This window comes from Manis javanica, chromosome 16 (genome assembly GCF_040802235.1).
Source record: "Manis javanica isolate MJ-LG chromosome 16, MJ_LKY, whole genome shotgun sequence".
Lineage (NCBI taxonomy): Eukaryota > Metazoa > Chordata > Mammalia > Pholidota > Manidae > Manis > Manis javanica.
Genome location: NC_133171.1, coordinates 64,539,269 through 64,672,611, shown reverse-complemented (window position 1 = coordinate 64,672,611; position 133,343 = coordinate 64,539,269). Strand labels below are relative to the sequence as shown.

Sequence of the window (133,343 nt, the reverse complement as noted above, 5' to 3'; positions counted from 1 at the left end):
TGATATAATTACCCGACAAATGCCTAACCAAGGCTATCTGCCCAGCCAGGGCCAGGGAAAAAATAGCCAAGGCATACAAGAAGCTCTTACTGTCATACCCAAGAATGACCGTTTAGGATTAGGGAATAAAAATTTTCCATGATGGCCATTGACTTTCCTGTACCCCATGCAGATAAAATAAAAGGGAAATCGGACTCTCCTGTCTGGGTAGATCAATGGCCTTTAAATCAAGAAAAACTTACAGCGGCTACCAAGTTAGTACAGGAACAATTAGCTGCTGGACACTTAGAACCCACCACCTCTCCTTGGAACACTCCTATATTTGTAATTTAAAAAAAATCAAGAGCATGGAGACTCCTCCAAGACCTCAGAGAAATCAACAAAACCATGTTCTCGATGGGGGCCCTTCAACCCGGTCTCCCCTCTCCAATAGCCATCCCAGCTAATTATTTCAAGATCATCATTGATCTTAAAGATTGTTTCTTTACCATTCCACTCCATCCCCAAGATAGAGAACGCTTTGCGTTTAGTATTCCTGTCACCAATTTTAAAGGGCCAATGCATTGCTACCAGTGGAAAGTACTCCCTCAAGGTATGGCAAACAGCCCCACACTGTGCCAAAAATTTGTAGCACAAGCTGTAGATCCCCTCAGACCCTGGTGGCCTTCCATCTATATCATTCATTATATGGATGATATCCTCCTGGCTGGAGCATCCAACTCTGAAGTCTTAAAATGTAGCCAAGAATTGACTACCCGTCTCACCTTTTTCGGTCTCCAAATTGCTCCAAACAAAATTCAATTAACAGATCCCTATTACTACCTTGGCTTTGAATTAACTTCAAACAAAATCACTACCCAGAATATCCAATTAAAAACATCACACTTACAAACACTGAATGATTTCCAAAAGTTCTTGGGAGACATTAATTGGCTCAGACCCTATCTTAAATTAACCACTGGAGAGTTAAAATCTCTTTTTGATATACTACAAGGAGACCCCAATCCCTCATCCCCTCGGAAACTGTCCACCGAGGCAAAAGAAACTTTAAACATTGTTGAAACAGCTATACAACAGCAACAAATTACGTTCCTATCCTATGACAGACCCTTCGCTCTCATCATCTGTAATATGCCACATACCCCTACTGGAGTTTTATGGCAAAATAATCCTTTGTTATGGATCCATTTGCCCTCCTCCCCACCCAAAGTTCTTATCACATACCCTTCACTAGTTGCAAAGATCATAAAAATAGGCAGAGAAAAAAGCCGCCAGCATTTTGGCAGAGACCCTGATCAGCTCATCATTCCTTATACAAAAGAACAAACAGATTGGCTGTCCCAGAATGTAGATGATTGGATTATATCCCTTGCTTCTTTTCAAGGTAAAATCGATAATCACTATCCCTCACATAAACTCCTCCAATTCTCATGACTACATCCCTTTATTTTCCCAAAAATAACCTCATCCACTCCTTTAGACAATGCCTCTCTAGTTTTTTCTGATGGCTCTTCCTCTGGTATTGCTGCCTATGTTATAAACTCACAGAGTTACAGTATTCAATCACCCTTTAAATCAGCCCAACTTGTAGAATTATTTGCTATCTTACAAGTTTTTAAAATGTTGAGCCAAATCCCTTTTAATCTGTATACCGACAGTGCCTACATAGCATATTCAGTTCCTATTCTAGGAACAGTCCCTTATATTAAACCTTCTACCAATGCTGTTTCCCTCTTCCAACAACTCCAAACCTTTATAGTACTCAGACAAGCCCCTTTCTATATTGAACATCTGCAAGCCCACACTGACCTTCCTGGTTCCCTCTCCCAAGGTAATGCCCTCGCAGACAAAAATACCCTCTTCACATATTCTATTACAACCAATGCAGTCACCAAAGCTAGTCAATACCATGCTCTTCACCATGTGAATGCTCATACTCTTCGACTTTTATTTAAAGTCACCAGAGAACAAGCTAGGCAAATTGTTAAAGACTGTCCAGGGTGTGTTACCTCACTGCCCCTCCCTCATTTAGGAGTTAATCCAAGAGGCCTACTCCCTAATGAAATCTGGCAAATGGATGTCACCCATATCCCTGAGTTTGGAGCTCTTAAGTTTACTCACGTGACTATTGATACCTACAGTGGTTTTATATTTGCCACCCTCCACGGTGGCGAAGCCACCAAAATTGTCATAGCCCATGTTCTCCAATGCATTACTGTTATTGGTAAACCTCAAACTATTAAAACAGATAATGGGCCTGGGTACACTTCACAAGCATTTCAAAATTTCTGCCATCAATTCCAAATCAAGCATATCACGGGTATTCCTTACAACCCCCAAGGACAAGGAATAATTGAACGAACCCATCAGACACTAAAGAATACAATTAATAAGCTTAAAACCAACACTGTTTACCCTATAAAAGGCTCTCCAAAAAACCTCCTTAATCATGCACTATTCACGCTCAACTTCTTACTATTAGACAACCACAACAAGTCTGCCGCCAACAGGTTGTGGCACCAAGAAACAAAAAACCAATTTGCAGAAGTCTTATGGAAAGATCCTCTAACCTTTAAATGGCATGGTCCCGACCCAGTCCTTATCTGGGGTAGAGGCCACACCTGTGTATATGATACACAGGGAAATGGACCTCGATGGTTACCTGAACACCTTGTCAAACCCATTAATACCCCTTTAAAACATATTAATAATAACCCAATACATTCCAGGGAGGAGAATTCTCCCTGAGAACAGTTTTCTTTGCCTTTCAGAAAGAAAATTCATCATCATTGGACAAGGTAAGCCCACTTAACCTTTGTTAGCACAGTTGTAGACCTACTACCAGTGATCCAGTGATCTCGTCTATTTTCACTGAACCCTAAAAATCATCATGTCTACTATCCATTCCCTTATCACTACTATAATAGTCACTGTTGTCCTAGGAGGAATGGGACCCCCTATAAATAAGGTTGAAGTCCTCACCAAGTTGTATGGAAGCCCTTGTAATTGTAAGGGAGGAATACTAGATTTAGAACCCAGTCTGGGAGGACATAAACAAATAACATCTCAAGGCACAAAATACTTAGCTGGACCTCAAATGACTACCGGAGGACCCGTAGACTGCCAAGACAAAATAGCATACCTCACAGCAGATATCTCTGCAGGCGGATATTCATCCGGAGTAGGCTGGAAGCCCCTTTCTTGGAAATGTGTAAGAAAGCCCAAAATTATACCTACAATTAATGGCAAGCCAGGGCCTTGTCCCAACCCCTGCCAAAAGGCCACTGAATTACACTGTACCTGTTACCGTACTGTCCAACAGTACACCGGTGCTGATGGCAAAAAATATCTAACAGCTATCTTACAAAAGGCTTATATTGGTTCCTTTGGAGGCGAGTATGATTATAGCAACCCCCGAGGACATTCTAAATATGCACAGGCCTCTTGCCATGGCGACATTTGCAAAGAGATTTGCTGGCCACCGCAAGCACCGATCTACATATCTGATGGCAGTGGACCAACAGACAAGGTGAGAGAAGCCCAAGTTCAAAAGAAAATTGAAGATCTTATCAAAGAAAAATACCCTCCCCTAGAGTATCACCCTCTAGCCTTGCCCAAGTCTCGTGGCATAGATCTTAACACCCAGACTGCTGATATTCTAAAAGCCACCCATAGCGCACTAAACACTACTAATCCCAGCCTTACTGAAAATTGCTGGCTATGCATGACCCTTGGTACGCCTATGCTCCTCACAATTCCCACTAACGCTACCAATACACTGCCAGAACAGAATTGTACTGTTAACTCACCCTGAAGGAGTACAACCTGAAGGATTTAACACATCCCTATGCATACTAAAGCAGCCCCAGAATAATAGTGATGATGTAAACGTAAGATTTGCCTCTTTCACAAATTGCTCCCAAGTTTTTAATTATACCTCATCTCTTTGCCCCCCTATTGGGCAAGTCTTTGTCTGTGGAGGAAACCTGGCCTTCACCGCCCTACCCACAAATTGGACTGGGTTATGTGTGCAAGCCAGTATTCTCCCAGATATTGATATTATCCCAGGAGAAGAACCCATCCCCATACCCAGCCTTGAGTATATATCAGGGCATCCACGTTCTAAAAGAGCCATCCAGCTTATCCGACTCCTAGTAGGCCTCGGAATTACTACCGCAGTAGCCACAGGAACAGCAGGAGCAGGAATAGCTGTACATTCCTACCATAAGTTGTCCCATCAACTAATCAACGACATCCAAGCCCTCTCAGAAACAATTAATGATCTCCAAGACCAAATAGACTCTCTAGCAGAAGTAGTTTTGCAAAACCATAGAGGCTTAGACCTCCTCACAGCAGAACAGGGAGGTATCTGTTTGGTTTTACAGGAAGAGTGCTGTTTCTATGCTAACAAGTCAGGCGTCGTCTGAGACAAGATAAAGACTCTTCAAGATGATCTTGAAAGAAGGAAGAAAGAGCTCCGTGACAACCCTCTCTGGACAGGGCTAAATGGACTCCTCCCCTACCTTCTTCCCATATTAGGCCCGCTCCTAGGATTAATACTAATAATTTCCTTCGGCCCCTGGGCCTTTAAAAGACTCACAATATTAATCAAACAGCAAATCGACTCTCTTATAGCAAAGCCCATCCAAGTTCATTATCATCACCTTGCATTAGCTGATCAGGGTGTAGATCCTTACATAGAGCCTTGCACCAGGAGAGACCAGGCAGTAACTTGGGAATAAAAAAGAGCCACGTCAAGGTTTTCTCATCCTGTTCCTTGACAATGTTCCTGGGCAACTAGACGGGTAGTCAATGACGGGTAATTAAGAGGATATACCTGCAAAGATACAGGACAGATATAAGACCTCTGGTTAAAAGGGCCGATCTAATACTGGGGCAAGCTCCTATATGTACAGGCCGATCCAGTATTAGGGCAAGCTTCCCTGAATATACCAGGCCGACCCTGAAAGGAGGCAAGCTCCTGGAAACAGAGGCCAGGTAGAAGACCTCTAAACCTAAGACAGGCACCGTCTACCCAGAAGATAAGTGGCTCAAAGCACCCTAAGTAGTGCTCCAACCCCTCCTAAAAAACAGAAAGGGAGGAGATGCTGGAGACCAAAGGGCCCTCACTCACAAAATGGCGTACTCCCCGCTTCTCTTCTGGGTCCTCTGCTCCCGCCGGCACCAACCAAGGCCCAATCACCCCTCTACACCTTCCCACCGGTGCCACCTAAGATCCAGTTGTCTTTTGACCCACCCCTTCCTTGCTGACCTGTATAAATTAAGCCTGCAAACAATAAACTGTGCCAGCTTGATCAGACACCCTGTCTTGCTGGTCGTTCTTTGTGTCCCTTGCTTGTTTCATTTCTGCAGGCGTCTCGGGTTACACTCCACGTTCGTCCTGCCAGTCGGGGCATGGCCTTATAGTGCCTGATAATGTGGGCTCCTTCAAAGGATTTGTGTCCAGACTCCTAGGAATGTGCCAATATGGTGATGGGAGTTCTATGTAGATTTCAACTTTTTAAAAAGCCCCATAGGAGCCTTACCTAATGTGATTATGCCTGCAATAAAGTGACCCCAAAGCTTACTGTCTTTGCTTTTGCTAGGATCCCTTATAAACTTTCCTCATTCTGAGGAAAAAAGCAAACTGGCAGCTACAAAGGGAACAGGCCCATGGGCTCAAAGGAGGAGAGCTGCCTGCTGGGCATCTGAAGGGACTAGGTGCCAGCAGTTTCACAGTTGGGCTGGACTCACTGAAATGTAGTTATTCCATGCCAGAAACCTGAGGCACATGCACATTTCTCATGTCCTAACAAAAATGCAGATGGTTTGGAAGACTGATCCCTCCATGCTGGAAGACCCTGGCAGGGAAGGGGCCACAGGCACTGTGTTATATGTCTTTGTTTACGTGGTGATGTTTGGTTAGCAACTGAAGGGGTTTTATAAGGAATAGAGAGAAACCAAAGTCAGCTCATTATCTGGTTCCTCTTATGACTAAAAAAAACCACTGTCAGTACAGAAGCCTGATGTTTGGGATGTGTGGGAGTGAAACCTGGGTTCATCACTTCAATAGAGTACCCAAATTGAACTACAGGACCACCAAGTCAGTAACAACTCATTCCCAACTCCATCCATCCAATGAATCCATCATCCATTCATCCCATCCATCCGATCTATCATGCATTCAGTCTGTCCATGCATCCACCCAACCATCCATCAATATAGTTTTAAAATTCATACCTATCATGTCACATACTCTACTTTATGCTTGGAATAAAGAGGAGAACAAAACAGATGTGGTCCAGCTTTTGTTCTCATGGAGTGAATCTCATGGAGTGAAACTAAGACAGATAATAGAATATACTTAATAGATCAATTGATGGCTGAAGATCTCACAGAGGAATAGAACTGGTGTGACTCAACACCACAGCTCATGCTATGAGAGGCTAAATATATCTCATTGTCCCCTGAACATGGGTCATAGCTCTCCCTCCTCCACAGGAATCTCCTCCAGAAGGAAGTCATATGAGCATTTCCTATAATGAATTCACGAGTGTCAACAACCTACAACCTTTACATGTGATAATAAAACTAAAGGGTGGAATTCAAAATGTCTTTGATTATTACAATTTGTGTGGTTTGGGATTTTCTTAAATAAGATGGTGACAGGCACAGACACAGATTTCATAGGATATTGTGGTTCGGGAAAACACAAGCAGTGGGGCCAAAAGAAAAAAGGCTAAATACTGTCAGTGTCAGAGGAGTTCTGGCCCCCACAGCCGAGTCAGGTGACTCATGAAGTACAGCTCTCTTTGCAGGTATCTTCATTTCAGGATTCTTCAGGAAGTACATGATTTCCAGCACAGTTCTGAGGTTTATCATTGGAGAGTGGTCATGTTGTTCATTCTGAGCCACCCCTATGGGACAGATAAGCAAGGCCACCAAGGTTTTCTGGGTTCCCTCTCAAGGGGCCCAAGAGTCCCCTGCCTTATAACTCTAGACCCAGAGGATGTTTTCAGTGAAAAGCCAGGAGGAGTCTTTTAGTGAAAGGAAGCAATGTAATTATTCAATGTTAAGTGACAAAAAGCTGATTACAAATACAGAATATACAGTCTGATACAACTTCATATGAATGGAATACTACAAAGACATCTACCAAAATGTTAACAGTTTCATAGCTGATGTTTTACCTGTATGTCTGTGATTTACTTTGAATTGTCTCTGGTGTCAGGTATGAGGAGTGGGTTAAGCTCATCTTTCCACATATGGATAATTATCCCAATACTGTTTCCTGAAAAGACTCCTTTCCCCATCAACTTATTTCTGTACTTTTGTCAATACTTTATTGGCCATATCAGTGCAGATCTATTTTTGGACTCTCTGTTCTAATCCATTGATCTATATTTATCTATCTTTAGCAAATACCACACTGGCTTAATTACTGTGGCTTTATAGTAATTCTTGAAATCAGGTGATGTGAGTCCTCCATCTTTATTCTTCCCTTATACTTAGTTTTGCTATAATATTTCAGATATTAGGTATTTACGGACATTATGACATTTTCTCTTTATAGTTCATTATGCAGTGATATCACAAGCCACCATAATTCTTAAGAAAATTAATAGTAATTCCTTATTGTCCTCTAATTCTTTGCTCCTTTGATATTTCTAGGATACAATTACCTTTAGAAACTTTTTATTGAAGTATAGTTGATATACAATATTATATTGGTTTTAAGAATACAGCATAGTGATTCAACAGTTATATACATTATTAAATCATCACCCCATTAGTGTAGTTACTATCTGTCAACATAGAAAGATGTTACAGAATGATTTAATATATTCTCTATGCTGTACTTCCATCCCTGTGACTAATTTATATTATGATTGAGATTTTGTTCCACTCTATCCCCTCCACTTATTTCAGCCACCCACCCCAACCCCTCCCCATGGTAACCAGTCACTTCTCAATGTCTATGTGTCTAGTGCTGTGTTGTTTATTTTGTTTTGTTTTGTTTTTAGATTCCACATATAAGTGAAATCATATGGTATTTGTCTTTCTCTGCCTGGCTATTTCACTTAGCATAATTCCCTGTAGATTCACCCATGTTGTCACAAATGGCAGCATTTCTTTCTATGGCTAAATAATATTCCATTTATTCCATTGTGTATATGTACCATCTTTTCTTTATCTATTCATCTATTGATGGACACTTTGATTCCTCTAGGAAGCAATTACCTTTTAATTTTTGTTCCTCTCTCCCATTTAGATCCTTACCACCCTTCTAGAAGAAAACAATACAACAAAACAAGGTCACCTGCCATCACCCACCACACCTCTTTCTTATCACTTCTTCCCACATGCTGCTGCACTACAAAACCCTCGGCTAAGCACCTGCCTCACAAAGTACAGGAGAATGCAACTCTGACAGTACATGCACTTTAATTCCACCATAACAAAATCATTGGGTCATCTTCTGTTTGGTGATATTTTGTTCCTATATGAAATTCAATGCATTAAAATTTTATAACTCAAATTCCAATTTTATCTCTGAATTGCTTCGTGGTCCAGAACCCATTCTCTCCTCATCCAACTAATCTTCTTATAAGAATTATACTTTCTCTGAATCCTTGCATGAGATTAATAAACCACAAAAAAGTATGTGAAAGATATCAAGCAAATGACAAATGCCCCTTAACGTGACTGTGTTTTCAGAAACACTATAAATTAATCACAGTCTATTTCTGGTCTCACAGTAAGTCATATAAGGCAAGCACATAGAACTAGGTCCCTAATAGGTCAAGAAAATCCATATTTCCAGAATAAGAGAATGATCAGAAGCATGCTGAATCATGGTGCAGTTAAAAAAAGGACTGGGGAAATTTTCTCAATCTTGTTAATATTCTCAAGAGGTTTAAAGTAAAATGAAAAAAAGGAAATAAAGAGGAGAGAGAGGAAGGAAAACCCAACAGACGTGCATTAAGGAAGTTACTTTTTTGAAACATACAAGGTGCACCTCTGAGTGGCAGCCCATGTGGAAGACTGGCCACAATGTTTTAGGCGCTATGCCTACATGTAGGAGTTGATCATCAGTGGGAATGCCCCAAGGTGCTCCACTTCTTAAAACTCATAAGGTAGAAAGTACAGGCAAAATTGTGTAACCCTCCCACCCCAAGCCTAACTCAGACAAGAACTTGACTCAGGAATCATGTCCTGCAGTGATTATGATTTAACCCCAGTTGTAATAAGGGACATATATGGAGTATTGACTCTGTCCCAGGCCTCTAAGCACAATACATCTAATAATTCATTTAATCTTCACACACTCTTAAATAAGGACTCTATTCCCATTTTACAGATGAAGAAACTGATGTTCAGAATCTCGCCAGGGCCCCGCAGCTTCAGTGTGGTATCACTGAAGTCTGAAGCTAAGCAGGCAGGCCCTAAATGCAGAGCACACACAGTGATGCAGTGCACCATCTCCCTCAGCTTTTGGGCATCCTCTGTCCCAGGCGCTCAGCCCCTGTGCAGACATGTGCATGCTGCATGGGCCTGAGCTGACACACATGCGAGGGCAGCACACCTCAGCTGTTCAGGTAATACTGACATTAATTTGATCAATTACTATTGTGTCCCACTGGTGTGCAGCATCCTCCCTTGGCAGGTGGCCACCAACTCTCATTCCTGCTGTGGACAGATACATTTCCACCTGATTACTGGATTCTGTCTTGTCCCTTCCCAGGTGGCTGGCTCCTTCCTCGCTATCTAAGTCCTGCTTGCTTCAGGGGCTCATTCCGACTGGGCTCCCTGAGCAGTTCTCCCTAGGACTTCTGGCCAATGCCACCTGCTCACCCTGATCCTGGTGACCCACATTGAGCACACTGCAACTAGTTTCAAATAAAACTCAAGCTCTTAGGTTAAAATTGTTGTTCTTAAAGAACATTTTTATTTTTATATGTAAACTTATATAGAAACACATCAGGTGTACCTATACTGTGTTATTATAAACAAATATTCCAGCCAGCACCCACACTGCAGGAAGGACAGAGGATCCAGGTGTGATGGGTAGAAGCAACCAGGGGATGCAAGCCCTGAGCAGGGGCCCTGGGGGAGCTGGGCGTGGGTCCCTGTGCTCCCACCGTGCGGGGCCTGCCCTGACTTCCAGATGGGAGGTCTGAGTGATGACAGAAGGTCTTATGCTCAGAAGATCCCCGCATTTGACTTGATGCTCTGCTGATGTCACCAGATTGATATTTTTTAACAATATTTTTTGATAATTTTTGTACAAGGAATCCCTCACATTCATTGTGCACTGGGCCCAGAAAATTATGTATCTAGTCTTGGGTGGGCCTGTCTTCAGAGTAGAAGTGGCTCATTCTCCTGCCATGTTGGCACTTAGGGACCTATTCTCATGGTTTGACCTCCAAATTTTTCCAACTCCAGTCCTGACACAAACCAAAGTAGGACCTTCAGAGGGAGCGAGCCCGCCCTTCTATTTCCTGTTAGGGTCCGGGCTTCCGAGGCTTCTCTAGAGAACAAACTACACAGGCATAGAGATGTAAATTCAAGCAAAGTCTTTATTTAGCCAACTAGTTGGGGTCCAAGTCAGCCCGACGCAGCAGGTCTCAACAAGGACCCTGAGCACTCAGAGCCAAGGGTTTATATAGCAATTTCAAAGCACTTAACTCATAGCAATTTTCTATAACTATACATTATTCTTGCAAGACATATATCCTGGGGTTAAGCAAGGGCAGGGTAAGACTACTCTTCAATGGTTAGGGAGGTTCTGCACGATAAGCTTGGTATGTAAGATTTACTGACCAAGGTTAGCTGACCAAGGGTCACAGCTGCCCACCACCCGGTGCTCATGATTAACTTGTTTTTCAAGGCCTTACCCAGTTCCAGTTTTTCTTTCTAAGTCACATACTCAGAAAATGGCTTCTAGGCCTTTAAGATGGCTATGCTTATGCTAACCTATTTCTATTCTTACATTTCCCTCTGCCTTGCACCCAGGCCCTAGCAGCATCAGGTCCCAAAGGGGTTTCTGCCTTACAAATGCTAGGGCTTCCATCATGAGCTGAGAATGGTCCTCTCCTCTGGGGACTTTTAAATGCCCATGTACATCTCTTGCATTTTTATTGTGAAGTAGCATCTGTCTCATCTGCAGATGAAGGCTACAGGTGTTCAAGTAGAAACGGCCACTGTCAGGCAATGACCTCTGATCTCAAGCTTCCTTTTGGTTACTTCTCTGTTGATAAAAGTGATAGAGAGGCCCATTGGTTAAGGCGTTCTTGTGCTTTGCTTTGTTCACACAGTACCCTGAACAAAGGTCAGGGCTAAATCCTTCCCCTTTGGGCAGCCCATTGGGAAACATCAGGACATTCCTTCACCTGCCTCTTGGCAGGCCATAGTTGTCAGGGGTACAGGTGATCATGAGCAAACCTGTCCAGGTGCCTGCATACGAGCCTCCCCCTGAAAATCTAAATCACTGTTCCCATGAAGGCCTAAAACACAGTACTTATATGAAAGGAGCTTTGGGCCACAGGGCATGGTGGGGGGCTTCCAGCCACTCTACACTCCCTGGTGAGCTAGAGAATGGTTCTGAGGTTGCCTCAGTGAGGACAAAGCCTGGAGCAACATAGCCCCTAGGGAGCAATTCTGTCACACTGAGGCCCCCTTCATCATCATAAGTGAGTATTTAATGAATTGGCCAGCAGGCGTGAAACCCTGCCCTTAGCATCACCTTTCAGCCACACAGTCATCAAGTAAGTCATTCTTTCATCCACCAAGTCATAGATCACTTATTTTTCACCTCATTCACCCAACATTTATGGATAACTTGTATGTCTCAGACACTGTGCTGGGCAGGGATGGCAAAAGAAATGCCACCTGTGGTCCTGCACATATGCAGCTCACAGCCTGCTTTGAGAGACACACACAAAACAGCAAAATGAATTGAGATTGGAGCTGTACAGTAACCTGGTCAGACTCTAGGAGGGAACCATCAGGGAATGTGTCACTGAAGAAGTGTGACTTAGGCTGGCTTTTAAGTGTGTACAACTTTGGACCAGGCAGAGAAAGGTTTTCTGGGCAGCGGAAAAATGGGAGTCTTGCAAATAGACTAAACAGCTCATGTTTGGGGGCCACTGAGAAACAGCCAGCCTCTCCACAGTGTGGCGATGTACCTGCGAGACCTCCCAACTTGATTCTGAAACTACTAGACAGTTGGTGTGTGTCTTTTAGCAGCCAGAACAATGTAATAAACCTAGTGCTGTATAGTTTTAGGACTATAGCAGTTTGCAGGGAGGACAGGCTAGAGGAGATGAGTTGGGGGCAGAGGTCACCTGGAGAGAAAAGTGCAGGCCAGGAGGTGGCCATGGAGAGAAGCAACAAAACTTGGCTAAAGGCTGGGTTAGGGAGCCTGGAAGCAGGAGCACACACAGTAAGTCTAAGGTTCCTAGCTTGGGCATTGTTTTGGATTGAATTGTGTTCCCCTTAAATTCATATGATGAAGTTCTAGTGTCCAGTACCTCATAATATGACCTTATTTGGAGATAGGGTCTTTACAGAAGACATCAAGTTAAAATGAACTCCTTAGGGTGGGCCCTAATCCAATATGACTGCTGTCCTAATAAAGGGAGATTTGGAGACAGGGAGAATCACACACACACACACACACACACACACACACACACACACACACACACACACACACAGGGAGAGCCTGGGAAGATGAACCAGGGAGTAGGTGCACCAAAAATTGTCAGCAAACCACAAGGAGCCCTCAGAATGACCAACCCTGCCAACACCTTATCTCAGACCTCTGGCACCCATTCTGTAAGAGAATAAATTTCTTCTGGTTTTTTTTTTTTGTTCTAAAGCAAAAAAAAAAAAAAAAAGAACTGTATTCTGAAATTCTGAAATAACAAGAATTCATAGGCAGGCTTCAAAAGCTTGTTTTATCCTTCAAAAGAACACCTGCAAAGATGTAGTCAAACCAATGTGAGAATCGACACTCAAAAGAGGGGGGCCCTTGTGTTAAATTCCATGGAAATATCTGCACTGTTACCTATATCTATACTCGGGTTTCATTTCTGCATCAAATAAGAGAAGTCAATAAATTGCTCAGAAAGAAACACTCAGATTTATAAGATTACTCTGATTTGGGAGTTAGGTAAAACTGTTTAAAAGGAATGTTTTGAAAATGAGGAGTTGGCCAAACACACCAAAGAGGGTGCCTCAAATCTTTCCCCCTCTCACAATCATCTGGCTCCCTCTAGAGGACCCCTTTGCCACACAAGAGTGATGGAGAACCTTTATGGTTTCACCCTCAGTAGCTGACCTATCTTCCTCTCAACTTCCATCCAGAACTGTGGGGAAAGGAAGCACCAAATATGGTTTGTGGTTGAAATTCAGGAGAAACTCTTAGCTCAGACTTCATTCTCTTCAAAACATTCTTTTAATTGAATTGACATACAATAAATATTATATTGGTTTCAGATGTATAATATAATAATTAAACAATAATTTATATTATGAAATGCTTACAGTAAGTATAATTACCATGTGTCACCATACAAAGTTATTACTATATTATTGACTATATTCCCTATGCTGTACTTCCATTCCCATGACTTATTTATTTTATAACTGAAATTTTGTCCCTCTGTCTCCTTCACCTATTTCACCCTACCCCCAACCATCTACTCTATTGCAACCACCAGTTTTTTCTCTGTGTCTATGAGTCTATTTCTCTTTTGTTTGGTTTGGTTATTTGTTTTGTTTTTTTCATTCCACATAAAACTGAAATAATTTGGTATTTCTCTTTCTCTGTCTGACTTATTTCACTTAGTATGTAACACCTTCCAGGTCCATCCATGTTGTCGCAAATGGCAAGATTTCATTATTTTTATGGCTGAGTAATGTTCCATTGTATATATGTACCACTTTTTTATTCATTCATCTGCTGATGGACACTTAGGTTGTTTTTATATTTTGGTTATTGTAAATAATGTTGCAATAAACATAGGTGTCCACATATCTTTTTGAATTTGTGAGGGTTATTCCTATGAGTAAATGCCCAGAAGTGGAATTACTGAATTGTATCGTATTACTAATATTAGTTTTCTGTGGAACCTCCATACTGTTTTCAATAGTGGCTGCACCAGTTTATATTCCCACCAACATGGTAGGAGGCTTCCCTTTTCTCCACATCCTTGCCAATGCTGTTATCTCTTGTCTTTTTGATAATAGCCATTCTAACAGGTGTGAGGTGATATCTCATTGTGGTTTTGACGTGCCTGTCCCTGATGATCAGTGTTGGGGAGCATCTCTTCATGTATCTGTTGTCCATCTGTATGTCTTCTTTGGGAAAATGTCTATTCAGGTCTTCTGCTCATTTTTTTTTCTTTTTTTTTTGAGAGGGCATCTCTCATATTTATTGATCAAATAGTTGTTAACAACAATAAAATTCTGTATAGGTGACTCAATGCTCAATGCACAATCATTAATCCACCCCAAGCCTAATTTTCGTCAGTCTCCAATCTTCTGAAGCATAACAAACAAGTTCTTACATGGTGAACAAATTCTTACATAGTGAATAAGTTCTTACATGGTGAACAGTACAAGGGCAGTCATCACAGAAACTTTAGGTTTTGATCATGCATTATGAACTATAAACAATCAGGTCAAATATGAATATTTGTTTGATTTTTATACTTGATTTATATGTGAATCCCACATTTCTCCCCCATTATTATTATTTTTTTAATAAAATGCTGAAGTGGTAGGTAGATGCAAGATAAAGGTAGAAAACATAGTTTAGTGCTGTAAGAGAGCAAATGTAGATGATCAGGTGTGTGCCTGTAGACTATCTGTTAATCCAAGCTAGACAAGGGCAATAATACATACACGGATGGAGAGGATTTCTCTCAAAACAGGGGTGGGGGTGAGGTTCTAAGCCTCACCTCTGTTGATCCCCAATTTCTCACCTGATGGCCCCCCTGCAACTGTGCTTGTCTTAGGTTGTTCCTCCCTTGAGGAATCTTACCCGTCTCTGGCTTACCAGTCATCTTTCGGGGCCATACAGGGAAATGTAAAGTTGGTAAGTGAGAGTGAAGCCATATTGTTTGAAAATGTTAGCTTTTTACTTCTTTGCAGATTTATGCCTTGTGGCTTCTATGCCCAGCCTTTGTCTTGAGGTATCTTTACCACTTGGAAGAATTATGATACTCGGTAAATTCGATATGAGGCACAAATTCTATTTAAGGGTTGTAATTAGGAAGGAAGAAGAAAAGCTCTTGAAGTAGCAGATGGAAGAAAACATGGGAAGATTGATTATTTCTTTGACATATCTTCTTGTAGAGTAACTTAAGCATGTATAGGTTTTAAACTACTAATTAAATTGTGCACACACATTAACATAATAGGAATACAGTTACATAACCAAAGCAGACCTATAATTACCAGCCATCTCCAGTGAAACCAAGAAAACCAGTTAAGCATCCTAGGCACTTGTGAAAATTTATCTATGATATGATGGATATTGTCCAACTGAATTTGAACAGTCTGAGAGAAATCAAACAAGTTAAAACAACCCATTCCTGGGAATTGTTCACATCCCATATGTTCTTTTAACAGTAGATAGTCTGTAGTTGTAAGATTTTGGAGCACTACTACTTGCACTTCTCCTAATTCTTGGTTGAGTTCCGACAGTACAGATCCAGTCAAATTTGTTGTTTTACCATATGCACAGGCCAGCTTAGATATCTCCTTCTTCATTCCCATGGCAAGTCCAGGAACCGGTGGGATGAATGCAGCTACAACTGTAGCAGCACCTGGATCTTTGTTGAGGTATTTTGATGATCATCTCCTGGTATGACTCTTCCAGAGACTGCTGATGTTGGAAGTTCTTCTTCATTTGTATCTTAGTTCATTTTCTGGGTAGCCCAATGAGGCTTTGATGCTCTGTATAAACACAAACAGACCCTTTGCCCACACTTTGATATGCTCTTTATACCACTGTGTAGAACTCATTGGAGGTCACCACACAGGAACTGCTTTTTTTTTAAGAGAAAGGAATATTATCAGAAAAATGTACCTCCATAGCTGATCATCTGACACCCTTCAAGTGATCAAAATTAGGATATGTAAAGCATGCATTAATTGTTGATTTACAGTTAGTTTTATCCTATCAGGGAGTAAACCCTCTTTTCTTTCTTTTTTTTTGTTATCATTAATCTACACTTACATGAAGAATATTATGTTTACTAGGCTCTCCCCTATATCTGGTCCTCCCTATAAACCCCTTTACAGTCACTGTCCATCAGCATAGCAAAATGTTGTAGAATCACTACTTGTCTTCTCTGTGTTGTGCAGCCCTACCCTTTCTCCCCACCCCCCATTGTGCATGCTAATCTTAATACCCCCCTTCTTTTCCCCTGCCTTATTCCTCCCTACCCACCCATCCTCCCCAGTCCCTTTCCCTTTGGTACCTGTTAGTCTATTATTGGGTTCTGTGATTTTGCTGTTGTTTTGTTCCTTCACTTTTTCCTTTGTTCTTATACTCCACAGATGAGTGAAATCATTTGGTGTTTCTTTTTCTCCTCTTGGCTTATTTCACTGAGCATAATACCCTCCAGCTCCATCTATGTTGCTGAAAATGGTAGGATTTGCCCTCTTCTTATGGCTGAGTAATATTCCATTGTGTATATGTACCACATATTCTTTATCCATTCATTTACCGATGGACATTTAGGTTGCTTCCAATTCTTGGCTATTGTAAATAGAGCTGCGATAAACATAGGGGTGCATCTGTCTTTCTCAAACTTGATTGCTGCATTCTTAGGGTAAATTCCTAGGAGTGGAATTCCTGGGTCAAATGGTAAGTCTGTTTTGAGCATTTTGAGGAACCTCCATACTGCTTTCCACAACGGTTGAACTAATTTACATTCCCACCAGCAGTGTAGGAGGGTTCCCCTTTCTCCACAGCCTCGCCAACATTTGTTGTTGTTTGTCTTTTGGATGGCAGCCATCCTTACTGGTGTGAGGTGATACCTCATTGTAGTTTTAATTTGCATTTCTCTGATAATTAGCGATGTGGAGCATCTTTTCATGTGTCTGTTGGCCATCTGTATTTTTTTTTTTGGAGAACTGTTCAGTTCCTCTGCCCATTTTTAAATTGGATTATTTGTTTTTGTTTGTTGAGGCGTGTGAGCTCTTTATTTATTTTGGACATCAAGCCTTTATCGGATCTGTCATTTACAAATATATTCTCCCATACTGTAGGGTTCCTTTATGTTCCATTGATGGTGTCTTTTGCTGTACAGAAGCTTTTCAGCTTAATATAGTATCACTTGTTCATTTTTGCTGTTGTTTTCCTTGCCCAGGGAGATATGTTCAAGAAGAGGTCACTCATGTTTATGTCTAAGAGGTTTTTGCCTATGTTTTTTTCTAAGAGTTTAATGGTTTCATGACTTACATTCAGGTCTTTGATCCATTTTGAATTTACTTTTGTATATGGGGTTAGACAATGGCCAATTTCATTCTCCTACATGTAGCTGTCCAGTTTTTCCAGCACCATCTGTTGAAAAGACTGTCGTTTTGCCATTGTATGTCCATGGCTCCTTTATCAAATATTAATTGACCATATATGTTTGGGTTAATGTCTGGAGTCTCTAGTCTGTTCCACTGGTCTGTGGCTCTGTTCTTGTGCCACTACCAAATTGTCTTGATTATTATAGCTTTATAGTAGAGCTTGAAGTTGGGGGGTGAGATGTCCCCTACTTTATTCTTCTTTCTCTGGATTGCTTTGGCTATTCAGGGTCTTTGGTGTTTCCATATGAATTTTTGAATTATTTGTTCCAGTTCATTGAAGAATGTTGCTGGTAATTTGATAGGGATTGCAACAAATCTGTATATTGCTTTGGGCAGGATGGCCATTTTGAAGATATTAATTCTTCCTAGCCATGAGCAGGGGATGAGTTTCCATTTGTTAGTGTTCCCTTTAATTTCTCTTAAGAGTGACTTGTAGTTTTCAGAGTATAAGTCTTTCACTTCTTTGGTTAGGTTTATTACTAGGTATTTCATTCTTTTTGATGCAATTGTGAATGGAATTGTTTTCCTGATTTCTCTTTCTATTGTTTCATTGTTAGTGTACAGGAAAGCTAAAGATTTCTGGTGTTGATTTTGTATCCTGTAACTTTGCTGTATTCCGATATCAGTTCTAGTAGTTTTGGGGTGGAGTCTTTAGGTTTTTTATGTATTGTATCATGTCATCTGCAAATAGTGACAGTTTAACTTCTTCTTTACCAATCTGGATTCCTTGTATTTCTTTGTTTTGTCTAATTGCCATGGCTAGGACCTCCAATATTATGTTAAATAACAGTGGGGAGAGTGGGCATCCCTGTCTAGTTCCGAATCTCAGAGGAAAATCTTTCAGCTTCTCACTGTTCAGTATAATGTTGGCTGTGGGTTTATGATATATGTACCTTATTATGTTGAGGTTCTTGCCCTCTATTCCCATTTTGCTAAGAGTTTTTATCATGAATGGAAGTTGAATTTTGTCAAATGCTTTTTCAGCATCAATGGAGATGATCATGTGGTTTTTGTCTTTCTTTTTGTTGATGTGGTGGATGATGTTGATGGATTTTCGAATGTTGTACCATGTTTGCATTCCTGGGATGAAACCCACTTGGTCATGGTGTACGATCCTTTTGATGTATTTTTGAATTTGGTTTCTAATATTTTGTTGAGTATTTTTGCATCTACGTTCATCAGGGACATTGGTCTGTAGTATTCTGTTTTTGTGGGCTCTTGGCCTGGTTTAGGTATTAGGGTGATGTTAGCTTCATAGAATGAGTTTGGGAGTATTCCCTCCTCTTCTATTCTTTGGAAAACTTTAAGGAGAATGGGTATTATGTCTTCCCTGTATGTCTGAAAAAATTCTGAGGTAAATCCATCTGGCCCGGGGGTTTTGTTCTTTGGTTGTTTTTGATTACTGCTTCAATTTCGTTGCTGGTAATTGGTCTGTTTAGATTTTCTGTTTCTTTCTGAATCAGTCTTGGAAGTTGTCCATTTCTCCTAGGTTTCCCAGCTTGTTAGCATATAGGTTTTCATAGTACTCTCTAATAATTCTTTGTATTTCTGTGGGGTCCATCGTGATTTTTCCTTTCTCGTTTCTGATTCTGTTGATTTGTGTTGACTCTCTTTTCCTCTTAATAAGTCTGGCTAGAGACTTATCTATTTTGTTTATTTTCTCAAAGAACCACCTCTTGGTTTCATTGATTTTTACTATTGTTTATTCTTCTCAATTTTATTTATGGCTTCTGTGATCTTTATTATGTCCCCCCTTCTGCTGACCTTAGGCCTCATTTGTTCTTCTTTTTCCAGTTTCGATAATTGTGACATTAGACCATTTATTTGGGATTGTTCTTCCTTCTTTAAATATGTCTGGATTGCTATATACTTTCCTCTTAAGACTGCTTTTGCTGTTGGGGCTTACTGTTGTTTTTGTCATTTGTTTCCATATATTGCTGGATCTCCATTTTGATTTGGTCAAATCATTGATTTTGGATCAATCAATGGATTGATCCATTGATTATTTAGGTGCGTGTTGTTAAGCCTCCATGTGTTTGTGAGCCTTTTTGCTTTCTTTGTACAGGTTATTTCTAGTTTTATGCCTTTGTGGTCTGAAAAGTTGGTTGGTAGGATTTCAATCTTTTGGAATTTCCTGAGGCTCTTTTTGTGGCCTAGTATGTGGTCTATTCTGGAGAATGTTCCATGTGCACTTGAGAAGAATGTGTATCCTCTTGCTTTTGGATGTGGAGTTCTGTAGATGTCTATTAGGCCCATCTGTTCTAGTGTGTTGTTCAGTGCCTCTGTGTCCTTAGTTATTTTCTGTCTGGTGGATCTGACCTTTGGAGTGAGTGGTGTGTTGAAGTCTCCCAGAATTAATGCATTGCATTGTATTTCCTACTTTAGTTCTGTTAGTATTTGTTTCAGGTATGTCGGTGCACCTGTATTGGGTGCATATATATTTATAATGGTTATATCCTCTTGTTGGACTGAGCCCTTTATCATTATGTAATGTCCTTCTTTATCTTTTGTTACTTTCTTTATTTTGAAGTCTTTTTGTCTGATACTAGTATTGCAACACCTGCTTTTTTCTCTCTGTTGTTTGCATGAAATATCTTTTTCCATCCCTTGACTTTAAGTCTGTGCATGTCTTTGGGTTTGAGGTGAGTCTCTTGTAAACAGCATATGGATGGATCTTGTTTTTTTATCCATTCTATTACTCTGTGTCTTTTGATTGGTGCATTCAGTCCATTTACATTTAGGGTGATTATTGAAAGGTATGTACTTATTGCCATTGCAGTCTTTAAGTTTGTGGTTACGAAAGGTTCAGGGTTAGCTTCTTTACCATCTTACTGTCTAACTTAACTCACTTGTTTAGCTATTATAAATGCGGTTTGATGATCCTTTATTTCTCTCCCTTCTTATTCCTCCTCCTCCCTTCTTTATACGTTAGGTGTTTTGTTCTGTGCTCTGTTTAGGAGTGCTCCCATCTAGAGCAGTCCCTGTAAGATGCCCTGTAAAGGTGGTTTGTGAGAGGCAAATTCCCTCAACTTTTGCTGGTCTGGGAATTGTTTAATCCCTCCTTTATATTTAAATTATAATCATGCTGGACGCAGTAGTCTTGGTTCAAGGCCCTTCTGTTTCATTGCATTAAGTATATCATGCCATTCTCTTCTGGCCTGTAGGGTTTCTGTTGAGAAGTCTGATGATCGCCTGATAGGTTTTCCTTTGTAGTTGATCTTTTCTTTTCTCTCTTGCTGCCTTTAATGCTTTGTCCTTGTCTTTGATCTTTGGCATTTTAAGTATTATGTGTCTTCGTGTTGCCCTCCTTGGATCCCTTGTCATGGGAGTTCTGTGCACCTCTGTGCTCTGAGAAGCCATTTCCTCACCTAGTTTGGGGAAGTTTTCAGCAATTATTTCTTCATAGACACTTTCTATCCCTTTCTCTCTCTTCTTCTTCTTCTGGTACCCCTATAATGCGGATATTGTTCCATTTCGATTGGTCACTCAGCTCTCTTAGAATTCTTTCATTCCTGGAGATCCTTTTATCTCTCTCTGCATGAGCTTCTCTGCATTCCTGTTCTGTGTTTTCTAGCCCATTAATGGTCTCTTGCATCTCGTCCATTCTGTTTTGAAGTCCTCCCAGAGCTTGTTTTATTTCTGTATTCTCCTTCCTTAGTTCTTGCATATTTCACTGCAATTCCATCAGTATGTTTATGACATTTGTTTTGAATTCTTTTTCAGGAAGACTGGTTAAATCTATCTACCCAGGTTCCTTCTCAGGGGAAGGTGTTGCAGATGCCAAAGCTGTCTGGGTTAGCCTTGTCTGGATTGAATTTTTTTGCCTTTTCATGTTGATAGGTGCTATTTACTGTCAGCTGGGAGAGCCAAACTTTCCACTTGCTACTGGCCTTTCTTTACTGGGACAACTGCGACCCGTAGTGGCTTGTGTTGGGCAATTGTGTGTAGACTGGGTCTTTGTGTCTTGCCCGGCCAGTATGGAGGAAGCTCCCTTGCTGAGGGTGTGGCCAGCCACAGGCTGCTTCTCTGCTATATTTGCACCCCAGACGGGTAATGACCAGGAGGCTGTTTGGCTGTTTACCTGTTTACCTCCGTGACGGTTCTCAGAGCTGTTGCCCAGGGGGTTAGTGTGCCTAGGTTTCCCTGGAATTTCCAGCTTCTGGACTGTGACCTGGGTTGTTTCTGTCCAGCTGTTGCATCTTTGTCCCTTTAAGACTTTCAAAAAGCACTCTCATTTCTTTGTCACAGGGGCATCAGCTTCAGGACCTGCTCAGAAATCTTGCTGCCCTGTTTCCCTAGTTTCCTGCCCTCTGTGCATTCACTGTGTCTGCACTCTGGTGCGGATGGCTAGGGCTTGGTGTTTCGCAGTCCTGGGCTCCCTCTCCCTCCCTGCTCTGACTCCTCTCCTCCCACTGGGAACTGAAGTGAGAGGCGCTCAGGTCCCACTTGGCCAGGGGTTGTATCTTACCCCTTTCACCAGGTGCTAGGCTCTTGCACATGTGGACGTAGTCTGGCTGTTGTCCTGTGTCTTCTGGTCTCTCTTTTAGGATTAGTTGTATTTGTTGTATTTTCAAAAATAGATATGTTTTGGGAGGAGATTCCCACTGCCCTTCTCATGCCACCATCTTCTCAGTTCTGCCCATTTTTAGTCAAATTATATGGGTTATTTGATGTTGAGTTGTATGAGTTCTTTATACAGCTTTTGGATATTAGCCCTTTACCAGATATGTAATTTACAAAGTATATTCTCCCACTCAGTAGGTTGCCTCTTCATTTTGCTGAAAATTTCTTTTGTTGTGCATAACTTTTTAGTTTGATGTAGTGCTCCTGGTTTTTTTGTTTTTGTTTTTGTTTTGCTTGCCTAGGGAGACATATACAGAAAAAAAAAATTGCTAAGGCCAATGTCCAAGAGTTTATTGCCTATGCTTTCTTTTAGGTGTTTTATGGTTTCATGCCCTCCATTTAGGTCTTTAATCCATTTCAACTTCACTTTTGTGTATGGTGTATAGAACAAGATAGAGAGCCCAGAAATAAACCTGGGCTTATACAGTCAATTAATCTATGACAAAGGAGGCAAGAATATACAATGGGGTTGTATAAATACAAAGAATATAAATGGTGTTGGGAAAACTGGTCAGTTACATGCAAAAGAATGAAAATGTCACCTCCTTGTGAAGGCTTTCTGGATCTCCTCAAGTGGTTTGTCACTTGCTCATGTGTGTTGATGCATGAAATATATAATAGTTCACACATGCCTGTCTTTCCCTCTTAACCATAAAGTGCTTGAGTATGTATTTCTTTCTTTGTTCATTTTGTCTTCTTGGCACCTAGCCACAGTGCCAGACACATAGTAACTAAGTGTTTAATAAATAAATGCTTATTGACTTAATAAATAAATGAAATGTTAGCTAATTCATTCAGTCTCCTGCCTACCACATATTAAGGATTGACACTTCCAAGACTAATATCCTGTGATCAGTGAACTTGCTTCTGATCTGTAATAATGAAGGTACTGGGAGATAATAAGCCTTTTGTAATAGAGATAGTTTAAGAGATTTAAGGCATTAAGTTTCCTGGAAGAAATAAAATTTTAACTTGATGGCCAAAATTTTAACTTTCGTGGTGATATATGTGTCCTTTTTCACAGATGAGCACAGGGCCCCACTGGCAGGCAAGTTTTGATGAATGACTGGGGAAGCCCAGAGGGTTGCAGGGCTGCCAGAGGCAATGGGAAGAGTCTGGGGGCAAGGAGGCTCTCACTGAGTAGGTCTGATGGACTGAAAAGTTTCAGGCCTTCCATAGGAAATTACAAATGTGTGCTAAATGGAAATGATACAGTATATGCCATGTGAGAAGCAGAGTATAAGGGACTTCAGGCCCAAGCAGCCTGTGACTGGCTTAGAATTACACAGCCACAGGGCATCAGAGCCCCAGTCTTTGAATCATGCCCTCAGACTATGCAGCACCAACATGAGATCCTTCTTCCTGCTGCAATGACCAGCCTTTTGAATGTGTCCAGAAGTTCTGTCTGAAGTTTGTTTGAGGTCAGAGGGCAGCAGCTCTATCAGTAGCTACTAAGCAGGCAAATTGGCAAGAGTCAGCAGATACCAAGGTGGCTGAACTGCAGCACTCTCAGACTGCAGGACCAGATCAAGATGGATATTTTTGGATTGACTATGACTACTGGGTCTAGGATTTGGGTTCAGTTCCAAGCAGTGTTCATAAATTAGCTGGATATGAGTCCCAGCTCTTCCACTTATTAGTGGCTGATGTCAACAGCAATGGACTCTTGCTCACATTGCTTTTCTCTTCTTTGAAATGTAGCAGCTTGGAGGCTCTGGCCTCCTTATTCTTATTCAAGCACTGCTGGTCAGCAACAGGTTGACTGTGGAAAGCTCACTTATCACTTTGTTGATGGATCTTCTCAAATGTAAAGTGGGATGACAGTTATGTGCTCACAGAATCCGTGGATGGTTAAGCAAGTTAATACAAGTAAAGAGCTTACACATAGTAACTCCTCAATAAATGTTAGCCATTTCTTGCAATTATTATTGGCTTTACTTTGGGGTTAATGATGCACAGAGTTGTGCCTAAGGTCCACTGTATGTGAAAGCACTTTGTAACCTAGAAAATGGAGGGTATGGGCACTTAAATGTGATAAATTTGGAAAATCACCTAGAAGAGGGCCTGGCACCAATCATGGTGTTTTTAACTGTTAGTGAACAATAGGAGATATGATTTCAAAGTGCCAGTCTAGCCTTCAAGCCACATATTTGGGTTTGATTCATTCTCAGAACTTACTCCTTATACACCTCTGCTCCTTCAATCCATCAATCAATGAATGTTCATTGAAGTTGACCCTGTGTTGTGCTTTCTTCAGTGCTGGGAAAACAGTGGCAAAAAGGGCAGACATAATTCTTATCATACCCCTAATATCTATAGTCTGGTGGGAAAGAGAAATATTAAATAAATAATTACATATTGGTTTTGCAATAATATTGAAGTCTGATATTAGATTTCACCCTACTTATAAGCTAAGTCAGCCTGTTCCTGTGTTGTGAATGCAGGCAGAAGACATGAGAAAACTAGGTCAGAGACACAGGACTACCACCAGCAGGCAGGCACATTCACCAGCCAGTGCCCCTCGCCCCCACCCCCACTCAGGTGATGCATTGGACTCAGAGGGATGCTCGGCATCACAGCTGAGGAACACAGAGCTTAAGTAATCCACTGCTTTTATAATAAGCAATAAGCAAGTCTATTGTTTGTCTGGGGAGCAATATTACCTCATCTCTCAAGGTTGACAGCTGCACCAACCCAGGCCAACAGGGCTGGAATTCCCAAGAAGATATGTAAGGAGTCAAAAGGACCAAGGAGGGCAATCTTTTCCAATAAAGACAAAAAAGATAAAAGACACAGTCCCATCACTTTAATGCACTATTTTCTTCTTTTGGTTTTATCCTTACAGAATCTATCTTTGTACTTAAATATTTTTTTGGAGTTATAATCATGGTATATATGCTACTGAATGTTGTGCTTTATTCATATAACTTTATGTCATAAACAGTTCCCATGCTCCTGCACAGTTTCCATAATTACCCTTCACACTTCACTGTGTTCCTGGACCAAAGTGGTTGAGCATTTATGTTGTTCCCATTTTTGTTCTTGGATTGTCTTTTTAAAAAACCAAGGTTAAGCCCTCAGCACAGTAAGGAAAACACTTTGGATATGGGCAGAGAAGACTCCAAGGCCATATTTTCTTTCTAGGACTTCACTTGCCCTTCTTCTGCCTCCCATTTTGCCACCACATTTGGCATCTTCATCCCAAGTGGACAAGAACATCCGGAGCTGTCAGATACTTTCTGCTCAGAGAAGAAAGTACCTGGGTCACAGAATCCCATTGTAGCAGTAAGTTTAAATGTTATCCTGCATCCATATATGTAGAGGGCTTCATTCCAGAAGAAAATGCCAAGGGCAGGCAATAATAAAGCCAAAGAATAAATCCTTTAACACTGTGCTTAGAGACCTAGGTAGGAGACTTTAGGGACATAGAAGCTGCCCCTGCATCCTAAGTGATATGTCCATGCCATGGTGGCCCTGGGGTTTGTTGAGATTTTGATTCTTCATCAATTTATCCATCTGAAATCTACAGTTCCTACCAACACATTTGAATATTATTTTCTCTTAAATAAATTGTCTGTTTTGTTAAGAGTGATATTTGTTTCAGTGTTCCAGCAGAAAACAGATGATCGGTGTATTCTGAAATTAGGAATTTGAACAGGGTTTAACAAAGGGGTGTATTTATAAAAGTGTGGACAGGGAAGAAGGAAACCACAAAATAAAGTAAAGTTTACTCCTGCCCTCGTGAGGGGATCTCTTACCACTCCTAAGCATACTGAGAGCCCAGAACCTAGAAAAAGCCACACAGAGAGGAGTGTGGGTTGGGATGTGGCTGCCCCCAGTAGAGCTGGTCCTGAAGGAACGCTGCCTTCCTCCCTGTCTGATCTGTTCCCTGTTCCCCTGTTAGGGTCCAGGAAGCCAGGGATTTCCCGAGAGAACAAAGCACACAGGCATGGAGATGTAAGTACAAGCAAAGTCTTTAATCAGCCAGCAAGCTGGGGTCTACAGCACCTCCCCTGACACGCAGGCCGAGTCCGAGCTGCCGACCCCCAGCTTGCTGGCTGAATAAAGTCTTTGCTTGTACTTACATCTCCATGCCTGTGTGCTTTGTTCTCTCGGGAAATCCCTGGCTTCCTGGACCCTAACATTTGGGGGCTCGTCCGAGATCCGTGCGGCTTCCCTGAGAACAAAGGACGGCTGGAGGCAAGGTCTAATTGTCCGGACGGGGCAGTGCAATTCGAGGGTCGCCCCCTCGTGTCTGCATAAATCCATTATAAAGCAGGAGTCGCCATCCCGTGTATGGTCTCAGGTTAGTGACCCCAAGTGAGAGAGTCCGGGTTGGTAGTCCCGGCCCCCAGGTTAGCGACCCTGGGTGAAGCCTAGGTAACCAATCCTGGCCCTAAGGTCCGAGTGACTCAGCCTTAGGAAGGCAAGTCCGATCGGCAGAAAACTGGCGCCCGAGGAGGAAAAGATCGAGCTCGTCACCCTGCAGCGGTCCGAGTGGACACCTTTTGGGAGAATTACGAGAGTTTTTGAGGATCCTGAAAGTGGTGAGTGTGGTGCGCACCAGAGTGAGAGAAGGACAGGTCCAAACGAGTGAGATCAGATGTGGTGTGTGTGCTTGGTGTTATCATTGATTGTTTTATTGTGTTTTGGTTTCGGTTTATATTTTTTTATGTGCTTCTCATTTTAAGTTTCCCTGTTCTAAGGCTCTCTCCTGCTCTCTCCATTCCTCCTTTCTGCCACTACATCATTCCCCGTGGGCATGGGTCAGGCAATTAAGAGCCATTAGGGCGCCCGCCACTAGAAGACTCCCGTGACAGGATAAGGGGGTCACAGCCACGAATCCCAGATAAATTCACGTCCCCCGCAGAAGAGAAAAACTGTGCAATGACAGGCACCCGTTCACAAGCACATACAACAGTCATCTTGTTTGAAGTGGCATCTTCATCCTTCGCCTTTGTCTCCCTCATATCCTTTTTCTTCTTTTTCACTATGGGTCAGACTCAGGCTATTCCTAAGAGTCTGATCCTTTCCCATTTCCTGGAGGTCAAGAAACAGGCCTTAAATATGAGCTTTGGCATCAAGAAGGGTAAGCTCGACACCTTTCGCTCAGTCGAGTGGCCTTCCTTTGGAGTAGGCTGGCCGACCCAGGGGTCTCTTTCCCTGGACCTTATCGGCAAAGTCAAAACCATTATCTCCCGACCAGACCCTGAGGGCCACCCTGACCAACTCCCCTATATCTTGGTCTGGGAAAATCTAGCCGAGAACCCTCCATCCTGGCTGAGGCCCTTTTTGGTGGGGAAAGCTCATACTGACCCACTAAAGACCTCCATCCTAGTTGGTCGGGAAAAATTAGAGCCCTCTGATCGCAGGGCCAGAAATCCTGTGCACCCGAGCACGCCGCCTGTCCTCCCCGACAGTTCTCCTCTCTACCCCCTTCTTCTAATTGAGCAGCCACCCCCGTATGTGGAGGAGAGGGGTGAAGCTGCCGGGAGGATAGAAAACGAGGCTGGGGAACCCAGTGGGAACCAGGTGGCTGCAGCTTCCCCAGACTCTTCAGCAGGGGGAGGCAGGAGGCCAGAAAGAGCTTCCCCACACTCCCCGCCCTGGCCCCACGCTGAGCTCCAGGTAGAGCAGGAGGAATGCAATTAAGGCCTCAGGGGGCCAGGGAACAAGAAGGGGAAGCTCCCTCCTCCACCTCAGAAGGAGCAGTGCCGGTTCTGCCTGTGCATGCCATCGGTACAGGCATCGCTCAACAATATCAATACTGGCCCTTTTCATCTAGTGACCTCTATAATTGGAGGACTCAGAACCCTCCCTTCTCAGAGGACCCCAAGTGTCTTATAGGTCTAGTGGAGTCCATTATGTTTACCCATCGTCCCACATTGGACGACTGCCAGCAATTGCTCTGCACTCTCTTCACGACGGAAGAGGGAGAGCATATCCTCAATGAGGCCAGGAAAAATGTCCTCGGAGAGAATGGAAGACCCACTATCCTCCAGCCCATCATCGACGAGGCGTTCCCACTTACACGCCCGGATTGGGACTTCGGGACTACAGAAGGTAGGGAGCGTCTCCGGGTCTACCGCCAGACTCTGATGACCGGTCTCCGGGCAGCCACCAGATGGCCCACTAACCTGGCTAAGGTAAAAACTATTGTTCAGGGGGAAATGGAAAGCCCAGCCGCGTATCTGGAAAGGCTGTTTGATGCTTACCGGCAGTATACCCCCATAAACCCAGAAGCAGAGGAACACAGATCAGCTGTAGTCCTCTCATTCATCAACCAGGCAGCCCCCGATATCCAGAGAAAACTCCACAAGCGGGAGGACCTGGGGGAGATCTCTATTAGAGAACTGCTGCAGCAGGCGGAGAAGGTCTTCAATGCTAGGGAAACTCAGGAGGATAGAGAAGAAAGGCTGAGGAAAGAGAAATGGGTAATGCAGGAGAAAAATAGGAAGGAAAACAGAGAATTTCAGAAGAGGGAGAACAAGAAGCAGAGGGAGGAGATGGCCAGGATATTCCTGGCCGGGGTGAAGGAGGGCCCTAGGCCACCTCGAGGAACAGGACCTCGCCAATCCCAACTAGGACGAGATCAATGCGCCTGTGTAAGAGATATGGACATTGGAAGAGGGAGTGCCCCCAAAGGGGGGAACAAGGAGGAGGGAACCCTGTTAAGACCCTGCACCTAGGAGAGGAGGATTGACGGGGATGGGGCTCGGCACCCCTCCCCAAGTCCTGGGTAACCCTGTGCGTGGAGGGGACTCCCATTGGGTTCATGGTAGATACTGGGGCACAATGTTCAGTTCTTAACCAGGCCCACGGTCCCCTGAACCCAGGACGCACAAGTATAGTCCAGGGAGCGACAGGGTCCAAGAAATGTGCCTGGACCACTAGCAGAAAAGTGGACCTAGGAAGGCATCAGGTCTCTCACTCATTTCTGGTCGTACCTGAGAGCCCCGCACCGTTGTTAGGTAGAGACTTACTAACAAAGGTTGGGGTGCACATTCATTTTGAACCTGAAGGGATAACAGTCATGGACAAAGAAGGGCAGCCCCTACAACTGGCGCATGTGTTAACTCTGTCCCTGGCTGACGAACATCATCTGTTTCAGGCGGATCAAGAAAAGGGGGGCCGGGGAGAAATGGACTCTTGGTTACAGATGTTCCCTTCCACATGGGCCGAGACCAGAGGAATTGGTCTCGCTAAACACCTATCCCCGGTCATTGTTCAACTCAAAGCCGCGGCTCTATCCATCCAGGTCTGGCAATATCCAATGCTGGAAGAGGCTAGGAAAGGGATAACACCCCATATCCATAGACTATTGGAGACAGGAATCCTTAAAACCTGCCAATCTGCATGGAATATGCCCCTGCTTCCAGTGAGGAAGCCTGGCAGTAGAGATTACAGACCAGTGCAGGACTTGTGGAAAGTCAATGAGAGGGTAGAAGACATCCATCCTACAGTGCCCAACCATTACACCCTACTCAGCCACCTGCCACCCACGCATGTGTGGTATACTACTCTGGACCTGAAAGACGCCTTCTTTAGTATCCCACTCTCTGAAGTTAGTCAGCCTTTGTTTGCCTTTGAGTGGCAAGAGCCAGGAGGAGGAAGAAAAGGGCAGCTTACCTGGACTAGACTACCACAGGGCTTCAAGAACTCTCCCACCTTATTCAGTGAAGCCTTAAGCCAGGACCTGGAGCTTTTTCGCAGAAGCCACCCCCGTGTGACACTGCTGCAGTATGTAGATGACCTGTTGCTGGCCACAGGAACCCATGAAGAGTGCGACGAAGCCACAGGGAACTTGCTGGCTGAACTGGGCAAACTGGGATATCGAGCCAGTGCCAAGAAAGCCCACATCTGTCAGAGGTCAGTAGTCTACTTGGGGTACAAAATATCTAATGGGGCCAGGTGGCTAACGCAGGCTATGAAACAAACTATCCTGACTATCCCCGTCCCCTCCTCACCCCGGGGAGTGAGAGAATTTCTTGACTCAGCCACGTTTTGCAGGCTCTGGATTCCAGGGTATGCAGAAATAGCCTGACCGCTATATGAAGCGACCAAAGAAGGGCCGGGCTGGCAATGGACTCAGGAACAACAAGAGGTTTTTGACAGACTAAAAGAAGCTCTCCTTTGGGCCCCCGCCCTATCTCTGCCAGACCCAGAAAAACCCTTTATCCTGTTTATAGATGAAAAGAAGGGAGTAGCCAAAAGAGTCCTGGCTCAGCAGCTGGGCCCATGGAAAAGACCTGTGGCCTATTTATCCAAGCAGCTAGACCCAGTGGCCTCCTGGTGGCCACCTTGTCTGCGTATCCTAGCAGCTATCGCTCTACTGGTAAAAGAGGCAGACAAGCTGACTTTTGGCCAGAGCCTGAGAGTAACAGCCCCACATACCGTAGAGGGGATCCTCAAGCATCCTCCAGGAAAAAGGATGACTAATGCAAGACTCACCCACTACCAAGGGCTTCTACTAGATTGTCCACAAATCACCTTCTCTGACCTGGTAACCCTAAATCCTGCCACCCTTCTGCCAGACCCAGATTCGACAACCCGCATCCATGACTGTAGAGACATCCTTTCCAAAATTATCCAGGTGTGAGCAAACCTGAAAGACACACCGTTACCAAGCTGTGAGCTGAATTGGTATACGGATGGGAGCAGTTTTGTGCAGGAGGGGGTCAGGAGAGCAGGGACAGCAATAGTAACCCACGAAGGGGAAGTTGTCTGGAGCGCAGCTCTGCCCCCTGGCACCTCAGCACAGAAGGCAGAACTTATTGCTCTTGCTGAGGCTCTGGAAAGAGCAGAAGGCAAGTGGGCCAACATTTACACAGACAGCAGATATGCCTTTGGCACTGTCCATGTCCACGGTGCCATCTACCGAGAAAGAGGATTCCGTTCCGCAGAAGGGAAGGGATTGAGGAATCTGCAAGAAGTCCAAAGACTACTAGCTGCTGTCGAAAAACCCAAAGCGGTAGCAGTTATACATGTACCGGGCCACCAATCAAAGAAGACACCTGGAGCCATCGGCAACAGCCATGTTGATGCAGAAGCTAAGAGAGCAGTCCTCTCGGACTCCCTTGTACTTGCAGCCCTTGAAATACCCATACCTGAACTGCCCACCTTGCCACCCAAACCTGAGTATTCCCCCCAGGATCTTGAGTGGATTAAGAAACAAGTCTCGGGGAAAGTGTTTGGGGAGAGAAATTGGAGTAGGGACCAAGAAGGTAGGTTGATCCTGCCAGAAGCATTGGGGCAGTACATGCTTGCTAATCTGCACAAGTCCACCCATCTAGGCTGGAAAAAGCTGCTCAGCCTTTTCCAGTCTGCGCAGTTGATGTTTCCCCACCAGAATGAGGCAGCTCGTCAGATCACGAAAGAATGCAGTAGCTGTACAATGCTAAGACCAGCCCCAAGAGGGCTGCACCCGGCAGGTACCCGGGAAAGGGGGAGGGCTCCAGGGAGGAATTGGGAAATAGACTGCACCGAAATAAAACGAGGGAAGTATGGATACAAGTATTTGCTGGTTATGGTAGATACTTTCTCTGGGTGGGTGGAGGCCTTTCCAACCAAGCATGAGACTAGCCAGGTAGTAGCAAAAAAGATTAATTGAGGAAATCATCCCCAGATATGGAGTCCCTGAAGCAATAGGTTCCGATAACGGCCTGGCTTTCATTAGCAAAGTCCTGCAAGGACTAGCCCTAGCTTTGGGAGTAGATTGGAAGTTACATTGTGCTTATAACCCACAAAGCTCTGAGCAGGTAGAAAGAATGAATCGGACCCTGAAGGAGACCCTTTCTAAATTAGTATTGGAGACTGGCGGGGACTGGGTGACCCTCTTTCCCTTAGCAATCTTCTGCACTCGGAACTCCCCCTATGTACATAGTTTAACTCCATTTGAGATAATGTACAGGGCTTCTCCACCCATAACCCGGCGAGTGCAGCTTCCCGGTGCAGAGGACCCATCCTCTGACTATCTGAAGGTGTTGCAAGCTCTTGCTAAAGTGCAGCAGGAAATCTGGCCCCTGGTCAGAGCGTATTATGAGGGCGGGAAAATTCTGAGCCCGGAATATGGCATAGTCCCAGGGGATATGGTGTGGGTCAAGAGACACCAAGTGAGGACTCTTGAGCCCAGGTGGAAGGGACCTTACGTTGTATTGTTTACCACCCCCACTGCTCTCAAGGTTGATGGTATCGCTCCATGGGTGCACCACACCCACGTTCGGAAGGTCCTGCCTCATAAGGATCCAGGGGCCCGCAAGGAGGAATGGAAGGTGCAGCAGCATCCTGCGAATCCCCTGAAACTACACCTAAGCCAAAGATGAAAGGGATCCTGCTAGTAAGCTCCTTAGTATGGACCTTTACGGGAGCCACATCTGTGGAGATCAGAGGCACCAACCCCCATCAACCTTATTGGCAGACATGGATCCTGATGGATGGACAAAGTGGTAAAACCCTCAACGAAACCACACACACAGCCCCACTAAACACATGGTGGCCAGACTTACACTTCAACCTCAGGGAGCTTTTCAGACTTATGCAGGGGAGGGAACACAATTATCATGTCCTGCAAAAACGGGCACTTATTGACACTGCTCAAGGACGAGCACAAGGGTTTTGGGCCTGCACAGGCAATCTAAGTAATAACTGGAAAACCTGTGGGGGCCTAGAAAGTGTCTACTGCAAAAGCTGGAGTTGTGTAACCTCTAATGATGGGCCCCAGAAGTGGGCGGTCGGAAATCGAGATTTAGTTAAATTCACCCTCAGAGACCCTGACAACAGGGTACCCCAAGTGCGAGTGCAATTCAACCAAGAACGGGCTAAAAAAGTCCTGGATATTTGGGATAACTTGGGTTTTCAGCTTGATATGGGCCAGTTTGCCTGGGTCGGCCCTTACCCAAGTGGACTTTTAACCATTAAACTAGTTGTCCGTACAAAAACAGCTCCTATAGGTCCAAATCAGGCATTAGCTCCCCCTGCCCCTACTAAAAACCCTAAACCCCAGAAACCTTCAATCCAGGACAAGAGCCTGGGCCAAAAAGATGAGAAAATGTCGACCGGAACGCTTGCCCTCGAGCCCACAAGAAGACTGAGTCCATCGACCTCTGGGTTATGGGCCCAGCACACTCCCTCCGGGTTAGATAATCTCATGTGGGAAATGGTACTGGCAATAGTAGAGACTCTTAACCACACCATTTCCTCCCTCACTGATCCCTGTTGGCTATGCTACCCAGGTTCACCCCCCTTCCATGAAGCAATCGGGATAAATGGCTCCTACACTATCAATAACTCCCATCCCACTTACTGGGACGGGAAACCGTGGGGACTTATGATTGCTCAAGTCTCTATTGCCGGTACATGTGTAGGCACAGTCCTGACGGCTCAGAGCCAGTTATGCTGCTCCTATAATAGCACCCCGTGGGAGCAGGGAAAGTGGATTATACCCTCCTCGGGTTGGTGGCTCTGTTCAAAGACAGGCCTCACCCTGGCCCTATCCACCTCTGTGTTCAATGCTAATAATGAGTTTTGTGTACTTGTGGCCATTCTACCTCGCTTAATATATCATTCTCATGAATCACTCCTTTCCTTTTGGGAAGAAGTACCGAGCCCCCACTGGAGAAAGAGGGAGCCTGTTACTGCCCTGACCATTGGGGCCCTCTTCTCCCTAGGGCTAGCAGGGGCAGGCACTGGAGTCGCAGCCCTTGTAATTCGGGAACAGGGGCTTACAGCCCTGAGGCTGGCAATCAATAGGGACCTAGAACAACTCTGACAGACAATGTCAGACCTGGAGCAATCCCTCACTTCCTTGTCAGAGGTGGTCCTACAAAACCGAAGAGGCCTGGACCTCCTGTTCTTAAGAGAAGGTGGGCTGTGCGCAGCCTTAAAGGAAGAGTGCTGTTTCTATGTAGACAAAACTGGTGCAGTCAGGGAGTCCCTGGCCAAGCTAAAAAAAGATCTAGAGAGGCGGTGTAAGGAATATGAAAGCAGCGAAGGCTGGTTTGAGTCTTGGTTCAAACACAAGCCATGGTTTGCTACCCTCCTCTTGGCCGTTGCGGGGCCACTGGTCATCCTGCTGTTGTTGCTTACAATCGGTCCATGCATAGTAAACAGGCTGCTTAGGTTTGTATGGGAAAGGTTTGACACCGTCCAACTCCTGGTCCTTCACCAAAAATATCAGGCCCTAGATACCGCTGCAGAAGATTCCTTAGTCTGATCAATAAAAGGGGGGAAATGTAAAGGAGGGCAGAGAGCATCAAGAATCAGGAAAGAGGACTGATAACGTTTAACCTAGCTGCCTGGAGCAGGAGCCACCCAGTTTTGAGTAAACTACCTGAGGCTAAGCTTAGAAATGCGCCTGCTTTAAGTTAGATAACTAGAAGTGGGCAACAGCCTGGGGGCGTAATCAGTGATAAGTCACATAGACATGCTTGAATGCAAGAGATAACAATGGAAGCGGTTAGGCAACTAACGCGTTCCCTAAAAGGTTACAATGCTTCCCATTGGTTACAATATAGAGTGTGTTTTAAAATTATTGGTTGTAGAAATGCACGGGCTTCGGTGTAACAGCTGTGAAAATCCTATATAAACAATACCTAAAGTTGCCTGGGGGTCGGCAGCTTGGACTCTGGCCTGCGTGTCAGGGGAGGTGCTGTCGACCCCAGCTTGCTGGCTGAATAAAGACTTTGCTTGTACTTACATCTCCATGCCTGTGTGCTTCGTTCTCTCGGGAAATCCCTGGGTTCCTGGACCCTAACACCCCTTGGCTGGACCTAGCTGGGAACTGGAAGGTAGCACCCATGTGTGGTCCACTGTGACTGGACCCCTGGATCACCAGGAAGGTGGAGAATAGGTCTGGAGGGGCAAAGGAAGAACTCTGGGACAAATTCTTAAGAAAATTGTAAGTTTCTCAAAGGGCACAGACCATTTCCTAAGTCCCTAGCTTGGTAGAGTTAGACAAGACTATAGAAATATTTCTCATCTATAAATGGGGAGCATAATAGTATGACAGTAATGAGGCCATAGCCACTGAGGGAGGGCCAGCCTGAAAAACAGAAAAGATACTAGAAGAGGTTTACACTGATGAACATGGTTCAAAGGTGTGTGGGTGATTAGGAGCCACTCTCCCTAATTCCCCTTCCTAGGGGCAGAGCCTTCATTCTAGCAGCTGCTACCTCAGAAGAGCTGACTCAGGAAAGTAGCAGGGAGTATAGGAATCAGCCCACCCTAGCCAGTCTGCCCCAGGTACCTTTCACCAGTTCCTCTTAGTTTGCTGTTCTTGGCAACACCTTTGTCTCCATTCTGTTGTAATTGCCCAAGAGGTGGCCCCTACTACCCCAAAAGTTGCTCAGCACCTGTGTGGGTAAAACTGCAACATTTCCAGAATATCTTGCCTGGCCTTTAGTACATCTGCATATCAATAAGGCATTCAGAGGTGGAAAGAAGTATGGCTTTAGTGCATTTGCATCATTCCTCAGGGGTGGAGAGAAGTTCCTCTCCATATCAATAGGTAATTACCTGGGCAAGGAGGGCTTACTTGTATCCAAGAGGTGCGGGGAGGGCCTGTTTTGCTTCTGCTGGAGTAGGAGTTTGTAAGCAATAAACGGATTTTAAACTTTATTTCTCCCTTTGATTGATTTCAGTTTTTAGAGGTATTTTGCCCCAGGATTTCCTTTCACTGGACTTGCAACCTGTTTGCCCAACCCACTCTTCATCTGGGGGCCACCTGAGGAGGAACAGAAACAAACAAAGGGCACCTTCTCCCTCGTGGAGCACCACTGCCCCCTCCCACTTCCTGCTCTTCTTTAACTGATCCTTCAGACTCCAGTGCTGAGCATCTGGGCTGCAGGCAGCTCCCTCTAGAGGCAGAGAGTTGGGTCTCCAAAGAAAGCCTAGTGGTTGATAAACAAGGCTGGTTCCTCCTGCCCTGTAAGTGCCTGTAAGTCTGGGGAAAGGAAATCTTGGGGCAAAATACCTCTAAAAATTGAACTGTCAAAAGGGGAAATGAAATTTTAAATCTGTTTATTGCTTACAAATGGTAGTCTGGGGCCTTCTCTCTTTCCTGCTCCAGCAGAAGCAAAACCGGCCCTCCCCCTCACCTCTCAGGTATAGATAAGCCCTCCAGTTACTCAGGTAGTTATCCATTGATATGGAGATGAACTTCTCTTCACCCCTGAGGAATGATGCAAATGCACTAAAGCCAGACTTCTTTCTACCTCTGAATACCTATTGATATGCAGATGTACTAAAGCCAGGTGAGATATGCTGGAAATATTACAATTTTACTCAGTGCTCCAGTCCTGTGCCTGTGCATCTAGGAACGTAGAAGCAGGAGTGGAGGTAGGAAGGAGTTGGTAAGGCTTGAGGTGGGAGGGAAAGAAGGAACCAGAGCCCTAAGTTAATGGATTGACCCACATCATGTTTGCTTTATGCACATTTCTAGAATCAGGAGGCTGAGATATACAGGATTGTAATTCTCCCTAAATCCAATTTCAGTGGTCCCAATGACAACAGGTATATAGGGGTGGGGAGAAACAGGAAGGACTCTTAAGTCACCAGCATCCAGAAGTAAGGCCAAGGCCCCTTATTGGTGCCATGCAGTCGTGGGCTGGTGCTTTCTGACTCATATAAGTGGATGCAGTTTTAGACATCCTCTCTCCAGCCCTCCAACAAGGCCATTTGTCCATCCAGTGAAGAAGCAAACCTTGTTACTTTCCAATCACCTGCTTTTTTAAAATAGCTCTTTAAAAAAAACACATTATGAAGGTGTGATTGATATACAAAAAGCTGTAGATATTTAATGTGATGAGTTATCATGTTATCAGATTTAATCTAATGAGTTGTAAATCTACATCCATGACCATCACCACAGTCTATGCCATTATGTATCCATCACTCCAAAAGTTTCCTCTCCACTCTCCTTTTTATTACTGCTGTGAGGAAATGTTACCTGATATTTAGCTGAATAATCAAAAACTGTCTAATGCAATGTTCACATCCAAATAAACTTCTCTATGTCATTAAGTGGATTAAGAAAATTACAAGCATCAGATATCTTGAACTTATCCTTGAAAGTTAAAATGAGACTTGATGTCAATAGCAGGGGCCTCTGAGGAAGCTATTGCTTTTGAGATTGTTAAGTACTTAATAACTAACCTTCACTTATAAAGACAAGAGAGATTTAGCAAACACGTACATATCCTGGTACTATGTATTTTAAATTGAATCCATACTTATTTTGTATGTTTTCATTTTTTAAAATGTGTTTCTAAGTCTGTTTGGTTAGGACAAAAATTTCTAAGTAATATTGAAAGGTTTGGGATTTCTTGTTATGTCCACCTCAAGACATGGATGTTTATTATAGGAAATGGTATTTGTTAGAGTGCTTGTGGTAGAAAATTATGATCTTTGGGTCAAGCTGTAATCTGTTTGCCACAGAGGTTTGGTCTAATTCCCCAATCATTTAATGACTTGCCTGCTGATTATCAGCTTTGAAAGGAAAGGAGCGACACACAGCAGCAATTCACCGGAGAGTTCCGCTTTATTAGGGAAAGGTGCTGGGTTATATAGGAAGGGGCATAGGGTGATCGTGGTGTTACTTCTATGGGGCTGGTGGCTGTTGGCTAGGTGCTGGGATTGGGAGGGGGGCAAGAGGTGATTGGGCTTCAGGTAGCACCGGCGGGAACCGAGGACCCCGAAAAGAAGCCAGAAGTTTGCCATCTTACTGGTGGGGACCCTTCATTCCCCCCTTTCTCTTCTATGGGTTTGTGGACGTTGCTTTCTCTCTGACTGCTTCTTGCTGAACAGGGGTGGAGAAGGGAGTGAGGGTTTGAGGATTGGGAGGAAAGGATTGATAGGACTCCCCACAGTAAGGATGAGTAGATGTGGACTTCTTTAGGTTGGAAATCAATGAAGGTTCCCTGTAACCATAGGTTGAGGACCTGTTGATTCCAATGGTGCCAAGAGGATATGGGTGTCAGGAGCCAGGCGTCTGCGGCCATTGTTTCCAGGAACAGTTTCCAGTGGAGAGAGGGGTCCATCTCAGCATGTGGTGAGGAGGTCCGTGAGGGTGAGGGATCTTCTGTGGTCAGAAGCTGGTAGTTCCTGAGTAAAAGCTGGTTGAAAGCTTGATTAGAGATTTTTCCGACTTGGAATTTGATGAACTTTATTATACAGAGTAAGAAGAGACAGACGAGAAGAATGACTATTATGGGGCCTGCAATGAGCCAGAGCCAGGTGAGGAGGGGGTTTGTTAGTATTGAAGAGAATGGGTTGGAATTGGAAACAGAGTGGAGAATGGAGGCAAGGTCGGTGAGTTTGGTGATGTCAGTTTCTACAATGCCGGATTTGTTGATGTAATAGCAGCACTCTTCCTGGAGGAAGATGCAGGTGCCGCCCTTCTCGGCTGTAAGCAAATCTAGGGCCCGCCGGTTTTGAAGGGTGACTTTAGCTAGCGAAGTGACCTGTCTTTGGAGAGAGGCTAGGGAATCGGCAGTGGATGTCAGGGCTCCCTCAAGTTTGGCGTCGAGATCTCTAACTGCCCATAGAGAGTGACCCAAGGCTCCTCCCGAAAACCCCACCCCAATGGCTGAGGTGATCAAAGAGATACCTACCATGATGGGAAGGAAAGCAGCCCTTTTTGTGCGCAAGTGCAAGGGAGGTTGGAGCTCAAGGAATTCTGCCATGCTGTAAAGTGTAAGCTGTGGGATTAGGGTGATGAGAATGCAGGGTGTATCAGAGTTGAGAGGCAGTGAGTTGAAAAGACTGCCATTACACCAAAAGAAGTGTCCCGGTTGTGCAAAAGTCTTAGAGCCGGAGGTAGGGGTGTAGATAGAGAGGCAGTGAAGTGCGCTGGAGGGGGGTGGAGTTGGGCCTACACAGTGGTGGATGGTGAGATTATCTGCGTATTCTGGTTCCCATAGGGGTATGTCTGCCAGGGGACGGAGGGGTTGTCCTTCTGCATGGAAAGAGTAGTTGGAAATATTGAGGGGCACGGTGGCCAGCAGTGCGCACTGTAGTGATGCGCACAAGAAACAATTGGCGGTGTTGAGGGTGTGGTTGAGAAAGATGGTGGTGTCTTGAATGAGCTGTAACCAAGAGTAGGAGGAATAAGAAGATGAAGAGGTGCCATCAAGAGTTTGGATAATGACTTTCTCAGAATGTCTGATATCTGATGCAACTTGAGAGATCTGGGAGCGAGAGGGAACATACTCTTGAGAGATATGAAGGGTACCATGGGGGGGTCGAGGACCCCTTGTAGTAAACTGAGGCTGTTACTCCAGCAGCCCATCGAGAGTCTCAGGGATCTGGGATTGATAAGGAGAATGAGCCATTGGAATATTTCATGAAATGGTTGGAGAAGTAATACTGTGGGTACTGGAAGTCACCCATGTAGTGAATGGTGCAAGACCAGTAGGGACATCCCCCGTAGGTGTCTTGCCATTGCCTGCAATAGGCTTGTCTTTGTTCATAGAGGAAGCAGAGGTAAGGAGAATAAAGGTAGCTGTAAATGAATACTTAGGTGGAGGGAGGAAAGTGGAGGTACAAAGGCTCAGAGCAGCCTTTCAGAGGGCAGTCTGATGTGGCAATGAGGGCAGTAACTTTTGTTTGATGCTGTGTGTAAGTCTGCCTGACTTTGAATCGCCATACAAAGGAGGGTGGGGCGGTGGGGAAGACAATAGGAATGAGGGGAAAAAGCGAGAGAGCAGTAAAGGAGGAATAAGTTATGATTCGGGTATGGATGGCAAAGGGGGTGCACGGGAGATGCGGAGCTTCAAGGGATCAGAGGGATGAGGTGTGGTAGAGTATACAGCGTCTTGGGTTGTATCCGAAGGACTCTGGATTGTGACTGATGGGTCTTGGGTGTCCAGAGAAGGTGGGTCCCGGGTATTTGGTTTCAACCTGGAGATATGAATCCAAGGGGTGACAGAGTTATCAGGCAGTGAGAGCTTGGTGGCCGAGGGGGTGCAGAGAATAACTGGGTGTGTACCTTCCCATTTCAGGGTGAGAGAGGGCTGATCCTCTGGTGGCTTATAAAACACTAGTTGGCCGGGCTGTAAGACAGGAGGATTTTGGGAGGCGGATGGATCAGGAAGGAGCCAATCCTGATATTTCCACAATTTAGTGCGGAGGAGAGAGAGTAGTGGAAGGGCTATATTGGGAGGAATTGGTCCTTTGTGGGAAGGGAGCCCTGGGGGTAGAATCGGGCAGCCGTACATGATCTCAAAGGGCGACAAGAAGGAAGGTTTCTTTGGGAGGGCTCGAATGCGGAGTAGAGTTAAGGGAAGTAAGCGAACCCAGTCAAGGTGTAGTTCTAGAGATAGTTTGGTCAGGATGTCTTTTAGAATCCTATTGGCTCTTTCTACTTTTCCTGAAGCTTGTGGTCAATAAGGAAAATGTAAATGCCAGGGGAGCGAGAGCGATTTGGAGAGGTTCTGGATAATTTGGGCAGTGAACTCAGGGCCGTTATCTGATTGGAGGGAAGTGGGCATCCCGAACCTAGGAAAGATCTGGGTGAGGAGGATAGAGGCAACCACGGATGCTCGTTTGTTAGTGATGGGGAAAGCTTCGACCCATCCTGAAAATGTATCTACTAGCACGAGTAGGTATCTGGTACGTCGTACAGGGGGCATGTTAGTGAAGTCTATTTGCCAATCTGCAGCGGGGACATTACCCCTTGCTTGATGAGCCGGGAAGGGTCGGGCTTTGAGGGGGGTATTAGGGTTAGTGCGTTGGCAGATGGTGCACTTGCAGATGATTTGGTTAAGTAGGGTTTTGTCTTCAGGAGAGAGAGGAAAAAAAGATTGTAAAAAATGGATCAAGGATTGGGGGCTGGGATGGAACAGGTCATGTAAGAGGCAGAAGAGAGACTCTTTGTCTTGGGAGCAGAGGGCGTCTTGTGATAAGGCTAAAACCGCAAGGGCAGACGGATTGTTGTCTGGTGTGTTTTCTGATAGGGCAACTGACCAGGCTACTCTGTCGGCTTTGTTGTTACCTCTTGCAATGGGGGAGTCATCTTTTTGATGTGATTTGCAGTGGACTATGCCTAGTTGGTGTGGGAGTTGTGAAGCCTCTAGAAGTTTAGTAATTAAGGCTGAATTAGTTATGGAATTCCCTTTTGTGGTGAGGAGGCCTCGTTCTTTCCATACTGCCGCGTGGGACAAGAGAATGTGGAATACGTACTTGGAGTCAGTGTACAATGTGAGAGATGTGTCCCGGGCCAGAGTGCAAGCTCTGGTGGCTGCAATGAGTTCAGCCTGCTGATTGGTTGTACCAGGGGGTAGGGCTCGTGCCTCACTGACATCTTTGAGGGACACTACTGCGTATCCTGAGTAGTGGGTGCCCTCATGTTTAAAGGAGGACCCATCAGTAAACCAGATGAGGTTGGAGTGTGAGAGGGCTCCTTCAGAGATCGTGGAGTGGCACGGAAAGAAGTTGTGAAGGGCTTCCAGGCAATCATGCGAGGGAGTATGAGGAGAGTAGGGTAGAGGAAGAAGAGTGGCTGGATTCAGGGGCTGGCAGGGGAGGAAAGAAATGTTTGGATTTTGGAGGAAAGAAGATAGTAAGCTCAGGAGTCTGGAGGGAGGGAGAGTCTGTAAACTTAAACTTTTGTAGGTTAAGAGATCTTTTAGGTGATGTGGGGACAGAATGGTAAGGGGTGCTCCGAATGTTAGTTTATGAGCTTCTTTCTGCAAGAGCTGCCCAGCGGCTAATGCCCATAGGCAGGGGGCCCATCCCCGAACTGTGGGGTCTAATTGCTTGGAGAGATAAGCTACTGGGGCAAAGGATAGGCCATAATATTGGCCTAGGACTCCTAGAGCTTGACTGGACCTCTCATGAATGTATAATGAGAAGGGTTTTGACAAATCAAGGAGATGGAGAGATGGAGCTTCCACAGGGCTTGACGGAGCTTAATGAAGGAATGTCGGGGTGAGGATGATAATGGTTCTTCAGGGGGGCCCTTGCTGAGGTTGTATAGGGGTCTTGCCAACAGGGAGAAGTTAGGGATCCACGCTCTAAAATACCCAGGCAGGCTTAGAAAGGAAAGGATTTCTGTCTTGGTTTTGGGAACGGGCAGGTCAGAGAGGAGTCGTTTTCTGTCTAAGGTAATGGACTTTCTTTGTTGAGACAGAAGGAATCCAAGGTAAGTGACAGAAGGGGAAGAGATTTGAGCTTTGACGGGGGATACCTGGTAACCTCTGGAAGCTAGAAGGTTAAGTAGAGAGGCAGTGTCAAGTTGAGACTGTTCCCACGAGGGACTGCAGAGTAGAAGATCTACATATGTAGTAAAGTGGACTCAGGGTGATCATGGTGAAACTGTTTGAGGTCTTGAGCTAGGACTTGTCCAAAAATATGGGGACTATATCGGAAGCCTTGTGGCAAAACTGTCCAAGTAAGTTGTACAGAATGTCTGGTGTATGGGTCCGTCCAGGTGAAAGCAAAAAAATCTTGGGAGGAGGGGTCTAGATTTATAGAAAAAAATGCGTCCTTGAGATCTAGGACTGAGAAGTGGGATGCGGAAACAGGGATCTGCGATAAAAGGGTGTATGGATTTGGAACTAAGGGATGGATAGGGACAACGGCCATGTTGATGAGGCAAAGGTCTTGGACAAGGTGGAAAGATCCGTTGTTTTTTTAAACAGCTAATATGGGGGTATTAAATGGGGAGTGAGTGGGTCTGAGGTAGTTTTTGTTTAAGAGATCTTGAATGATGGGTTGGAGGCCTATGAGGGCTGAAGTGGTTAGGGGGTATTGGGCCTGATAGATATACTGAGAGGGGTCACGTAATTTGATAGAGGCAGGGGGACATAGGGCCACGGAAGGGCTTGTAATGTCCCAAACTTTGGGATTTACAGGGTGTATAACGGCGGAACCGGAGCTTTCATTGGGTAGAGGGGGGTTGTCGGCTATGAGGGCCATCAGAAAGGGAGTACTGGGGGCTGTGGGAGTGGATATAGTTATGGAAACGTGGAGGAGGGAAAGGATGTCCCATCCTAGTAATCGGATGGGACACTGGGGCATAACTAGGAAGGAGTGGGAGAAAGGTATGGGACTGTCTAGGATTGTGCATAAAAGGGGGGGTTTTAATGGGAAAATCTGTTTACCTCCTACCCTGACTATAGGAGTAATGGCTGGCATGGTAGGGCCCTGGTATTCTCACAAGACTGAGAAGGTGGCTCCTGTATCTAGGAGGAAGGAGATGGGACGACCATCTACTGTTAAAGTAACCCTGGGCTCCTGTTTGGTGATGGAAATGGTCAGGCGAGAAGCCCCCAGGCCCCATCAATCTTCTTCTGCCTGCCCCACCACGGCGGGCTTAGGATGAGGGTTGTTCGTCCAGCCTCCCCTTTGGGTGGTTGGGCAATCAGACCCCCAGTGGCCCTTTTTGTGGCATCTGGGGCATGGGGTGGTAGGAGATCTGGGGGAGAGGCATGCCCTTGACCAATGTCCCTCTTTTCTGCACTTGAAACAAGATCCTGGGGGGGGGGGCTTGTCTGTAGAGGAGCGCCCAGGTTGTGGCTTTATCAGCTGGGCCAACATCTGGAAATTGGCCTGATAAGCTTTTTGTTTACGGCGTTCTTTCTCCTCCTCCCAGTTATGGAAGACTTTAAAGGCCACTGTTAGGATCTCAGTCTGTGGGGTAGCAGGGCCCTGTTCTAACTTTTTGAGTTTAGCTTTAATGTCGGGGTAGCTTTGAGCTAGGAAGTATATCATAAGGACCTGTCTTCCTTCAGGTGTTTCTGGGTCCAGGCTGGTATACTGTAATAGGGCTTGAGTGAGTCTGTCTAAGAACTCGGAGGGGATTTCATCTCTCTTTTGAATTATGTCTTGGAGCTTTTGAAAATTGACTACTTTACGAGCTGCCTTTTTTATACCTGCTATTAAGCAGGAGGCAAAAATATCTCGAGAGTGGAGACCCACGGCGGTGTTATAATCCCAGTGTGGGTCTTGTTCGGGGATAGCAGTGGGGCCAGGGGGACAGGTGGGTCAGTCCTGTGGGTTTCGGTAACATGCGTTTGGCCGAAGTCCCAAGCTCGTCTACGCTCTTCAGGGAGGAGAGTATTGGCCAGGAGCATGAAAATGTCATGATGCGTGAGGCTGTAAGACTGGAGGGTCCATTGAAACTCCGTGATGTATGTCGTAGGATCAGTGGAAAAGGAACCTAGGCGTTTCTCTAGTTGGGCTAAATCTCCTAAGGAGAAAGGGACGTGAACGCGCACGATGCCTTCGGATCCTGCTACTTCCCGGAGCAGGGTGATAATTTTGGGAGGCCCTCGGGACCGAGTCTGAGGGGGCTGAAGGGTTCTGGCTCAGTCTGTGCAGGGAAAACAGGTGATGGGGGCAAAGCCACGATAATTTTGGGAGGCCCTCGGGACCGAATCTGAGGGGGCAAAGATGGACGAAGCTCTTGGAACTTAGTTAGAAGGGGGCTGAAAGGCTCAGGCTCAATTTGCGGGAGGGGGGAAGGTGAGGGGGACAGAGGAGGAGGGGGTGAGGTGCAGGAGGAGATGGTGGAGGAGGGGGAAGGGAGAGGATGGGAGGCTTCTGCGGGGGTGGAGGCGGCGGCGGTGCGGCGGTAGAGGAAGGGGAAGGGGCTGTTGTAGGAGAAGAAGGGGAAGGGAGAGGACGGGAGGCTTCTGCCGTGGGGAAAGAGGTGGCAGCTGCGGCAGAGGGTGGAGGGGTTGTAGGAGGGGGTGGGGCCGAAGGGGGAAGTCTGTATGGCAGAAGCTTGTCGGCCGGGTCAAAGGTAATTGAAGAGGGACTGGGAGTGTGTGGAGGGGAGGGAGTCGCCTTGCAGGCTAGGAGAACTTGGGGCGGGGAGCAGGTCGTGCAGAGGCTGGGATTGTGAGCTAGGAGGCGAAAAGCTTCGATATAGGGAATCTCCTTCCATTTTTTCAGGCGCTGGCAGTAGTTAAAAAGATCGCGAGTGATGTTAGGATCAAGAGTTCCCCCTGCGGGCCATTGGTTGTTATTGTCTAGGGGGTATGTTGGCCAATCTTGGGAGCAATATTTATGGAGAAGTTTTGGTTTTATATCAGGCATCAGGGAGAGGGTAGCCAGATGCTTAAGCAGGCATTCAAGAGGTGAACTTTCAGGGAGGGATGAGGAGGCTCCCATGGCTAAAGGACAGAGAAGGAGACAAACAGGGGAAGACAAACGGAGATCCTCGGACTGGAAGCAGACCACAAGGAGACAAATGGCATCCCCGATGATCCTTGGTGGTCTGCGGAAACTCGTATACGAGTCGGAATTTCTTGGGAAGTGTGGGTCGTCACCCAGACTTCCCTAAGAAGGCAGAGTGCCAGAGTCACGAGGTACCTAGCGCTAGGCGTTTTTGGCAGACCGAACAGATTTCGGTGGACGGAATAGAAGGAGGAGGGGGCGGGGAAAGGGAGCGTTCTCATCCGCAAAGGAGTCACCTCGTTTATGGCTGTTGGAGGGGGGGCCTGAAAGTCTGTTGCAGCTGTGAAGGCCTGAGGCGGGGATTTATGGCTGTCAGAGGAGGGGCCTGAGGGTCCGCTGCAGCCGTGAAGGCCTGAGGCAGGGATTTATGGCTGTCGGAGGAGGGGCCTGAGGGTCCGCCGCAGCCGTGAAGGCCTGAGGCGGGGAGCGTTCCCTCCTCGTCCCCGAGCGTCAGGGCCTTGCCGGACGATCACGGTCAATGGCACTGCGATAGCTCGGGAAGAGTGGCCCACCCCGGGGGGAAAACTTACCTAAAGGCCAGAGAGGAGTGGTGAGTGTGATGAGCCAGCGCCGGAAAAAGAGGACAAGGGCAAGCTGCTGCTGTTGTCAGGGGGAAGATGGGGCCCAGTTGGGGTGTCCCGTCTCCCGGGTTTCGGCACCAATGAAAGGAAAGGAGTGACACACAGCAGCAATTCACCGGAGAGTTCCACTTTATTAGGGAAAGGTGCTGGGTTATATAGGAAGGGGCATAGGGTGATTGTGGTGTTACTTCTACGGGGCTGGTGGCTGTTGGCTAGGTGCTGGGATTGGGAGGGGGGCGAGAGGTGATTGGGCTTCAGGTGATGCCGGCGGGAACCGAGGACCCTGAAAAGAAGCCGGAAGTTTGCCATCTTACTGGTGGGGACCCTTCAAGCTTGCTGATCTCTAATGTTTCAGCTTAAATACCAAAAGACTATATTGACCATTTGTAAGTCTGGGGAAAGGAAATCCTGGGGCAAAATACCCCTAAAAACCAAAATCAGTTAAATGGAGAAATAAAGTTTAAAACCCGTTTATTGCTCACAAACTGCAGTCCCAGGCTGTCTTCTCTGCTCATGCAGTCACAACATCCCCCTTCTCTCTCACCTCTCAGGTACAGATAAGCCCTCTGTTGTCCAGGTAATCACCGATTGATATGGAGATGAACTTCTCCAACCCTGAGGAAGGATACAAATGCACTAAAGCCATACTTCTTTCCACCTTTGGATGCCTATCGATATGCAGATATACTAAAGCCAGGTGAGATATTCTGGAAATGTTACAGCCTCAACAGCTAAAGAGCAAATTAACCAATTAACAAACTGGCAGAGGATATGAAGTCCCTCAAAAACTTAAAAAAAGAAAATCCAAAATACCAGTTCAAAGAGATATGCATCCCTATGTTCACAGCAGGGTTATTTACAATAGCCAAGATATGGAAACCACCTAATTATCCATCAGTAGATAAATGGATAAAGAAGATTAATTTACACAAAGGAGGATTTCTCACCAATAAAAACGAATAGAACCTTGCCATTTGTGACAACATGGGTGGACCTAGAGGGTAATATGGTAAGTGAAATAAATCAGAGACAAATACCATATTTCACTTGTATGTGGAAACTAAAAAAACAATACAAATGTAAAACAAAACAGACTCATAGATAAGGAACAAACTGTTGGTTACCAGTGCAGGGAGCAGTGGGTAGTAGGTGAAAGAGGTGACAGGGATTAAGAGGTAACTTTCAGTTACAAAATATACGTAAGTCATGAGGATGTAAGGTTCAGTGGAGGGAATATACTCAGTAATATTCTAATAATTGTATGGTGACAGATGGTAACTAGACATTTGGAAATCACTTTGTAATATATAAAAACATTGAAACATTATGATATGCACCCTAAACTATGGGCACACCTTGTTTTATTGCACTTTGCAGATACTGTGGTTTTCACACACTGAGGTTTTGTGGCAATCCCGAGTTGAGCAAGTCTATTGGCATTTTTCCAACAGCATTTGGTCACTTCATGTTTGTGCCACATTTTGGTAATTCTCATGGTATTTCATTTTTAAATTATTATTGTTTGTTATGGTGATCTGGGATCACAAGTGACTGAAAAGCTCATATGATGGCTAGCATTTTTTAGCAATAAAGTATTTTTAACTTATGTACACAGGCTTTTAGACATAATGCTATTGCACACTTAAGAGACTATAGTGTGAAGGTAACTTTTATATGCACTGGGAAACCAAAAAATCCATTTCACTTTCTTGCTTGAGATGCTTTATTGTGGTGGTGTGGAACTGAACGGGCATTGTTTCTGAGATATGCGTGTCATTGGATACTGCATGTCAATTATACTGAAAAACAGAAAATAAACGTTAGGAGGAGCTTTTCTGGGTTGTGTGGCTTAGGATCTCTCAGCAAGTTGCAGTCCAGATGTTGTCTTGGGCTCCAGTTACCTGAACAAATGCTTTACTTGGGCTGAAGGATCCACTTCTAAAATGCCACAGTCACATGGCTTCCAAGTTGGTGCAATTCTTGGTTGTCCATAGTTGGTTTTACTCAGAGCCAAGTGACCCAAGAGAACAAGGTAGAGGCAACAGCATATTTTATGACGTAGTCTGGGAATTTACCTGCCATCACTCTCCCATATTATGCTAGTCATCTTGGCTAACCGTGATACAGTGTGGAAAAGGATTACACCAGGGTGTGAATACCAGAAGGTGAGAATCACTTGGGACCATTTTGGAAACTGGCTTCTACCCATGAGTCCACATATGACATGTATGACAACAGTCATTGCAGTGACAAGGAGCTGCAGGCAACTTAAGTTTGCATTCCTAGAGAAATCTGGATGTTACGTGTGGTATATCCCTGTGATGGAGTATCTTGCAGCATCAAAGACATGAACTAGATTTATACATTATTTTTTCAACTTGAAATAAAAACAGAATGAGGTTTATAGTAAGTCTTAAAAAAACATTGGATGTACATATATTTTTCACACTATTTTTTTTAATTTTTAAGGTATTGATACTCTAATACAGGTTTCAAATGAAAATACAATGTGGTTACTACATTCACCCATATCAAGTCCCCACCCATACCCCAATGCAGCCACTGTCCATTAGTGTAGTAAGATGCCACAGATTCACTATACACCTTCTGTGCTACACTGTTTTCCCCATGACCCCCCACACCATATGTACTAAACATATTATCCTTCGATCCCCCTTCTCCCTCCCTCCCCATGCAGAAGACTCCCTATGGTGCATTTTGGCAGTTCTATAAACACAAAAAACAGATACTTTATACAGAGCACCCCTTTGTTCCCTGCTCCTCATGGTATTTTGATTAAGCACCAGCCACTTAGGGCATCACTGCAACATTTGGTTAAGAGAAACTGACATATTTACATAATAACGGCTACTCTTAAGTCTTCATAAACAATCTAGAGATTTTGGGAAGTAGTCTGGCTTCGAAGCAGTTTAAAGTTAGAAATATTTTCTTCAGTTCTCTTTTCTTCCTTCACTATTAAAAAATCCACTCTCTAAGGACATTATTTAGGGACCATTTCCCCCACGAGGCTGTGAGCTCCATAAAGCAGGGCCTATGCCTGTGCTGTTGACTCCTCAGAGCTCAGCAAGGCATCAAATCATCTTTGATGAATGCTTTAATTTGTATCTCATGACTTATAAGACTAACCTATGTGGTCAGTTTTTCTTACTGGGCTATATATCTACCAATAGAAAACACTTCTCATATCAGAGTAATACGTATTTTTTAAATTATCTTAAAAATCCTTAGAAGTGTTTTCTAATATTTTCTTATTGAAAACGTGAAATTAACAAAATGTGGTCCAGAGGTTCAGACAGTCATGAAAGTCATATCATTTAACTTAAAACCACCCTCCTTCACCCAGCCCAATGTTCTTTGAACTACATTCTGCTGCTCCTCTATGATTCGGTAAAAATCAAATTTAAATGACTGTCTTTCTAAAAAATATATTTTCAAGTTCATTAAGAAAAACTAAATACTAGTTTGTGAGACTCTTCTATTATATCTTTGCCACATAGTACTGAAAAATAACACTCCTAAAAAAATGCTAGCTTTTGCACATCATTTTATTTTAAATAAAACTTCAAATACTCTTTCACAGGTACAGAATAAAAATTCTGATCTATCTGCCTCCATCAGGCCACCATAACACACAGTAGATAAAACACAGTGGCTACAAACATCTTTTAAATTCATTTCTGAGGCAAGGCAAATGGGAGGGAAATGTTTCTATGAAAAAATATTGTGTGCATAGGAAATTGTCACAATTTTATTTCACATGGATACAAATGATTATACTTTAATTTAGGCCTTGGTGGCTTAAGATTATGTAAAAAAATAGAAAAATGGAAAACTAATATCCCCGACACCGTTTCAAAGGCAGGCACTACCAAGATCAAGGAGATGCCACAGTGTTGGCAGAGGAAATTACTGTACAAGCTTTAGAGCTGTAATTACCTTCAGACTAAAATAAAATGCTACAATCCTTCTAAGGCATAAACAATAATGTCTCTAAACAATAAGTACACATAATACATATTTAAAACAAGACAGTATAAAAATAATGAACAGTATTACATGTCAATTTTTCTGCACTGTCTTGAAATACAATTTAACTACACAAGTGATGCAGCAACATATATATGTGTGTGTGTGTGTGTATATATATATATATATATGTAAATGTACTTGTAACTCGACAGTAAAATTTATTTTTGGTGCTTTTATAGCACATCAGTGTAAACAGTTTAACTTGGCTTTGTTTTATATTTTAAAACATTCCTTGAATTTTCAAGATTTAAAGCAATTTTCTAGTTCTTCCTTTTCACAGAAAATGAAGATTTTGGATGTGGTTTAATCATAAATAATTCATAAAATTAAATACATTCACTGAAAAATAAACTACAAAGTAAAAAAAGGAAAAATAGGTAAGAAAGGAGAAAGGAGAACTATTTCCCACATTAGAGCTCTGGTGTTGAATATTCAGTGCAATTAGATATATTTTAATTGCTATTGCACTATAACACCCTTTGAAAATTCTTTGGGTGTGCTTCCCTGTTCTACCTAAATTAGCTGATAAATCACACAGACCAATAACCAAGGGCCTTGGTTGTTGTAGGAGTGAAGCCTTTAAAAATGGTACCATTTTTCTGATACTTTTTTTGTGTGTGATACTTTTATTAAGGAAAAATGTCATTATGCGTGTTCTTTGCACATTTCTTTATGTAAAATATAGTTCACATTGCTGGCCTTACTTGTCCTTATTGAAAAGGAAAAAAGAGAGAGTATTGTAGCTTCGGCTCACTTAGAGAGTATCTGTCCACTTTTTTTCAAAATACTTCCTCATACTGTGGCCTGCTCTGCCTATATCAGAATCATCTTCATTGAATGCTTCACAGTTGTCAAAAACAAGCCTGACATCCACAGCAAAGGCTTCTGGGTTTGGATTCCTGAAAGAAAACACATGATTTAGAGGTTCTTTTGTAGGATGGCTTTGTTTTGTAAACAAATGAAATGATAATAAAAGGTAAAATAAAAAGTAAAACTGAAAAGGTAAGAGAAAAAAGATAATTGTATTTAAGCAGATATAAAACACCTTATATCCTCTTATAAATGGTACATTTTAAAACTTCCATGTGTTCTGGACTGTAAAGGATGTAGACAGGTTAAATGGAAAAACAGATTTTTTGGAAGATCAAGATATATTTCAACTAACTAGCATTTCTTTCCCCATCCAATTTCCAGTTTGACTTGTATCACCATTACATCCCAGTACTCATCCCACTTGACTAGTTTAACTTTTCTGACCAATTGTAGCACTTGCAGTACCCTATGATCCACGCTAAAAAATATTTAGTTTCATTAGAAATAATGTCAATGCCTCCTATGCACGATACACATTACAGCTGCCCTGGAGCCTTCACGTACATCCCAGGACATGCCACTCTGTGTTAAATCTTCCCCATTTCCTCTTTCTCTTCTCTCTTCAACTGTGTTCTTTTCTCAAGGAATGGATTACTATGATCCCAACAACAAAACAGCACATTATCCCTTCACAGAGAAACACCACGAGGATCTGCCCTTCCACTGGAAGCACTGTGGTGTCAGTGCTTTTTTGGTGTGATAAACCTGATTCTCTTTCTCTGTGTGAGCACAGTGAAGACAGAATGGTGAATGCACCTGCCTAAACTTTTTGGTAAAAAAGGACTGCCTTCTTTCAAGCCTACTCAAACCAAATCAATACATTTTGAAGGAGGGCTTTTGGATATCCAAATTTAAATTAATTCTAATATATGATATATGATAAGCTGAACACTAAAATAATTTACCTTTTAGAAATACCTATGAAGTACACACTGAAGGTCGGAGACCTGGTAAAAGTGAAACTATTTCTTTCATCAAATACCTTGTATATAGTCTTTTTCATTCTCTCATTATGATATATGCAATAATAAGAGAATAAAGACAGTACTTATGTAACATCATCCATTTTCCTATTCATCTGGGAATTATTTTTATTTAGGTGAAATTCACATGACATAAAATTGGCCACTTTAAGGTAGATAATTCAGTGGCACTTAGGACATTCCAAACATTATACTACCACCACCTCTATTTAGTTTCAAAACATTGTCATTATCCTGAAGTGAAACCTCATACCCTATCCATTAAACAGTTACTCTCCATTCCTCCCTATCCCAGTCCCTGGAAACAACTTATCTGTTTTTCTTTCTCTATGGATTTACCTATTCTGGGTATTTCATATAAATAGAATCAAACAATGTATGAGAGTAGTTTTCATGAAATATTCTTATGTTACTTTCAGAAATATTTCTCTCTTTAGACCCTTACTACAAGAAAAGGTTAATGATTAATGCTAGGGAGACTGGAATCCAGGAAAGAATTCTCAGTGAGATTTTAGGTGCGGTGAGTGTGGTGCTCACATCTGTGCTGCTCCTTCACGGGGCAGGGCAGCTGGCGGGCCCAGACTCATCAGACTGGACACCTCCTCCCCACTGTTCTATGAATTTCTAATTTAAATATTTGAAATATTGTTGTGAGTTTTGGTTCCAACTCATTAGTTTGGGCTTAATCAAACAACTTGAAGTTAGGGGAGCTTGAATCCACTGAATTTTGCCTCCAACACAGCAGGCATCATGAACGGGATCATACAGAACTGCTCCCCTCTGCCTGCCTCCCTCTGCTATGTTCCTCCTCCATTCACCAGAACTCATTCTCAAAAGGGAGCTCCAATTTTTGGTAATGTCTAAGCTCTGTTTTAATGTCTAAGCCTGTGTGTTTTGAGGCTGAAGTTCATTCTCCACCCAGGGATTGGAGAATCACAGAAGATAAAGTCAAGAGTTAATTTAAACACTGGTAGTCTTCCTGTGTAAGTCTGCAATGGCCACGTGCTACCCACCTAAACATCTGAGTATTTTGGTAAGAAAAGCAAAAGAACTAGTTCCTATATAGACGCCAGTTTCTGCTGTTTGGTTCACATTAGAACCAATATTTTAACAGTCTTAAATGTTTCCTGAATTTTAATTTTTTAAAAGGTAAATAGACAGAATCTTTTGAAAGACTGACATTTCAGCCTCCAAATAAATAAATTGGTCGTTTCATCAATTTCTTAAATCCTTTGATACACATGAGAAGAATGTTGGTCATTAATGAGTTAAGTTCTACTCAACACTTCTAAGTTGAATATAAATTATAGAACACGGTCATCCTCTCCCAAGGAATATCAAGGGATCAAATAATACACTGTTAAATAATGCTTTAAAAAAAACAGTAAGAATATAATTAAAATATTTCATGGTTATTTTTCATGTAAAGTTCCTTTTTTCTCCATAATTACAGGTGAATTTGCCTGCAGTTAATGGGCACAGGCTATATTAAGCAAAACGAGTATAGGATAAAGGGAGCAGGGAGAATGGAGTACAGGGCCCGTGCAACTCCACGGCTCCTGGCCATTCTCACGTGGAATGCTTTATGTGGGCTTGTTCTGTAAACAAACAGCCTCATTCCTTCCTGTGGTTCCACAAGAGTCCAGTATTCAGAACCAATTAAAGCCCACTGGCAGTGGTCACTCTCTGGCAGGAGTTTGAAGTGGTTTTAACAAAAATTATTAACTGCGACCAGGAAGCCACTTTACCCTTCAGATAGGATCACAAAGACGGTATGGTAGAGAGGAGCAAATAATAGTTCTCTTCCACTTTTAACAAATGCCTTTTTTGCAATCTACAACTCATTGTAAAGCTTTCATTTTTTAAAATTTCCAATGATCCATCTTATAATAATCTGAAAATATTATGAAATCAATTTTTGTTAAATCCACATGAAATGCTATTGATATTCCACTGATGCACAATATAAGCTCCAGCTTACATGTTACTTAGTCACTTTGGGAGGCTTCCCTGAGACTTTTCCGTAACTCCCAGGCTAGTTTGGTGGACTTCCAATGTCAAAACAGCTTTATTACACTATTTCTAGTTACTGAAGTAATTTTAATTGACTTGTTTTCCATATCATACTACCCTAACCACACATATATATCCTGTTTCTAAAGGCAGGGCCTTTAATTAATATATTTTTGGCTCACTGTAAGAGTACCCAGCACATATCAAACATTCAATAAATACTGAACTGAAATGATTTACTTACTGTCCACTACTTAATTTCTCTCTGTGGAAAAATCCATAGACTTCTTAATAACTTTCTTATAACCAGGAACAAGTTTCAAGTTTACAGGAAGTAGAAAAGGCCATGCATCTTCATGAGTTTCCATTTCAGTAAGGATCATACTAGAGAAAGTAATGTTTGAAATCAATATCCATGCTTTAGAGTTATGTACCTTTAGTAAAAGTTTAGCTTTCATTCTCTTCCAAGTAAAGACAATGCAAATTCATAAAAACACATGAAAGAATATATTTACTTGTAGTACAGAGTTGACATTACATAGGAAAATTCCTCTTTACACAAATGGTCAAAAAGTCACCTTTAGTATGGTGGAGGGTTTCTAAACAAATACAATAGGATGTTATGAATATATAGGACAGGGAACAGAACTTATACCTGCAAAGAGTCAGGTCATTAGAGTCGTCATGTTTCAGTTTCTTAGAAGAAAAACTTTCTTGTTTTGGTAAGTCACAGGAAGTGTTTTCCTCCATTTTTCTTTTTCTCATGTCTTTGCTGAGACGAGTTTCCATTTCAGTAAGGATCGTACTAGAGAAAATAATGTTTGAAATCAATATCCATGCTTTAGAGTCATCTACCTTTAGTAAAGTTTAGCTTTCATTCTCTTTCAAGTAAAGACAATGCAAATTAATTCATAAAAAAAGATGAAAGGATATGTTTACTTATAGTACAGTTTACATTACATAGGAAAGTTCCTATTTACACAGTCAAAAAGTCACCTTTAATATGGTAGAAGGTCTTTAAACAAATACAATGGGATGTTATGAACATATAAGACAGGGGAACAGAAATAATACCTGCAAAGAGTCGGGTCCTTAGAGTCATCTTGTTTCAGTTTCTTTACAGAAGTAAAGCTTTCTTGTTTTCCTCCAGTACCAGAAGTGTTTTCCTCCATTTTTCTTTCTCTCAGGTCTTTGCTGCCCCTTTTCAGTGAACTACTTGTACATGGGGAGTCTTCATCTTCAGTGTCCCCTGTTATTTTCTTGCCTTTCTTTGACTCATTAGTCTTTTTTCCTTTGACATGAAGTTTTTTGATTTTTAGAGTTTGACAACTTGCCTTTAATTAAAAAAATAATATGAGGTATAAGAAAATAACTGTCTATAGACCTATTATTTTAAATTATGAAACTGACAGAATAAACAAAAAGAATACTCTTTCTGATCCAGAAAGTTGATAGTTTTATTATTCTCAAGAGAGATCTATCAATTTGATCTCTGATAATATTAGGCTAAAATCTAATGATGCATGAAAACTAAAGAATTCTTAAAGCTTGAAGATGTTGATCTCATGGCACCATGTTTGGTGCTACAGAACTTAGCAGCTTTTACTTTAGACTTTGAACTAATTAAAGATACTATCTTTTAAATGAACTGAATGTCACTACTTGAATTTAAAGACTATCCTTTAGAGCACAATATAATTAAGAACAAAGGTGAATATACATAGAAATATAGACATTACTAATAAGAAAGTTGAGGAGGTTATTAAAAAGGTAGCCAAAACATGAAAGAAAGCTCATGAAGTGTCAAATAGGAAAAGAAGTCTTTTATAAATGGTTAAATCTTCTGGAAACTGTTATTTTTCTCAAAAAAGCATTTGCTGTTAAGAAGAGTTCCAGAAACTTGTGGTTCCCAGGTGTGAACAAAACAATGTTATTAAAGATGAGGAGAAAAAAAGAAGATGTCAGTTTTGGGGAAAACAATAAAGAAATAGCATAAAATAGATCATATTTGGAATTAAAGGATATGAATGCCAGCTAAGCTCGCTCAGTAATTAGCTATGGAACTTTGTAAAAAAAATATCTGTGAGTCTCTGTTGCTTATCTGTAGAAGAAGATAAGTCACACAGTTGGTAAGGTCATTCTAGCTCTAAAAGTATATGGAAAAAAACAAACTAACCCCTATGTGGCCCTTATGCAATCTAGCAATTTATATCCAGCACATCAATGTAACAATGAGTACCCACCCTCCTCCCAACATCCCCCAATTTAGAAATTGGGAAATAAGCATGAATTTTGAGAATTGAAGTTACAATGAATACAATAGATCAAAGAAGAGAAATATGCAAGGTCACTGGTAATATATGGTTTGTTTTGTTTCTCTACAATAGTGTTTATCCTCTTTCAGAAAATTATTTACTCCTTAGACTGTTAAGAAACCTTAAAAAAAATCTTAGAATGTGGAGTTAGATATTCAGTCTAGCCCTAATTAAATGTTGCCTATATTCTTGAAATGAACTTGGCTGAAAACATTTCTTTAGAGTATTTCATATCAGTTTTCTTAAGGATTTCATGATTCTTTAAGCAACATTTTTAAAAAACTGCTTTTAATCAAGCAATTACAATTATTTGGTTCTCTATTGGGATGTTAAACACATAATTAAGGAGTTATTTTAATGGATTAAAGGCAAACTATAAATCAAATACCTTTCCCATATCATATCAAAGAATCACTACCTCTTGTCACTGATTGAAATAATGAAAATGTTTTATTAAGTCTCTTCTCCATTTAGTTTATTAATTTTTACTCAATAAAATCTGATTGAGTTTTCATATACTGAGCTTTTAGAACCCCCAAATCATAAAAAAAGAGAAAAGAGGATGCTGAATATATAATGAGGGAAAAGTCTATTTAATTAAGATTAAGTTAGACTGAATAGTTGTCTTACATAAAAAGAACATTTCATGAATAATGGGCTAAAGCTTCTAGTTCCTATTTGAACTAAGATGCTACTTGAGATCATTTTCTAACAATACTCACAGTAAGAAAACATGAAATTTAAACCACAGAGTCCAAAGACTTTTGTTACAAAATGGTAATAAAGTCTCTTTTTCTGTTTCTTTAATTATTGATGTTTGTCAGACTACTTCATTAGATTGTGCACATAGATACACTTTTAAAAACAAGCTTTTATTCAGTTACCTGATTACTTTATTTGACAGAGATATTTCCCTTGTACCCTTTCTACCTTGTTAGAATGCACAGAGGACCTACCTTCAGTATGTCTTAAGCAGGACCTATCAGATTGTACATACCATCGCATATTTCTGCTTTTGTACATTTATGTATCAGAAGTTGTAAAGCGGTGGCTCCCAGACCGTAAACAGCCCACAGCATGTGTTGTTACTATGTTTGGCTCATAATGCTTGTAAAAATTCTGAATTTGTTGGCAACATTTAACATTTGCGAGGACATGCATAAAGATCCATAATCTTGAAATATTTGTAGATCCTAGAACACTGGACCTACATGTCTACATGACAACAATTGGCAGGAGTTGAGTGATGATTGACACTTAAATGGGGGCATGACTTCCCTGTTTGCCACAGTCTCAACTCTTCTGTTATCAGTGTGGCTTTCATAGGCATTGGACTTTGAAACTTCTTGTGTGTGTGTGTGTGTGTCTGTGAGTGTGTATAAATACATGTACATACACACACAAGGCTTTTTGATTCTATGTATATATCTTGGCATTAATATGAACATACACAGGATAAAAATACTTAATCACAACAATGTGTTTAGAAATAGCCATTGGAGTACAAGGTATGCAGCATAAAAATTTGTAAATAACCATGAATTAACTAGGAAGATATTTCTAAAACTTAACTTTAAAAATCCTTATAAATCAAAATAGAATGTTTATTTTTATTGCTACAAGAAATACAACATCTAATTCACTACATTTAAAAAACTAAGAAGAGGAGAGAGGCTCAGAAAGCTGTATTTACATAGAAGGGCTTGAATGAGGTCATAGATTTGTACATGTCCTGGTCTATACCCTGAATGAGAGATAGCCAGAATACTATTTAACCAAATTTATTGAAACAGAAATCTCCTATAGCCTACCAGATACCTCAGGACTTAAAACCCTGATTTGTTAGTAATTCATAAAGTATTAGAGAAACTTTCTATAGCTTGACTATGACTAAACTAAAAGATAATTCATGTACAACCAATAAAGGTTATTATTAAACTATAGTTAACTATATATGACAAAGATGATCAAGTAATAAGAAAGCAACTTAGTAAATGTGATGCCATGTGAGACCTTCTGCTATTTTGTAAAACAGTCTAAAATACCATACACATTAATATAAATGTGTCACAGAACTTTAAAGTCATAAAAATATTTACACTCATGACCTTATTTTATCTTTACAAATCCTCTCCAGGTAGGTGGTATCCCACTTTACAGATGATAACCCTGAAGTAAAGAAAGCACTCCAATGCTTATCTATCAAGAAGGTAAGAAAACCAGCACAGGAAACTGAAAAGGAGCAAAGGCAGAAAGAAAACCAAGTATAGTACTAGAAGCCAAGTGAAAACAGGGTTTCAAGGAGGGTGTGCTCTGGAACTGATGGGTGGGTCAGGTGAGGCCTAAGCACTGATCCCCAGACTGACGAATGTGGAAGTCATCTGTGGCCACGATAGGAGCACTTTCAGAGAAGCTGTAAAGGTGAGAATCTGATTGAAAGAGTCCCAAAGTGACTTGGAGGAGAGAAATCAGAGAATCAGAACAAAGCTGTCCAGCAGGAGTTATTCTGTAAAGGAAAGGAGAGAAATGCAGGAAGTGGATGCAGGAGAAGTGAGGCTAAGGAGAAGAACCCAGGGGAGAAGGAGATGTTGATGCAGACAAAGAGAACAAGGGGGTGGGATCTGAGGCACAAGATGGGAACTGGCTTAGGGAAGGGCACTAGTGGTGCATAGCACCAAGAGAGGGGTTTTTGTATGAACACAGTATGATAATAAGCATATGCATTTTAAGTCACTTGGCAGTCACATTTAAATTAGAACTGTGAAGGCTCATACCTATTGGTTAAAGCAATATGATAGTAGAGCAAAAAATGAGTTGGCTGAGTTATAAATTAAGGAGTAAGAAGTGTAAGGGGCATCATGAATTGAGGGCCAGACTCTTTACTAGATGTTCCCTTCTTCAGGCACTCTTCTCCATGTTTACTCTCTTGACCTCATCACTACCAGCAACTACCACCTTTCCATAAACTCAGTCCCAAACATCCACCTGCCCATTGCCTCTTTTTCTTTCCAGACCATTCCCTTTAGCACTTGAAACTACTGTGCTAAGGGAAGGCAGATACAAAAGGCAAAATATTGTATGATTCAATTTATATATAATGATCAGCAGAGGTAAAACCTTAGAGATAGAAGGTAGATTAGTGGTTGCTGAAGGCTGAGGGAGAAGAGGGATAAAGAGTGACAACTAATGGGTACAAGGATACTTTTTTACAGTCATGAAAATGTTCTGGAGTTAAATAGTCGTGATCATTATATAACTGAATATATTAAAAACCACTGAATTGCACACCTAAAAAGTGAATTTTATGGTATGTGAATTCTATCTCAAAAAAATCCTCACAAAACTCTGTAACTCTGTATTTTGATCTGGCCATTAAAAGGTTGAGTTTCCGATCCCTCTTACCTTAGCAATGCAAGCTGGACAAAACCAGTACCCATCTGGTATAGCTGAAATCTTAGGCCTATGGCATTACATACGACGGCCCTTGTCACAGCCATCACAAAGGAGGAGCAGTTCTTCATTATCGCCCTTTTGACAGATCTGGCAGTACTATAATACATGAGAAATCATTTAAAATTAATCTCTATTATGAAGAATAGCTATTGGGATATTAAACACATAATTTCTAATTCATATTAGTAATGAATATTCTGCTTGCTAACAAATATGCAGTAGCCATACACATCTATGTATCTCTCGTTACACAGATAGGGACCACATGACTGGGTGAGCAGTTCAGTTGGGGTAAATGTACATTTCAGGTACACTGCCAAGAACAAAGCTAGAGGTTGAATGCACACAATTCAGAAGCATGTACACATTAACATATGAAATAATTAACATGACATTAGAGCCCATAAAGCAATGAATGGCTTTAATACAGCGTGTTTAAATTGTTTAATACATTTTATTTTTTCCTTATCTTAACATCCTCATGATCTCCTGAGAAAGAAATGAGTTAGAGTAATTTTCAAGATCAAAATAAGGAAAGGAAACTTGTATTAGTATCAGAACTATATATAATAAAAGGATATTCCTATACTTTGACTAAAATTGTCCACCCATTTGTGATTGATTAAAAAACATATCCAACACAGGAAACTTGGGGAAATCAACCCAAACAGATGACACAAATGCAGAAAATGGACCCTACAAAATGATTTCTAAGGGAAAAAACTTACATAAAAATTAAATAAAATAATTTAAGAATCCACAGATTTGTAGAACTAAAAATAAAATTTTTCTCTCTTGAGAAATTTCTAATACCATTAAGAACTTTAAAATCTGTAAAGAGAAAAAAAATCTGTGAAGATAATGATTTTTCCCATGTATACATATTCTGTATAACAAGTTTCACAAAGGGAAAGGAGGGAAGTTAGACAGTAAAAACTTTCAAGATGCCTTTAAAAAAATGGGAAATAGTAACATCATATATTTTGACACTTCGTTTATACTCCCAGTCACAGTAGAAAATGTCTTGCAACCAGTATTTTTCAAATAATGAAAAGACTTAAACTATGTTACTTATACTAATTGACAGTTAAGTATTCACATATTCTTATAAGCAAAATAGCTTAACTATTCAAACTTAACTATTCAATACAACACTAAGTCTTAATCCAAAGTCTAAATAGTCTTATATAACACAGTATGTACACTAATGATAGCTTAAGAATCTTATCAAAATGGCAAATACAAAACTATTCAATTTAGTAAATACCTATCAACTATATGAGATACATATGTAATACTAAAATTGGCATGTGTACTAAGAGCAAAAGCTGCAGTTTAATGTTCCAACAGTTTTACTTTATGACCCTTCCTAATACCATACCACTAAATATGGTATTATTTCTCCAAAAATCAGTTACATCATTACACGTTCTATTGTAAAAATACTCACTGCAAAACATTTGGAAGGATATACTTCAACCCCTCTAACAACAAAATTTAATTCATGAATATTAAGTAAATTGTTTTCTAAATATACTAAAAATACCATGAAGTCTGTTTTATTTCGCACATTTTTCATTTAAAAATAAAATTATTTTCTGACAATTAGGAAAGGGTGACAGATATCAAGCTCATATCACTTTTGAAAAATCACAGTAAACAGCTCACAATGTTAGAGCAAATGTATTAATACTTGGTTTTAACTCCTTTGCTGCTATAGTAAAAAATAGATGTTGCCTATTGTTTAATATTAGCAACAATATGAAGAACACCCTGGGCAGAAAATTATCTGGAGGAAAATTATGCCAGTTCCTTTTTTCCTGGTAAGGCTGGTGTCTGGCAAATGGGTACTTCTAAAGGTATTGAGCACTTAAACATTATGCTAAGACTTACGAGGATTATTACAGGCACTGTTACATCTAACTAAAGGTTACAATGTACTCATTCATCTTGAACATGAAACTCTGCCTTCTTTTTAAGGTATTTCACGGCAAATACTGTATTATTGAACATTAAAAAGAATTATGAGAGATGGTGTTAATGAGAAATGTGTATTAATAATCTGGAAAAGGTTATGAATTTCCAAAAACAGAAAATTTCTGTAAATTGTAGGAACTAAGTATACCGCAAATAAGCAGCTTTTGGTACAGGTTTTGCTTTTTTGTGTAAAGGTTGTAACAAAACTGACCACATTGTGATGATTCTCTTGGTGGATGAGAAAAATAACCATTCAAATATCATTGTGTTGTAGGGATTCAATATTTTTTGATCATTATTGCCTAGACTCCACCAAACATATTTGTCTAAGGTGACTTTAAAACTGATTTTAATAGTTTTTACAAGAAAATATTTTTACCTGGTAAAAAATGCTACCAGATGAACTGGACACTGTCTTAAAACTCATGGTAAATTCTAGTCTAGATTGGGAAAGACTGAAATTTGAGGATATTGTGAAAACTGCGGATTCACTATTCTGTGGACATTTTAGGAAGAATTGGAAAAATACAGAAGAAACTGAATTTATTTCTATAGAATAAGGTTTTTAGCACAGAGATGAGAATGAGGGAAAGAATGCTAGATTATTTAAGGATCACTTCTTTTCTTTGGGGAATGACTATTATTAAGTAATCTTACTTCATGCAAACAAAATGTCAAATGTTTGAATGTTAAAGCTAATCTATAATTTAAAAGCAAATGGTGAAGCAATTCACAAAAGTCTATGTATAGTAAATATTTCTCTATGTGATAAGAGACAAAAGGGACACAGACATGATTTAACACATAATATTTGGTGTCTGGTACAAAACAGGGGTCACTGTATGATAGTGACTAACTGGGCTCAAACACAGAAGATGAAAAAAATTTTTGAATTATTAGAGAAAAGACTTAAAAGATCTACTTTTCATGTGAACTGCATCTGATGTCAAATACATAATATTGCATAAAGTAAGAGCTCTCTGCTTATTTTGCATTTATTATCTATGAATTTTAGTATTAAAAAAATTAAAATTGATAAAAACATAAGGAACATTTTAGGGATGCTATGAATGTACACTATAGGTAATGTTAGCAACTGCCATGTTTACAAGAGCAAAAGAATATTTGGATTAACTACTTCAGAATATTTAATTAACAACTATTATGATTAGATTAACAACATAATTAACTATTATGCTGACTGAACACAGAAGACAACTTCAGTCCATTATAAACAATATCCAAAGGAGGGAGAATCGAGATTTCAAAAAATAAGATAAACACATTTGATAGATTACTTCAAAAAGCTCACAACAAGGAGGAAAGTATCAAATCATACAGCATTTAAGAATTAAGAAAACTCAGGTACAGCATATATTATTCTGACAGTAAGAAATGTAGAATTAAAGATCTGGAGGTTGGGAAAAAACAGGACAGAGTAAATTAGTTATAGTATTTCTTAAATAAAAACTTACAGCTTTCATAATTGATTTTTCCCATGCTATGGATTTCTGTAACTGCTGAATGCACAGAGCTACCTGTGCAGCACTGCGAGTTTCTGATAATGCCTGTCGCCATACCCTGAGGCCTGGAACAATATCCTCTTCAATTGAAATATAGAAAAATTAAGGTCATGTCCACATAGTTACTGAATCTGAAACAATCATCACACTGAAAGTCAAGCGATGAAGAAACATGTAACAGCCAATAAGTATAAGGTTTAAGCAACTAAATTTGATGTAGTGCACAGACTGTGGCTACGTGCCTCAAAGCTTAGTCACAATCAGGTAAATGTAAGATCACTTCACAGGATTATCAACACACATAAGAAAAGAAAAAATCTTTTACAAACACCACGCAAATAGCATGATTCATGTGGATCACAGACATACAAGAAGATACATAGATAACAGGCAATAGAAAATAGGCTCCAATTAGCAAAGAAGCACAATAATTTTTCAAATTAATCTCAATAACCTACCCGTCATCATCACCACTAATGGATGGTGCAGGAGCAGGGACAGTAACTGTGCCCACATTATCCAGTTTGATCTGATTCGTGGTTCTTAAGGGGCTCCTCAGATACCTTCTTTCAATGTTTCGCTCCAACTCAGCCAGTCTAGTTACAGCTATATCTAGGGGGCTGTCACTCTTCCGCTCTAGTGCATGTACACTGCTTTCTTCTTCGCCAGTAAATTCTCCATCATGCTCCTTGCACAATTTAGAAAATGACTTATGTTCAAAATATACCAAGTCCTCCCTTTCTGATGCAGGTTCTGGATAGATCCAACCCTATATATCAAGACAGTAATGTTATTATGGTTTCCTCTTAAAATGTCTGATGGGTGAATTACCTTTACTTAAAATACAGCAGCCAACACAAACAGATCTCAAGGATCATTACTAAAAGTTTTTGTTTCCTAATGCTAGGTAAAAACAAGAAAGAAAATTATAAAAAAGAGTTATAAGAGAAGTTTGAAGAAGAAAATTTAACAACTTTTGATATTATGAGAGGTAGAGTGGAGATCAGCAAAGTATTCTGAGGGACTTCACACTAATTGCTTATTCTTTAATGGGACCACTTTAAATGGAAATCTCTCAACAGTAGGAACTTTGTTCCTCCTGTCCATTTTCATTCCTTCCGCCACTCCTCTGTACAGGCCCTTGTACTTACCATTCTGGCCTCAGGAGCTTTGCATAAGCTGCTACATTTGCCTGCAGAGCTTTTCCCCTTTCCTCTTCACCTAGTTAGTGACTCCACTCATCCTGTGGCCCTCACATGAGAATTTACTTCTTCAGGAATCCTTCCTTGACCTCTTTTAGGAGGTAAGCCTCTCATAGACTCTCACAGAACCATGTAATATTCCATACCTGTGGCAGTCATAGTTTGATGCTGCTGTGATTATTTAATTAATATCTTTCTACTTCTAAATTCCCTGAGGGCAGGGATCATGTCTACTTTTACTCATTTCATCTCCAGCAGTGGGAAGGCAAATATTAAACACTCAAAATATATGTTGATTGAATAAATGAATGGTCTTATAATTCAGCTTGCTTACAATGATCCTTTAGCTCAAAACCCTTCAGAGTCCCTAATGTTTAGTAAAGTCCAGTTTTACATGACATTCAAGTACCTCAATATCCTTCTTTTGCTCATATTCCCATTCAAGCATCCTACGCTGCAATCAAATTCCATGACTTGTCACACCACAAACATGTCCTGAGCTTCCTGATCCTGGTGCTTTGCCCAGTTATTAACTCTTCCTAGTAGCATTCCTTGTTCTCTGTCAAAAGCTTCTCCATCTTCTCAAGTTCCATCTGGATTTCTACAGGCAATCTTCCTTGATCTTTCCCCTAGCTCCACCAGAATCAGTATATTCCTGTCATAAATTCATGAAAGACTTCGTACATCTTCACAATCTGTTACTAGATTCTGCAGGGCTGTATACACATATTATTGCCCTATTGTACGGAATGCTTTCTGAGGGCAGAAACCACATTTTATTTCAATTTTGTGGTGTCCACTCTGATGTAGAATAGGGACTTTGTAAAAGCATATTAAGTAAAAAGAATGAACATGATCCTTTTTATTAAATCTCTTTAGAGATAATTATTTTTCTTATATATCAGAATTCTTCCTCTTACCTCAAGAGAATATTCATATTTAGAAAGTATGGATGAATTTATAAAGGATACATACACATTAGTGCATCATATATGTCATAACAAATGAACCTCAGTCCTGTTTTTTGGAAGGGATCCAAAAGTGCTGAATCAAGGGAATCCTATAAATGTAATACATCTGGATTTTTTCAAGACAAAAGACAAGAAAATGAGGACTGGATTAGATTTTGAGAAGGTGGAGGTTGAAAATTGTCTGAAAGGCCCTGTGACAGACACAGCTTGCCACCTCAGAAAAGGTCCTCAGTGCCACTGTCCAAGGGCTCTCTATTTTTGACTTCTCATGTTAATATACTTGTGAACAGTTTGGTTCACTATTAAATATGCAGGTGACTTAACTAGGAAGGAAGTTCAATATTCTGTATGATAGGACTGTGATAAAAATAGTTTCATATGCTGAAAAATATACCCAAATGAAATTAATAAAAATAGAACAATGATAAAAGTAAATTTCAGCTTTGAAGTTTAAGCAACCAATCAAAGAAATATTGGATGTGATACAACACACTTAAAAGCACAATGAAAGATGCAGAAGGAATTTTTTTAATAATGCATACTCAGTGAAGCAATGGTATGGTGTGGATGTTAAAAAGCTAGTACAAATTGGCATGAAGAGAAGTATAGTGCCAGTTTAAGGGAAGTAAAAGTCCCATGAACACATTAGGCATCTCTGTGCTAGTGAGGGATACATTTTAAGAATATAGACACTGATGTTTAATCAGAAGAGAATCGTGTATGTGGAAACCATTTCATGGGACCAATGTCAGAAGGAATTAATCAGCTTATAAAAGAGAAAACTGAGAGACACAGGAACTGTGTTTATAGTAGCCAGAAGAGTAATTCAGCTTTCTACAGAATCAGGACTAGATTCTTACAGATTTTCCTACAATATAAAACAGAATTTCCATATTATCAGCAATACTGAAAATAGAAATGAATGCATCTAAGTAGTACCAGGCCACTTGCTTAATGTGTCTTCACAATGGCTAATTCCCAGGGATGACCACATAAATATTTTGTTTTTAGGAAAAAAATCATTAAATCTTTTATAGATGGTAAAATGTTTTGTGGTTATTTTCATCACTTGTTGTTTTAGATTGCTCAAGACTAATATAATTAGAATTCATTTCTTAAGAAAACCCAAAATAATCCCGTAATACTGTATTAATAGGATGTTAAAGCATCTCACTTAAAAAACCAATTTCATTTATCTTAGCTAGTGAGAACACCGGCAAGAACATCTAAGCAGTCATTAATGTGATAAGGCCAATAAATCAAGATCTCAGTATGTCGCCAGGAAAACGTTAGGCCCACGCTCTGACTTTACATACAATTTTAAAAAACTGATGCTATGCTTTCCCAACCAACAGCCAATTAGAACTGGTAAATTAAAACCAGAGAGGGATGGTTATTGGAGGAAAACAGGGATAGTAGAACCAACAAAATTCAAACCAGCAAGTAGTAACAACCAACCATGAGAGATGATGAAGACAGACTATGGAGAGCAGATGTAGTAGCATAAAGGTAAAGCACACTAGGGCCTTCTTTTAATTTACTATAGGGGCAAAACCTCTTCACAGACCCTGAGGGAATCATTGCCCAATAATTGGTCTTAATACTGATGATACGGTGTCACCAAGAGAATTTAAATCAAACTCACTATTCTCAATTTAAGGCAGGGTAACAGTAACCCAAGCGATCCAACACACATTAAAAAATAATGGCACAAAAAGATGGCGGCATGAGAGGAGAGACAGAGGCTTCCTCATAAAACTGGACACAATTAGAAAATTTAATTGGTGCAACTAATCCTCAGAGCAACAGGAAAGAGGATGGCATCAAATGGCACACACCTGGAGAAAAGAGCAGACCTCAGTGAATGGGGTAATGTACCAGAGCTGTGGCTCCATGGGACCTGAGCCCCTCCCCCACCCCAGCTCACCAGTGGGAGGAAGACAAACTGAGCAGGGAGGGAGTGGAAGGCTTGGGACTGCTGCTCCAGAGATCTGCTCTGGGAGCACAAACCTACATTTCATGGTGCTTTCATGAGACTCACATGACTACCGGGTTGGAAAGTTAATAGAGGCAGAGTTCCTGGGGAGACTGGGATTCTTCCATTTGCTTGTGCAAAGCAGGGATCCATGTCTGGCTGCTCTGGGACAAAAACTTATACCTGTGTGACTGGCCCACTGGCTCAGGCAGTGGAGACAGACACAGAAGCCAGGAGGCAGGGAACAGCTCTTTCCTACCCCCAGGCACCAGTACTGCTCCCCTGCGACCACCAACATTGCTTCAGGGGCTCAGCAGCTCCACAATAGAGCTTCCAGACACTAGAGGGTGCCATCTACAAACATGAAACGTCAAAGGAACCTTGTTCAGAGTAAAATTGTTAATACAACTCCTGAGAAAGATTTAAATGATATGGACCTCGTGACTCTTCCTGAAAAGGAGTTCAAAATAAAAAGCATCAACATACTAATGGAGGTATGGAAAGATATCCAAGAACTCAGGAATGAATTCAGGTCAGTGATCCAATCATTAAAGAAGAATGATGGAGGGTATTAAAAGCAGGTTGGGTATGGTGGAGGGAGGAGACAATAAATGAAATAGAAACTAGAGAAGAGGAATACAAAGAAGCTGAGGCACAGAGAGAAGAAAGGATCTCTAAAAATGAAAGAATATTTAGAGAACTGTGTGACCAATCCAAGTGGAACAATATTAACATTATAGGGATACCAGAAGAAGAAGAGAGAGAAAGTGATAGAAAGTGTCTTTGAAGAGGTAGTTGCTGAAAACTTCCCCAATCTGGGAAAGGACACAGTCTGTCAGGCCATGGAGATCCACAGATCCCCCAACACAAGGGATCCAAGGAATATAACACCAACACACATAGTAATTAAAATGGGAAAGATCAAGGATAAGGACAAACTGTTAAAAGCAGCCAGAGGCAGAAATAAGATCACATGCAAAGGAAAGCCCATCAAGACTAACATCAGACTTCTCAGCAGAAACTTTACAGGCCAGAAGGGAGTGGCATGATGTGTTAAATGCCATGAAGCAGAAGGGCCTGGAACCAAGATTACTTTATTCAGCAAGATTATCATTTAAATTTGAAGGAGGGATTAAACAATTTCAAGATAAGCAAAAGCTGAGAGTTTACCTCCCACAAACCATCTCTGCAGTCTATTTTGGAGGGACTACTATAGATGGAAGTGTTCCTAGGGTTGGATAGCTGTCACCAGAGGTAGTAAAATCATGGTAGGGAAGGTGGAGCAGCTGATTGCGAGGCAAATGCAAAATTAAATAGACTATCTCCAAAGTCAATCAAGGGATAGACAAAAAGTACAGAATTTGATACCTAATATATAAAGAATGAAGGAGGAAGAAAAAGGAGGAGCAATAGAAAAGAACCTTCAGATTGTGTTTGTAACAGCATACTAAGTGAGTTAAGTTAGACTCTTAGATAGTAAGGAAAGTAACCTGGAACCTTTGGTAACCACGAATCTAAAGCCTGAAATGGCAATAAGTACATACCGATCGATAATCACCCTAAATGTAAATGGACTGAATGCACCAATCAAAAGACATAGAGTCACTGAATGGATAAAAGAACAAGACCCATCTATATACTGCTTACAAGAGACTCACCTCAAACCCAAAGACATGCACAGACTAAAAGTCAAGGGATGGAAAAAGATATTTCATGCAAACAATAGGGAGAAAAAAGCAGGTGTTGTAGTACTAATATCAGACAAAATAGACTTCAAAACAAAGAAAGTAAGAACAGATAAAGAAGGACATTACATAATGATAAAGGGCTCAGTTCAACAAGAGGATATAACAATTATAAATATATACGCACCCAACACAGGAGGACCAGCGTATGTGAAACAAATACTAACAGAACTAAAGTAGGAAATACAATGCAATCCATTCATTTTAGGAGACTTCAACACACTATTCACTACAAAGGACAGATCCACCAGACAGAAAATAAGTAAGGACACAGAGGCACTGAACAACACAGTAGAACAGATGGACCTAATAGACATCTATAGAACTTCACGCCCAAAAGCAACAGGATTCACATTCTTCTCAAGTGCACATGGAACATTCTCCAGAATAGACCACATACTAGGCCACAAAAAGAGCCTCAGTAAATTCAAAAGGTTGAAATCCTACCAACCAACTTTTCAGACCCCAAAGGTATAACACTAGAAGTAGATTGTACCAAGAAAGGAAAAAGGCTCACAAACACATGGAGGTTTAACAACATACTTCTAAATAGTCAATGGATCAATGACCAAATTAAAATGGAGATCCAGCAATATATGCAAATAAATGACAACAACAACACAAAGCCCCAACTTCTGTGGGACGCAGCGAAAGCAGTCTTAAGAGGAAAGTATATAGCAATCCATGCATAAAGAAGGAAGAACAAACTCAAATGAATAGTCTAACATCACAATTATCAAAACTGGAAAAAGAAGAACAAATGAGGCCCAAAGTTAGCAGAAGGAGGGACATAATTAAGATCAGAGAAGAAATAATCAAAATTGAGAAGAATAAAACAATAGAAAAAATCAATGAAACCAAGAGGTGGTTCTTTGAGAAAATAAACAAAATAGATACACCTCTAGCCAGACTAAAGAGAAAAAGAGAATCAACACACATCAACAGAATCCGAAATGAGAAAGGAAACATCACGACGGACCCAACAGAAATACAAAAAATTATCAGAGACTACTATGAAAACCTATATGCTAAGAAGCTGGAAAACCGAGAAGAAATGGACAACTTCCTAGAAAAATACAACCTTCCAAAATGGACCAAGGAAGAAACACAAAATCTAAACAAACCAATTACCAGCAAAGAAATTGAAGCGGTAATCAAAAAACAACCCATGAAAAAAACACTTGGGCTGGATGGATTTACCTCGGAATTTTATCAGACATACAGAGAAGATATAATACCCATTCTCCTTAACATTTTCCAAAAAAATAGAAGAGGAGGGAATACTCCCAAACTCATTCTATGAAGCCAACATCACCCTAATACCAAAACCAGGCAAAGACCCTACTGGAAAAGAAAATTACAGACCAATATCCCTGATGAACGTAGATGCAAAAATAATCAATAAAATATTAGCAAACCGAATTGAAAAGTATATCAAAAGGATCATACACCATGACCAAGTAGGATTCATCCCAGGGATGCAAGGATGGTACAACATTCGAAAATCCATCTACATCATCCACCAAATCAACAAAAAGACAGACAAAAACCACACGATCATCTCCATAGATGCTGAAAAAGCATTCGACAAAATTCAACATCCATTCATGATAAAAACTCTCAGCAAAATGGGTATAGAGGGCAAGTACCTCAACATAAAAAAGGCCATATATGATAAACCCACAGTCAACATCATACTGAAGAGCGAGAAGCTGAAAGCTTTTCCTCTGAGATCGGGAACAAGACAGAGATGCCCACTCTCCACACTGTTATTTAACATAGTACTGGAGGTCCCAGCCACAGCAATTAGACAAAACAAAGAAATACAAGGAATCCAGATTGGTAAAGAAGAAGTTAAACTGCCACGATTTGCAGATGACATGATATTGTACATAAAAAACCCCAAAGACTCCACTCCAAAACTACTAGAACTGATATCGGAATACAGTAAAGTTGCAGGATACAAAATTAACACACAGAAATCTGTGGCTTTCCTATACACTAACAATGAGCCAATAGAAAGAGAAATCAGGAAAACAATTCCATTCACAATTGCATCAAAAATAATAAAATACTGAGGAATAAACCTAACCAAAGAAGTGAAAGACTTATACTCTGAAAACTATAAGACACTCTTAAGAGTAATTAAAGAGGACACTAACAAATTGAAACTCATCCCATGCTCGTGGCTAGGAAGTATTAATATTGTCAAAATGGCCATCCTGCCCAAGGCAATATACATATTTGATGCAATCCCTATCAAATTACCAACAACATTCTTCAATGAACTGGAACAAATAGTTCAAAAATTCATATGGAAACACCAAAGACCCCGAATAGCCAAAGCAATCCTGAGAAAGAAGAATAAAGTGGGGGGGGGATCTCACTCCCCAACTTCAAACTCTACTACAAAGCCACAGTAATCAAGACAATTTGGTACTGGCACATGAACAGAGTCACAGACCAGTGGAACAGATTAGAGACTCCAGAAATTAACCCAAACATATATGGTCAATTAATATTCTCTAAAGGAGCCATGGAAATACAATGGGGAAATGACAGTCTCTTCAACAGATGGTGCTGGCAAAACTGGACAGCTACATGTAAGAGAATGAAACTGGATCACTGTCTAACACCACACCCAAAAGTAAATTCAAAGTGGATCAAAGACCTGAATGTAAGTCATGAAACCATAAAACTCTTAGAAAAAAACACAGGCAAAAATCTCTTGGACATAAACATGAGTGACTTCTTCATGAATATATCTCCCCAGGCAAGGAAAACAAAATCAGAAATGAACAAGTGGGACTATATCAAGCTGAAAAGCTTTTGTACAGTAAAGGACACCATCAATAGAACAAAAAGTTGGGAGAATATATTCATAAATGACAGATCCAATAAAGACTTGACATCCAAAATATATAAAGAGCTCATGCACCTCAACAAACAAAAAGCAAATAATCCAATTAAAAAATGGGCAGAGGAGCTGAACACTTCTCCATAGAAGAAATTCAGATGGCCAACAGAAACATGAAAACATGCTCCACACCACTAGTTATCAAAGAAATGCAAATTAAAACCACAATGAGATACAGACACATGAAAAGATGCTCCACATCGCTAGTTATCAGAGAAATACAAATTAAAACCACAGTGAGATATCACCTCACATCAGTAAGGATGGCTACCATCCAAAAGACAAACAACAACAAATGTTGGCGAGGTTGTGGAGAAAGGGGAACCCTCGTACACTGCTGGTGAGAATGTAAGTTAGTTCAACCATTGTGGAAAGCAGTATGGAGGTTCTTCAAAATGCTCAAAATAAGCTTACCATTTGACCTAGGAATTCCACTCCTAGGAATTTACCCTAAGAATGCAGCAGTCAAGTTTGAGATAGACAGATGCACCCCTATGTTTATCGCAGCTCTATTTACAATAGCCAAGAATTGGAAGCAACCTAAATGTCCATCAGTAGATGAATGGATAAAGAAGATGTGGTACATATACACAATGGAATATTACTCAGCCATAAGAAGAGGGAAAATCCTATCATTTGCAAATTAAAACCACAATGAGATATCATCTCACAACAGTAAAGATGGCCAGCATCGAAAAGACTCAGAACAACAAATGTTGGCAAGGGTGCAGAGAAAGGGAAACCCTCCTGCACTGCTGGTGGGAATGTAAATTAGTTCAACCATTGTGGAAAGTAATATGGAGGTTCCTCAAAATGCTCAAAATAGACTTACCATTTGACCTAGGACTTCTAGGAATTTACCCTAAGGATGCAGCACTCCAGTTTGAAAAAGACAGATGCACCCCTATGTTTATTGCAGCACTATTTACAATAGCCAAGAAATGGAAGCAACCTAAGTGTCCATCAGTAGATGAATGGACAAAGAAGATGTGGTACATATACACGATGGAATATTATTCAGCCATAAGAAGAAAACAAATCCTACCATTTGCAACAACATGGATGGAGCTAGAGGGTATTATGCTCAGTGAAATAAGCCAAGCAGAGAAAGGCAAATACCAAATGATTTCATCTGTGGAGTGTAAGAACAAAAGAAAAACTGAAGGAACAAAACAGCAGCAGAATCACAGAACCAAAGAATGGACTAACAGTTACCAAAGGGAAAGAGACTGGGGAGAATGGGAGGGTAGGGAGGGATAAGGACAGCGAAGAGGAAAGGGGGTATTATGATTAGCATGTATAATGTGGGGAGTGGGGGAAAGGGGAGGGCTTTGCAACACAGAGAAGACAAGTAGTGATTCTACAACATCTTACTATGCTGATGGACAGTGACTGTAATGGAGTTTGTGAGGGGGACTTGGGGTAGGGGAGAGCCTAGTAAACATAATGTTCTTCATGTAATTGTAGATTAATGAAAACAAAATAAAATTTTAAAAATTTATAAAAAAAGCATCAAAGATTCAGCTATAATATAGAGATCTGTAACAATACAATAAAGTAAGTGGCTATAGCAAACCCTCTCAAGGTACCCACCTTCTGGAATAGGCTTTGGAATAGGATAATCTACTGGTTTTGCTACTTCAAGAGCTGCAGGTTGAGTCGAAGAGACTTTTTCGTTGTGTCGTACTGGAGCCTCACTTTCGTTTGACCCAGCACTGGGAGTCAAGAATGCATCAGCGTTTCCTTCTCACAGTCCCAACCCTGATCCCACACTAGAGACAGGTAGTGGGAATGGAATACTGGAAGTAAGCATGCCCGTGGGCCACCCACAAAACTGAGTCCCATCACAGGTACTCCGCTTTTCATCTGGAAAAAGAAAATATTTTAAAAGTAGAACAATCTAAGAAGTTAGGAAAAATGTTTAGAATCTGAAATTTTTTAAATTTTGAAAAAATATTTTCATTTACCTCAATTGGAGGAAAACTAAATACAAAAACAACATTAAATTCCATTTTATTTGCTCCCCAAAGTAATTTCCCTTTTAGAAGTACTGTAACAGTAACAAGTTAAAAAGTTATAAAGGAAGGCTTTGCCTTAGACTTAGACTCCTAGAACCCAGTAGTTCCAATGAAGCCTGGTGATAGACAATTCTGACTCTCTTCAGTTCTCAAACTGTGGCAGGAATAATATTGTAAATATTCAAGTGATTCTCCTTTAGTGAAAATTTTCATGGACTTAGAGGTTAAATACAGCAACATAAAAATGAGTTACAATTAGTAGCACTAACCTGCAGAGGCGATAAAGCAAATGGGTTTAGGCCAACAGGATTTTGAGCAGATGATCCAAGAAGAGCTTGGGGCAGTCGAAGGTGACTTAGAGGGCGGCTGGGACTGAAGAGTTGGTTAAGAAGCAGTGGGCGCATGAGCATGGGTAATGGAAGTGTCCTCACAAGGTGTTCTTGGCAAAAGGCTAGTCTTTTCAGTGAGTGTTTTAACAACTGGTCCCTGTGGAGGGGACTGTAGGCCTTGCCTGGATCACCTGAACCAGGATTGAACAGATTCGAGTCTGTCTTTTCCATGCTGTTCTGCGTCACTGCTGGCTGCATGCTGCCCGGTGAGTGTCTCCCACTGTTCTGGTGAGGCAGTGCGCACCCATCTGCACCGCTGTTTGATTTGGGGGTCATTACATCTGACTCAGAAGGCACCTTAGATACTTCTAAAAGCTTGCTTAATTTGGAAAAAGAGCCAGGTTTCTGAAGAATTAGATTTGTGTTATCTTTTTCATTAGGATCTTCCTTTTGCTCACAATGATCTGGATTTGAACAATTTAAAGTGTCCTCAGAAGTATCAAATATTTCTTTTTTGATCTGGATGCTTTCTGCACTTTTTAGTTTTTCTCTTTCTTTTGCAATTTCTTCCAGTCCTTCAAAATCCAAAAGCATTACGAAGATCAGTTCCTCTAGATCAAACCATACTATATTTATTGCTATTTATCAAGTCATATGCATAAATACTTTAACAAATTTCTCTAGCTTACTTAATACTCTTCATTTTTTTCTTCTAATAGACTAGCTTGTTATGCTCATTGGAAAAAATCATGTAATTTTGTAATTAAGCACAAAAAATTACAATAATAAAAAATATTAAAAGCCATAATATACAAATTACTACTAACATTTTGTATTAATTTTTCCAGGAGTTCTGTATGCACACATGAAATCCTATTTTAAAGTTTTCCAACCTGTACATTTTACTGAATTATACTCATTAAGCATTCTGATGTGTCAATAAATATATACCTACACCATAAATTGTAATTACTATATTCAGTGGAATATATCATAAAAAATCAATCTTCTACTGATAGTTATTAATAGGGTCCAATTATTCATTATTATAAACAATGCTGTAAATGATGAATGATCTTAGATCTGTATCTTTGGATTCTTTTTTTTCCTGATTTGCTTCCTTAGGATATATTTCCAGAAAAAACTGAGTCCTAAGATATTACTTTTCAGAGTTTTTGAAATATATTGTCAAATTGCCCTCCAGAAAGTCTAGATCAATATACAATCATACTTACACAAGACCTCCTATTTGCCTACACCCTCAATGAAAATGAACACTATCAATAACTTTTGTCTTTGGCAATATCTGGGAGGTGAGAATCTAAACTATATTTTTTTCTGATCATTAATAAGACTTGATATCTTTCTGTAGGATAATAGATATTTCTCCTTTGTGAACTTCTGGTCCATATTTTTGACCAGTGTTTTAAAAATAATGTTTTAAAAATAATTTATAAGAAGTGTTAGAAAAATATAAACCTACTTTATTTAATTTGAAAAATGATGTATGTTCACAGTAAAATATTCAGTAATGAGAGGATAAAGTAACCTTTTCCTGCCCTACTCCCTCAGTTCCTATTTCTAATCTTCAGATTTAACTATGGTTAATCAATCATGTCCATACATCCTTTGGGAAATCGTATATGCATGTATATGATTATTAGTTTGTGTTGTTACATAAATGGGATGCTACTGTTTTCTGCAACATTTTTATTTGGATAAAATCCAAATGCCTAAGCAAGGCCACCAACACTCTGTATGATCTGGTTCCTGAAAACCACTCTTGTCCTTGCTAACCTTGCTCACCCTTTTTTCAGCTTCTCAAACATGGTAAGTTATTTCCTTTCTTGGGGCCTTTGCACTGGGTGTTCCTCTGCCTGAAATCCTGTTTTGTTGACTGGCTCCTTATCCTTCATGTTTCAGATGAAGTATCACTTATTCACAAAGGCTTTCCCTAATTATTCTATTTCAAGTAGGGTCCCCATCTTATTATTCACCTTAGAATATCATCATCCTATATGTTTCTTTTGCAGAATTTACCATTATACACATTAACCTGCTAATTTTTTAATATTTCATTTCATACCCCACCTACACACTACAATTTAACTCAACAAACGTTACTTAAAGGCAGAGCAATGTTTATATTGCTTTTACAGGATCCCAGCTACCTAACATGGTGGCTGCTATGAAACTGGGGCTCAATAAATACTTTTTGGATGATGAAATAAAAGGATGGCTTTACTATTTTCACTATATACCTTAGATTGCTTTCCATGGTGAAACATAGAACTGTACCACATTTTCCTTCAATCAGCTGCGTAATATTCTTATATGGATATCATAATTTATTTATTCATATATACAAAGCTTGAAAATTTCCTTCATTTTGTACAAGTTACTAGCTAGCAAGGAAGTACTAATATTTGTGCTTGATTTACTCTGAGAAATAGTATCTCAAAAATCACTTTCATATATCCAAAAACAGACAGATCAACCAACCATACTAGGTCTGAGACTAGTAGGGGATTTTGGAGGTGATACATTTTAATAGCCTATTCATGGGGTCATTAACTTTAATATCCAATTCTTACTTATACACAGTGAAGCCTCTCATTAAAATGTAAAATTAGTTTGAAAAACTTGAAAGTTTATAAGGATGTTAAGTATACATCTATATAGATTGTAGATAGTTTTTGAGATTCTGTACATAGTTTTCTATCACCAATTTCACATAATCCCCTGTTCTTTCCAGCCCTTACTATGCTTCCAACGGACACCTAGGTTGGTCCCATATCTTGGCTATTGCAAATAGTGCTACAATGAACATGGGAATGCAGATATTGTTTTGAATTTACATTTCCTTTGTTTGGATAAGTACCCACAAGTGAAAGTGCTGGGTCATATGCTAGTTCTAATTTTTTGAGGAACCTCTATACTGTTTCCAATAGCGGCTGCAACAATTTACATTCCCACCAACAGTACCCAAGAGCTCCCTTCTCTCCACATCCTCACCAACACTTACTTCTTGTCTTTTTGATAAGAACCACTCTAATAGGATGAGGCAATATCTAATGTAGTTTGTATTTCCCTGACAATTAATGATGTTGAGCATCTTTTCAGGTACTTGTGGCCATCTGTGTGTCTTCTTTGGGAAAATGTCTATTGAGATATTCAGATTGTTTATTTTGCCATTGAGTCATATTTGCTATTGAGTTCTTTATATACTTTGGATATCAGTCCTTTATCAGATATATGATTTTCATATATTTTTTCCCATTTAGTAGATTGCCTTTTCATTCTGTTCATGTTTTCTTTTGCTGTTCAGGGGCTTATTAGTATGATAGTCCCACTTACTTATTGATTTATTAGTTACTTAGTTTATATTTTCCATGCTTTAAAATATTTTTATGTTTAAATATTTTAAGCAATCAGTTAAAAAAAGAACTCACTACACTCTCCTGTTTAATTAACATTCTGACCCATCCATATCAATCTTTAAAAATAAACACAACTGAAGCCTCTAAGTGCCCTCCCTGATTCTATCTCTATCAGCAACTTTTACCCTGGGATGGCAGACCATGACTTTAACGCATCATTCCAATACACGATTTTATACTTATTCTTTATATACTTTGAATCCACAAGGAATAAATTACTGTGCAGAACAGTAACACTGCTTCTTATAGGCCAACAATATTTATATGCTAGCCACTATTCTAAACAATTTTCAATTATTGACTGTCCTTTGTGCCCCAAGGGTAGTTACATTGTTATATAGTATCTGTTCTAGACACCTATGTAATTAATCAGTCCCTTCTTTACACTGGACTGCTAAACTTCTACATGGATGGCATGGACTAATGTTTTGTTTACCTTTGAACCTCCGGTGCCCAGAAATGCCTGGCACATACTGAGTATTAAAAAAAAAGCGAGTTGAAAGAAGTTTTTGCCTCCCTACACCACCCTGGGGCAATGGCTACATGTAAGCACTGACTTGACAATGTGGCCCCATCAGAATCTAAGCATTTGAAAATGCCCAGACATAGTATTCTGAAACATTCAATTCAAGGCAGTTTACCAGGCCTATAAATGCGCTGTGTACTGCGCTAGTTAATTTAACAGAAACGGAGCCAGAAAAGCATAGTCTAAAGGTAGAATATGAAGGATGTGTGATAATACTTAAGAAAGTAAGAAGTTTAATGGAGAAAAGAAGGTAATCACAAATTTCAAACACATACAAGACTTCAAGATGGGAGTCTTATGCTAAGGATCTTAGATTTAAGCAGTTTACCTCCAGGGCTACTGTCAGGATGGATGGTTGCTGCAAAGGTTAAAGAGTAAAGCACATGTTGGAAAATTTGACAGTGGGAAGGAAAAGAAATGGAGCAGCAGCTACACAGTATAACACAGGAAAAAATCTGTGTCCACTAAATGGGTGGATGTCAGAAAGTGCAGAAGAAGAAAAATCATGGACTGGGAAGGATTATTTATCAGTGAAAGGGGTATTATGAGTTCAAAAGGAACGAAAAACAAGGTTTTACAATGTTTATCCACAATGCACATTTGATTCTGGAAGCACACAATATATCGAAGGAGTAACAGGGTTTTAAAACGTATGGTCTGTTATATTACTTTGTAACAGATTAATGGCTCCTACCTGCAGCATTCTCCATGCCTTCTACAAAAATCCCCCCACACTGGGGAAAAATCCAGTACCGACGTCTGTAACGATCCTGGCCAAACATCATCGAACATAAAGAGTGAGACTCAACAAAGAGCTCCCTTCTGTACTCTGTTGCTGTTAAAAAATGATGCGCTTTAAAAATTAATATTTAAGTGACTTTACACTTATCATGGCTTTAGAGCAGCTAGATTTCATTACTGAAGAAAGACAACAAAAGAACTACTATCACACATCTGACTTCAGTTCCAGTAACAGTTGTAAAGACAGAAGTTACTTTGAGGATAATTAGAATATTTTTGTTGCCAAGGATTAAAAACGTTTTGTTTTATTAGATATCTTCTAGTAAAGCATATCTTATATTTGGTAATAAACAATGTGATCAAGTGTTTCACTGAAGCAAAGAAAATTGGCTCAATTCTAATGACTACAGTGTAGTGCGTAACAAATAATACTGACATATACCTGTATTTCCCTATTTTTATACTCATGCTGCAAACCTTAGGCAGCATATGACTAAATTTTGGAATAACTGTGTGATGAATCTAATAATGACATCAAATGCAGATATCTCATAATACTAATCCTGAAATACTTCACTACTGCTACTGAAATTCAGTTCTACATGAGAAGTACATACATATACAGTTTATAGATCCAGTGCAAATAAAACCCACAAATACACTAATGTAAAATGAAACACAGGATGCTGAAACTATAACCATGAAATCTGACTGAATTTTTAAAGTAATGAATTCCAAGAAATAAAACTATTCATTTATTGATATTTTGTATTTAAATAAAGAGCTAAAGAATATAGCTCTTGATTAAGTTAGTACCATGTCTTAAGGTTAACATTCCGGCCTTTAACATTGGCCAGAAACTTTTATGGTTTAATTGTGAGAATGTTTCTGGAGCTCTCCATTTTAATTACTTACAAAAAGCTTGCTTTTTTTTTTTTTTTTTTGCGAGATAAATTTCTTTTTATTCAAGTGACAGCCTTGCGTACATTTTAGGAGCATGATCTTTGCTTTCACCTTCCACTTTTTTTTTTTGGAGAGGGCATCTCTCATATTTATTGATCAAATGGTTGTTAACAACAATAAAATTCTGTATAGGGGAGTCAATGCTCAATGCACAATCATTAATCCACCCCAAGCCTAATTCTCGTCAGTCTTCAATCTTCTGAAGCATAACGAGCAAATTCTTACATGGTGAACAAATTCTTAAATAGTGAATAAGTTCTTACATGGTGAACAACAGTACAAGGGCAGTCATCACAGAAACTTTCAGTTTTGATCACGCATTATGAACTAAAAACAATCAGGTCAAATATGAATATTCATTTTATTTTTATACTTGATTTATATGTGGATCCCATATTTCTCCCTTTATTATTATTTTTTATTTTTAATAAAATGCTGAAGTGGTAGGTAGATGCAAGATAAAAGTAGAAAATATAGTTTAGTGTTGTAAGAGAGGAAATGTAGATGATCAGGTGTGTGCCTGTAGACTATGTGTTAATCCAAGCTAGACAAGGGCATTAAAACATCCACGGATGCAGAAGATTTCTCTCAAGACAGGGGGTTGAGGTTCTAAGCCTCACCACTGTTGTTCCCCAATTTCTCACCTGATGGCCCCCCTGCAACTGTGCCTGTCTTAGGTTGTTCCTCCCTTGAGGAATCTAACCCATCTCTGGCTAACCAGTCATCTTCCGGGTCCATACAGGGAAACGTAAAGTTTGTAAGTGAGAGAGAAGCCATATTGTTTGAAAATGTTAGCTTTTTACTTCTTTGCAGATTTATGCCCTGTGGCTTCTATGCCCAGCACTTGTCTCGAGGTATCTTTACCACCTGGAGGAATTATGATACTCAGTAAATTCTATATGAGGCACGAATTCTATTTAAGGGTTGTAATTAGGAAGGAAAAAGAAAAGCTATAGAGGTAGCATATGGAAGAAAACATGGGAGGATTGATTATTTCTCTGACATATCTTCTTGTAGAGTACCTTAAGCATGTATAGGTTTTAAACTACTAACTAACTTGCGCACACATATTAACATAATAGGAATACGGTGACATAAACAAAGCAAATCTATAATTACCAGCCATCTCCAGTGAAGCCAAGAAAACCATTTAGGCACCCTAGGCATTTGTGAAAATTAGTCTATGATATGATGGATATTGTCCAACTGTACTTGAACAGTCTGAGAGAAATCAGACAAATTAAAGCAACCCATTTCTGGGATCTGTTCACATCCCATATTTTCTTTTAACTGTAGATAGTCTATAGTCGTAAGATTTTGGAGCGATACAACTTGCACCCCTCCCAACTCCTGATTAAGCTCCAACAGTACAGATCCAGTCAAATTCGTTGTCTCACTGTATGCACATGCCAGCCTAGACATCTCCCTCCTCATTTCAATGGCAGGTCCAGGAAACAGTGGGGTGGACACAGCCACAACCGCAGCATCGCCTGGATCCCTGTGGAGGCTTTTTGATGATCATCCCCCGGCACGAGTCCTCCAGAGAGTGCTGATGCCAGAAGCTCCTCCTCATATCCTATCTTAGTTCATTTTCTGGGTAACCAAGCTAGGCCTTGATCTTCTGCATAGAAACAAACAGACCCTTTGCCCACACTTTGACATGCCCTCTATACCACTGTATAGAACTCATTGGAGGCCAGCACACAGGAACTGCATTTATTTTTTATTTTTATTTATTTTTATTTTTATTAAGAGAAAGGAATATTAGCAGAAAAGAGTACCTCCATAGCTGATCATCTGACACCCTTTAAGTGATCAACATTAAGGATATTTAAAGCATGCGTTAATCCTTGATTTACCAATTGTTTTATCCTATCAAGGAGTAATCACCCCTTTCTTTCTTTCTTTTTTCTTTTTTTTATCTTTAATCTACACTTACATGAAGAATACTATGTTTACTATGCTCTCTCCTATATCAGGTCCCCCCTAAAAAACCACATTACAGTCACTGTCCATCAGCATAGAATGATGGATATTGTCCAACTGTACTTGAACCATCAGACAAATTAAAGCAGCCCATTTCTGGGATCTGTTCACATCCCATATGTTCTTTTAACCATAGATAGTCTATAGTCATGAGATTTTGGGGTGCTACAACTTGCACCCCTCCCAACTCCTGGTTGAGTTCCAACAGTACAGATCCAGCAGCCACAACCGCAGCATCGTCCGGATCCCTGTGGAGGCTTTTTGATGATCATCCCCCGGCACGAGTCCTCCAGAGAGTGCTGATGCCGGAAGCTACTTGTCCTCTCTGTATTGTCTATACAGCCCATTGGAGGTCCCTCCTTTTTTTTTTTTTTTTTAATTAAGAGAAAGGAATATTATCTTTCTTTAAGTGATCCCTCCCCCCTATGCTCTCCCCTAATGCATGCTAATCTTAATACCCCCCTTCTCCTTCCCCCCCTTATCCCTCCATGCCCACCCATCCTCTCCAGTTCCTTTCCCTTTGGTACATGTTAGTCCATTTCTGGGTTCTGTAATTCCGCTGTTGTTTTATTCCTTCAGTTTTTCCTTTGTTCTTATACTCCTCAGATGAGTGAAATCATTTGGTATTTCTCTTTCTCCGCTTGGCTTATTTCACTGAGCATAATACTCTCCAGCTCCATCCATGTTGCTGCAAATGGTAGGATTTTTCCTCTTCTTATGGCTGAGTAGTATTCCATTGTGTATATGTACCACATCTTCTTTATCCATTCATCTACCGATGGACATTTAGGTTGCTTCCAATTCTTGACTATTGTAAATAGTGCTGTGATAAACATAGGGGTGCATCTGTCTTTCTCAAGCTTGACTGCTGCATTCTTAGGGTAAATTCCTAGGAGTGGAATTCTTGGGTCAAATGGTAGGTCTCTTTTGAGCATTTTGATGAACCTCCATACTGATTTCCACAATGGATGAACTAATTTACATTCCCACAAGCAGTGTAGGAGGGTTCCCCTTTCTCCACAGCCTCGCCAACATTTGTTGTTGTTTGTCTTTTGGATGGCAGCTATCCTTACTGGTGTGAGGTGATACATCATTATAGTTTTAATTTGCATTTCTCTGATAATTAGCGATGTGGAGCATCTTTTCATGTGTCTGTTGGCCATCTGTATTTCTTTTTTAGAGAACTGTGTGTTAAGTTCCTCTGCCCATTTTGTAATTGGGTTATTAGTTTTTTGTTTGTTGAGGCATGTGAGCTCTTTATATATTCTGGACGTCAAGCCTTTATCGGATCTGTCATTTTCAAATATATTCTCCCATACTGTAAGGTTCCTTTTTGTTCTATTGATGGTGTCTTTTGCTGTACAGAAGCTTTTCAGCTTAATGTAGTCCCACTTGCTCATTTTTGCTGTTGTTTTCCTTGCCCGGGGAGATATGCCCAAGGAGAGGTCACTCATGTTTATGTCTAAGAGGTTTTTGCCTATGTTTTTTTCCACGAGTTTAATGGTTTCATGACTTACATTCAGGTCTTTGATCCATTTTGAGTTTACCTTTGTATATGGGGTTAGACAAAGGTCCAGTTTCATTCTCCTACATGTAGCTGTCCAGTTTTGCCAGCACCATCTGTTGAAGAAACTGTCATTTTGCCATTGTATGTCCATGGCTTCTTTATCAAATATTAATTGACCATATATGTTTGGGTTAATTTCTGGAGTCTCTAATCTGTTCCACTGGTCTGTGGCTCTGTTCTTGTGCCAGTACCAAATTGTCTTGATTACTATGGCTTTGTAGTAGAGCTTGAAGTCGGGGAGTGAGATCCCCCCTACTTTATTCTTCTTTCTCAGGATTGCTTTGGCTATTTGGGGTCTTTGGTGTTTCCATATGAATTTTTGAATTATTTGTTCCAGTTCATTGAAGAATGTTGCTGGTAATTTGATAGGGATTGCATCAAATCTGTATATTGCTTTACGCAGGATGGCCATTTTGACGATATTAATTCTTCCTAGCCATGAGCAGGGGATGAGTTTCCATTTGTTAGTGTCCCCTTTAATTTCTCTTAAGAGTGACTTGTAGTTTTCAGAGTATAAGTCTTTCACTTCTTTGGTTAGGTTTATTCCTAGGTATTGTATTCTTTTTGATGCAATTGTGAATGGAATTGTTTTCCTGATTTCTCTTTCTTTTGGTTCATTGTTAGTGTATAGGAAAGCCACTGATTTCTGTGTGTTAATTTTGTATCCTGCAACTTTGCTGTATTCCGATATCAATTCTAGTAGTTTTGGAGTGGAGTCTTTAGGGATTTTTATGTACAGTATCATATCATCTGCAAATAGTGACAGTTTAACTTCTTCTTTACCAATCTGGATTCCTTGTATTTCTTTGTTTTGTCTGATTGCCATGGCTGGGACCTCCAGTACTATGTTAAATAACAGTGGGGAGAGTGGGCATCCCTGTTGGCTTCCCGATCTCAGAGGAAATGCTTTCAGCTTCTTGCTGTTCAGTATAATGCTGGCTGTGAATTTAAGATATATGGCCTTTATTATTTTGAGGTACTTGCCCTCTATTCCCATTTTGCTGAGAGTTTTTATCATGAATGGATGTTGAATTTTGTCAAATGCTTTTTTAGCATCTATGGAGATGATCATGTGGTTTTTGTCTTTCTTTTTGTTGATGTGGTGGATGATGTTGATGGATTTTTGGATGTTGTATCATCCTTGCATCCCTGGGATGAATCCCACTTATTCATGGTGTATGATCCTTTTGATATACTGTTGAATTCTGTTTGCTTATATTTTATTGAGTATTTTTGCATCCACATTCATCAGGGATATTGGTCTGTAATTTTCTTTTTTGGTGGGGTCTTTGCCTGGTTTTGGTATTAGGGTGATGTTGGCTTCATAGAATGAGTTTGGGAGTATTCCCTCCTCTTCTATTTTTTGGAACCCTTTAACGAGAATGGGTATTATGTCTTCTCTGTGTGTCTGATAAAATTCCGAGGTAAATCTGTCCGGCCCCAGTTTTTGTTCTTGGGTAGTTTTTTGATTACCGTTTCAATTTCTTTGCTCGTAATTGGTTTGTTTAACTTTTGTGTTTCTTCCTTGGTCAGTCTTGGGAGGTTGTATTTTTCTAGGAAGTTGTCCATTTCTTCTGGTTTTCCAGCTTGTTAGCATATAGGTTTTCATAGTAGTCTTTAATAATTCTTTGTATTTCTGTGAGGTCTGTCGTGATTTTTCCTTTCTCATTTCTGATTAAGTTGATTTGTGTTGATTTTCTTTTTCTCTTAATAAGTTTGGCTGGAGGCCTATCTATTTGTTTATTTTCTCAAAGAACCAGCTCTTTGTTTCGTTGATTTTTGCTTTTGTGTTATTCTTCTCAATTTTGTTTATTTCTTCTCTGATCTTTAATACATCCCTCCTTCTGCTGACTTTAGGCCTCATTTGTTCTTCTTTTTCCAGTTTCGATAGTTGTGATGTTAGACTAATCATTTGGGATTGTTTTTCCTTCTTCAGGTGTGCCTGGATTGCTATATACTTTCCTCTTAAGACTGCTTTCGCTGCATCCCACAGAAGTTGGGGCTTTGTGTTGTTGTTGTCATTTGTTTCTATATATTCCTTGATCTCTATTTTGATTTGTTCATTGATCCATTGATTATTTAGAAGCATGTTGTTAAGCTTCCAGGTGTTTGTGAGCCTTTTTGTTTTCTTTGTAGAATTTATTTCTAGTTTTATACCTTTGTGGTCTGAAAAATTGGTTGGTAGAATTTCAGTATTTTGGAAGTTACTGAGGCTCTTTTTGTGAGCTAGTATATGGTCTATTCTGGAGAATGTTCCATGTGCACTTGAGAATAATGTATATCCTGTTGCTTTTGGATGTAGAGTTCTATAGATGTCTGTTAGGTCCATCTGTTCTAGTGTGTTGTTCAATGCCTGTGTGTCCTTACTTATTTTCTGCCCAGTGGATCTATCCTTTTGGGTGAGTGGTGTGTTGAAGTCTCCTAAGATGAATGCATTGGAGTCTATTTCCCTCTTTAGTTCTCTTAGTATTTGTTTCACAAATGCTGGTGCTCCTGTGTTGGGTGCATATATATTTAGAATGGTAATATCCTCTTGTTGGAGTGAGCCCTTTATCATTATGTAGTGTCCTTCTTTATCTCTTGTTACTTTCTTTGTTTTGAAGTCTATTTTGTCTGATATCAGTACTGCAACCCCTGCTTTCTTCTCATTGTTGTTTGCCTGAAATGTTTTTCCATCCTTTGACTTTTAGTCTGTGCTTGTCTTTGGGTTTGAGGTGAGTTTCTTGTAAGCAGCATATAGATGGGTCTTGCTTTTTTATCCATTCTATTACTCTGTGTCTTTTGATTGGTGCATTCAGTCCATTTACATTTAGGGTGATTATCGAGAGATATATACTTATTGCCATTGCAGGCTTTAGATTCGTGGTTACCAAAGGTTCAAGGTTAGCTTCTTTAGTATCTTACTGCCTAGCTTAGCTCGCTTATTGAGCTCTTATATACAATGTCTGGAGATTCTTTTCTTCTCTCCCTTCTTATTCCTCCTTCTCCATTCTTCATATGTTGGGTGTTTTGTTCTGTGCTCTTTCTAGGAGTGCTCCCATCTAGAGCAGTCCCTGTAAGATGCCCTGTAGAGGTGGTTTGTGGGAAGCAAATTCCCTCAGCTTTTGCATGTCTGGGAATTGTTTAATCCCGCCATCATATTTAAATGATAGTTGTGCTGGATACAGTATCCTTGGTTCAAGGCCCTTCTGTTTCATTGCATTAAATATATCATGCCATTCTCTTCTGGCCTGTAGGGTTTCTGTCGAGAAGTCTGATGTTAGCCTGATGGGTTTTCCTTTATAGGTGACCTTTTTCTCTCTAGCTGCCTTTAAAACTCTTTCCTTGTCTTTGATCTTTGCCATTTCAATTATTATGTGTCTTGGTGTTGTCCTCCTTGGATCCTTTCTGTTGGAGGTTCTGTGTATTTCCATGGTCTGTTCGATTATTTCCTCCCCCTGTTTGGGGAAGTTTTCAGCAATTATTTCTTCAAAGAGACTTTCTATCCCTTTTCCTCTTTCTTCTTCTTCTGGTGCCCCTATAATACGAATATTATTCCTTTTGGCTTGGTCACATAGTTCTCTTAGTGTTGTTTCATTCCTGGAGATCCTTTTATCTCTCTCTATGTCAGCTTCTATACGTTCCTGTTCTCTATTTTCTATTCCTTCAATGGCCTCTTGCATCTTATCCATTCTGCTTATAAATCCTTCCAGGGATTGTTTCACTTCTGTGATCTCCTTCCTGACAGCTGTGATCTCTCTCCAGACTTCATCCCATTGCTCTTGCATTTTTCTCTGCATCTCATCCCATTGCTCTTGCATTTTTCTCTGCATCTCTGTCAGCATGTTCATGATTTTTATTTTGAATTCTTTTTCAGGAGGACTGGTTAGGTCTGTCTCCTTCTCAGGTGTTGTCTCTGTGATCTTTGTCTGCCTGTAATTTTGCCTTTTCATGGTGATAGAGATAGTTTGCAGAGCTGGTACGAGTGACAGCTGGAAGAGCTTTCCTTCTTGTTGGTTTGTGGCCTTCCTCTCCTGGGAGATTAGCGACCTGTAGTGGCTTATGCTTGGCAGCTGTGCGCAGACAGGGCTTATGCTACCTTCCCAGTTGCTATGGAGTTTATCTCCGCTGTTGCTGTGGGTGTGGCCTGGCTGGGGCTGCTCCTCCAAAATGGGGGAGCCCCGTTGGAGGGGGAGTGGCCAGGAGGCTACTTATCTCCATAATGTGCCTTTGTGCTCCCTGTTGCCCAGGGGGTTAGAGTGCCCAGAGATCCCCAGATTCCCTGCCTCTGGGATATGTGTCCTGTCCTGCCCCTTTAAGACTTCCAAAAAGCACTCTCCAAACCAAAACAACAACAGCAACAACGAAAGAGGGAAAAAAAAAGGAAAAAACACGCAATTTTCTTTGTCCTCAGGCTCCGGTCTCAGCACCCGCTCACTGGTCTTGCTGCCCTGTTTCCTTAGTATTGGGGTCCCTGTCCCTTTAAGGCTTCCAAAAAGCACTCGCCAAAGAAAAAAAAGGGAAAAACGTGCGATTTTCTTTGTCCTCAGGCGCCGGTCTCAGGCACCCGCTCACCGGTCTTACTGCTCTGTTTCCCTGGTATTGGAGTCCCTGTTCCTTTAAGGCTTCCAAAAACCACTTGCCAAAAAAAAAAAAAAAAAAACCACTCCGGTTTCTTTCCGCCCACCAGGAGCTGGGGGAGGGGCGCTCGGGTCCCGCCAGGGCCGGGGCCTGTATCTTACCCCCTTCGCAAGGCGCTGGGTTCTCACAGGTGTGGATGTGGTCTGGATGTTTTCCTGTGTTCTCTGGTCTCTATTTTAGGAAGAGTTGTCTTTGTTATATTTTCATAATTCTTTGTGGTTTTGGAAGGAGAGTTCCGCTGCTCTACTCATGCCGCCATCCTGGCTCCGCCCCCATTGTGATTTTTTAAGGTTAGTTCACATTAGGCCTTTGATCTACCAGAGGTAAAGCTAATTAAACCTATCATGATATAAAAGGAATGTTGAGACATATTTTAAATTAATATTGGTTAATTTCAGGGCAACAACTTAGAATTCCTTCAAATGACTACAAAATATAGCTCTTGACTATTTTTATTTTTAGATTGACTAAATAATTACAAGCAAGTAAGTATGCCTCCTCCCATTTTTTTGGCATTCACCTCACCTCCCTCATAGTTTCTAGAGGTAGAAATTCTTGAAATAAATTTGATTTTTGAAATGTAAATAATTTGTAATAATATACATTTTTATCATCTTAATTATAGTAATGGATTTTTATGTATCAAATATTACTTTTTCTTAGTTAAGAAGTCATTTGAATTTGATTTCAAAGTTGGAACATCTTTTGATAGCCAATGTTTTAAATTTACATTATACAAAATAGCCCCAAATACACAGGGGGAAAATTTAAAAACTAGTTTTCTACTCCCATAAAGGGTTAATTTTAGGGACTCTAAAAGCAAAAATGGAAGTATTTCCAGAAATCTACAGTACAATAACAAATGTATGAAATAAATTTATTCTATTTTAGAATTATAAAAGTTTTAAAACCAAATAAGAATACAGTAGAATGACCTGTTACTGTAAAGTTTTACAACTTATATGAGATCACAAAACAGGCCATTTTTAAGAGAACTTGTTGCAAAGATGCCTGTACTTTTTTGCATTTTAAGAGTCTTAGGTGTTTGTTCTGGGCATAATTAGGAGAATACATTTCTTTTGACAGCAACTTGTACTTAAATTTCAAAGACATAAATATAACTTAAGGGACATGGGTTTGCCTCAGGGTATAGGAAAAATGCAAGTATAAATAAGATTAATAATATAAGCTATTTATAGGAGACAAGTGTAAAGAGTAAAAATGATTCTGTTTATGGTCATGTATTGAGTTAGCATGGGTAAAACAACCAGGGTAATATTTTTAAAAAGGCCTACTATTACATTAAAATATTATGAAAATTAACAAATGAAAAAACTATGAATCATATGATTGAAGAAACCCTTACATTTTACATTTTAATAAAAGTTTTACTTTATAAGTATATTTAATATTTGTCATATTTTCTTAAAAATCCACCAAAGTATTACTTAAAAATCTATACTTATGTTAGATTAAATATCTTTAAAAACTTTGTAGAATAGCTACTGTTGCATAAATGTCTTCTAAATTAAAGTCACAATTGTTAATAATCTTGAGTCAGATATTTTAATACCCTAAATTGGTAGCAATTCTTTCCAAAATGAACTGTTACATATTTAACATTTTATTGTATAGTTAATATAAAATCACTTCATGTTTGTTTTTAAAGGCAATTGAACTTTAAAACATATTGAGTACATTATAAGTACATTGTTAGTATAATATACAAGCATGTCGCATATGTACACTGTCAACTGAAAAATGGGATTGCTTAAACCAAACTGTACATGTAAAATCCTACATTTATTTTTATTCTTCACTGATTAGTATAAATATAGGATTATAAAATATTCTCATGACTTGAATCATTGGGAGGGGTTATACATTTTTTCTGCTTTTCAATTATTTATTAGATGACTTCTGAAATCTAACCTACTCTCTTCTATTTTACGGTTTTGCCTCCTGAAGCACTGACACAGTCATTCTATCATGGTAGATGCATATTTAACAACCTTTGTAGTATATTGATCCTTGGGGAGGCATACAAAAGACTGTTTCGCAATTACTGTGGTTAATTATTCAGTTATGAGTAAAGTGCTTACATATTTGTGACTAGTAAGGTTTGAGATTTTGTATAAACAAAACAGGAGATTAGAGGTACTTATCATGGTGCTTAGTCTAAATTTCCAGTCTAAAATTCCAATAATGAAAACATATACTCATACTATTATTTGAATTATACTAGGCAATAAGCCTTTTTTATTCACTAGGCTAAAGACTATTCTTTCTTACACTTAGGAAAATATTTATGAACTATGATGATATATCAATGAACCTTGAAAATTAACATAGTGAGTAGAAGACAGGTGCTTGTTCATCTCCTAGTAGATGGATGAGATGACCGTTTCAAGGCAGGTCACACTGATCTCAGTGGTATGGTCCAGTATATTCAGACCACTGCCTCGAAGGATTCAATCATGTTTCAAGTAACAAGATGGAGGTTGCATCGTTTTTGTACAAACCATTTAATTTGCAAGCTGTTCTGTAAGTTGACAGTCGTATCACATCAAAATTCTGAGCACACATTTCTACAAATAGCTGCCTCTTCTCTGCCATGGTCTTCGGTCCTGGCGGCCGCAGCCTCTGCCAGTCCGGCCCCGGAGCCGACCCCATTCCTCGAGCCGGTTCTCAGCCCAGCAGGAGCAGCAGGGCTGCCAGAGCACAAGGGCACAGAGTTGTGCCACAAGATAGCGCAGCTTGCGCGAGCGCGGCTGGGCCATGATTTTGTTTTCTTCGCACTTTGCCACTTCAACTCATTCATTCATGCATTCACTCAGCTCTAATTTTCTAAGCACCTATTATATACTCGGCTGTAATCAAGACACTGGTGATACCATGGTAGATAAGATAGACAAGATTCCTGTCCTTATAGATCTTTCATTCTGGGAAGAGATAGACCATAAGGAATATATGAGTAAAATGATGGAATGGAGTTCGGGAGGTAGGGCATAAGAAAAGGCAAAATCAGGTGTTCTGGGAAGACCCTTTTGACAAGTTAACAGTTGCTATGACTGAACATCTTGAGTATTTGGTGGTAGAACAGCAAGGTAAAGACCCTTTGTCCAGGAATAAAACAAATACAAAATGACTGGAATATAGTAATAAGGGACAAATTGTATGAGGTAAAGATCGAGTAGAAAGCAGAAGCTGGAGCATGTAGGGCTGGTATGACATGGCAAGGAATGTGAATTCATTACAATTGCAAAGAAGTCACTGGACAGTCTGAAGATGCAACCTGGTTTCTTTCAGAAAAGATCACCCTTGCTGCTCTATAGAGAATGCACAGGGAAAGCTGAGGAAAATAGGAATGAAAGCAAGGAATCAGGTTCTTAAGTTATACTTTATGTATATATGCACATATTTACTTTTTTTGGTGTAATATTTTGCATGGTTGCTTTGACATTTCTGATTACTTATGCCTGATGTGCACAGCCCTAGTAAGTACTTGTACTGCTCCAATACAGGTGGGGTAATTTTCCTTTAGTTCCCTATCACTCTATCTGCTACTTGGTTTATAGTTTTAAGTACTTCAGATTGAAGAATGAGTTTTCTGTATACTATTCATGCTTTTCTTCTGAGGACAAAGAGGCCAGGAGAGGCAGAGAGCCATGTTAGTTTCTCATAAACCTTTCCAGGTCTTATTGGAAGCACTGTACCTGATTCACTCTTTCCATCAAAGGGTTCATATGATTTTCCCATGAGAGGGACTCTTGGGCCTTGATGGGTTCCTTAAGGACTTAATTTTAATTATCTTCACTTAACCTGCAGCTGCTACCTTCTATTCAAACCAGGTCTTTCCCGCCTCTCTTCAGCAGCTTTACCCCACTTTCCTCCCAGGCCACATGGGCAAGTACAAAAAACCAGTGGAGGAGGTCCTACCTTTTGGGTCTTTTGGGTACCTCTCAAACTGGGCACTTACTCCCTCAGATGGTCTCATTCTTACTATTCTCTTTGGTCTCCCCTTCTACTTAATCCTAGTACATCTGGACGTAGTGCTACAGGTACTATACACAATATAAGATACACAATCTCATATTGGTTACAAGTGTACAACACAGTGGTTCAACAGTTACCCTTATTATTAACTCCTCACCCTCTCTAGTGCAGCTACTATCTATTGATGTAGAAAGATGTTACAGAATCACTAACCATATTCTCCATGCTGTACTATCCCTGTGACCAACGTATATTGCAATTGAGAATTTTTGTGCCCTTTATCCTCCTCCTCCTCCCCACCCCTCTAACCCCACCTCTCTAGTAACCATGAGTCACTTCTCTGTGTCTGTGAGTCTACTGCTATTCTGTTCCTTCTGTTTCGCTTTGTTTTTATACTCCACAAATAAGTGAAATCATACGGCATTTGTCTTTCTTCACCAGGCTTATTTCACTGAGCATAATACCCTCTAGATTCATCTATGTTGTCACATATGGCAGGACTTCTTTCTTTTTTATGGCTGAATAATATTCCATTGCATATATGTACCACTTCTTTATGTGTTCATTAATTAATGAACACTTTGGTTGCTTCCATATCTTGGCTAATGTACGTAATGTGGCAATAAAACACTGGGTCTATATATCATTTTGAATCAGAGATTTTGTTTTCTTCAGGTTAATTCCTAGAAGTGGATTGTATGGTATTTCTCTTTTTAGTTTTTTGAGGACCCTTCATACTGCTTTCCACAGTGGCTGTCCCAGTTCACACACACACCAATGCTGTAGTGGGATTTTCATTATCTCAGCATCCTTGCCAATACTTGTTATTTCTTGTCTTTTGGATAGTGGCCATTCTGACTGCTGTCAGGTGATATCTCATTGTGGTTTTGATTTGAATTTCCCTGACAATTAGTGATATGAAGCATCTTTTTATAAGTCTGTTGGCCATTTGTATTTCTTCTTTGGGACAAATGTCTATTCAGATACTCTATCTTTTTAACTGGGTTATTTGTATATTTTTGCTTCTGAGGCTTATGAGTTCTTTATATATTTGGGATGTTAGATCCTTCTTGGATATATCATTTGAATCAGGACACAAAGGACTTTTCTAGGCATGCTGTAACTCTGGTTTTGGTAATAAACAGGTATTTTTAGCTAAATGAATGTCATTCACTACATTCAAAAAAGATGATTAAAATTTCAGCTAAAAAATTAACATGTATATTGGAATCTTTCCTACATTCTTTTATGTTCTGTTATTATTTCTAACCTTTGGCTTGCTAATCAAAGCCAGTAAATCATTACAAACCCACACTCTGAAAAATTTATATTTTGAAGAGCCACTGCTTGAGGAAGAAAATATTAATTTACGCCAGGGTAAGTATTTTCCTAGAAACATACACTTCTGCTTTTTTACGAGCTTCCATAGTTTTCATAAACATCCTATGTTGTCTCCTTCTCTCTTGTTCCTATTAGGCCAGATAAAATTAGGAAAAGAACCATAGTTAATACTTTGATTTTCAAATGGAAAAACAAAACAAAACTCAGCATAGCATGTTTAGCATTTATAGACAAGTCACAGTAAATACTAAATATAAGACAAGAACGGCCAGTCTGTGCATGTTTCCGTTCAGCTTTAGAAAGCAAATATAACAACAATCAAAAGGAAAAAGGTAAAGCAATGAACATGCAGACAGTGTAAACAGAAGCATACAAGATTTACTATGGTCACTTGTGATGCTCCTTCAAAAGCTGGCAGAACAAAAGGCATTATGGTTAGCTGGAACAGGTCAAATTACCTTACATCTGCTATTAGAAAAACCACAAATACATACTAAACTAAAGGTTGTATTGCTCTTAAATTCTTAGATCAAGCAAAAATTTATTTATAATCACTTCCCTTCATGGTTTTAGAACAAGTTTTTTTATTTCAAGTACACTGCCATTTTATAAACCCAATAAGCCACCAACAAATTAGGAAGGTTTTTTTTTTTTAAAGCTTTTACACCAGTTTGGTTAAGCTAGCTGTGGTTCATATACCAATACCAGTGAAATGGGACACTCCTGTTTACTGATGTCTGCCATTTGATGCACTATTTAAAGCCATAAAAGCTGCACCGTTGGCCAAAAGGGTATCTAGAAGGCACAGTACAAAAATAGATAAGCACTACCACCACCTTAGTTTGATCATCTCATTTCACTTCAAAATTTAAAAATCAAAGTTGTAACATCTTATCAATTCTTTTTAGTACCCCCAAAGGGATATTTCTAATATCACTTCTAAAATTTATGTATAAAACCAGAACCTATTTCATATTCTCTCATCAACCTAACTCAAAATTCCCATTGTATTCAATGACAGTTTTGCATTAGGAAAGATGAGAGAATATGGGTCATAATTTTATCTAATTGTAGTTATCCAACTGTCATTTTGACATCAGTAACACAAATTTTTGGACAGCGGCCTTCAATAAGGCTTACACAATTCAGTAAAAAAAGCCATGCAGCAGTATGTAATATGACAGCAGCCAGTGCTACACTTTATAGACTGCTATTACAACCATATCACAACCAAATTACAATGCAGTGTTAGATATGCAAAAATAAACATACCCAAACCACATCTAGTCTATGCTACTCCAACTCCTGGTAGAAAGAGTTGGCACATTATGAAATAGAAATCACAGAGTCATGAAACCAATTTTTAACCCCTCAAAAAACCCTCAAACAACAAACAACATCCTAGTAATTAATGATAGCTATTTTTTATTATTGGTAAATAACTGATAAAGTTAGGTTTTTGTTTCTATAGGCTTCACTTTTTAATATTAAAACAAAGAGAAAGTTATAATCTAAGGACATAATCAGATTTCAGATGCAATTTGAAACATATAAACAACACAAAATAGCTTTAGGGAGATCATTCTCATCCAGCGAAACACTACACAGTAAACAGCATTATGCAACAGTTTGCATTTCTGATTGGGGGTCTGCTACTTAAAGAGCTCAAGGCATCACAAAAAACCCATATATAATGAAACAAATATACACATACAATAATAAAAGTACACATTATATACATGTGTCTGTGCTAAATATTATTTCACATTCTCATTTTGAGTTTCTTTTTTAAATATAATTGATACTGGTATACCATCACACCGTTATTTTTAAAAAGTAAAAACGCTGATTCAAAATGGATCAAAGACCTGAATGTAAGTCACGAGACCATAAAACTCTTAGAAAAAAACAATGGCAAAAGTCTCTTGGACATAAACATGAGCGACGTCCTCATGAACGTATCTCCCAAGGCAAGGGGAACAAAAGCAAAAATGAACAACTGGGACTATATCAAGCTGAAAAGCTTCTGTACAGCAAAGAACACCATCAATGGAACAAAAAGGTACCCTAGAGTATGGGAGAATATATTCATAAATGACAGAGCCAATAAAGGGTTGACATCCAAAACATATAAATAGTTCAAGCACTTCAACAAACAAAAAGCAAATAATCTAACTACAAAATGGGCAGAGGAGCTGAACAGACAGTTCTCCAAAGAAGAAATTCAGATGGCCAACAGACACATGAAAAGATGCTCCACATTGCTAGTCATCAGAGAAATGCAAATTAAAACCACAGTGAGATATCACCTCACACCAGTAAGGATTGTCACCATCCAAAAGACAAACAACAAATGTTGGTGAGGTTGTGGAGAAAGGGGAACACTCCTACACTGCTGGTGGGGAAGTAAATTGGTTCAACCATTTTGGAAAGCAGTATGGACGTTCCTCAAAAAGCTCAAAATGGAAATACCATTTGACCCAGGAATTTCATTTCTTGGAATTTACCCTAAGAATGCAGCAGCCCAGTTTGAAAAAGACATATGCACCCCTATGTTTATCACAGCACTATTTACAATAGCCAAGAAATGGAAGCAACCTAAGTGTCCATCAGTAGATGAATGCATAAAGAAGAGGTGGTATATATACACAGTGGAATATTATTCAGCCATAAGAAGAAAACAAATCCTACCATTTGCAAGAAAATGGATGGAGCTAGAGGGTATTATGCTCAGTGAAATAAGCCGGGTGGAGACAGACAAGTACCAAATGATTTCACTCATATGTGGAGTTTAAGAACAAAGAAAAACTGAAGGAACAAAACAGCAGCAGAATCACAGAACCCAAGAATGGACTCACAGTTACCAAAGGGCAAGGGACTGGGGAGGATGGGTGGGAAGGGAGGGATAAGGGGGGGAAACAGAAAGGGAGCCTTACGATTAGCATGTATAATGTGGGGTGGGGGCACGGAGAGGGCTGTAAAACGCTGAGAAGACAAGTAGTGATTCTACAACATCTTACTACACTGATGGACAGTGACTGTAATGGGGTTTGTAGGGGGGGAGGGACTTGGTGAAGGGGGGAGCCTAGTAAACATAATGTTCTTCATGTAATTGTGGATCAAGGATAACAAAATAAATTTTAAAAAGTAAAAATTATGTCCTCTGAACTTGCCTGTTTTCGTTTCTCAGCCTCCAATAATTTGGCATTTGCAGCTTCTTCCTTCTTTATCCTTTTAGCCTGTGCATATGAAATAGGTCTCAAAGTCATGCAACAGCACCACTACAACCTGAAAATAACCTCAGACTTGAAAATGGAGCTCCATGCCTCGCAAGGTACAAATCAATATGTAACATGTCTGTAGACAATTACAGATTTCCCCTCAGTTTGTTACATTTAACATACTAATTTCATTTCTAATGTATAGATTACAATTAACATATACAAAAAATTCTTAAATTCGTAAGAGTATGTCAGGTTTTCTTCTTCAAACTCTGTAAAAAGTCTGAAATAATTTGAGTGTTATTTTACCTTAAAACTTAATCACAGAAAAAATGATGTTATGGCATTTCTTGCTTTTTCTCTGATTTTTGAAAGTAAAACATGATCACTGTAGAAAGTTAAGAAAACGGGATAGATTTTAACAATAAAGGTTAAGGACAAATAAGTAACATTTAAAAATGCACGCGTCTACTTTATTTGAAGTTTCTTTTGTAATACTTAAAATGAGATAAATCCATTACTTAAATAACTTAAATAAAACATTAAACCTGATTTAACCTACTGTGGTTAAATTCAAGGTTTTTTTTTCCTAATATAATGGAAACACAACCTTTATTGAAGCACATTCTGAATATCAAGCTCATGCTATCAAATTTGAGCTTTATAATCTTAAAGTTATTACCTAGTAGCTTCATAATTATCTAGTACTAATTGCCAATGTACTTTAATATTTTCAATTTGGAGGGTTTTAAAATTAATTTGAAATGGGTAAGGGAACATGTGTATATATTTTTAGAAGGAAAAAACCTGTAACTGTGAGAACCTCAGCTAACCACATTCCTCAGGGAATAAGCCAATTTTTATGGCAACAATTTCCTGAACAGCTAAGGGTTTGGGTTATAATAACTTTTAATATTAAAAAGTTTATTTTGGAGAAAAGTACTTTGGATAATTTTGAGACATATATATTTACAGCTTAAGACACAGTACACTTAACATAATTTGGCTTTTTCTTGAAGACTTAGGGCAATTATTCTTGACATCGGTTACTATACTACACAGTTTGATAACAGAAATGCCTTTTGGCCATTCAAGTATTGAAAATTGCTTCCTATTTAACTACAAGATTACAGACTGTTGCTAGGCTTTGGAGTTTGTTTATCCTATTTTCCCTTGCTGTCTCTTAGCTATTCCTTTTGCTGTTGCCAGTATGTCCTTGAGCCCTATTCTGTCAGCACAGTTCTGTCAGAACTCAGAAAACAAAGCTGGTTAAACTGTTTCCACATTTAACATTTACTTTTACTTCTGTCATGTTGTATTTCTAAATGAAAAGCAGGTATCTGACTATAAGACTTTATCACATTTTGAAAAGTAAAGAACATGAGTTTTAGCATATGATCTTTATGACTATATTGGCTATTGAGAGGTTTCCCCTTTGTTTTTTTTCCTTTACTTATTTCTTGGATTCTTACTATTAGGATTAGATAAACTTGCTAAGTAATTCTACGCATTACGTTTACAGATAATTTGTGATGGACATGTTAATTTGAATTAGTGAGAGAACATACTGATAAAATTTTCATTTTTCAGACTTTAAAATACATGACTATATTACTTTAATCATATCAAATATAAGAATTCTACCTCTAGAATTTGCTGGGCTCGAAGTTATTTTTCCATTCTTATTTGTTCTATTCTCTTAATTCTTTCCTGTAGGAAAAATTATGACAATTTAAGATAAACTAAATATCTAGGTGGAAGGTATTTAAGTGGAATCAAATAATTAAAGATATAAGTACAGATTTACCAAAGGTTGCCCATGCTGGATATAAATTTTAATTATTTACTTTAACTTATATATATGCCACCTGTCTTAAATTGGTATGACTTTATAAAATGTCTCAAAACAATTTTAAAATACAAATGCTAAATAAGTATATAGAAACAACATAAACCAAGCTGATTAAACTCAAGTCTTTATAAATATTTTCAAGTACAAGTAATACTCATTTGGAAATAAATATTGGACAGACAAGTAGGATAAAATGGTGTATCAGGAAATCAGGACACCTAAGGCTAGTCCTGAGTTACTGTCACTCACTGCATGAACTTGAACAAATAGAACTACTCTTGCATAAAATAGAGGAGGCACTTGCTCTTTTTCTGTCACAATTAAAAATGCTTAAAAAAGTACACAGTACATCACGATTGTACGAAGTATTAACAATTGCTGTAACATGATAAATGACATTACTTTCAATAACTATAGTCAAATACAGAAATAATTTGTAATAACATAAGTGGTGCTCACATTATCTAAATGTAATGTACTAGTTAATGTTTGAATTTAACAATCTAAATTTTGATAAGAACTTTACATTTTCATTTTAAAAAATCATTGCATATGCTATAAGCACATTGTTAATAATTTTACATTCATAAATCCCTTTGAAAGTCCCAAACTGGCACTGATGAGGATAGTTTTTAAAAAATACACCTAAATTGCCCTACTTGTAAATTGCAGCTGTCCTAGGATTTTCAGAGACAACACATTTTATACTACTGTATATTACAATACCCACCCCTATTTCCAGATGCTAGTTGTACCTTTTGAAGCTATACTTTAATACATTTTTATTTCTTTTTTGCATTGATGTTATTGATTCCCTGCAGGGATCCACTGCAGGATAATGATATTTCTGGAATTTCTGTTGTGATTTTAGAAGACTGATCACATTCTATGATTTGAATATTATATTATAGCTCACCAAAAATAAAAATACAAGTGTATCTTTTGTTTTATTTCCAAGTCTTAGAGAAGGTTGTACGTGATCCACATTTGAAATATTTATTTAGATTAGAACTTGAGACCTAAGTATACTCTGAATTTAATCTTTAATCAAGTCAACAGAAGTCATTCATTATTCTCTTAAGCACAGAAATAGGTATAGAATCTTGGGCTTAACTCATCCAGTGTAGAGCTTTGTTTCAGTCTGAGTGATTTATATAGATGTACATTGGTAGTACTTTCACTAGCAATATCAGAAATAAACATTATTTATAAATTATTACGTGTTCACCTTATAATACCGAGTATCCATCCAATGAACTTGGCCTTTTATATAAAATAGCTATTGATCATTTTAAAAAATAACAACAACACAGGAGTTGAAATTATCTTTTCACCTAACAGAAAATTGAAGCTCCTAGAAAATAAATATTTTGCCTATAGTCAACCAGTGAATGCAGAGCCCTGGTCAGTTTCCACTGCCTTTGCTCCTTTTTCATAATAATGCCTCTGTATACTTCCGGAAAACTGCCTTGAGGACTGTCGGGTGGTATTTTTGGCCTTACTAGGTGGAAAAAATAATCTCAAGGATGAGAAATACATGCCATTATTTTAATTATTTTATTCTAGATCTACTGCAAACTTTAAAATAGACTCTGCGCAACTTTAATTTACTTTGCTGGCAATGAGGAGTAAGACAGATGGTAATCTAAGACTAGTCTCAGATAAGCATCTTGATCAACGTCTAATATCAGTTCACTTGTATCCTGGAATCTTGGAAAATCAATTTTTTTTATGAGTAGCACACTATGTAGGCTTAGGTCGTAGCCACTCCAAGACTTTAGGATCACAAAGCTAAATTTAAAATGCTAATGGGATACAACTGGTCTCAAGCCATTAGGAAATAGGATAAACTATTAAAAACTGTAACAGAAACAACAGTATTCAGCTTCAAATGAACTTATTTTCACATATACTGTAGTAGGCACTAAATATTTACAGTATTTTTAATAAATGTGTTCATCACACTATATATTTTAAAGTCAACCTTACAGTTTCTTTAGCAGTTACAATTAACAAACTAAGGAAAGAATTCAGGTTTACATTATATTATAGTAAGAGAGTATATTTTTGATGTTTTGTATCTATCTTTCAGAAAGCAAGCATTTGCTTTGTGCCAGTCACTGTGGCAGGCACTTCACGTTAATTCAATTTTCACATAATACAATTGTTTTTCTTTTACAGTGGAGGAAATCAAGGCTGAGAGGTTAACTAATTCATCTAAGGTCATAAATTAAGTAGGAGAGCCCATATTTAACTCTACAAATGATCTACATGCATGACTACAAATTCTAAATTCTCTGTCTCAATTCTGCATCAACTCTAATCATACTGCTTTAGTCAATACTGAAAGTATTTAAATAAATGTATTCATTACATTAGAGATAACCACATCAAAAACAAACCAAGCCATTATTTAGCAGCTTGTCTATATAACAATTGACTCAGAAATAACTATTTGCAGTTTAAAATTTTTAAAAGAATAGCACTTTCCCCCCATTTCCTTTCTGCTTTAATAGTTAGATGAGTATGTGGAGATAGGAGAGTAGTTTACACATTCCCATCTTAAAGGAAGTTGAGTATATTGCTATGTAGGTTTTCTCTGTAAGAGTTAAAAATTATTTCATCTACCTATATTTGATTTTAAAAACGACACAGAAGAGAGCACTTGATAAAACACTGGATATGAGAAAATAATGCTTTCTCATTTTTTTGCGGTAATTTTTAAGCATTCAGAAGCAATGGGACCAAATCTTCAAAGTTGTTCAAGATGTTAATTTATATTCAGTCTGTCAGGATACAAGTACTTACATAATTGTATTGCTTGGTATCATTTCTTTGGAGACTTGGTTTAAAATTGAGGTGAATTTTAAATAAAGGAAGATGATAACTCTCTAAATAAGATATATAACAAATATGAAAGTTATTTCAGAAATCAAATGAGAACACTGTACATATACACATAAGTAAATAGACCCCCAAAGTAACACCTATGTTATAAAACCAGCTCTAGTGCATAAACATACCTGTTGTTTCATAATCTTTATCTGCTCTTTTTGCTGTCGCTTCTCCTCAGCAGCCATTATTGCTATGACGAAAAGCCAAAACACAGGTATCGTCAGAAAGGGAATGAAGAAGAGAAGCCTCCTGTGAACTCCCCAGTACTCACTCTTCAAGTTTATGTTTTCATTTAACTCACTCACCTTGTTATTTTTTAGCTTCTTTGGCAACGCGAGCCTGTTCCTGTTTTTGGAGTTTTCTCAAAAGCTTTATTTGTGCTGCTTGTAGGGCTTTTTCTGAAAAACAAAATTTCAAAGAATACTTTTAACAACTTTACCTAACTGTTAACCTAAAAACAATTAACTATGTGAATGGCCTCATGATAAAGGACATACTTTTTAAGAAAATTGTTTAAAGTTAGATACCAGGTAGAAAAATGGTGTGGCAGAAAATACCATGCTTACTTCCTTTAGAAATTGCCCAACTTTTTCATCACATACAGCCCCATACACAGAAGCACACAAAAATGATGCTTCTCTTAATCCTCATCACAGAAGCTAATTTAAGTACATTTTTTTCACATTTCACATAATCCCTGTTTAGAAGGAAAGCAGCTGCTAATATGTAAAAAGAATGACTTAGCTTCTTTCTTAAAAATAGCAATATAATAAAGCAAAGGAACTCAGAGTACAAAGCCCCCCCCAAACATAGTATTTCACTCAGCTATAAAAATGGTAAAGTTTCTGAATCCAGTGATAATTTCATTTATGAAACAGAGGGACTAAATCTAAATAAAAATAATACAGAATATCAACAAGGTTTAAGGGCAATCTAGTTTCATTATTTTTAAGGACAAATGTGTGAAACTGGGAGAGATCTACATAATTAGTGGCCCCAATTTTTCATTCCTCCCTTTATCCATGTTACTTGCAAATGTGACTTTGCAGTTCCTTTCATCAAGAAGTGAAATTTATTTTCTTGTCCCTTGATACTAACTTCAGACATGTGATCTTTGGCCAACAGGATGTTAGCAGTTGTGACTGCAAGTGTAAGTTTGAGAGTATATTCTGTACTTGTACAAATGTAGTTTCACTCTTCTGTCTTGATCTTTATTATCAGGACATGTTAAGGCTACCCTGCCAGAGGCTGGAACACAGGGAGTCAGCTGACTCCACACACGTGAACAAAGCCAGGCAAGATCAGTAGAGCTGCCTACCTTACCTCCAGTGGACTCTATCAGCCTAACCAATTACCACGTGGCATTGTTCACCACTGAGGTTTTGCGGGTACTTGTTTCCCAGAATTACTGTGCCAATAGGTGACTGATACAGAAAGCTTGTAATGTCATGCTTTCTTCTGCTGGCAAACTTGGTCAGAATACTTCTAACTATAAAAGTGGTGTATCATAATTTCACTTATAAAATCACTCTAGAATACTTAACATTAGATATTGCTTTAAATTTTGTAGCAGATGAAGAGTTTTAAGAAACCTATATATTATATTCATTAGTAATGAATATACTTGACTAAAACCCGAATCACTTGAACTCTACTAATAATTTCCACCATTTATTGAACTGCCATATTAAATTTACATGATCTTGTTTAATCTTCATAACAACCTTATAGGACACGCAACATTGCACCTAGTTTACAAATGAAATAACTAAGGCTCGTAGAGGTTAAATTGCAGAGCCAAGATATAAACCCAGGTCTTTCTGACTCCAGGTTTATATATGCTACTAGTCCTAAAAATCTTTAAGAAAATTTAAATGCCTTGAGATTTTAAAAAGGACTTAACCATATGTTCTGTGACAGCTGAGAAACTCTGTAATATATATGATGTGTGTTTGTGTGCAATTTCAAACTCTACATAAGTGCACAGTTAACTTTTATTTTTAAACCCTTGGGACAGAAAAACACTAAAAAGTTCAACTCGCTATCTTTTCACTTTAGCAAGGAAGACATAATATTGGTAAGTCATTAAAAATTCATATAGCTTAAATTTTTTATTATGAGCAGTTAGAGAAGATGGGAAAAATAGGTTAAAAAAATCAGGCACACTATGGAGGAAGTACGAGAAGTTAAGAGGCACAGAAACTTCACCCAGGCTCTGAGGAATAAGCTACTACCAACATCTCATTTATTTGGTTTATGATTGTTGAATATATTATCTGTTATGACTAACTTTTGAAATGTTAACTTGACAAGTATCTTTTATGGTTTAGGAAATTATTTTCTTAAATATCAAAAAGAAAAGTTTATTTTTTAAATAAAGTGTTTAAACATGTCTAAACCAGAATGTATCTAACAATTGGCAGCACTTTCCTTCTGCAGTGGCCTATCTTAAAACAATGAATCATTGTACAGCAATGGCATTTCAGATCCTATGATAAATAAAATTGACTGGTATATTATTAGATATATTAGAGCATTTGAGATATTAACAGTATTGGCCAATTAACAAGCAAGTTTGTTTATATAGTTTGAAAGTCTTTTTTATTTTCAAACTGTCAGATTCTTATCTATATTTTCTAAGATAGGGAGCTCTAATTTCACATTCAAAATCCACATTTATTTTATTGTTCTAAACCTTCCTTCAAATTAAGTTGTTTTACAAGCCTAGTTGAGTTCAACTAGGATAATAAAATATGACAGAAACTTCTAGAATCTCCTCTGACAACACCCCAAAGTGTTAATGTAGAAGTCTTTTAGAATAAAAGGGGTGATAAGGTGACTCATTTCTACTTCCTTTCCTTCCCAAGAAAGAACATGCATATTATACCAAATATACTTGTAAATATTAATAACATTTACTTACATTAACTATTTAATATTTATATACATGTTGAGAAAAACATGTACATAGGTCAAAGGTAACAATTTACAAAATGCAATATAATACAAGGGAGAGCTATGTCACAGAATACAAACCAATTTGAAATCTAAAAGGGGAGAAAACACTGGGCAAAAGTTGAGTAATTACCTTCTATTTTGTTAAAATAAAATTTAGTTAATTTTGCAAATATGAAGTTGCCATTTTGAACACCAGGTATGAATGGTACTTGTGATAGACATGCAAAACAGGCATGAAAATCCATTGCTTTGGTTATCAGTTAATTTCAAGCTTTCCTATTTTATGTAAAAAATGCACACTTCCCATTATTATACATTCTTCAGAAAAGTCCGTGGTTTATTGACAATACTAATTTTAAAAATTCATCATGTATGTATATATGTTCATATATTAACATTTTTAAATCCTTCTCTAGTAACTATTTAGCAGAGATTAAAGTCTTAATAGGAACCCAATGAAATAACACAAAAAGCACTTAATTAACATACTATAGGAGAGAAAAACGTACAGGACATTAAGTTACAGGCCAGGCAGTTAACTTACATGCCACTGGTGGAAGTATGAATTGGAACAACCTCTTTCGAGACAATATTTGCCTGCTTTCTACCAAAATTGAAAATGCACATACCCTTGGAGTAGAGATTCTATCTCTAAAATTTTATACTATGGATAGCCATACCTGTCAAAGAATGAAGATATGTGTAATGTATTTATTGCAGCATTGTTTGCAATAGCAAAGATCAGGAAATAGCTGCAACAATCATCAAAGAAGACTGAGTAAATGAAGTACGGTAGAGCCATACATGGCATCACCTAATATTCAGCCACTGGAAGTGTAAGGTTGATTTTTAAGTGCTATATAGAAAGATGCTCATGAAAATTAAGTGGAAAAAACAAAGCTGAATGGTATATATACCAGTAAGTTTATTTATTTTAGAAATAAAAAGGACATATACATATATGAACATATCACATGTGCACATGTACACATAAGTATGTGTTTGAATGTGTGTCTGTGAGTGTATGTACACACTTCTGGATACACTACCAAAAACCTGTTAATTATGATCCAACTTGTGAGTGTCTTTTATTTTAAAGTCAGTGAGAGTCAATGTCTTATTTTAAAGCATTATGCTCTATGAGCTTTTATCATGCATACTTGTTTTATAATGAAAACAACAGAGCTACAGAGAAGTCAGTATTATAATGGTGTATACAATAACTAGAAGTCAGTCAAGCTTTTCCTCCTGAAAAAAAAAAACTATGAGAAGTAGTAAAATCCTGTCAGTCTTTTAAGTCAGTTTTTATTAGTAAACCTTTATTGATATTATGTTTATGATACAAGCATGTATTGATATACATTTATATATATATGCTTATGAATATAAGACATGAACACATTGATATATATATCAAGACAGCCTTAAGAGGCTTCACACTTGTAACTAGTTACTTCAAACTTCATAGCAGAACTATTTTATTTTAGTCAGCATTCTCTGTGTAAGACATAGCATGGTAACTTTATGTTGGTAGTTCATGATGATTTTGAATCATAAACACATTTGAGGTTACTTTGAGCACGTTGTACTTGATAAGTGATACTTTCTGATGATCTTAAAATACTTTTTGATTTAAGTTTATTAGTTGGGCATTTTGAAAATAAATGTTATATATCCAGGCAAAGAAGAACCCAAACTAAAACTTACCACTAATTGGAGTTCTCTGACTGAAAATTTACTCCACAGATCCACATATTTTGGAGTTACTCCCTTGTACCACCGCAAGGAATTGGGAGCTGTTCAAATGAGTTTCCAGCCTGAAAAGTTCATCACCTACCTTTGTAATTCTAAACACACAGGGTATGATGTGTTTACGAGTATGACTCTTGAAAGGCACTTATTAAATCAAAGAACTCCAGTTACCAGTGGGACTCCTTACTTTCTCATTTTATTTGAACACAATTATCTACCTTTTAGAAACTGAGAGTAGTTATCAATCATTCCTATAACAAAAACATGTAGAAATACTTAACACATTTTAGTACAATTCTTACAGTGATGGATACATGTTCCCTACCTTGAGGTTGCAATTTTCTTAGCAATTTGGCATCTGTGTTATCTACAAATTCAGCACCGCCAACATCTGGAGGTCGACCGCTGCACTGTCTCACGCTGGTATCCTCTCTTGGTCGCTCTCTTTCTGGATTCGGTGGTCTTCCTCCATGAGCTTCCATTGCCCTGACATGGGGAATGACATCCTCTTCTTTCAAAAGACACCACTGCATTCCATTTTAATTAACCTTTTATAGAAATAAAATATTATGAACAAAATAAACGCAAGTGATCAGTATGTCAGAAAATTCTAGGTAAACGTACATATTAATTTTTATAAAGCTGTTGTAACCTTTAGAAATTTTAGTTTCTAATTCAAGTTACATTTATAATTGTTCATGACTTTTGGTATATATTTGGTATTCTTACTTTAATGACTTCAACTTTAAATACACTGAGAGATATATACCTGTACCTATAAACATATAGAGACATTTATCTTAATCACCATTTCTGAACCATAATGACTGTAAAGTTGGCAGGTATTCGAAAAGATTAGTTGTGTGATGACACCTCTATGGATTGCTCTCATGAGTATCAGTTCAACCGAACATGAAGCTATCCAAATAACAAACGAAAGATTCTCTTTATAGAAAAAACACAGCTAATAAATCAAGAAGGAATGTAAGAGTCAGACTATTAGCATTTTGCAATATTTGATGAACTAATGGATCTAAGCATTACATTTGAATGGTTGCCAATCACCAAAAAAGGGAGACAACTGGACCAACAGCCTCTTGATGGAGGTTCACTTCATCACCTATAAACTAATCCTCCCCCTCCCAAGAAAACCAAACCTGGAAATGATTAAACCTTTAGATTAAATCACTGTAACTTAACTTAACAATGGGAAAATTTTATTTGCCGTGTATATTAAACTACACAGCAAAATCCAGTCTGAAGGAAATCCCACAAATTACCCAGTTTATTCAACAAATAAATTTCAAGAAGTGAAAACACTGTGGGAAGATTAAAAGGGCTGTAAAGGATGTATCAAACATGCCCAATGTTTGGATCTTACCTAGATTTTGATTCAAATAGATAAACTGTCCAGGAAATTCTGACAATTAAGAACTTAATGAAAATTTTGAACAATGTCTGATATTTGATATCAAGAAATTATCATTTTAAATTATGATAATAGTATTCTGATGCTTTTGTAGAAAACAAGAATTCTTATCTTTTAGATTCACTTACAGATAAAGCACAATGTCTAAGATTTGCTTCATCAAATTATGGAAGAGCAGTAGATGGGAATATATGTAAAACAATATTGTTCATATGATAATTTCTAAAGCTGATGATAGGTACATAATGTACATTATTTTGTCTACTTTTGTGATATTTCAGATTTCCCACTATAAGTCTCCTCATGAAAACACATACACCAGCATAATGCTAATGTATTACAGGAATAAGCCTGCTTAGTGCATAGTTAATAATCAAGAGCTGGTTGTCCTCTGTAAGGCAATCAAAACAAGTACACTATTACATGACCTTATTTAGAGTCCAAAGTAGTATGTCGACATAGGAAAAGCATCCTTTCAAAATAACCTTTTTAAAACAATTTTTAAATTACCTTATACTTCTTTTTTGAGAGAGAATTCCTTTGGTGTAAAGGTTAAGAAAAATTTTTTAATGTTTCTTATTCCTTAAAAGACTCTCAAAGCAGGATTCAGCCTTGAACCACTCTGGGCACTTCTGCAGCCAGAGCCTGCAGTCCTGACTGCCCTTTATGCCGTGGTGCCAGGCTCAGAATCATGGCATATAATGACCTCACACAATGGATGCCATGAACACAAACACTGCTCTTGCCCCCATCATGGATGACAGTTACACCCCACAGTCCAAGCACCGTGCTTTGTCCGAGGCATTTTGAATGCACTGTTTACTTTAATCTTCATAATCATTTTACCTAGGAAGGTCAGTTTCACTGTCCCTATATTACCATTGAGGGAATCACAGGCCCAGTGAGCTTAAATCATTTCCTGAGGTGCACTGGCAATAAGGAACAGAAATGTGTGATTTGAACCCAGGACTATCTCTCTCTAAAACCTGGGGTCTTAGCCACTACATGTACTTCACCGCTATTACAAAGACATTTTTATACTTGATACTGATCACAATATTCAGGCATGAAAGCATAGTCAAGATGATGTTATGGCAGGGTTATGGAAAAAACCAATGCATATACTCAGTGTCTACATGTCAAAAAATATCTATACTAAATCTTTTCAGTAATTCCCATTTTAAATATTAACGCTGAGGAGAGAATTTTTGCTGAGATTTCAAATGAAGCCAGCAGGATCAGCAGTTGTACTAACTGCATTTTTACACCATAAAACACTAAGAAGGAAGCCAGCAGAACAGCTTTATGTTCACCAGCATGGGGAGCTTTTGATTGAATTTCAAGGGTTCAATCGATTAATCTTTTTTATCCAGTTATAATTTAATAGTTATATTTTACTCAGTTAGGAAAATATACCTGTGTCCAAAGAGGAACAGATTATGTTGGTGTCCAAAATTCACCTGACAAATGGCATCATTTACATTTTTGCTTTTGGCATTTATAAATAAATACTTTCTAAGGGCGTTTCATGTATCGGGCTATCTTCTGACTCCAGGATTTCATAAAATGAGAACTGGATTGTTAGGAAAATCTGAAGCTTGTATTAAAAGTTTAATTCACTCAACAGTCAAAACAATTGTGGGTGAGGAAAAAAAGAAGTATTTTTCTCAATAAACTTTTCCTTAGAAAAGCAAATACAATTTATATCATTTGATTCCTATGCTTTTTCATCATTCAGAAATTATGCATAAAAAGCTTATTCTTTTTTTCTTAATTTCTAACACTAAGATAGTAAATGGTTCCTGAAAATAATATTTCTTAAGATTTAAAAGAAACAGGATAAAGAGAAAAAAAGATGACTAAGAAAATAGAGATGGTGACAGATCAAGCCTTTTATACCATTATAATTTTCCTTTCTACAGTTACTAATTTAAAGCAATAGCAGTAACACATTCATTTCTATAAATACTATGGTGAGAGAGAAGAAAAAAAAGGTTTATATTTTTTCAGACTGAATGAAATAATCATAGTAAATGAGTAAAATTCACTCTACACTGTAACACATACCAGTATACTATTAGGCTGTAATGCGTCGTCATAAAGACAGTTTCCGCTACTTAAGACACTTGAGGCACCTACTCTATATAGGAACATTCTCTACAGAGGTTAAGTTGGAGAGCATCCTCTCCTCAAAGGACAAGCATCTCTAAGTGGGACGTCAGACTCAGATCACTCTGACTCAGGCGATCCCAGAACCTCACCTTGAGTAGGTGATGAGTCTGAAAAAGGATGCAGAGGTCAGGACAGAAAGTTGTCTCAAATGTCCACTTAACAAAATAAAGATGGTCTGAGTTAGGGCCTGAGAATTAGAGCTAGAAAATCAGGTAAATAATGAGGCTCTTTTCTTGGAGAGAGGACTGCCTGGATGTGAGGGAGAGAAGCCTGACTGGAGACCAGGCAGGTCTGAAGTGGCCTCTAAGTAACATGGAAAAGGGAAAGAGTAGTAAAGTTTTCTTCCTGAACAAATTTAAGATAGAAAATGGAGAAATACTTGAGGAAAATGGCAAATAAATTTACTGCTTTCAAGTATTTCAATATTAAAAAAATTACCTCAAATGAATTGATTTTAGAATGTTTCCATTATTCAGAATTTTTTAAGTGAGATTATGAAATTTTATTTAAATGAGTTTCTATTTCAACACTCCCGTTACTCTTCATAAATGATACTCCAAAGTACAGCTGAACGTCTCATGAGCAACTGGTCTGTGTTCACTGTGCCTTGCGGGCACTGAGCTGTCTAAGTGATTGGACTTCCTGTCTCACTGACAGCCAGAGCCCCCTGTCCACCGGCCCATGTTCAGGTCTTAAGAGGATGTGTGCTCAAGTCTCACTTGTGCTTTTATATCATCGCTGTCTTTATGTATGATATTCCAAAAGTCTTTTTATAAACTAATTACCAGGAAATAAAGGATTCTGAAAGTACACTTACAAATAGAAAGGTGTTTTTTTAAAAAGAAGGTAACTTTGTTTTATTTGAGCTGTGGTTAAATTTACTGAAAATTGTTTAGCCAGAAATAATTTGGTAAATGATCAATTCACTGAATGACCAACAGACCTAAAACCATCAGACCAGATACCTTAATCCAGGTTTAAAACATTCACCACAGGTATTTCAGGCAAGGCCTAGAATAGGTACAGTTCTCAATTCTGAAAAATGTAAGTTCATTCATTCATTTATATAACATTGATCAGTCAGGAAGTACTAGGCATCCCAAATATTAATGTGAGAAATTGACAGTTGCCTAGGACTGCAGATCTGTGAGGAAATTATTGAAGCAAAGGTTTGGTGATACTGAAACTTAAAAAAACAAAACAACAGCAAAAAAATTCTCAGTATGTTGGCAAAACTGGACAGCTACATGCAAGAGAATGAACCTGGATTGTTGTCTAATCCCATACACAAAAGCAAACTCAAAATGGATCAAAGACCTGAATGTAAGTCATGAAACCATAAAACTCTTAGAAGAAAACATAGGCAAAAATCTCTTGAATATAAACATGAGCAACTTTTTCCTGAACTCATCTCCTCAGGCAAGGGAAACAAAAAAAATGAAAAAATGGGACTACATGTTAAAAAGCTTCTGTACAGCAAAGGATACCATCAGCAGAACAAAAATGCATCCTACAGTATGGGAGAATATATGTGTAAATGACACATCTGACAAGGGGTTAACATCCAAAATACATGACTCACACACCTCAACACCCAAAAAGCAAATACCCTTTTAAAGAATAGTTGGGGGATATGAACAGACACTTCTCCAAAGAAGAAATTCAGATGGCAATCAGGCACATGAAAAGATGCTCCACATTGTTAATTATAAGGGAAATACAAATTAAAACCACAATAAAGTATTCACCTCATACCAGTTAGAATGGCCAACATCAAAAGATTAGGAACAACAAATGCTGCCAAGGATGGGGAGAAACAGGAACAGTGCTACACTACTGGTGGGAATGTAAATTACTTCAACCATTGTGGAAAGTCATATGGAGGTTCCTCAAAAAACTCAAAATAGAAATACCATGTAACCTAGGAATTCCACTCCTAGGAATTTACCCAAAGAAAACAAATTCTCAGATTCAAAAAGACATATGCAACCCCAACCCCATGTTTACTACAGCACTATTTACAATAGCCAAGAAATGGAAGCAACCTAAGTGTCCATGAGTAGATGAATGCATAAAGAAGATGCATATACACAATAGAATACTATTCAACCATAACAAAGAAGCAAACCCCACCATTTGCAACAACATGGATGGAGCTAGAGGGTATTATGCTCAGTGACATAAGCCAGGTGGAGAAAGACAAGTACCAAATGATTTCACTCATCTGTGCAGTGTTAACAACCAAGCAAAAATTGAAGGAACCTAACAGCAGCAGACTCACAGAACCCAAGACTCAACTAATGGTTACCAAAGGGAAAGGGACTGGCGAGAGTGGGTGGGAAGGTAGGGTGAAGGGGAATAATGGGCATTATGATTAGCACCCATAACGTAGTCAGGGGAACAGGGAAGACAGTATAGCACAGAGAAGAGAAGTAGTGACTCTATAGCATCTTAGTATGCTGATGGATAGTGGATAATGTGGTATGTGGTGGAGACGTGATAATGCGGGGAATCTAGTAAGCACAATGTTGCTCATGTGATTGTATATTAATGATACCAAAATAAAATAAATAAATATTTGATGAAATAAATGAATGAAAAGAAAAGAGAACACTTGCTGTACAAGAGATTCTGGTAATCGGAGAGCTTCACTGGAGAATTCTACCAAACTCTTAACGAATTAATGCCAATCTTTCTCAAAATCTTCCAAAAAATTGAAGAGTACAGAACACTTCCAAGCTCATTCTATGAGGCCACCATTACCCTGATTATGAATCCAGATTAGGATGCCATGAAAAAACACAACTGCAGACCAATATTCTTATTGAAAATAGATGCAAAATCCTTGCTATGCTGATGCACAGTGCCTGTAATGGGGTATGTGTTGTGGACTTGATAAAAAGGGGGAATGTAGTAACCACACTGTTGCTCATGTGAAGCATTCATAAGATTATATATCAATGATACCTTAATAAAAAAAAGTAATAAAATAGATGAGCATTTTCTGTATTAGTAAACCAAATTCAAGGTCACATTAAAGGATTTCCCACATGACCACACTTATCCCAAGGAGGCAAGGATGGTTCAATATGCAAATCATACGAGATTAGTAGAAGTAAATGAAAAAAATCACATCATCTCAGTAGAGTCAGAATAAGCATGCTACAAAATACAATATACTTTTACCATAAAAACCTGCAAGAAACAGCAGAGAAGGAACAACCTCAGCATGATAATGTCCACATACAACAAACCTATAGTTAACATTATACTCAGCAGTGAAACATTGAAAGCTTCCCCTCTAAGGCCAAGAAGACAAGGACTCTTGAGCCTGCACATAATGATGGAGAACTTTGGACTCTAACCCCACTGAGGTCATGAAAATGACAGAAAGTCTATGGACCAGAATGCAGACATATTTTTCTCATAGTTGATGCACTTGCTGATATTTAAAGCTGGTCTGCAGGTAAGAATTATCAACAATTTTGATTTCCTAATGTGGGTCATGTAGTATTTCTGTGGTAAATTGTGCCTCTAATTGAAAAATACAGTGGACAATTTTCTATAATGGTGCAAATATAGTGGTGCAGTGACCACTGGAAAATCTGAATGAAGGAATATCAGGGATATTGCAGGTTTTCTATAAGTCTGAAATTATCTGAAAACACTCTTCTAAATGACTGTGTTCATACTATGCCATTAACTCAATCTGACTGTAAAATATGTCACAGAAGAAGAGCTTGATTTACCCCAAATCAACCAAGTTGTAAAGCTGAAGCTAATCAACCTTGTAAGAAACTGAACATTTAGAAGGCAGTACATGAGTATTGTATTAATGTTACTGTACCTACAGTGTGATGGATAATTTGTGGAGCCTGGGGAAACACTGAGAACTTTAAACCCCTTTTTCTATCATGATGCCTTTCCTCACCTGACTACTATGAAAACTCTCTAACCCTTGCCACGGGGCACAGGACAGGGACAAGGGCATTCCCTCTTACCGCCGCTCCTCCCATTAAGGACTATGGAGCCCCCGAAATACTGCATCCTGTCCTCTCCACAAGGCTGAAGGAGGACGGAAGCTGGGGTCTCAGCTGTCATTTTGCTTCTTGCGTGGTGCTGCTCTGAGTCTGTCCCTGCAGGTATGACCCAGCAACATGAAGAGAGGGGACTGGAGAGAGAGAATCACCACTCCGGCTCTGTTGGGGTGGGATTCTCTGTAAGTGGCAGGAAGGAGCAACGTGACCTTGAGGGGAATTTATAGTGCAGAGGTATGTGGCTATGTGATGAAGAGACTATCCCCTTAGTGCTGCCATAGGGGACTACATGTAATTGGTGCACTTTGACACAGGTTAACATGACTCAAAAGTTAATATATGCAATATCAAAGGAGAATATACACTATGCTGAATCCAAATCTTGATACAAAATCATTAAATCGTATGCAAATTAGCACTGTGGAATGATATTTTGAGTGACTAGAAATAAATTTTAGGTGTCTCCTGACAATTTTAAGACTCTCCTAAAAACTGACAATTTAATCAAGCAGCATGATTATTCACTCGTTTTTAAAAACACAATGAGGATATAAATTTGGAAGTATGTTGTGAATGTAAAACTTTAATAAGGCACATGGATATACTTTATGAATTTGAAAATTAAAAACAGTAAATTGAAAATATTTCTGGCTTTAGTACAAATATGTAAACTTGAAATATTACATTGTGAGATGTAATATACACTCTTTAAATATTTAACAGAATTTTAATTATTCCAATGTCATAGGAAATTAACCATTATGAGAATTAATAGAAGCACTGGTAAAAAGCATCTGAATTCCATGGTCAGATACTGTCCACAATTCAAGCAGACAATCCCCTGAATGTACACCTACTTTCCCTGTGTGTGAATCTGTGTCAGGCTTCCTCCATGAAAACAATTCAGAAGAAGTAAAACCCACAGGTTTTATAGACATAGACACCCTTGTAAAATAAAGATTCTATACAATAGTTATGAGAAACTAAAACAAAACCCCTGTTAATAGTCCAGAAAATTTTAGATTCCTTAAGTAATTAAGAAAACTTCCTCAGGAGTTGTAACACATAAAATACACATTGCTAAACTCAGAATCATGCTGGCACAGATGCTGGCACAATTTAAGGCAATTGATAATGATGAATCATATGAATCATAAGCAAATGGTTAAAAAACAGCTCTAGAAAACCAGGACAATATCTAATTCCTCATGCTTATTAGAATGCCTGTCGTCTAGCTTACCAATAAAGAACATTAGGTAGAAAGTATATTAGAGGAATGTAAAGCTAAAGCAAGGTTTATGTACATTTCTTTCTGAAGCTCAAAATAGACCAAAAAAGTAAAAGAATGAGCATGCTAAAAAGAAACTTGAATTTTCCACTATTACAAGAAGGAAACACATAAAAAAAGAAGGAGATTAGAAACATCTCACTGTTATCTCAGAAACCAAGACACATAAAAGTAAAGTACCTTCAGATTTTCTACTTGGAACCTGAGAAAATCTCTTTTCCATAAATGCATCTTATTTAGAAAAAGCAGCCAATGTTTTGGCTCTTAAGAATTATGGTGATTTCAGTCCTTAAGATGTTTTGTAACTGCACAGGCATTTCCTGTCTGATAAAGTCCCTCAGACATCTCATTGATACAGAAGACTGGGTCCATCAATTATGACCCACAGTATGGGAATCAGAATGTGTAAGTTAAGATTAAAGAAAATGGGAGTTTGCAAACCAAGGTAAAGCAAACTAAAAAGGCCCAGGACTCTGATTTCCCCCTCAAGGCCACAGACAGACTCTTGACTCATGTATCCTTGACTTGTTTTGCAGGAATTTAGGTCCCACCAGACGAGCCACCGCCTGACAATGAGCACGTGGACTCTAGCCTCGGTGGAGCCAGAAGGATGACCGCTAACACTCCTGAAACAGTCCCCTGCCACCTCACCATGGACCCGTCAGAACAATGCCAGAAGTTCATCACACATCCTGCAACCCTTTCCCATAACCTTTAAAAGCCCTTGCTTATAAGCCAATAGTGAGTGCAGGGCTTTAAGCTTTAGCTATCCATTCTCCTTGCTTGGGGAACGCCCACCTTCTTTCCCAATGTCAAAAAACCACATCCCAATGTCAGGGTTTGGTTTCACTGCTCAGGTGAAACCTTTGCTGTATGTTGGCTGAGTGGAAACAAGTTTGTTTCATTTGGTAACAACTTCACCTTAGATGGTTTTAAGCAGCATGCAGTAGGTGACATGAAGAGAAAAGACATCATCATATTTTGATCTTCTAAACCTGAATCATGAAATTTGCTCACTCTAATCGTGATGTTCCCTAGGTTCATTTATGTATATTTTAACAAATACATTCACACAGAGGTCTGGCAAAGAACATATTAGTGGATGAAGATAATTTTTAAGAATTATGTTCAACACTAATTCAGGAGAAATCATCAAGCACAATGATAATCCCGTTTGAAAATGACAAGCTACAAGGGATATTAACATTGATAAGTTAGCTTTTCGAAAGCTACGAACATTAAAGCATACTAAATTCTGGTTTGGCATCAATAAAATAGTAGAACTCAAAATAATGTTCTGAATTTTAATGTACTTAAACTTCCACTTTTCAGTGGATCTCAATTACTTTAATGTTGGAAAAGTAATAATACAGGTGAGTGAAGGAACTTACTAGGTGTGACTTTTCTCTTTGCTCAAGTTGCAGGGAAGATTGGCTGGTCCCATTTCTTGACATGAATTTTATGACTGTGTATATGATGTTGAAGTGGCATTTCTCTACAGAAACAATCCTGAATGAAAATGATACAGAATAATATAAAGTTAATCCTTAGAAACCCTCACTGAATGAGGAACATTGCACATTAATTATTACAGGGTCAGGTATTTAAAGATGATTCACAGAAGGGCAAAAAGACTGAAGAGCTGGCTCATTTCTCACTTGATCTGCTTCCATAAAGCATTTTAAATTCACAAAATATTATTCTTTCTGGGCACACACTATGCCCCGGACCCTGGAGATATTATATAATCTAATTCTGATCTTTCATAACAGTTTTACTGTATAGATAACACCAGCCCTATTTACCTTTCTAAGAAATTTTATACAACACATGTAAAAAAAATGTTACAATACTATATGAGAATTTAATAAAGAAAGGATTTAGGAATATGATAGAAAATGGCAGGTTCCGTACTCACTCATTACAGAAACATCCAGAAGAAATCATGGCAAAGCCCCATCTGCAGGTGTCAGGACTCCACACGGGAAGCATTTTCCTCCTGGTGGACTGGGCTCCAAGTCATCCCAAAGTTGCAGCCCAGCCTCCTGGGTCCTGCAGATACAAAATCTCAAGTCTTCACTCTAGCAAAGGTACCAGAGTGCACAGGAGGAGCACATGTGCTCAGTGCATGCCAGAAAAGGTAGGTTCAGGCATCCCATAGCTCAAACATAGTCATACTGATGGTTGGGCCCCTTCTTAGAAGTCCTGGTAAAGGGTTCAAATTCAATATATAGATTATTCAGTGATAATATATGGTTAAGTTCAAACAGAAATGGAGCCCAATGTTCTGTGCCCAGATGGGATTTTACACATATACCATAAACTTAAGATCAAAGTGAACATAAAAATTTCTGATTTTCAGTCAACCTTTAACATATGATTGGAATATGTAAGAAACAGTATCATTTATATCCACCAAAACTAAAAAATGCAAAAATACAAATGCTGAAATATAAATGCAACAAAATACTTATAAATCTCTGGGGAAAAACATGTGAAACATTTTTGACAGCAATGAAAGAAAAGACAAAACAACTGAGATATACTGTCCATGATGAAAATTCCATTACTAAGATGTCCATTTTCCTCAAATTGACTTCTTTAGAGACCCCAAGTAATCCCAGCAATAACCTTACCACACTATATTGCAGGAATTCACAACTCATTTGAATACCTGTTCATCTATACAATTATAAAGAAAAAGTTGAACTCAAATGTTAAAATTTCAAGCTTAATTGCACAGCTACAATTATTAAAGGAACATATTTAAAATGAATACACACAGGGACTCTCTTGTCCCCTCCTGGTGTGAGCCAGGAGCTCTGTCCTTTCGCTTTATCTCTAAATAAAAGCCTGTACCTTGCTCTCCTAACTTGAGTGTTCATGAAGCTCATTCTTCAGCTTTGTGAACAAGAACCCTGGCATCAGAGTGACCCAAAACAAGTCTCCTAACCACAAAAGCACTGACACCTTCTCTGCCCTGATAGAAACCACTGAAGAAACAGAACTTGACAGCCCTTGATTGAGACTTCATGGTAACTGCCCAAAGCAGCAATTTCATCCTAATGGATGCAGAATATGACTGAGAAATTATATTTTGCCTTGCTATTAAAAAATCATCAAACTAACTACCAAACTTCTAGAAAAAAAATAACCGAACACGTCTTATTAGTTGCCCTGTTTGTTATCTGTGCTCCAACAACAAGGATCCTCCTGGCTGCAAGTGGATAACAGACTTGCCAAGCATGTAACTCCAATTTCTGGAGGCAAGCAACTTACATATTAGATAGTTACAAAACTACACTAGATTAAGTGAACAAATTGTATTTCCATTCTACAGTATTATCCTGATCTGTAAACCTGTCTTCATTAGCCTGAATATTTTCAAATACCTAAAACTCAACTAGTTCTAATCATCTGCTTTGCCAGTCAAAACCAAATGTGTGCTTGACACCCTCCATTTAAAAAACCCAGATGTCTTGACGTTGATGTCTAGAACACCTACCAGAGGTTTCCACACGTCATTCACCCTTCTATTGGGCAGGTGTGTTTAGATGAAACTTCTGATTTAAATGTCAAGCCACACTATAAATTGCACTTTTTTCTCCTGATTAATAAGATAATAAATAAATACACACAAATAAATGAAATAGAACAGAGAGTTCACAAATGGACCCAACAAATTACAGAAACTTGAACCTCACCAAAGAAATGAAAGCACTTCCACACAGAAAACAGGGCCTTTAGAGTTTATTCTTCCATTTTCTTATTTAGAGTTCACCACCATCAACAAATGGAGACGAGGCAAAAGGACGGCCATGTGTAAATGAACACAGACAACTCAGGTCAGAAATGAAAGAGAAGTGACAACTGACACAACAGAAACACAAAGGACTGCAAGAGGCTGTTATAAAAAGCTCCTAGAAATGCACAATATTCCAAAACTGAACCAGAAGAACTAGAAAATCTCCACTGACAGATTTACAGTAGTGAACTCCACTGATAATCAAAAAAAAAAAAAAACCACTCCTTACAAAGTCAAGGACCAGATGGTTTCAAAATTACTTCCACCAAACATTTAAAGTACACTTAATATTTACCTTTCTCAAACTACTTCTAAACCTTGAAAAGGAAAGAAAACTTCACGCCTTTTTATTAGATCAGCATCACCCCAATACCAAATCCAACAAAAGCAGTACAAAAAAGGAACACTAAGACACCACCATCCTTGGTGAACACATTTGTGAAAATCCTCAAAAAGATTAGCAGCAAACTGAATTAAAAAATACATTACAAAACTCATTAACCAAGAACAAGTAGGATTTATTCCAGGGAGGCAAAGATGATGAAATATGCACAATCAATGTGACACATCCCATTAAGAAAAGGAAGGATAAAAACTATCGTCATCACAATAGGTCCTAAAAAGGATGACAAAACCCAATAGGCTTTTATGCTAAAAACTCAACAAAGTGTGTATAGAGGGAACATACATCAACATAACAAAGGCCACATATGACAAACTCACAGCTGCCATCACACTGAATTTTAAAAAGCTGAAAGCTTTTCCTCTAAGGTCAGGAACAAGATAAGAGTGCCCACTGTCACCACTTTTATTAAACATAGTCCTGAAAGTCCCAGCCACGGCAACTAGACAAGTAAAAGGCATCCAAGTTGGTAAGGAAGAAGTCAGATTTCCCCTATTTACAGGTGAGATGATACTGTATAGAGAAAACCCTAAAAACTGCATCAAAAGACTACTAGAATTAATAAATGAACTCAGTAAACGTCACAGCAAACAAAACCAATGTGTAAAAATCTGCCACATTTACACATCCAAATGAACTAACAGAAAGAGATTTAAGAAAGAATCCCATTTATGATTGCCTCAAAAAGGATAAAGTCACTGGGAATAAAATTCAACCAAGGCAGATGAAGACCTGTACTCTCAAAACTCTAAGACACTGATGAAAAGAAATTGAGGAAGACACAATAAATGGAAAACTATCCCGTACTCCTGGATAGGATGAATGAATATTGTTAAAATTGCCATATTATCCAAAGCAACCTATAGATTCAATGCAATCCCTATCAAAAAACCAATGGCATTTTTCACTCAACTAGAGCAAAAGATCCTAAAATTTATATGCAACCTCAAAAGACCCTGAAGAGCCAAAGAAATCTTGACAATGAAGAACAATGCTGGGGGTAAAGTGCTATACTACAAAGCTGCCATGAATTAAACAGTATGGTACTGACACAAGAATATATGAATCAATGGAACTGAACAGATAACTAAGAAATAAACCCACACATATATGGTCAATTAAAATATGACAAAAGAGGCAAGAATATACAATGGGGAAAAAACAGTCTCTTCAATAAATGGTGCTGGGAAAACCAGAAACCTACATGCAGAATGGTATTGCATCACTGTCTAACATCATGCACAAAACTTAATTCAAAATGGATTAAATACCTAAAGGCATTAAAGCACAAAACTTTTTAAGGAAAAGATGCATATGAATCTCTTGAAAATCAGAAAAAGTAAATTTTTTCTGGACACATCTCCCCAGGCAAGGGAAACAAAAGAAAGAATAAACAAGAGGGGCTTCATAGATCTAAAAAGTTTCTGTATAGTAAAGGACAACATCAATAAAATGAAAAGGCAACTTACTGTAAGGAAGAACATATCTGAAAGTGATATATCTGATAAGGGGCTGAAATCCAATATATATTGGATAAATATACCACAAAACAAAGAACCCATTAAAATATGGACAGAGAACCTGAATAGACATTTTTCCAAAGAGGGCATACAGATGGCCTACAGTAACATGAAAAGATGCTCCAAATCACTAATCATCAGGCAAATGCAAATTAAAACCATGAGGGGACTCACTCAAGATGGTGACATGAGTTGGGTGGCAGAAATATCCTCCCAAAACCATACAGATTTTGAAAATACACCAAAAGCAACTACTCTTAAAAGACAGACCGGAAGATACAGTACAAAAGCCAGGCTACATTTACATCTGTGAGAACTCAGCATCTCATGAAAAAAGTAAGATACAAAGCTGTGATATGGTGGAACCAGAGCACTCCCCCCACCCCAGCTCACTGGGGTGAGGAAAAGAATCAGACTAGGGAGGGAGTGGAAGCACAGGGCTGTTAAATAACCAGCCCTAGTATTCTTCACTGGGAGCACAGACACACATTGCATGGTGTACGGGATATGACAGAAACAGAAAAGTAACTTCCAAGATGGAGACCACGAACAGGTACCCACAGCCGGTTTCCCTGGAACAAAAGAAAAGCAGGCACTTTAAAAGCCTTAAGGGGACAAGGGTTTAACAGGTGGACAAAATCGTCCTGGTACACTCAGAAAAGGAGGCTGGGAATGTGAAGGAACTTCAGGCACCCTAAACCCCTGAGTAGCAACACAGCTCCGAAGCCCATCACAGCAATAAGCAGCCTGTTTATTCCCCCCAGTGGGCACTGCAAGCAAACCACTGATGCACCATTGCTGTAGACCAGCAGGGGAGCAGCCCCACTCACAGCAACCACACAGAATCTTCTCCCAGTGCACAGTTAAATGAGTCAGACCCAGAAACTGCCCCGTGTGCAGCAGCTGCCTGTCACAAGCTTAATGAAGCCAGTGCAAAGTCTGGAAGTCATGAAGGGGCACCATTCTCACAGGAGAACACATGCGGCTTGCCTGCAACCCCTGCCAGTGCCTTAGGCTATCCTGAGGGCCGCCCCACACAAGGCAGCTCAGGGGATTAACCCAGAGACTGCTCCCTGTGTGCAGTTAACCAGTATAGGAAGCAGAGAAGGGCAAAGTGACCAGAAAACAGAAAGGGATTTTGTTCTCCCACCTGACACACATACCACTCACCACTGATCACTTCTATTACCATGAAAAGGAAGAACGACCTGGTTCTGTCCAAAATCACTCAAATGCCAGAGAGAGAGCCTGGTGAGACCAGTATAAGCAGTCTTCCTAAAAAAGAATTCAAAATAAAAGTCATAACCAAGCTGATGGAGTTGCAGAGAAATATGCAAGAGCTAAGGGATGAATTTTGGAGGGAGACAACACAAATGAAGCAAACAATGGAAGGACTGAAGAGGAGACTGGATGAGGTGCAAGAGACTGTTGATGAAACAAACAATGAAAGGACTTAAGAGCAGACTGGATGAGGTGCAAGAGACTGTTGATGAAATAGAAAACAGGAATACAGAGAAGCTGAGGCAGAGATAAAAGGATCTATAGGAATGAAAGAATACTTAAGAGAATTGTGTGACCAATGCAAATGGTATATTCACATTATAGGGGTACCAAAAGAAGAGAGAGACAATGGGGTAGGAACTGTCTTTGAAGAAATAATTGACGAAAACTTCCCCAAGCTGGGGAAGGAAATAGTCTCTCAGACCATGGAAACCCACAGATTTCCCAACACAATGGACCCAAGGAGAACAACATCAAGACACATAATAATTAAAATGGCAAAGATCAAAGACAAGGACAGGGTAGTAAAAGCAGCCAGAGAAAAAAGATCACCTACGAAGGAAAATCAGGCTATTACGACACTTCTCAACAGAAACCTTACAGGCCAGAAGAGAATGGCATGACATATTTAACGCAATGAAACAGAAGGGCCTTGAACCAAGAATGCTGTATCCAGCAAGATTATCACTTAAATTTGAAGGAGGGATTAAACAATTTCCAGATAAGCAAAAGTTGAGGGAATTTACCTTCCACAAACCACCTCTACAGTGTATTTTAAAGGAACTGCTCTAGATGGAAGTACTCCTAAGGTTAAATAGATGTCACCAGAGAAAATAAAATCACACCAAAGAGAGCACACCAAATACTAAGTAAAGGCAAAAAATAAAATCATCTATCCACAAAAGGAGTTAAGGGAAACAAAAGAGAGTACAGAATTAAACACCTAACACACAGAGAGTGGAGGAGGCAGAAAAAGAAGGGAGAAAAATAAAGAATCATCACACTGTGTTTATAACAGCATAATAAGTGAGTTCATGTTAGATGGTTAGATAACAAAGAAGCTATCCTTGAACCCATGGTAACCACGAATCCAAAGCCTGCAATGGAAATAAGTACATATCGATAATTACCCTAAATGTAAATGTAGGAAATGCACCAATCAAAAGACACAGAGGGAGGAGGAGCGAAGATGGTGGTGTGAGTAGAGCAACAGAAATCTCCTCCCAAAACCATATATATTTGAAAATACAGCAAACACAAATATTCCTAAAAGAGAGACCAGAAGATACAGTACAACAGCCAGGCTACATCTACATCTGTGAGACCCTAGCGCCTCACAAAGCAGGTAAGATACAAACCGTGGCCCGGTGGAACCCAAGCGAGCCCCTCAACCCAGCTCCTTGGCAGGAGGAGAGGACTCAGAGCAAGGAGGGAGAGGGAGTGGAGGACTGCTAAATACACAGCCCCAGTCATCCACACTGGGAGCACAGACACACAGTGAGTGGTGTGCTGGATACTAGGGAAATGGAACAGTAAAACATGCGACTGTATCCCTGTAGCTGGCACCCCTGGGACAAAAGAAAAGTGAGTGCTTTTTTAAAGTCTTTAAGGGACAGGGACCTCATAGCTGGATGGAAGCATCCTGGAGCACTCAGCACAGCAGCTGGGAATCATGGGGAACTGTGGGTGACCAAACTGGGCAGCAGTGCAGCTTGGAAGGTCCTCACAGCAATGAACAGCCTCCCGCCTGTTCCCCCTCTGGTACAGCTCTGCCATAGTGGAGCAGCAACCTGAGGCTGGCCACACCCACATCAAGGGAGCTTCCTCCATAGCAGCTGGGCAAGAAACAGACCCAGTCTCTGTGTAATTTCCAAACAAAAGCAGCTAGGGGTAGCCATTGTTCCAGTAAAGAAAGGCCAGGAGCAAGTGGAAAAGGTCTTGGCTCTCCCAGCTGACAGACGAGTCAATAGATACCACTACATCTATCAACATGAAAAGGCAAAAAACTGTTTTTGGCTAACCCAGACACCTTTAACATCCTCTCCTGAGAAGGAATCTGGGTAGATTTAACTAATCTTCCTGAAAAAGAATTCAAAACAAAAGTAATAACCATGCTGATGGACTTGCAGAGAAATATGCAAGAACTAAGGAGGGAGAATACAGAAATAAAACAATCTCTGGAAGGACTTCAAAACAGAATAGACAAGATGCAAGAGACCATTAATGGACTAGAAAACAGAGAACAGGAAAGCAGAGAAGCTGATGCAGAGAGAGATGAAAGGATATCCAGGAATGAAAGAATATTAAGAGAACTGTGTGACCAAACCAAAAGGAACAATACTCGCATCATAGGAGAACCAGAAGAAGAAGAAGAGAGAGAAAAAGGGATAGAAAGTGTCTTTGAAGAAATAATTGCTGAAAACTGCCCAAACTAGGGGAGGAAAAGGCCTCTCAGAACACAGAAACACACAGAACTCCCATGACAAGAGACCCAAGGAGGGCAACACGAAGACACATAATAATTAAAATGGCAAAGATCGAAGGCAAGGACAGAGTATTAAAGGCAGCCAGAGAGAAAGAAGGTCACCTACAAAAGAAAACCCATCAGGCTATCATCAGACTTCTCAACAGAAACCTTACAGGCCAGTAGAGAATGACATGATATATTTAATACAATGAAACAGAAGGGCCTTGAATGAAGAATACTGTATCCAGCACGATTATCATTTAAATATGAAGGAGGGATTAAACAATTTTCAGACAAGCAAAAGTTGAGGGAATTTACATCCCACAAACCACCTCTACAGGGTATCCTAGAGGGACTGCTCTAGAGGGGAACACTCCTAAAATGAGCACAGAAAAAAACATCCAACATATAAATGGAGGAGGAGGAATAAGAAGGGAGAGAAATAAAGAATCATCAGACAGTGTTTATAACAGCTCAATAAACAAGTTAAATTAGACAGTAAGATAGTAAAGCAGCTAACCTTGAACCTTTGGTAACCACAAACTTTAAGCCTGCAATGGCAATAAGTACATATCTTTCAATAAACACCCTAAATGTAAATGGACTGAATGCATCAATCAAAAGACACAGAGTAACAGAATGGATAAAAAAGCAAGACCCATCTATATGCTGCTTACAAGAGACTCACCTCAAACCCAAAGACATGCACAGATTAAAAGTCAAGGGATGGAAAAAGATATTTTATGCAAACAACAGGGAGAAAAAATCAGGGGTTGCAATACTAGTATCAGACAAAATAGACTTTAAAACAAATAAAGTAACAAGAGATAAAGAAGGACATTACATAATGATAAAGGGGTCAGTCCAACAAGAGGATATAACCATTATAAATATACATGCACCCAATACAGTAGCACCAACATATATGAAACAAATACTAACAGAATAAAAGGAGGAAATAGAATGCAATGCATTCATTTTGGGAGACTTCAACACACCACTCACTCCAAAGGACAGATCCACTAGACAGAAAATGAGTAAGGGAACACAAGCACTGAACAACACACTAGAACAGATGGACCTAATAGACATCTGTAGAACTCTACATCCAAAAGCAATAGGATACACATTCTTCTCAAGTGCACACGAAACATTCTCCAGAATAGACCACATACTAGGCCACAAAAAGAGCCTCAGTAAATTCCAAAAGATTGAAATCCTACCAACCAACTTTTCAGACAACAAAGGTATAAAACTACAAATTGTACAAAGAAATCAAAAAGGCTCACAAAGACATGGAGGCTTAACAAAATGCTCCTAAATAATCAATAGATCAACAACCAAATTAAAATGGAGATACAGCAATATATGGAAACAAATGACAACAACACAAAGCCCCAACTACTGTGGGATGCAGCGAAAGCAGTCTTAACAGGAAAGTATATAGCAATCCAGCACATTTTAAGAAGGAAGAACAATCCCAAATGAATAGTCTAATGTCACAATCATCGAAATTGGAAAAAGCAGAACAAATGAGGCCTAAGGTTAGCAGAAGGAGGGACATAATAAAGATCCCATGGCTAGGAAGAATTAATATTTTCAAAATGGCCATCCAGCCCAAAACAATATACAAATTCGATGCAATCCCTATCAAATTACCAACAGCATTCTTCAATGAACTGGAACAAACAGTTCAAAAATTCATATGGAAACACCAAAGACCCCGAATAGCAAAAGCAATCCTGAGAAGGAAGAATAAAGTGGGGGGGGGGTCTCTCTCCCCAACTTGAAGCTCTACTACAAAGCCACAGTAATCAAGACAATTTGGTATTGGCACAAGAAAAGAGCCACAGACCAATGGAACAGAATAGAGACTCCAAACATTAACCCAAACATATATGGTCAACTAATATTCAACACAGGAGCCATGGACACACAATGGGGAAATGACAGTCTCCTCAACAGATGGTGTTGTCAAAATAGGACAGCTACATGTAAGAGAATGAAACTGGATCACTGTCTAACACCACACGCAAAAGTAAATTCAAAATGGATCAAAGACCTGAATGTACATCATGAAACCATAAAACTCTTAGAAAAAAAACATAGGCAAAAATCTCTTAGACATAAACATGAGTGACCTCTTCTTGAACATATCTCCCGGGACAAGGGAAACAAAAGCAAAAATGAACAAGTGGGACTATATCAAGCTGAAAATCTTCTGCACAGCAAAGGACACCATGGATAGAACAAAAAGGTATCCTACAGTATGGGAGAATATATTCATAAAAGACAGATCCGATAAAGGGTTGACATCCAAAATATATAAAGAGCTCATGCACCTCAACAAACAAAAAGCAAATAATCCAATTAAAAAATGGGAAGAGGAGCTGAATAGACAGTTCTCTAAAGAAGAAAGTCAGATGGCCAACAGACACATGGAAAGATGCTCCACATCGCCTGTCACCAGAGAAATGCAAATTAAAACCACAATGAGATATCACCTCACACAAGTAAGGATGGCTACCATCCAAAAGACAAATGACAACAAATGTTGGCATGGTTGTGGAGAAAGTGGAATCCTCCTACACTGCTGGTGGGAATGTGAATTAGTTCAACCATTGTGGAAAGCAGTATGGAGGTTCCTCAAAATGCTCAAAATAGACTTACCATTTGACCCAGAAATTCCACTTCTAGGAATTTACCCTAAGAATGCAACACTCCAGGTTGAAAAAGACACATGCACCCCTATGTTTATCGCTGCGCTATTTACAATAGCCAAGATATGTAAGTGTCCATTAGTAGATGAATGGATAAAGAAGATGTGGTACATATACACAATGGAATATTACTCAGCTATAAGAAAAAAATAGACCCTACCATTTGCAACAACATGGATGGAGCTAGAGGGTATTATGCTCAGTGAAATAAGCTGGGTGGAGGAAGACAAGTACCAAATGATTTCACTCATATGTGGAGTATAAGAACAAAGGAAAACTGAAGGAACAGAACAGCAGCAGAATCACAGAACCAAAGAATTGACTAACAGTTACTAAAGGGAAAGAGACTGGGGAGGATGGGTGGGAAAGGAGGGATAAAGGCGGGGAAAAAGAAAGGGGACATTATGTATAGTGTGGGGGGGGCAAAAGGAGGGCTGTGAAAGACAGAGAAGACAAGTAGTGATTTTACAGCATCTTACTATGCAGATGGACAGTGACTGTGAAGGGATATGTTGGGGGGGACTTGGTGAAAGGGGAATCTAGTAATTGTGTAATTTCGTGTAATTGTAGATTAATGATACCAAAATTTTTAAAAAATGTAAGAACAAAAGAAGGACATTACATAATGATAAAGGGGTCAGTGCAACAAGAGGATATAACCATTATAAATATATATGCACCCAACACAGGAGCACCAGCATATGTGAAACAAATACTAACAGAACTAAAGGAGGAAATAGAATGCAATGCATTCATTTTAGTAGACTTCAACACACCACTCACTCCAAAGGATAGATCCACCAGACAGAAAATAAATAAGGACACAGAGGCACTGAACAACACACTAGAACAGATGGACCTAATAGACATCTATAGAACTCTACATCCAAAAGCAACAGGATACACATTTTTCTCAAGTGCACATGGAACATTCTCCAGAATAGACCACATACTAGGCCACAAAAAGAGCCTCAGGAAATTCCAAAAGATTGAAATACAACCAACCAAGTTTTCAGACCACAAAGGCATAAAACTAGAAATAAACTGTACAATGAAAGCAAAAAGGCTCACAAACACATGAAGGCTTAACAACATGCTCCTAAATAATCAATGGATCAATGATCAAATTAAAATGGAGATCCAGCAATATACAGAAACAAATGACAACACAAAGCCCCAAATTCTGCAGGATGCAGCAAAAGCAGTCTTAAGAGGAAAGTATATAGCAATCCAGGCATATTTAAAGAAGGAAGAAAAATCCCAAATGAATAGTCTAAAGTCACAATTATGGAAACTGGAAAAAGAAAAACAAATGAGGCCTAAGGTCAGCAGAAGGAAGGACATAATAAAGATCAGGGAAGAAATAAACGAAATTGAGAAGAATAAAACAATAGAAAAAATCAATGAAACCAACAGGTGGTGCTTTGAGAAAATAAAAATAGATAAGCCTCTAGCCAGACTTATTAAGAGAAAAAGAGAATCAACACACATCAACAGAATCAGAAACGAGTAAGAAAAAATCACAAAGGATCCCATAGAAATACAAAGAATTATTAGAGAATACTATGAAAACTTATATGTTAACAAGATGGAAAACCTAGAAGAAATGGACTTCTTAGAAAAATACAACCTTCCAAGATTGACCAAGGAAGAAACACAAAATCTAAACAAACCAATTACCAGCAAAGAAATTGGAGCGTTAATCAAAAACTACCCAGGAACAAAACCCACCAGCCAAATAGATTTTCCTCGGAATTTTATCAGACTTACAGAGAAGACATAATACCCATTCTCCTTAAACTTTTCCAAAAAATAGAAGAGGAGGGAATACTCCCAAACTCTTTCTATGTAGCCAACATTACCCTAATACCAAAACCAGGCAAAGACCCCACCAAAAAAGAAAATTACAGACCAATATCCCTGAATGTACATGCAAAAATATTCAACAGAATTTTAGCAAACCGAATTCAAAAATACATCAAAAGGATGATACACCATGACCGAGTGAGATTCATCCCAGGGATGCAAGAATGGTACATTCAAAAATCCATCAACATCATCAACCACATCAACAAAGAAGGATAAAAACCACATGATCATCTCCATAGATGCTGAAAAAGCATTCGACAAAATTCAACATCCATTCATGATAAAAACTCTCAGTAAAATGGGTATACAGAGCAAGACCCTCAACATAATAAAGGCCATATATGATAAGCCCACAGCTAACATCATTCAGAACAGCAAGAAGCTGAAAGCCTTTCCTCTGAGATCAGGAACAAGACAGGGATACTCACTCTCCCCACTGTTATTCAGCATAGTATTGGAGGTCCTAGCCATGGCAATTAGACAAAACAAAGAAATACAACCAATCTGAATTGGTAAAGAATAAGTTAGGCTGCCACTATTTGCAGATGATATGATACTGTACATAAAGACTCCTCTCCAAAACTACTAGAACTGATATCAGAATATAGCAAAGTTGGAGGATACAAAATTAACACACAGAAATGTGTGGCTTTCCCTATCCACTAACAATGAATTAATAGAAAGAGAAATCAGGAAAACAATTCCATTCACAATTACATCAAAATGAATAAAATACTTAGAAATAAACTTAACCAAGGAAATGAAAGACCTATACCCTGGAAACTATAAGACACTCTTAAGAGAAATTAAAGAGGACACTAGCAAATGGAAACTCATCCCATGCTCTTGGCTAGGAAGAACTAATATCATCAAAATGGCCACTCTGCCCAAAGCAATATACAGATTTGATGCAATCCCTATCAAATTACCAAAAACATTCTTCAATGAACTGGAACAAATAGTTCAAAAATTCATATGGAAACACCAAAGACCCCGAATAGCCAAAGTAATCCTGAGAAGGATGAATAAAATTGGGATATCTCGCTCCCCAACTTCAAGCTCTACTACAAAGTCATGGTAATCAAGGCAATTTGGTACTGGCACAAGAACAGAGCCACAGACCAGTAGAACAGAATAGAGACTCCAGACATTAACCCAAACATATGTGGTCAATTCATATACAATAAAGGAGCCATGGACATACAATGGGGAAATAACAGTCTCCTTAACAGATGGTGCTGTCAAAACTGGACAGCTACATGAAAGAGAATGAAACTGGATAACCCCATACACAAAAGTAAATTCAAAATGGATCAAAGACCTGAATGTAAGTCATGAAACCATAAAACTCCTAGAAAAAAACATAGGCAAAAATTTCTTAGACATAAATATGAGCGACTTCTTCATGAACATATCTCCCTGGGCAAAAAATTAACAAGTGGGACTATATCAAGCTAAAAAGCTTCTGTACAGCAAAGGACACCTTCAACAGAACAAAAAGTACCCTACAGTATGGGAGAATATATTCATAAATGACAGATCCAATAAAGAGTTGACATCCAAAATATATAAAGAGCTCACACACCTCAACAAACAAAAACCAAATAATCCAATTAAAAAATGGCCAGAGAAGCTGAAGAGACAGTTCTCCAAAGAAGAAATTCAGATGGCCAACAGACACATGAAAAAATGCTCCACATCGCGAGTCATCAGAGAAATGTAAATTGAAACCACAATAAGAAATGTAAATTGAAATCCTCACACCAGTAAGGATTGCCACCATCCAAAAGCTAAATAACAGCACATGCTGGCGAGGTTGTGGAGAAAGGGGAACCCTCCTACACTGCTGGTGGGAATGTAAATTAGTTCAACCATTGTGGAAAGAAGTATGGAGGTTCCTCAAAAAGCTCAAAATAGACATACCATTTGACCCAGGAATTCCACTTCTAGGAATTTACCCTAAGAATGAAGCAGCCCAGTTTGAAAGAGACAGATACACCCCTTTGTTTATGGCAGCACTATTTACAATAGCTAAGAAGTTGAGGCAACCTAAATGTCCATCAGGAGATGAATGGATAAAGAAGATGTGGTACATATACACAATGGAATATTATTCAGCCATGAGAAGAAAAAAATCCTACCATTTGCAACAACATGGATGGAGCTAGAGGGTATTATGCTCAGTGAAATAAGTCAGGTGGAGAAAGACAAGTATCAAATGATTTCACTCATATGTGTGGCATAAGAATAAAGAAAAACTGAAGCAACATAACAGCAGCAGAATCACAGAACCCAAGAATGAACTAACAGTTACCAAAGGGAAAGGGACTAGGGAGGATGGGTGGGAAGGGAGGGATAAGGGCGGGGAGAAAGAAAGCGAGTATTATGATTATCATGTATAATTAGCCCATAGGGGGTAGCATGGGGAGGACTGTGCAACACAGTGAAGATAAGTATTGATTCTACAGCATCTTACTACACTGCTGGACAGTGACTGTAATGGGGTGGGGGGGAACTTGGTGAATGGGGGAGCCTAGTAAACATAATGTTCTGCATGTAATTGTAGATTAATAATAACAAAAAAAAAGAAGTTTGAACAGAAATATGCACACAGGCCTAACGGCATATGACTGTCAAGACAGAGTTTGGAGGAACATTTCTATAAGCCAAATATTGCCAAAACCAACCAGAAGCTCGGGAAGAGACATGGAGCAGAACCCCGGCCACAGTCCTCAGCAGGAACCCAGATGGTGACACTTCATTCTGACTTCTAGACTCCAAACTGTGATAGGATAGATACATGTCTGTGGTTTAAACAATCCAGTGTGTAGTACTATGGTACAGCAGAGCCTTACAAAGTAACTTAGGTATCTATTTACTTTTTTTAAAATAAAACTTCCTGTTTTGGGAGTCTTACTCCTAAACCCATCCTGCTGTTTCATGCCACAGGTAATTGCTAAAAATTTCCACTATTTTCAACATGGAAACCCACATATGAGCATCTCTATCTAAACTGACATAATCTGTGGTCTATTTTCCCCACTCTTTCTAAGTGTTGAGGCCATAACTGGCCACATTCTATCTTTTACTCAAATGTCCAAGGCTCTTTCCTGCTCTAAGTCCTTTAGCCACTTGATTTCCTCTATTAGAAATACTCTTCCACTCCCTGTTCTGCTGCTTAATTCCTACATAATCTTCATTTTTTAGTTTAAGTACCATCACTACATAACTGCTAGCTTCTTCCTGCTATACAATTGCCAAAACACCTGTTCAGCTCACTTGTATCCTTGTTACCAAATCAATTGTTGGTATATTTGATATAATCATTGGCATAACAACATCTGCCACTCTTCTGAAGCTGTAATTTCCAAAGAAGGAAGATACAAAGGGCTGAAGATGTTAATAGTGTAGACTATTTGTAATCAAACATTGTGCAAATCCAGATTCCTCACTTAACAGCTTTGGGTAACTTTGGGTAAAATCACTAACCGCAAACTCATCTGGTGCACAGTGTACTTCACAGAGTTGTTGAGATAATCAAAGGAAATAATTTACATATGTCACTTGCACTAGTATATATGATACTTGCTGAGTCTTCTATTGTTAGAGCTACCTCAATGCCAAAGACATACTAAGCATTTAAATAAATATTTGCTGCAAAAGAATTTTCTCGATTCATTACTTTGAGTGGCTAATGATAGGATTTTTAGACACAAAAATTAGTTGGAAATAAAAGTCAGGTAGTTTTACACTCAAGCACAGCATATTGATGGTGAATTTTCCATTTATATATATGTGAACTTGTATAAAAACTCCAAGAGAAATGCTGACTTTCAATGAAGCAGGTCAATACAAGGGGGAAATGTGACGTCACACTAAGCCATTACTGTGTATGTGTATGCATATGTCTTAGTCTGGGACTCACTGGAAACACATTGCATGATAGATTGGGAAGGTTAAGGAATGAATGCGCACCTAGTGACAGAACATTGACAAAATTGAGAAAATAGATACATATATAGATGATGGATAGATTAGATAGATATACATACATATAGATGATAGATTAGCTAGATTAATTAGATACAGATGATGGTAGATCTAGATAGATGATAGATTACATAGATAGATAGATACATAGATAGATAAACATAGATGGATAAATAGATA

General features: G+C 39.3%; 1 pseudogene; it reads right to left on the bottom strand.

Moving 5' to 3' along the window:
- Positions 1-50,784: 50,784 nt before the first annotated feature.
- LOC108406242 (bromodomain adjacent to zinc finger domain protein 2B-like) lies at positions 50,785-106,715 on the bottom strand (annotated as a pseudogene).
- Positions 106,716-133,343: the final 26,628 nt, after the last annotated feature.